This window comes from Acomys minous (genome assembly GCF_964271855.1).
Source record: "Acomys minous genome assembly, chromosome: 12".
Lineage (NCBI taxonomy): Eukaryota > Metazoa > Chordata > Mammalia > Rodentia > Muridae > Acomys > Acomys minous.
In genome coordinates, this window is record NC_140493.1 from 1,349,827 (window position 1) to 1,489,555 (window position 139,729).

The following is a 139,729-nucleotide window of genomic DNA, read 5'->3' on the forward strand; positions in this document are numbered from 1 at the left end:
TTTAGGGACTGGTTTTGTTTGTGGTTTTGTTTGTTTAGAAGCAGCTGCATAGATCTGGTGCCCCCGCCTTCACCTCTCCTGGGTTACACTCTGGCTGCTTTATTGTTTTACGGGGTTTCTGTTTGTTTTTTGAGGCAAGGTCTCATGTAACCTAGGCTGGCCTTGAGCTCTTCCTATTCGCCCTGCCAGAATAACAGATGAGAGCTGGCATAACCAGCTCTGCTGCTTACCACTCTTTTAAAAATCCCCACAAGCCGGGCGTGGTGGCACACGCCTTTAATCCCAGCACACAGGAGGCAGAGGCAGGTGGATCTCTGTGAGTTTGAGGCCAGCCTGGTCTACAAAGCGACTCCAAGACAGCCAAGGCTACACAGAGAAACCCTGTTTCGAGAAAACCTAAAATAAATAAATAAATAAATAAATAAATAAAAATCCCCACAAAAAAAATGAAGTAGTGGGGGCTGGAGAGATGGCTCAGTCTATGGCACTGGTCTGCTCTTCCAAAGGACCTGGGTTCAATTCCCAGCACCCACATGGCAGCTCACAACTGTCTGTAACTCCAGTTCCAAGGCATCTGGCGCCTACATACCAATGCACATAAAATAAAACTAAAAATTATTTTAGAAAGCCGGGCATGGTGGTGCATGCCCTTAATCCTAGCACTCGGGAGGCAGAGGCAGGCGAATTGCTGTGAGTTCGAGGCCAGCCTGGTCTACTGTAGGAACCAGGCCTGACTGGGCTGCCTGCCTGTCTTGCTGTTTCATGTCCTGTTTCTAGCAGCTTCCACGTCTGTGTTTATCTTGGTTAGCTAGTCGTGTTTACTGCTCTGAGAACGTGCCCCTCCCTTCCTCGAGACTTTTCCTCCTGTGTGCGATCACCTCTTGAGGGATTTCACCTGGGAGGAGGATTCCTGTTTGGCTGCCTATGAGAAGGCTCTTTGGAACTCTGGGAAGAGAAGAATAATAAACCGCTGCCGCAGCTGCTGTTGCGGCTGCTGCTCTTTTAGCATGAAGGACCCGCAGTGTTATTGTGTGTGCGCGCACGTGTGTGTGTGTGTGTGTATGAGTTAAATCTACAGCTCCTCGCCCTTGACTTGGTACTGTGGTGGCGCGGACTCCACAGTCTACAAAGCGAGTCCATGACAGCCAGGGCTACACAGAGAAACCCTGTCTCGGAAAAAAAAATTTTTTTTAAAGCAAAACAAAACAAAAGTAGGGCTTGGGATGTAGTCCACTCAGTAGCCTGTTTTCCTCCCACTCTTGCTGCCTTAGTTTTGAGCCCCAGGCATTAAAATCCAGGTGTAGGGCCGCATAGCTGTGATTCCAGAACTCTGGACATGGAGGCAGAAGGGTCAGGAGTCAGCCTGGACACACGAGGACTCTGGACAGACAGAAAGAGAACTTGTGCGGTGTAGCCTTGTGTGGTGATGTTTGGGACAGCCACTACTTTGCATGCAGCACCTCAAGGCTGCGGTGTAGTTCAGTGGTGGCATGCGTGTCTACTGTTGGGAAGGCTCCCAGTTGAGGCTTTGGCTGTGCTTCGTGGCCCAGGCGTGGGCTCCCACCTGAGGACCAGCTCGGGTTTTGGCTGGACGTGCCCCAAGAGCACCAGGATCTGTGGTCCTCCAGGGTCACGACCCTGTGGAGGCCATGCTGCCCCTGGCAGGTGACATGTGAGCCTCTGTCCTCAGATGACCCCATCCCGAGCTCCTACGGTGTGCTGCATTCTTCTGTGGTCCACTCTGATGTCCCAGGGAAACAGACTGTGGCAGAGCGTGCTGGGCCTCTGAGCACATGGTGTCAGATCTCTAGGCTGGAAATTTCTGCATGATGTGGGGTTTAGCCTGATGGCCCAACTTTGGCAGTATTCCTAGAATTCATTTGCCACATTCTCTGCTACCAACACAATTAGATCACGCACTAAGTTATTTTATTTATTTAATTTAAAAATGTAGGGCTGGAAAGATAGCTCAGAGGTTACGAGTACCATCTGCTCTTTCAAAGGTCCCAAGTTCAATTCCCAGCAACAACATGGTGGTTCACAACCATCTGTAAAGAGATCTGGTGCCCTCTTCTGGCAGACAGGTGCACATGTGGGCGGAATACCATATAAATAATAAATCTTTTTTTAAAAAAAGAAAATTTAGACAGGGGCTGGGTATGCTGGCCTATACCTTTAATCCCAGCACTCAGGAGGCTGAGGCAGGAGGCTCTCTATGAGTTTGAGGCCAGCCTGGTCTACAAAGCCATTCCAAGATAACCAGGGCTACACAGAGCAACCCTGTCTTGAAAAACAACAACAAAAATTAGAGTCTCACTATGTGTAGCTCTGGCTGTTCTAGCTCACTCTGTAGACCAGGCTGGCCTTGAACGGATAGTGTATGTCTGCCTCTGCCTCCTGAGTGCTGGGATTAAAGGCTGCACCTCATACTCTGAAACATCTGGGCAGAGGTCAAAGGTCAGAGGTCAGATGAGGCCACAGGCTGCACTCCTCTCCCACTCTCTACCTTCCTTTGAGGCAGGGTCTCCCTGAACTGAAGTTCAGCTTCTTGGCTCAGCCAGGCTGACCCTGGAGGTCCTCTGGTCTTCCGTCTTTGTGGTGCTTCAGGCTTGCAGGACCACGCGTGCCTGGGTACGCGTTGCTGGGACCTCAGTGACGTCATCATGCTAAGTACTCCCTGTGCTATCCCTCCAGCCTCAGAAGTCATCCTTCTGAAAGCGTGGCTCTTAGTCCTGCGGCTCTGGCCAGCCCTGCACAGTCCTTAGAAAAGTAAGTTCTCTGGCCTCAATCCAGGCTTAGTCAGATCAGAAACTCTCGGGTTGAGTTTGGGGTGAGAGTCCAAACAACCTATGTTAACTAGTCCCAGAGGCGGGTTCCTCAGGCTTGAGGACTCCTGTTCACAAGCAATTTCCCTTCTCTCCCACTTGGGTCTCCAGAACCTGACCCCACTGGTGCCGCAGGGTTGAGTACAAATGAGCGCTTGATCTCAGGGCCAGTGGCCAGCAGGCCTGCTGTGGACAGCCGCAAGCAGCTTTGTCACGGCCGATGAATGGATGACCTTTGCGACCTCTAAGGAGAGGTCAGGGCCATGGGCATATTGGAAGAGAGTGGCTCAGAGCTGTGGCCCTAGAGGTGCGTACGCTGTGGTGGTTCCCTGCCCAGCAGAAAACACGGAGCATGCAGGGCCAGTGTCCAACAGCTTTAGCAGTCAGGATCACTTAAGTACATCCACGTCTTGTGCAAAAGCAAACCCTCATCCAAGGCCCCAAACTCCATCACTTTCTGGAAATGAAATGGTTATTTTAAAGAACAACAACAAAAAACACCAGGACACGTATCGAGGGGCAGAATGGTTACTGGAAAGACTCAAAACTCAGTGGCTTGGATGAACAAGTGGAAAAAATATTTCAAAGCACAGAACAAATAATGTGGGGAGATGGAAGTAATTAGAAAAATACCAGGCTTTGACTGTAGACCCACGAGTTCTGACACTGAGTTGTTCTGGCTCCAGAGGAAGAAAAGGAGCATATGGGGAAGGAACAGCGGTAATTGCAGAGTAGAAAAATACCTTGCTGACCCAGAGAGGGACCCAAGCTCACAGACCAGAGGGACGCAGAGGCCAGAGAACGCAGAAATACTTAGAATAGAAACGCCCAGGTTCTGAGGTCACAGAAAAATCACCGTCGAGTATCCAGACAGAGCAAGTTACTGACAAAGGGAGACAGATGAGCTGGGCGGGGGACCCAGACGCTCACACAGCGGAAGAAGCGTTCAGGAAGGGGGTCTGTGGCCTTGGGGGGCTGATTTGAGTCCCTGGGATCCACGTGGTAGGAGAGAACTGATTCCTATGTGTTGTTCTCTGGCTTATGTACCCATGAGCATGTACGAGTACACACACACACACACACACACACACACACACACACACACACGAATGTGAAACTCACTTTAAAAAGATATTTGCCTGGCAGTGGTGGCGCACACCTTTAATCCCAGCACTCAGGAAGCAGAGGCAGGTGGGTCGCTCTGAGTTCAAGGCCAGCCTGGTCTACAAAGTGAGTCCAGGACAGCCAAGGCTACACAGAGAAACCCTGTCTCAAAACAAACAAAAAACCCAACCAACCACCACCAACAAAAACAAAAAAGGAAGCCAAGGAACAGCTCAAGAGTTGGTTCCCTCCTGCCACTTTGTGGGATCCTTAGGTTGCTCTCAGGTTGTCTGGCATACGATAGATGCTAGCACCCCACCCCACCCCACCCCCACCCCACCCCACCCCACCCCCACCCCACCCCCACCCCACCCCAGCAGTCTCCCTGGCCTCAGGCTGTCTCCCCCACCTCCCATTTTTTCTGTTTTTAGGTTTGCTGATGTATGTATGTATTTATGTATGATGTATGTATTTATGTATGTATGTATTTATGTATGATGTATGTATGTATTTACTGTGTGCGGCGTTTTGCTCTCTCTGACTCTTCACTCTGCTCATGGTCACATCTCTGAACAAGCCTCTGCCCTTAGTCGCGTTTCTCTTGCTGGAATGACACATCCGTCGTCACCAAAGGCAACTTGGGAGGAAAGAGTTTGCTCTACAGTTCAAGGCAATACGTTTTATTCTGGGGCTGGCAAGATGGCCTAGCTGGTAAAGGTTCCTGCTGACAAATGATGTGACATCCTAAATTCAACCCCTGGGGAAACTACACGATGGAAAGAGAGAATAGGAAACTCCCATAGGTTGCCCTCTGCCCTACACAGGTACATCTGATCACACGCCCTCCCTCCCTCCCTCCGTCCCTCCTTCCCTCTCTGTCTCTCTGTCTCTTTGTGTCTGTCTGTCTGTCTGTCTGTCTGTCTGTCTGTCTCTCTCTCTCTCTCTCTCTCTCTCTCTCTCTCACACACACACACACACACACACACATACACCACACCACATTTAAAAAAAAAAAAAAAAGAAAAGAAGGGGCTGGATCGATGGCAGTTAAGAACAGCCCTGATCGGGCCCTGGAAGGATTCAAGAGCCTCATTTTATGGGTTTAGGTGATGTTGGGGGGATACCGCCAGCCCATCACCCCCATTCCTGATTGCTTCTGGTTTGGAGCTCTGAGCCAAGGCCTTAGTCCTGGTCCGTATTTTAATAATTATTTAACATTGTAGATCTGTGTCATCTACAAAGTGTCCAATAAGGAAGGAGGAAGCTACACTCCCCTCCTTCCTGGGTCTCTGAAAAAAAAAAAAAAAAAGAACACCTGCTGCTCTTCCAGAGGACCCGGGTTAAATTCCCAGCACCGCGTGGCAGCTCACAGCTGGCCGTCATGCCAGTTTTAGAGGATTCAACCCTCCTACAGGCAAAACGCCAATCAGTGCCTGCAGATAGCGGAGAGGAACAGTAATCCAGCAACGTGGCTGCTCTGGCAAGGGATCACATGCAAAGACCTAGGTCTGTGTGATCCAGCACAGGCCTTAGTGCACACCTTTAACCCGCCTCACTGCAATACACACCCGTAATCCCTCCGGCTGCAATACAGACACCAGACACCTTTGATCCCAAACAATGACCTCTAACTAAGGGGCAGAACCAAAGAAAGCTATGACAGAATAAGCAAAAAAGATAGTACCATCCAACTCTCACGAGCACAGACAGGAAAGAGAAGCTATTTAAGAGTGGCCAGACAAGGTGGCGCACGCCTGTGCTCCCAGCACTCGGGAGGCAGAGGCAGGCAGATCTCTGTGAGTTCGAGGCCAGCCTGGTCTACAAAGTGAGTCCAGGACAGCCAAGGCTACACAGAGAAACCCTGTCTCAAACAACAAAACAAAACAAAACAGCGATGTAGAGAAGGTAGGAAGAGAGTATAGTACTTAATTGTTTTTTTAAAGATTTATATATACAGTGCTCTGCTTACATGTACACCTGCAGGCCAGAAGAGGACACCAGATCTCATTATAGATGGTTGTGAGCCACCACGTGTTTGCCAGGAATTGAACTCAGGACCTCTGGAATAGCAGTCAGTGTTCTTAACCACTGAGCCATCTCTCCAGCCCCAACCTGATTGTTTTTTCATCAAGTATACCTGTGTGTGACTGTGGTTTGCACACTGGAGTGCATGGCCTCACCCAGGCCATAGAGGGCGTCAGATCTCTTGGAGCTGCCATTACATGTTCTGAGCCTCTGGATATGGCTGCTGGGAACTGAACTCAGATCCTCTCCGCAGGAGCAGTAGGAACTGTTAACTGGTGGCACATCTCTCCAGCCCCTCCCTGAAAAATGTCTTAACTCTTTTTGCTAGAAAATGCCTTTAGGGAAGTATGCAGCACACAGAGAAATATACTCGTATGTGTGTGCACATGTGTATGTATGTATGTGTGTGTGTGTGCTATGTGGATGTGTTGTGTGCCCGCGCATGTGCATCTGTGCGTGCATGTGTGTGTATGTGTTGTGTGTGTGTGTGCTTTATAGATACATGAGCCTTTCATCATATAATTGTTTGTAAGGTCATGTGTTCACAAAGTGCATTTTCCCCAGGTGTAATGTGCTTATACCTTGATTCTCAGCACTTGAAAGGCAGAGGCAGGGGGATCTCTGTGAATTTTCAGCCAACCTTGTTTATATATCAGGTTTGAGTCCAGTCCTTGAGCTAAAGAGTAAGATCCTGCCTAGAAACAAAGTGAAATAAAACAAAAAGCCCACAAAAACAAAAGTCAAACTAACAAAAAAAAAAAAAAATCAAAACAATAATAAAAGCAGGTTTTCCACCAAATCATGAATGAGTGAAAAGGGAGACAAAGGTTTTATTGTTGCGTTGTGAGGGGTGGAAGGAACCAAATGCGCGTCACACTTGGGTGGCCCTTGTTCCTCTGAGTCTCCTCACACCTGGAGAGCCATGGGCAAGATGACAAGCTGTGCCCAGCCCACAGAGAGCGGTGCTCCAGTTGCTGTCCACCGACGCATGTGCCTGAGCCCCTGTGGCCCCTGGCAGGTCCTGAGTGCAAGTCCTGACCCCGGGTGGGGTAGGCGGAGTCCTGAGCCCGGGTGGGGTAGGCGGAGCCCTGACCCCGGGCTTTGCAGGTAGAGAAGAGCTTGGTGCTCTGACAGCATGGAGCCTTGACCTCTACGGGTGGCAGGACCAAGATCGAGGTGTCACCAGCCCCCAGAATGTTGTCTGTGCCACGAAAGGGTAGATCGTGAGTGAGGTTGCTTTTGGTGACGCATCTGAAACATGAGTCCCCCTTCCCCAGCCTTGCCCTGTCCCTGAACATAGCGACTGAACCGGAGCACAAAGGGGCTGGCTACCGGATGTTCTATCTTGGATGGGGACCTGGGAACGGCCACTGTCTTACCTGGGACAAGGGACAGTGTCGCCGAGCATACCACTCCTGGCAGTACAGGCTGACCTGGATGCCCTGGCCCAGGAAGAGCAGGGTCCACATCAGGACGTTCCAGGATGGACCCGTGTGACGGTCGTTCATGGTGAAGTTCAGCAGTCCTAAGGCAGGAGGCAGGCTGTCACGCTGGTTCCGGTCCCTGAGCCCGGTCTCCTTCCCGCCCCGCCCCAGAGGAGATCTTCACAAACTCCTGAAGGTCTCCAGGGACTGGGAGTAAACTGCATTGCTCAGTGACCTCTGACCTCCTGAACCGCAGGCTGTATTTCCCAGCCACACCTCCGCATGCAGAGCGGCTCCCTGGGGCCCTCAGGCAGGCCTATCGCCTTCCAGGGTCATCCAGACCCAGCTACTGCAGAACAGCGAGCAGCCGGGCCTCCTCCCGCCAGCTGCCTCCCCTCTAGGGCCACAAAGGCTGAACTCACCCCCGACCACGAGGAAGAGCATGAGCATGACGGGGTAGAAGAAGCCCAGGACAAAGCAGAAGATGTATTCATGCACCACCGCGGACACCAGGAACACTCCCAGCATGGCCGCCCCGCGGGCCCTCCTGCCCAAGAGCTGGTGGGCAGGAAAGAGAAGCAGCAGGTCTCCCACAGCACCCTCGGAGAGACCCTCCCTCCCCAAGAAGCCAGAAAGGATGCGGGGTTTGGGGTCAGAGGGTCCATACTCATCGTCTTAAGAACATTGTTCTAGCCAGGCGGTGGTGGCGCACGCCTTTAATCCCAGCACTTGGGAGGCAGGGGCAGGCGGATCTCTGTGAGTTCAAGGCCAGCCTGGTCTACAAAGTGAGTCCAGGACAGCCAAGGCTACACAGAGAAACCCTGTCTCAAAAAACCAAAAATAAATAAATAAATAAATGAAATGTTCTAACCTATTGGGCCTTATGCTAGTGCTCTACTACTAAGATATGTCCCTATTATTATTTTTTAATTATTTTTATTATTATTTTTCTGGGACAGTCTCTCTGTGTAGCCTTGGCTGTTCTGGCGCTCCATACATAGACCAGGCTGGCCTCGAACTCACAGAGATCCTCCTGCCGCTGCCTCTCTGAGCACTGAGATTAACTGCACGCGCCACCACATCTGGCCCCTTAGCCTTCTTCTATTTTGTGTGTGCACGTTTATGTTTTGCGTGCAGGGAGAAGACAAACCTCCTCATGTTACTTAGGTGCTTTCTGTTGTTGTTATCCCTGGCCCCCAGCCTCCCCGCCCCACCCTCTCCACTGCCCCCCCCCCCCCCCGCGCCCGCGAGGGTCTCCAGAGTCTGGAACTAAGGTACCCAAGACAGCCCCCTTGCTGGGTACTGTGAGAAGTGAGGCGTGTGTGCGCAGCCCGTACCCACAGCCCGTCTTGATACACGTAGCTGTACAGCCAGTCGTGGACCACCACGTTCCAGGTCCGGTAGTAGTTGGAGAAAGAGGTGGAGTTCCACCAGTCCTGGGGAGAGAGCGGTTGAGGTGAGTGAGACCTCAGAACCCGAGCTACTGCTGTTCCCCTCTCCTCCCGGTACCTGTATGCTCTGGGCGCTCCGCCACACCGCCACACCGAGACAGCAACACTCTCTCAGCCCCATCTTCCAGCCTGGGCCCTCCCCGCCCTCCGCACCACTCCCCCGCCCACGCCTGGGTCTGTCCACTCAAGAGGAAAGGATCTTATCACCATCCGCACAAAGGCCCTCAGCCCCGGGTGCTTCGAGGTGCAGGCTGGCTTCATCCTCAATGCCCCCACCCCATCCCCTGTCTCCCACCCCAAGCTTTGCTTTCATCGCCAGAGACGCCCACCCACCCGCCGCCCGCGCCCGGGTTCGCTTTCATCGGCAGAGACCAACAGCACAGGCAAGTGACACCCACCACACCCACGCTCTTCCCTTGGGACCCTTGGTCAACCTCCCCAGCTACGGCGCTCAGCTGGACCCCGGTCCAGGCCGCACCCGGTAGAACATCCTGTCTCCGAATCGCAGCATCTCGGCGAAGGCGTTGAGCCAGCAGTGCAGGAAGGCGAAGAAGATGAGGAGCAGCATGAAGATGCCTAGCGGGCAGGACCAGAGGTGCAGCCGCAGCCAATAGCCGTGCAGCCCCGCAGCCCCGCTGCACCGCTGCACCGCTGCCCCGCAGCCACACTGCCCCAACTGGGCCCTCTAGAGCCTTTGCCCAGCCACGGGCCCAACATTTAGCGAGCACTCACTCACTCACTCATCCTTCGTGCATTCCTTTGCCTTTGTTTGTTTGTTTGTGATTAAAGGCATGCGCCAACACCGCCTGGCCCTTTTGTGGGTTCCTTAATGGACACGTTTGCCTTTCGAAATCTACAATACCGAGACAGACACACAGAGGCTGAAAACGCATACAGCAATCGATCGAGGTCAGGTGTAATGGGAATTAGTGATGGGGCCAACCAGCGGTGTCACGGGCATGTGATGGGGCCAACCAACCAGCGGTGTCACAGAGCAAGGACTGAGTGGATCACTGTAACCAAAGGCTGAAAAAGGCTGAGGCAGCACCCATGTAGTCCCGGCCACTAGGGGCTGAGACAGGAGGAGCATGTGAACCAAGGAGGCTGAGCATAGCCTGAGCAGCAATATGAAGGCGTGTTACCTCGAAGAAGTAAATAAGTATATGCAATAAAATAAAAATTAGGGGCTGGAGAGGTGGCTCAGCAGTTAAAAGCATTGACTGTTCTTCCGAAGGACCTGGGTTCAATTCCTAGCACCCACATGGCAGCTCACAACTGTCTGTAACTCAAGATCTGACACCCTCACGCAGACATACATGCAGGCAAAACACCAATGCACATAAAATAAAAACAAATAATTTTTTTAAAAACTTCGAAGAGGAGAGGAGGGGGCAGAAAAGCTTTTCAGAGAGGAGCATCTTAGCCAGGGGCCTCCAATTCTGTAGCTGGAAAGTGGAGAAAGGGCATTCCCAGCCCGGAAGCCCAGCTACTTGGGATAATGAGGCAGGAGAATTGAGTTTAAGGCCTAGGCAGAAGCTGTCCCGGAACCAAGCAAACATAGTCTGGAGGTGGTAGGGCACGCCTTTAATCCTAGCACCCTGGAGGCAGAGGCAGGTGGGTCTCTGTGAGTTTGAGGTCAGCCTGGTCTACAAAGCGAGTCCAGGACAGCCAAGGCTACACAGAGAAATCCTGTCTTGGAAAACGGAAAAAAACAAAACAACAACATCAAAAATTGAGAGTTCAAGTCCCACCTGAGGAACTTAGTGAGACCTGTCTCAAGGTAGGATTGGGAGGAGGTTCAGGGACATAGCTCAGGCGTAAAGCATTTGTCTACCTTGTATGACACTCCCCAGTGCACTCACTTCCCCAGTGCAGCAGGCAGGCGGCAGGCGGCAGGCAGCAGGCAGGGCTTTGGAAGCAGGGTCGTTGATGACTAACTAGTAAGAGTGACTTCATCTGGGCGGCACAGCCAGGCCCAAGCCAGACAGAAACTATGAGTGCTGATGGGGGGCTGTGTTAGCGGGCTACGAGATGGTGGCAGTGTGAGCACGGACAGGAGTGGGCGCGTGTGGAAGGGACTCAGGGACAGAGCAGAGCTTTCCCAAGCAAGCCTTCCCCAGGGCAGGCCACAGCCTTTCCCCACCATGTTGATGTCCTTACCTGGCCCTGTGGCATGCAGGATGGAGAGCAGCAAGGCACGGGTGCTAAAGGGTTCCCGGCTCATGTTGGCAAAGACCGGGACACAGAGGCGGCCCAGGATGAAGCAGGCATAGAGCACACAGCCCAGGGCCTGCAGACAGACAAGAGCGCATGCGCTGGGCCGCCGCCGCCTCCCCCTCCTCCCCAACTGTTTTGTTCTTCCCAAGGCAGGGTTTCTCTGTGTAACCTTGGCTGTCCTGGACTTGCTCTGTAGACCAGGCTGGCCTCGAACTCACAGCAATCCACCTGCCTCTGCCTCTGCCTCCCGAGTGCTGGGATTACAGGCGTGCACCTCCCCCGCCTCTAAGCCACCATGAGTCACAGCCATCTACTGCCCCATCTTCTGACCTGGGCGAAGTTCTTGGCCACATAGTTCCACCTGATGCTGGGTGTCCTGCAGCAGTGATAGGACACAAAAATTTCATCCTTTTGTTTGGTTTTTGGTTTTTGGAGACAGGGTTCCTCTATGTTATCTTGGCTGTCCTGGACTCACTTTGTAGACCAGGCTGGCCTTGAACTCACAGCGATCCACCTGTCTCTGCCTCCCAAGTGCTGGGATTAAAGGCGTGCGCCACCACGCCCAGCTTGTGTTGTTTGTATGTGTGTGTGTGTGTGTGTGTGTGTGTGTGTGTGGGTGAGAGAGAGAGAGAGAGAGAGAGAGAGAGAGAGAGAGAGAGATTGAGATTCTCAGCTCAGGCCTTCAGCCCTTTTTCCGATGTTCCCTCCGTTGCACAGGCCTGAGTGGAGTCCCTGGGGTGATTGTAGGTGTGTGTGTGGGTGTCTAGAACACTTTGGATTTCCCAGAGCAAACACACTAAGTGTATGTTTACTTTGAGTGTCACAGAAGTGTGCCAGCCATACAGTTCCAGGGCTGTGGAAGACAGACCTCAGTGGATCTTTCGGTAGAGTGGATCACAGGGATGTGCAGGACGGAGGAAGAGACAGCCTGTACCTTTTAGTGCCCGTGGGAGAAGGGCACCGCCCTTCCTAGGCCTGGGCATTTGAGGAGGGGCAGGCGGGTCTTACCTGGGGTACGTCTCTCTGTAGATGAGTGTAGGGCAGAAGAGAAAGTAGAGGTAGCTGGAGAAACTGGGGGCGCAGATACCTTTTCCTGGGCAGGATTGAAGGTGGGTTAAGGTAGGGAGGGCAGACAGGGTTTTTGTAGTGACCATGGGAATTGGACTAAGGAGGGATCCAGGGTGTGCACTCAGTGGGGCTGAACCAGCTCCCTGCAGACCTGTGGCAGCCACGGTCCCCTTAGGGGTCCACAGCCCGTTCTCCTTCCCCTCTGCCCTGGTTCCCTCCAGTCCCTGCCTTTCCAGATTGGGCCTGGGAGCTGGAAGGCACCAGAAGGTCTGGGTGACAGTGGTTCTCTCAGAAGCGGGCCTCGGAGTGCACATGACTAAGGCCTCGCAGCGCAGCTGAAGGACAGCCAGCTTGGGAATGGCAGACAGCTTGGTGTCCTCCAGCTTAATGCAAGCAGCCAAGAGCGTCCAGTTCACAGGGGTCAGCAGACAGCTCACCTCTGACACAGAAGACTCCAGGCACGGTCTCTCTCAGGAAGGAGTAGCTTTTCATCAGAAATCTGACCTGAGGTGGGAGAGAGACCAAGCTGCTGTGTGGCTCTGAGAAATCACTTCAACCTCTCCGTACTCACTCAGGCAAGCCAATTCAAGACCTGCCTGGCGGAAGCCCACGTTTTCTTTCTTTCTTTTTATTTTATTGTTTATTTTTATTTTTTGGTTTTTCGAGACAGGGTTTCTCTGTGTAGCCTTGGCTGTCCTGGACTCGATTTGTAGACCAGGCTGGCTCGAACTCACAGCGATCCACCTGCCTCTGCCTCCCGAGTGCTGGGGTTACAGGTGTGCGCCACCACAGCCCGGCTGTTTTTTGTTTTTTGTTTGTTTTTGTCATGACTTTGTAGCTTAACCCAGATAGTGTTGGGACCAAGAGTAAATGGGGACAGGGCAGTCTGCATCCCGCCAACCCTCAGACTCACAGTGCTACCCAGCGACTGCTCTCTTGTGCTTTTCTCTGAACCAGCCTGCAGGTCCCCAAACCGGGCTAGCTCCTCCCCTGCCAATGCAGTGCGGGTGCCTATTCTCCGTGGACCCGGTCCCGGAGACCTCCCCCACCCCAACCCATCCCCGGCTCCTCACCTGCTCAAAGACCAGCACGCAGCGCGAGGCGGGCGGGAGCTCGCGCTTCACCGCCACGTGGACCGGGAGGATGCAGAGCACAGCGGCGTGGGCTGCCAGCAGCACGCAGCCCAGGCCGGCCCCCAGCATCCATGCGCCCCCGGCGCGCGGCCTGGCCCACAGCCGCAGGGTCTGGTAGGGCACTAGCAGCGTGGACAGGAACATAGGAACCCACGTCATCAGCGCCAAGGGCAGCTGTCCAAAGCTGAAGATGAGGAGGTCAAACTCCAGCATCAGCCTGTGAGGGTGGAAAGGAGCAAACTGAGGGCTTTTATTTACGCTTTGTTTCCAGACAGACAACTCTCATGTGCTCCTGTATCCCAATGTGGCCGTGAGCTCACTTGATGTAGCCGAGGATGACCCTGAGTTTCTGTTCTTGCCTCCACCTCCTTGGCCCCAGGATTACAGGCATAGGTCACCTTGTCCGGTTCATGAAGTGCTGGGGTCAGACCCAGGCTTCCGTGAATGCTAAGCAAGCCCTCCTCCCCGCTCAGCTAGATCCCAAGCTAAGTTCTCTGTGTAGCCTTGGCTGTCCTGGACTCGCTTTGTAGACCAGGCTGGCCTCGAACTCACAGGGATCCACCTGCCTCTGCCTTCCAGGTGCTGGGATTTAAAGGCGTGTGCCACAACTGCCTGGCAAGCACAGCCTTTCAAGAACCCTCAATTGGCCGGGCATTGGTGGCGCCCACCTTTAACCCAGCACTCGGGAGGCAGAGGCAGGTGGATTGCTGTGAGTTCGAGGCCAGCCTGGTCTACAAAGTGAGTCCAGGACAGCCAAGGCTACACAGAGAAACCCTGTCTCAAAAAAAAAAACAAAAAATAAATGAACAAATAAAAACAACCAACCCTCCCCCCAAAAACAGACCTCCCCCTAAAAAAAGAAAGGCTGTGCTTTTAGAGTGTTCAAGTGGGTCCCGGGGTTCTGCCCAACTCTGGCAAAGCAGACCCCCCCTTGTCTCAGAGACACAGCCCTGGAACAGGTTTGCTTTAAGTGACCTTTGGAGCCATATGTCACTGTCAGTGCTGTAGAAGCCCTCAGGCCGGTTAGTGTGTGAGGAGCTCAGGTGAGCTTTGGTTTTATTTTTTGTTACTATTAATCTGGTCCTTCCAGGGTGTCTATAATTGCAGGCCTAGGCTAGTAAAGTGCTCTGTGCTCCTTGCTTGCCTGGGTGGACTGGCACTTGCTTGCCTGGGTGGACTGGCACTTGCTTGCCTGGGTGGACTTACTGGTGCTTGAACTCTCAGCTACCTCAGAAGCTGAAGCAAGAGGCCGGAAAGCCACCAAAATTTTTTTAATTTTTTAAATTTTTATAAAAAAGCCAGGTATGGTGGAGCGTGTGGGGCCAGCCTGGTCTACAAGCGAATCCAGTACAGCCAAGGCTACACAGAGAAACCCTGTTTCAAAAAGCCTAAATAAATAAGTAAATAAATAAATAAAGGGTGGAAAGTCCTAGACTAGCTAGGACATAGAAAGACCTTGTCTCAGGGCTAGAGAGATGGCTCAGTAGTTAAGAGCACTGACTACACTTCCAGAGGACCCGGGTTCAATTCCCAGCAACCACATGGCAGCACACAACTGTGTGTAACTCCAGTTCCAGGGGATCCGACACCCTCACACAGTCATACACTCAGGCAAAACACCAACCAATGCACATAAAATAAAATTTAAAAAGAAAGAAAGGCCTTGCCCGAAGAAGAAAGAAGAAGCAACAGCAGCAGCAGCAGTAGAAGCAGCAGCAGCAGCAGCAGCAGCAGTAGAAGCAGCAGCAGCAGCAGCAGCAGCAGTAGAAGCAGCAGCAGCTTATTGCTAAGGAATAGCAAGAGATGGGTCAGTGGCTAAGAGCTCTTCCTGGTTCAGTTCCGAGCACTGGGCCCTCATGCTGGTTCACAGTCATCTGCAACTCCAGTTGCAGGGGATACAGTCAGTGCCCCCCCCTCTGGCCTCTTTGGGCACATATGATGCACAGACGTGCAGGCAAAACATCCATACACATAAAATTAAATTTAAAAATTAAAATAAGCAGCCGGGCGTGGTGGCTCACGCCTTTAATCCCAGCACTCGGGAGGCAGAGGCAGGTGGATCGCTGTGAGTTCGAGGCCAGCCTGGTCTACAAAGTGGGTCCAGGACAGCCAAGGCTACACAGAGAAACCCGTCTCGAAAAACCAAAACCAAAACCAAAACCAAACAAATAAATAAAATTAAAATTAAAATGTATGACTTATGAAAGTGAAACACGGGAGTGGGGCTGAGGGTGTATGCATTATCAGTTGGTAGAGAGCCTGCCTAGGATGTGTGTAGCTCCTGTTTCAATCCCCAGCGTGGCGCAAACCAGGCGCTGTACACCTGGAATCCCAGCACTCAAGAGGTGAGAAATTTAAAGTCATAGCTGCCTATCAACTTCAAGTCCAGCCTGGGCTGTGAGATTACATCTCAAACAAAAAGACAAACACTGGGAGCCACTTTAACAGCTGCTGGTAAAGAACCTGCATGAACAAAACCTGGTACTTTTTTTTTTTTTTTTGTCACTGAAACCAATAGGTTGACACAGAAAGTTGACAAAAATTGCTTGTAAAATCAGACACAGTGTCTCACTTATAAACACCTCCACGGCATGGATCTTGTGGGTTCTTACAGACATATGAATATGAGTGCCCAGGAAACATTCTACAGCAAACTCAAACTTTTAAACAAACAAACAAAACCCCACCAGGCCTGCTGGGCAGTGGTGGCACGCGTCTTTAATCCCAGCACTCAGGAGGCAGAGGTGGGTGGATCTCCGAGTTTGAGGTCAGCCTCAGAGTGAGTTCCAGGACAGCCAGGGCTACACAGAGAAACCCCGTCTCAAAACAAACAAACAGGGCTGGAGAGATGGCTCAGCGGTTAAGAGCACCACCTGCTCTTCCAGAGGTCCTGAGTTCAATTCCCACATGGTGGCTCACAACCATCTAATGTAATTTGATACCCTCTTCTGCAGATAAAGCACTCATATGCAATAAATAAAGTAAATAAATCTTAAAAAACAAACAAACAAACAAAAACCAACAACAATGAATGAAACAGCCAGGCCTGGTGGCTCACCATAATCTTAGTTACTTGCGAAGGAGGCATGGACAGAAGGCTCAGCTGTTAAGAGACAGCCCAAGACAAGTGTGGGGCGGGGCAGGTCAGGCATCTGATAAGGCCGCAGTGTCAGGAGGGACCTACCTGCCCTCGTCAATGAGGTCAATGGCCAGGGTACTGATGATCAAGACGCAGAGGCCTGCGATGAACATGTGGTAGATGGTTCGGAAGTGTTGCACCTCCATCAGCTCACTGGAAGGGGCGGGAGGGGAAGAGTCTGCAGCAGCCTGCACAGAGGCTCGGGCACTGTGAGCTCCTCTGGGAGGGATGTGGGACCCAGGGAGAGGGTGGGCCTGTGGCTGGGCCTCTCCTCCTCCTCCTCCTCCTGACCTGTCTCTCTCTCAACACAACCAAGGCGGAACCCTCTCCAGACCCTCCCAGCCGACCACCAAAGCCCAACTCACTCGAGCAGCGACTTGCGGGTGATGAAAACTTTGCGTTTCCCAGGGGGCAACTCCCGGGTCCTAGATGGAGACGGTTTTCAGAACCGGGTCCAAAAGGAAGAAGAGACGCTGGAGGGCAGTGCCACGTGGAAGGTAAGAAGGAGGAGTAAAGGTAGGAGGGGAAGGTTAGGGTTGGGGGCAGGGGGGGACGATCAGGAGAAAAGAAGGGAGGCTGAAGTCAGGGTCAGGACGGAGCGGCAGGCATGCCGGGGAGGAACACCTGTCTTGGGGGCCCGACTCACTTGCTCCTGGAATCTGGGGTGGTGGAGAGAGGAGGGCTGTCTTGTTGGGGCTTAGCTTGCACAGCCTCCCACATGGCCCGGTCCAACAGCTCTGCCAACTGCCTCTGTGCTTGTTCCAGAAACTGGGTCTTCACAGCCTAGGGGGCAAAGCCAGGCTACAGCCTGCTGACCCTCCCGACACCCCATCTCTTTCCTTCACCGCCATTTACTGAGTTTCTCTCTGAGCCATGCAAGTTGACTGCTGGGAACAGGATGCGGCAAGCATGGCCCCAATCCCAGCACTCAGGAGGCAGAGGCAGGTGGGTCGCTGTGAGTTCAAGGCCAGCCTGGTCTACAAAGGGAGTCAAGGCCAGCCTGGTCTACACAGAGAGACCCTGTCTCAGAAAACAAAACAAAAGAAAAGAAAAGAGCCGCATCAGAAGCTGCTGTGGCAGCACGCCTGTGACCCCAGCTGTCGAGAGGCAAATGCAGGAGCCCAGTGAGTTTGAAGCCATCTTGAGTGAGGAGGAAGAGTGACAGCGGGAACACAGGGGTGAGGGGAGGGCTGTCACTCCCTCGGTCAGAAGTTGAGACAGGTCACCTCCAATCCTCAGTCGTGGGGAGAATTCACCAGCTGACTCTTGGTCTTTGCCCAAAGACCTATGTTCTGGTTTGGTTTTTGTTTTTCGAGACAGGGTTTCTCTGTGTAGCCCTGGCTGTCCTGGACTCACTTTTTAGACCAGGCTGGTCTCGAACTCACAGAGATCTGCCTGCTTCTGCCTCCTGAGTGCTGGGATTAAAGACGTGTGCCACCGCCGCCTTGTTAGCCTAATTATTTTTAATTCATAAGATGTAAACAAACCTAACATATTATTTTAAACTTGTGGGTGGGGAAAGAAATCTAGGTTGGCATTATCCAAACAATGTTACCAGACAATTTAAATGAATTTTTAAAATATTTATACAAAAATTGGGGCTGGTAAGATTGACCAAGTACGTAAAAGCTTTTACTGAACAAGCCTTGTGATTCGATTTTGATCCTGAACTCATAGTGGAAGGAGAGAACTGACTTCTGAAAGTCACACAGGCACATACATCACATGTGCACAAACACATATACACATCATACAGCCATGTGTGCACACACAAAGGCACACACACACACATACACAGAGACAAAATACAGATCCCCACACTCAGACCCATACACAAAATACACACTCATCACACAGACATGTGTGCACACATACAGACACACACACCCCTACTATACTATATTACTACTGATAATTTTATTTATTTATTTTTTAAAGATTTCTTTATTGTTTATACAATATTCTGCCTGCATGTGTGCCTGTACACCAGAAGAGGGCATCAAATCACATTGTAGATGGTTAGGAGCCACTATGTGGCTGCTGGGAATTGAACTCAGGACCTCTGGAAGAGCTGCCAGTGCTCTTAACCTCTGAGCCATCTCTCCAGCCCTGATAAAATTTTTAAAAGAAAGGTCTTATCTTTGGTCTTTACTATATTACTAGAGATTTAGGCTTCAGTACTACCCTCCATTAACCTTAATTCTAACTATGAACTTGGAAACTGTGTGTGTGTGTGTGTGTGTGTGTGTGAGAGAGAGAGAGAGAGAGAGAGAGAGAGGGGGGGGGGGGAGGCTGCTAGCCTGGAACTCTTGCTGTAGACCAGGCTGGCCTTAAACTCAGAGATTCTCCTGCCTCTGCCTATTGGGATTAAAGGTGTGCACTAACACACCTGGGCAAAAGGCAAATCTCTCTCTCTCTCTCTCTCTCTCTTTTTTTTTTTTTTTTTTTTTTTTTTTTTGAGACAGGGTCTCTCTGAGTATCCTTGGCTGTCCTGGACTTGCTTTGTAGACCTTGTAGGCCAGGCTGGCCTGGAACTCACAGCAATCCACCTGCCTCTGCCTCCTGAGTGCTGGCAAATCTTATTATTTAACCAGTCCTTTCTAGGACCTGCCTGTCCTTTTATGTCTTTTTACTTTCCCTTTCTCTCTCTCTCTCTCTCTCTCTCTCTCTCTCTCTCCCATTCCTTGCCCCACCCCACCCCACCCCAGACAGGGTTCCAGCTAGCCAGGCTGGACTTGAACTCTGAGATCTGCCTGCCTCTGCCTCCTTGAGTCCTGGGGTTGAGGTGTGCGCCACAACCGCCTGGCTTACTTTTTACTTCTTAGACAGGAACCTCTGTAGCCCAGGCTGGTTCAGAAGTTATTGTGTAGCCGAGGGTGACCTCGAACTTGTGACCCCCCTGTCTCTGCTTCCCAAGTGCTAGGATTATAGCTGTATGCCATCACACCAGGTTTATGTGCTGCTGGGGGTCAAGCCCAGTGTGATCAGCACTCCAGCCCCAGTCCAGGCCTAACCATTTTGACTTTTGTGACCGTTGACCTTTGTGACCCCTCACCTCCATATGTCGGGTCCATTGCACCAAGTCTGGGGCTCTGTGCGTCTTAGCGTTTCCTAGGAGGGAGAATCAAAAGAGACACCTGAGAGGGTGGAGTTAGGCTTTCTGTGTCCTCATCAACCTCTCTGCCCCCAGTCAGTATTTAGGATCCTGAGCAGAAGTGAAGGGGGCTGCAATCAGGATGTGAAGTGAATAAGTTAAAATTAAAAACAAAACAAAGTTAAAATTAAAAACAAACAAACAAACAAACAAACAAAAACAGGCCGGGCATGGTGGCGCACACCTGTCACTCCAGCACTCAGGAGGCAGAGGCAGGTGGATCGCTGTGAGTTCAAGGCCAGCCTGGTCTACAAAGTGAGTCCAGGACAGCCAAGGCTACACAGAGAGACTCTGTCTCAAAAACAAACAAACAAACAAATTAATAAATTAAAATTAAAATTAAAAAACAAGCTGGGCATGGTGGTGCACGCCTTTAATCCCAGCACTTGGGAGGCAGAGGCAGGTGGATTGCTGTGAGTTCAAGGCCAGCCTGGTCTACCAAGTGAGTCCAGAACAATCAAGGCTAACACAGAGGAAACCCTGTCTCGAAAAACAAAAACAAAAACAAACAAACAAACAAAAACCAAAACCAAAAACAAAAACAAAAAATGGGAGGTGATGTAGGTAATGAGTGTGACCATTGGCAAGAAAGAGCCTGAGGCCATTGCTGGAGACAGGAGACCCAGGAGACAGCACCCTTCACAAAGGCAAGGCCGCGCTCTGAACACCGCTTTCCTCCCTTGCTGGTCTGGATGGTGTGGAGAAGAGGGCAGAAACTGCCTGCCCTGGCTTCCCAGGACAGCAAGAAGAAAGAACGTTGCTGAGCTGCAAGCTCCTCTCAGCCACACACCCACCTCAGGCCGGCCTGAGTGTCTGCTGCGGGGGTGAGGGGTGGGGGATGGAGGGAAGGGGGTGGGCTGGGCGGGGCGGCTCACCTTCTCCACAGGCTCCTTTCTGCCTCTCCTCTCCCAGCCCTTCTCTCCTCCGAGGCTGGGGTGCCTTTGGCTCCATGGTGCCAGTCTGGATGGCAGCAGGCAAAGCCTTGTCTGGCTTCTTCCTTCCTTCCTTTCTCAACCTACCCAGGGAGCCCTAGTCCCACTCAGAGATCTGATAGCTCCGGAGACTAAAGTCCTTTCCCGGAGCGGGCAGGAGGTTAGATAGGTTATCTGAAGGCTGTGTTTCTCAGATTCTGGCTCGGCTCTGCCTGTTGCATGTCACATCCCCTCTGCCCCAGTCACTGCGCCCGGGTTCCGGTCTCATTTTCAGGAGTGAATCTGTGCGTGTGGTTGGGAGGGGGACTTTGCCTCCCTCAGTCTTATCACATAGTGTGGCTCCTCCTGGCTGTCTCTACAAAGACTGAAGGTCACGGGCGGGCAAGGGGGGTGAGGGGGGCTAGAAACATCCTCATGTACCTAGGATTCAGCCTTCTGAGGGCACGCGACGAGGCCCGTAGCTACATGTGTGCAACATTTGTGACGTGTGTAATGTTGAGGTCCCTCGAGGGATTCTGGGCAGCAGGGCCCCTGGATGTCAGCCCTCCCCCACACCCTGGGTTACCACACTTATTCAACACCAAGTACTGCCAGGGGCTGCCATGCCTGCCTTTGTCACCTATGTAAGTCCAGGGACGTGGCCCAAACCTTTTAAGTTCTTCTGAAAATATATGAGGCCAAAAGGCCCTAGCTCATCAGGTGACTGCCAGCACAAATAAGGTAGTCTAGGTGAGCCACTTATTAGAGCACAAATAAGGTAGTCTAGGTGAGCCACTTATTAGAGCACAAATAAGGTAGTCTAGGTGAGCCACTTAGAGCCTGTACGCGTTCCTTCCTTTTTGGTAGGAAGTACGGTGGGGAAGCTTGAGGACCTGCCACTTTGGCAAACTCCTGCTGAGGGTTAACCATTAACCCTTCTCTTCCATCAGTCCGAAGATCAACAACGCAAACAGGCAAACAGCGTTGCTGTCACCATGGTCACTATGATCTCTGATGCCAGTTCCCACAAGGGAGCTCCAGGTCTGGGTGCGCCTAGAGGGCTTGAGGCCCGTGCCAGTGACCACCTACTGCAAACCGGGACAGTGGGAGAGACTGGCAGGGTTCTACAGGGAAAGTAAAAATGCGTGAGTCACGCAGAGTGAGAGAGAGAGAGAGAGAGAGAGAGAGAGAGAGAGAGAGAGAGAGAGAGAGGAGAGAGCGCACGAGCGCACCAGGAGGCTCCAGAGCTGGAAGAGATAGGCACAGACACAGAAGCCAGAGACCCCCAACACAGTTTTATTATGCCCCTTCCTAGCTTGATGTGCAAAGGTCTACGGGTGAGGGGACGGCGGGACAGGGCCTGAAGGTGGGTCTCGGGGCACAGAGCCCCACATTACTGATCGCTCCACTGATCGCTCCACACACGGCTTCTGCCAGGGTCCTGTCCTGCAGGCTCCCACCCTGATTTTAGCCACTGCTTCTAGCAGAGCAGTGAGAGCTCCCACGGCCATCCGGAGACGCTGGCAGAGGCTGGCCCATCGGATCCACACACCAGCAGGGACCGCGGCGACTCCCCTGTGAGGAACGGCACTGGGGAGAGAGGCAGAGATCAGGGTGAGGAGGCCCCAGGCTTTGAACAGGAGAAAAAGCATCTAAGGGTTCTTGGTCCCTTTACCTACTAAATAGGACCTGCCCTGCTGGGCCGGAACAGTAGCTTTCAAACTGCAGCCCCCAGTCAACAGCAGCCGTGTCGCTTATGTGTTTTGGTTTGGTTTGGTTTTTCCGAAACAGAGTTTCTCTGTGTTAGCCTTGGCTGTCCTGGACTTGCTTTGTAGACCAGGCTGGCCTCAAACTCACAGTGATCCACCTGCCTCTGCCTCCCAATTGCTGGGATTAAAGATGTACACTGCCACTTATGTGTTAGAAGTGTGTTCTCAGCCTAGCCCAGACCTGCTAAGTCAGAAAGTGCGGCCAACTCTGCCAGCGGCTCTCATATGTTCCATGCGCCTCGAGACGATTGTGACGGCTCTGCTTGGACAGCCACCTCAGGACCCTTTTCTAGAGGCGGCTTCAAGCCCTCAGCTGCGATGGTTGGCCTGCTTTTTATTTTATTTTTCTTACAAATCAAACTAGAGATTGGCCCCAGGGCATTGCTAAGTAGAGCTTTGCCAGTGAACTATAAACTTTGTTTTCTCTTACTTTTTATTTTGAGGCTCATGAAGTTTCCCCTGCTGGACTTGGAGCTCACTCTGTAGACCAGACAGACCTTGGACTTTAATCTTCCTGACTCTTTTCACTAAATTTATTTAATTTTATGTACTTTGGTGTGAGGGTGTCAGATCCTTTGGAACTGGCACTACAGACAGCTGTGACCCGCCATGTAGGTCTGGGAATTGAACTGGGGTCCTTTAGAAGAGCAGTCTTAACCACTGAGCCATCTCTCCAGCCCTTATGTGGGTCTTAAAGTTGAAAGATCATGAACGGCAGGTGAAATGTGTCTGTCTGTCTGTCTTGTCTGTGTCTTTTTGTTGTTGGTTGGTTGATTTTTTTTCTTTTTAAAAGGTTTGTTTGTTTATTATTAAGTATACAGTGCTCTGCCTGCATGTATACCTGCAGGCCAGAAGAAGGCACCAGATCACATTATAGATGGTTGTGAGCCACCATGTGGTTGCTGGGTACTGAACTCAGGACCTTTGGAAGGGTAATCAGTGCTCTTAACCTCTGAGCCATTTCTCCAACCCCTGGTTTTTTTTTTTTTCAAAACAGGGTCTCTTTACATAGCCTTGTCTGTCTGTCTGTCCTAGAACTTACTCTGTAGACCAGGCTAGCCTCAAACTCAGAGATCCAGCTTCCTCTGCCTCCACCGGCCAGCCTTTTGTGCATGCTCCAGAGAACACCTCTTTTGCAGCTTTCTCACTACCCTTCCTCCCTCCTTTATAGGGAGCTTGCCCAGAGGAGAGGAGGCATCTGCTCACCTGCTGCTTTCTGTAGAAGCCTCTGAGGTCACAGTTAGGCACATAGAGCCCGTGTGCCCCGCCTCCTCGGAAGACCTCAGCCTGGAGCTGCTGCAGTACTGAATCCAAGTGTCTGCGGCAGGGGCCCTGGAGAGGGAAGGGGGGGGGGGGAGGCTCCAGACTGCCGCAAGGCCACGGGGAGGCCTCCGGCCCTCTGTCTCCCTGACAGCCCTGCACGCACCATCTCGCTATCTTCCGCACCCCCTGGGTTGGGCTGTACAGGCGTGGTGGAGGTCCCCGGATTCTTCTGCCGGTCTCTGAGGCTTGTGTCACGTGGGCGGGAGGCACCTCCACGGGCTTTACTCTCCTTTGCAGTCCCCTCTGCGGCCACAGGAAGAACGAGAGAAGGAATGAGAAATCAGTCAAGGACGAAGACCAGCAAGCACCGCGGGAGCCTTGGTCCACCTCGACCGTCTAGAGCGAGAGCAACTGAGGGCTTTATGAACCAACAGTAGCCGGTTTTCCTCCTAGCCTTGTCCAGCAGTTTCTTCCGCTCTAGCCGACAGGGGCTGGAGAGGTGGCCAGTAGTTAAGAGCACCGGCTGCTCTTCTGGAGAACCAGAGTGTGATTCCCAGCTCCCTCATGCTGTGTGTCTCACAGTAGCTGTGACTCCAGTTACCAGGGATCCAACCTCACTTCTGGCATCTACGTGGTAACACGGACAGACATGCAAGCGAAACACCCCCACAGGTGACATAAAAATAAAATCCTAGCACACCTTTAGTCCCAGCACTTGGGAGGCAGAGGCAGGCGCATCTGTGAGTTCAAGGCCAGCCTGGTCTACAAAGTGAGTCCAGGACAGGCAAGGCTACACAGAGAAACCCTGTCTTGAAAAACAGCAAACAAGAAAAATTAAAAAACAAAAAAATCTGCAAAATACAGTTATGTTACTGTTCCTCATTCTATTTCCCAGAGCAATTTTAAGTCTTATAGGGAGAGCATTTTGGAAAGCAAAAGCTCAGATCAAATACAGAGCACCATTGGGGCCTCAGAGGTTAAGAGCACTGGCTGTTCTTCCAGAGGTCCTGAGTTCAACTCCCAGCAACCACATGGTGGCTCACGACCATCTATAATGAGATCTGGTGTCCTCTTCTGGTGTTCAGTGTTTTATGCAGACACAACATTGTATATGTAATAAATGAATCTTTAAAACAAACAAACAAACAAAACCTGCAAAGCACCATTGGTTATTTCCAGCATTTAGCCTTTCTATGAAAAGACCTGCCTGTTCCATCAGAGGCCAGAAGAGGGCGCACCAAACCAGTGAGATTTTTCAGAAGGGGGGGTTGGGGGACTTGGGGGTGTGTGTGCAGGGAGGGGCGGGGACCCTGTGGAATGTGTGTCCCTGTTGTGACCCCACCAGTGACTCAGTCTGCCCCTCCCAGGTCTGAGATGTTGTTACTTTGAAGGCCTTGCGTGTGGACCGCTTTCTTTTTTCTCTCAGCTCAACCCTAGTGGTCCAAGACCATCTGGATCCAACCCTTAACCAGTGTGCATTGAAGGCTGCAAAGGGGCAGGAAGGAAGTGAGAGACTTTCAACCTGCAGCTTGCACCGGTTCTGGAGAGTTTCTGGGGGCCCTGGGGAGAGCTCGGGACCAGGAAGTAAGCCAGGGCTAAGAAAAGGCAGGGATGACAGTGACATGCCAAAAGATAAGCTCGCCTAACTTTTTTTTTTTTTAATTCTGTTTCCTTTGCAGTCTTCTCAACATTTATTGCCTGGGTATCACATTTGTCCCTCACTCCCTGCATTTAGTGTCAAACTGTGTTGCTGCTTCAGACGACCTTTTTCAGTCAAAACACACCTTCTTTCTAAGAGGAGCCCTAGAAGCTTGGCTCTGACGCTAGGGATAGAAGCTTCAACGCCTCATCCCAGGGTGTGAGTGTATGTGTGAATGTGTGCAAGTGTGTGTGAGTATGTGAGTGTGTGTGTGAGTGTGTGTTTGAGTGAGTGTGAGAGTATATGTGTGAGTGTGTGTGCACGAGTGTGAGTGTATGTGTGAATGTGTGCAAGTGTGTGTGAGTATGTGAGTGTGTGTTTGAGTGTGTGTGAGTGTGAGTGTGTGTTTGAGTGAGTGTGAGAGTATATGTGTGAGGTGTGTGTGAGTGTGCACGAGTGTGAGTGTATGTGTGAATGTGTGCAAGTGTGTGTGAGTATGTGAGTGTGTGTTTGAGTGTGTGTGAGTGTGAGTGTGTGTTTGAGTGAGTGTGAGAGTATATGTGTGAGGTGTGTGTGAGTGTGCACGAGTGTGAGTGTATGTGTGAATGTGTGCAAGTGTGTGTGAGTATGTGAGTGTGTGTTTAAGTGAGTGTGAGTGTGTGTGCACGAGTGTGAATGTATGTGTGAATGTGTGCAAGTGTGTGTGTGAGTATGTGAGTGTGTGTGAGTGTGTGTGAGTGTTTGAGTGAGTGTGAGAATGTATGTGTGAGTGTGTGTGAGTGTGTGTGTGTGTGTGTGTGTGTGTGTGAGAGAGAGAGAGAGGAAAGAGAGGATCTCAGGTAGTTTAGATACTATGTACCTTCCTGCTGCCACCCCCAAGTGCTGGAATTATTTCCATGAAAAAACCCAGGGACTAACCACCTTCCACCTTCCAGTCCCTCCCTTTCCCCCATCTTTTGGGTGCTGACTCACTGTGGTCCCACCCGCCCAATGACTCAGTCTCTTGTGTTCATCTCTAGGGTAGGGTGGGCCGTGGAGGGCATCCAGTTCAGACCAGGTTTAAATCATAAGCCTGATTTGGCAGATTCCTTATTTTCCCACTTCTTTTTACCCTCCCCAGGCTCTCGAGGGCTTGCCCGCCTTCAGGACTTCACAGCATCTTTTCTAGACTTCACAATGGCACTGAAAGAGGAGCAGGAAGCCGGGTGGTAGTGGCGCACCCCTTTAACCCCAGCACTCGGGAGGCTGTGAGTTCGAGGCCAGCCTGGTCTACAAAGTGAGTCCAGGACAGTCAGGGCTACACAAGGAAACCCTGTCTCGAAAAACAAAAAACAAACAATAACAAAAAAAAAAAAAAAGAAAGAAAAGAAAAGAAAGAAAGAAAAGAATCTTAGTGTGTAGAACTGGAATCTGCGGTTCCCTTTCCTTCTCCTCCACACAGAATCTCGGTCCTGTCAACCAGCACGAGCCACTAGCGTAATGGAGCTGAGCCTGCCGTGAACAGGCGATAGCTAAAACGAAAGCTCTCCATCATCTGCCTCCTACACACACCTCTTTCCCCTTAAGAGAAAATAAAGAGGGGAAGGGGACAGTGCAGAGTGCAGACATCTCTGTCCCTTGTTCTCAGGTGACCGTAGCCTCAAGGCCCAGGAGGAACCAGAGGCTTGAAGAGGCTGCCCACCTGCATCTGTCCAGATTCCCACCAGGACAGACCAGCTGCTCCTATCTCAGGTGCGCAGGTGGAAGACAGACGGGAGGGGACTTGGACTCACCCGACGGCGCCCTGGCCCGTTGACAGCGGCCCTGGCCAACCAGCAGCGCCCGCAAAGGCGCCTCTTCGTTCTCTCGCGGTTGGCACTGCAGTCCTGGGGCGCACTTGGGGCTGTAGACCCCGCACAGCTGCCCCTCTCTCCTCAGACAACCTCCGGCTTCTGCACAGCCGTCTGCAGGGGACCCGGTATCTTCCTCCTCCACGCAGCCCCCTTTACAGACATTCCGGCCCCCAGGCTCGCACCCGGGGCACCCCAATAAGGCGGACCCTGTGCCCACAGCGAGCAAGAGAATTAGCAGCATCGGCGGCGGCTGCGCAGGCAGCCTGTCCCCGGCCATGGTCAGAGTTTTTTGCTCGGCCCTGCACTCCTTCCAAGAGTCTAGTGCAGATGTTGCAGGCCGCTGCTCATCTGCTTTAAGCAGCAGCGGGTCAGGCCGGGCCCCTTAAAAGCCAGGTGAAGGGGGAGGGAAAGGAGGCAGGGGCATTCCCCAAACTGGGTGGACTGGAGGGCCACCCACCTGCGTCCACCCGGCGTTTCCCTCCCTCCTCCTCAGCTGCTGTTTACTTCCCAAATTGTTCTGATGTGGTCCCCCCACCTCCTCCTCCTCCTCTTGCTTTGTTCCTGGGAATCTCGCCCGGAATTTGGGAGCAGTATATCTGGCTAAAGGGATTGGTGGGGTGGGGAGGAATGAAAGGGAGGGCAATGAAGGTGAACCCTGAAATCCAGTTAGCAAGCGTGTGTGTACAGAGAGGTGAGGGGCTTGTAGGTACTCCTGCAGGTGAGAAGACGGGGTGCTAAAGGTGAGCCGAGAAGGGATGGGGGGGCGCTGGGGGGGGGCGGGGAGAGCATATCGTGAACTGGATGTGAATAAACTCTAGGAGAAAGAAGTTCTTAAGGAGAGCCAGAGAAAGGAAAGAGAGACGGTAAAGTGGGGAAGGGGCGCAATAAAGTCTCCTGGCCTGTGTCTGTGAAAAACAAAAACAAAAACCAAAAAAATCCCCAGAGGATCCAGCCTTAGGGAAGATACGAGAAAACCTTTGGGGAGCCAGGGTGAAATGAGGTGAGGACAGGGTGGTGAGGAATACACCTTGAGTAAATTGTGGGAACCCTCACACTGCCTGTGAGATCGAGAGCAGCTGAGGCGGCTGAGCTCCGGGGTTGGGGGCGGGGGGGTGGTGGTAAAAAGAGGGGACTGTATTCTAGATGCTTCTAGGGTCAGTGGTCTCCTGTACACCAGGCCTCACCCTCCCCTCTGCCCTTCAGATTAGCTGTTCCCTCCTGGTCACACTCCTTTCTCTAGTCATCCCTTGGGCCTTCTGGATTTCTCGGGCTGCTCTGCGCCCACGGGGTTTACTGCTCTGCGCCGACGGGGTCTGGGAAGGGACTGGCTGGAGAGTTTCGGTTTCCCGGTATGCTCATCTGTCTGAGCAGTCTCCGCTGGTTGGCCTTGGCCGCTCCGGTTCTGGCCACCCAAAGCCTGTGCCTGCTCATCCCTAGGCGTCGTCGCACCCCAGGCAGGGGTGGGCAGGCCACCGGCACCCTCGCCAATCCCAAGGAAGAAGTGGGACTGCTACACTGGACCACTCCGCCAGAGGCCGTTCTGAGTTGCGCAACAGCGATGTCATTTTTTCCTAAAACAAGGGCTCCGGACAGTGACTAAGTTTAATTTCTGGGCCCGCAAGCAAGAATCTCAGCAAGGGCTTCCTGAGCTTTTAAGCAAATACAAAATAAAAAGAAGCGCCCGTGGCTGCTCTGAGATTTTAGGATTTAGGGGCATTCCGAAAGCGATGTTTTCCCCGTTGCCATGAGATACGGATGCTGATTGAACAGGGAGGAAATAGTGACAGCCAAGGAGCCTCCTCTCTATGTTCTGACCCCGGAGTGGGGGAGTGCGGTTCGGCGCTCCTGTCCAAACCTTTATCCGTATTATTTATTTACTTCTTTTCACTTCTCATGCGTCTATCTGGGGCCTTTTTACAGGCTGGCGTTTGCTGCTTCTGAATACCACGGGGAAACCTATGGGGGGACAGGGAGGAGGAAGATGCTGGACTCCGCCTTTGAGAGAAATCCCAACACTGACACCCCGCAACCCCATCTCCCCACCCCCCACCCCACCCCTGTCCTCCCTGTTCCCTTCCCAGTGTCTCTCTGCAGGCTAAGCCGGAGTGCACAAGGCAGGGATGCACATATCCCGGAAGCACACCCCGCCTTTCCTCACCCTTCTAGTAAGAAGGCCCACGGATTCACGACCACCCCTGCCTGCGCACAAGTCTCCTTGCAGACGGAGGTCCTTGAATCCTGCTTTCCTTCCTTTTGGGGTGCCCAGAGGGGAGGCGTGGAGCACATGGTGTCTGGGCGAGGACCTCTGCCTAGAAGCTCGTGCCAAAGCTTCAGTGGATTAGCCTCAGGCTATGAGGCAGGTTTGTCCATAAACTTGGCAGGGACTTGTGTCACAGGCCACACTTCTCACAGGTCCCACTGCACCCTTAGGGGTTGCATCCTCCGGCACTGGGGGGAGGGGACTGAAGGCTCAGAGAGGAAGGAGGGTCTGCAGTAGGCTTGCTTTGATAGTGCTAGCTGATGCCTAGTCTGTTTTCTGCCATCCTTCAAACCTGTTCGGCTGAAATGCAGTCCTGAGGTCCCTACTTCAAAAGCCTGTGTGTGTGTGTGTGTGTGTGTGTGTGTGTGTGTGGTGTGTGTGGTGTGTGTGTGTGTGTGTGTGTGTGTGTGGTGTGTGTGGTGTGTGTGTGTATGTGTGTGTGTGGTGTGTGTGCGTGTGGTGTGTGTGCGTGTGGTGTGTGTGTGGTGTGTGTGTGGTGTGTGGTGTGTGTGTGTGTGTGTGTGTGGTGTGTGTGTGTGTGTGTGTTCCATACATATTTTCTCACTCTAGAGCTCAGTTCTCACTTGGCATTCTTTTTTTTTTTTTTTTTTTTGGCGGGGGTGGGGGGCGTTGTTTCAAGACAGGGTTTCTCTGTGTAGCCTTAGCTGTCCTGGAACTGTCTTTGTAGACCAGGCTGGCCTCGAACTCACAGAGGTCCGCCTGCCTCTGCCTCCCAAGTGCTGGGATTAAAGGCGTGCGCCACTATGCTGGGCTTAAATTGTATTCTTCCTCCTCACTCCTCCTCCTCTTTTTCTTTCTTTCTTCTTTATTTATCATCTGTCTGCACATACACCCGCAGGCCAGAAGAGGGCACCAGATCTCATTATAGATGGTTGTGAGCCACCATGTGGTTGCTGGGAATTGAACTCAGGACCTTTGGAACAACAGTTAGCGCTCTTAACCTCTGAGCCATCTTTCCAGCCCTCTTATTTCTTCTTTTAAAGACAGATTTCCTCGGTATATCCCTGGCTGTCCTGGAACTCTGTTGACCAGGCTGACCTTGAACTCACAAAGATCAGCTTTGCTTCTGCTATGATTACAAGCATGAACCACCCCTGCCCAGAGAATTGTATTCTTTTTATTCTTTTGTTTGTTTGTTTTGATACAGGGTCTTCCTATGTAGCTTTGGCTGTCCTGGAACCCGCTGTGTGGACCAGGCAGGGCTCCCCCATCTCTCCTGTGTCTCTCCATGTGTGATCTAGCTCTGGCTGGCCTAGAACTCGGGCATGTCCACCAGACTGACCTGGACCTCACAGAGATCCATTTGCTTCTGTCTCCCAAGTGCTGGGATTAAAGCCTGCACCACCACATCTGGCCTTATGTTATCTTTGTATGTGTGTGTGTCTAACATTTCTAGTAAAAGTTTAAGTGATTTGAGGACACCTCCTTTCCTAAGATCTGGTTCCCCCTTCCCCCTCATTTTTAAATTCATGTGAAGAGTTTAGGATCAATTCTAAATAAGCTTTGTTGGTGGGAGAAAAAGCAATCGTGAGGAGGCTCCAGACGTCTCTCTATACCTCAGAGCCAGCCCAGTCTGTGCAAGGGCATCTCTCAGCCCTCCCAAACCTTCAACGGATCCATTTCTTCTTCCTCTCCTTCAAGTGTAGAGGCTGTGAGTCTAGGAGTGTGGTCAGAGTTCTATAGAAGAGGGGAAACTGAGCCGGGCGTGGTGGCGCACGCCTTTAATCCCAGCACTCCAGGAGGCAGAGGCAGGTGGATCGCTGTGAGTTCGAGGCCAGCCTGGTCCACAAAGTGAGTTCAGGACAGCCAAGGCTACACAGAGAAACCCTGTCTCGAAAAACTAACCAACCAACCAACCAACCAACAACAACAGCAACAAAAAAAAAAAAAAAAAAAAAAAGAGGGGAAACTGCCTCCCCTCTCATGGAATAAATCAAAGGGATCTCCAAAAGAACAGGGCTTTTTAACGAAGTCAGGAGAAAAGACGGGAAGGCTGAGAGGGAAAGTAGTCAGGGAATCCAAGGGAGAAGACACGTTTGTCTTAAGGAATGAAAATCCCAACTGTTCAGTTTTTACCAATGAAGACTCAGGAGCCAGATGCTGAGGTGAAAGCCTGCTGGCTCAGAGAGGCAGAGAAAGCGCCCAGCTGATCTTCCTCCTCAGCGCCTGTCCCAGAGGAAAAACCAAAACCCGAAAGCTCACTAGTTCAGCTGACAGCCCAGGAGGAAAAGGCCCAAACACTCAAAGCTTGCTAGGTCAAAGCTCAAAAGCTCCTTTTTCTTATCCACTCAAAGTCCCTTCAACTCTTTAATTCCTGTCAGCTGGTTTTGTTTTGTTTTTTGTTTTTGGAGGGAGAGGCAGGTAGTTTTATTGATGAGCATCTTCTGATCAGGTACGTGGGCCAGACAAGACCGGAGCCCGAGCTTTATGCTTCTCCTCTGGCCTTGTGGGTGCAAACTTCTCCTGTAGTTTCTTCCACGTGCTCTTATTCATCTCTTGAAACTCTTCCAAAGCGTCTGTGGACAGGATCCGCTTGTACTCTTCCACGGACAGGCCACTAACACTGGTGTCTCTGGGTCGAGGGTACTTGTGCTTGTAGTAGTTTGAGTGCAGTCGTGCTAAGCTTTCGCACATCTGATCACAGGCCTTGGGTTCTGCAATCTGGGTGTTCTCTCCCTCCCGAAAGGCCTGTGCTACCCGCTGCTGCAGGTAAGTGCCCAAGTCCCAGCCCCATTTGGTCTCATCCACTGGCCACTCCTCACAGAGCTTAAGGAACCGACAGTAGCGGAGAGCGGCCATCTTGGGCCCCGCTTGCCCCGCCTCCCGTCAGCAGGTTTCTTGCTCTGTCTCTTGACCTAGAGTTAAAGTTATTAAGTCCTGTGTACAGAAAGCTTTTGGGTTAAAGGTGTATGCTAGGGCTGAGCCACACCATAACCACCTGTTTACAACAAACAGAAAGCTCTTGGATTAAAGCTGTGCCAAAGAGGGAACAGGGTTTTACAGTTCAGAATCTCTGGGTTCACAATAGGATCAAATGTCCCGCAACACAATCTTTGTGTCACCAACACAGAGGTGAAGGACAGGGAACTAGGCAAGCACGTAAGTACATACATACATACACGCGTGTGCCTGACACGTTGCGGATTTCCAGCGCCTCAAGAACATCAGAGAGCTGAGAAGGGAGCAAAGCGTCTTCAAAGGACTGGACCAGAGTCGAGTTATTTTGGAGTTAGGAATGATCAGTGAACAGAAAGTAGCACGTGCGGATTTGGGATTTTCTTTTTGTGTGTGTGATTAAGTGACTAAAGGCAGATGCAATTGCTTTTTTGGATGTAATGATTAACTTCCTCTTCAGAGTGCCTACTTTTGTGGCTGTAACTGGGGGGATGTGGGCACAATAGGGGGGATTTGTGCTAGAGGAGTTTAGTGTTGACGTTCATGCATTCTTTGCATGCTTAAAACAAACAAATTTAACTGCTTAGCATGCTATACGTATCAATGAAGTACCTCGTGAGATTTATCACATGCACACATTGTGCTACTTGGCTAAAGATCTCTCTTTTTTTTTCTTTCCCCCCCTTTTTTTTTATTAATTTATTCTTGTTACATCTCAATGGTTATCCCATCCCTTGTATCCTCCCATTCTTCCCTCCCTCCCATTTTCCCCTTATTCCCCTCCCCTATGACTGTTCCTGAGGGGGATTACCTCCCCCTGTATATGTTCATAGGGTATCAAGTCTCTTCTTGGTACTCTCTCTCTTTTTTTTTTTAATATTTATTTATTATTATGTATACAGTGCTCTGCCTGCATGTACACCTGCATGCCAGAAGAGGGCATCAGATCACATTATAGATGGTTGTGAGCCACCATATGGTTGCTGGGAATTGAACTCAGGACCTCTGGAAGAGCAGTCAGTGCCCTTAACCTCTGAGCCATCTCTCCAGCCCAAGATATCTCTTCAAACATGTATCACTTCTTTAGGACATGGATATTCGAAAATAATTTCTTTTAGCTTTTGCAGTACAGCAGCTATAGTCATCGACACACAATCAACAGTTTTAAGACTCAGCTGATGGTGCCAGGCAAAGCAGCTCAGTGGAAAAGCACTTGCCTTGCATGGGTGAGGCCCTGGGCTTGAACCCCAAGACTGAAGGTGGCGCACGCCTTTAATCCCAGCACTCGGGAGGCAGAGGAAGGTGGATCACTGTGAGTTCAAGGCTAGTTTGGTCTACAAAGCGAGTCCAGGACAGCCAAGGCTACACAGAGAGACCCTGTCTCGAAAAAACCAAAAATAAATAAAATAAAATAAATAAATAAAAATTATCTGGGATGCATGAGTATTCTGGGATAGAACGTTACATGTGACAAATTAATCTAACTGTGTTATACATTATGTAACATAAACACACCGTAGGGGCGGGGGACACATGGGGCTCTGGAGAGCTGTTCTGACAGGAAATCGTTAGAGTGTAAAAGGAACACGTGTTCTATCGAAACGCTGTGTTAGTAAAGTTAGTAAAGTTGTTCCTCATCCGGACATGAGTTAAATTTTTTTTTTTCTTTTTCCAGACAGGGTTTCTCTGTGTAGCTTTGGCTGTCCTGGAACTTGCTCTGTACACCAGGCTGGCCTTGAACAAACAAAGAGTGGCTTGCCTCTGTGTCCTCAGTGCTGAGACTCGACACGGAGACCTTTTATATTTATTATTAGCTTAGCTCAGGCGCTATAGCTGGGCCGATTCTCAGCTATTCTAAATCAGCAACACTGGCCTGGGCTATGTCCTGCCACGCGGCCAGTTACTCTCTCATCTTCTCATCCTGTTCTTCCTCTGAGTTGCCTGGCAACTCTTCCCGCACCTGATCTTTCCCAGAGTTCCGATCTCTCCTTGTCTTCTCCAGCCTTCGCTATTGGCTGTTGGGCTCTTTATTCAACCAATCAGAAGGTGATGGAGAACAATGTTTACAAAAGAGCAAGGCAGGAGATTCTTGATAAAAACCACAGTACCCAGCCGGCATGGTGGTGCGGGCCTTTAATCCCAGCACCGGGGAGGCAGAGGCAGGGGGATCACTGTGAGTTCGAGGCCAGGCTGGTCTACAAAGTGAGTCCAGGACAGCCAGGGCTACACAGAGAGACCCTGTGAAGGAGAGATAGACCTGTTTTTGTTATGATCCCAATTGTGGGATGGGGGACGGTCTTGTGAGAGAACAGGTGAGGTTAATCCACTAGAAGACAAACCACCTCGTGCTGGAGCTTGATTGTCCCCAGCTGAAAAGATCCGTGAACAGACTATGGGAGGAGATACATAAATGAGCCCAGCGCAAGAGGCAAGGCTTTTGGAGACTTGGGATAGTTTTGGCTGTTCATCCCTCCGCTTCGAGACCCTCCTAGAGAGAACCGCTCCAGGGAAGGCTTCGGGGCTCTGGGTCCCAGCTGAGGTTCTGGGTTCTGGTTGCTCCAGGTTCCAGCAGAAGAAATCCTGCTGATTGTGCCAGGAGAATCGTTCCTCGGAACCGACATCCTTACTGTTCTGTTACCATATTCTTTAATCTTCTTCTATTGTTTCGGTTAGTCGGGTTATAAGTGACGTACGCTCAGCTATTAAGTTCATAATAAAATATATTTGTTAAGGAAATTGAGCCTACAACCCTGTCTCAAAAAAACAAAACATACAAAACAAACAAACAAACAAACAAAAAACCCAAATGACAGTACCCGAGTCTGGCTTGTACTCAGCTCTCTGGGTACAGAAATCAGCATTTGAATAATACAAGTACAATTTTTACATGGTACATAAAAAGAGCACCCCAACAGTGTTCCACCACTGCCTGGCTGGGGTTAATTATTTTTAAATTATATTTATTTACTTATTTTGTGTGTGTGTGCTTGAGTGCCTGAATATGTGTTTGTGTCCACGCATATGCCTGGTGACCCCTGGAAGCCAGGAGAGGGCACCAGATCCCCTGAGGCTGTAGCTACAGTTGGTTGTGAACTGCCATGTGGGTGCTAGGAACTCAGTATGGGACCTCTGGAAGAGCAGCCAGTGCTCTTAACCACTGAGCTATCTCTCCAGCCATGGGTTAATTGTTTTTATTTATTTATTTATTTATTTATTTTTGAGACAAGGTCTCTCTGTGTTAGTCTTTGCTGTCCTGGATTTGCTTTGCAGACCAGGCTGACCTTGAACTCACAGCCTCTGCCTCCCGAGTGCTGGGATTAAAGTGTGCGCCACCACGCCCGGCCCACCTTGGGTTAATTTTTTAAAAAGTGCTTTGCCCTCTCTAGAGGCCCACCTTTTGAGCAGCTATAAAACAGCTAGGCCTAATTCAAAGAATAGTTAACAAGGGCTGGAGAGATGGCTCAGAGGTTAAGAGCACTGACTACTTTTCCTGAGGTCCTGAGTTCAATTCCCAGCAACCACATGGCCTCTTCTGGCCTGCAGATGTACATAAGACCGCTGTATAAATAATAAGTGTTTTAAAAAAAGTGCTTTGTACGCCTTACATGTTGTTGTGGTTTGAATGTGACGTGACCCCACCCCCCAACAGGCTTAAGTCTTTGGTTCCCAGGTGGTGGGGGGTTTGGTGGGGGGTTTGGGGAGGCTGTAGAAGCTCTAAGGTCTGCCTAGCAGGAGTGGGTTACTGGGCAGGCACAGTCCTGCTCTCTGCTTCCTCCAAGATGAGGAACAGATGTCAGAAACACTGGGTGCTGGCAATCCAGCCCAGGTCCTCTGCAAGAGCAACAGGTGTTCTTAACCACTGAGCCATCTCTCCAGCCCCTTCAGTTATTTCTTAAAAACACCTTTGCACATACACACATGCGTTGCTCATTCCCACCCCCAGCTGCCCCTTATGCTCCTCCTAGACGCCCCTCAAGGAATCCCCTCCCCACCTCAATGTCCTCTGCCTCTTTTTCCTTCTTTGCTTTGGTGATCCAATCCGTGCTGCCTCTGGTCACTGACTGGTGTTGGGGTTGGTCTGGTGCTGTGTTTTCTGGTGCTAATTATTGGACCCCAAGATCTAGTCACCACCCAGAGGAGCGCATTCTCACACACACCTGTCTTTCTTGTGGTAACCTTGCTCTACCTATTTAAAGTCGATTGGTTAATAAAAAAAAAAAAGGCCTACACCTGGACAGGGAAGGCATGAGGTGGGTGTGGTGAAGGTTCCGAGGTCTTAGGAGAGAAAAGGATCTTGGGAAAGAGAAGAGAGGTACCAGAGGAGGAGGAAGAAGTGGCATGCAGCCCCACCTACCTCCCATAACAAATAAATAGTGGATACTTAACAAAAAAAAAAAGAGGTGCATTCCGCCACACCTGACATTAAATAATAATAATAATAATAATAATAATAATAATAATAATAATAATAATAATAATTAAGCGAGGCACTGCAGAAGAGAGCACTGTGACTAGGCTGTGTTTGCACCAAGGGTAAAACAGTGGCTCTCAGGCTGTGCCTGGCATGGCTCCTACAAGCAGTCTTTGGTCCTACTGTGAGCAGGATCATGTACAGACAAACCTCTCGTGCCACCCATGAGACCTAGACTGTAACTTATTCCTAAAGGTGAGAAGGGAACACTAGAGAGATGATTCAGCGGTTAGGAGCACCAAATGCTCCTCCAGAGGACTAGGATTCTGTCCCCAGAACGCACAGGCGCAGCTCACAACTGTCTGTAAGTCACACACGTGGTGCGCAGACGTACATGCAGGCCAAGCACTAAAATAAACGAGTTCATAGTGAAAGGCAGCACCCTATGACTGTCTCCAAATGTAACAGACTGAGCACATACGCTCAGCGGGTGCGTGTGTGAAAGTCACTTAAACAGCACCAGATTCAAGAGTCAGACCAAGGCGGGATGCAACATCCCGGGCTGGACCCCTCAGGGGGAGGACATGACACACTATGACAACAGCGGTCCCCAACAACTAACCGCCCTGTGTGTGTTCCGAAAAGGACAACAGAGAAATCTTGACTGTCTCTCTGGGCCTTCAGCTCAACTCTGAGGAGGACACCTTCACCGATTACGGTTTGCCCACCCATCTTCCATGCCCAGTCTTGCATTTTGCCCTTGAAGCCTGGCTCAACCCTGTGACATGTGCATCCCAGGCTGCCACCTCCAGCAGCTGGCCACCTGGGTTTCCTCTCTGTCTTCAGTAAGGCCTCTGAACTCTTGAATTACGCTGTGGCTTCTTTTTTTAATTTTAATTTTTTTTTATTAATTTATTCTTCTTACATCTCAATGGTTATCCCATCCCTTGTATCCTCCCATTCTTCCCTCCCTCCCATTTTCCCCTTATTCCCCTCCCCTATGACTGTGCCTGAGGGGGTTAACCCTTTAGTAGCCACGGTGTAGCCTATATAAGTACACGCTTGATGAGTAATGTGTGACCCAGACCCAAGAGTTAGTCATTAATACTGAAGCAAGGAGACCTGCGCTTGCTAAGGGCCTGGTATTAGCGCAGATCGGCACTAATTGGCAAATTGCCGCCAGTGATACCGTCGCAGCTTGTTAATTTATTGATACTCAATAGGTTCAGATGTGGAAAAACGCAAATATGTTCCTTTATGTTTCTGACACAGGGCACTCAAGACAGTGAGTCTCTCTGGAAAGATTACTCAGTCTTCCAAGGGCGACCACACCCTTAACAGGCGGTGCATGATAAACGCTAGTGTCCTTTCTAGTACACGCTGATCTGACCTAACTTTCCTATCAAGCCCTCTGCACTGGGTTTCATCTCACTGTGATTTTTGCATCTGAAGTTCTGGGACATCGTCCTGGAAGGAGAACGGAGCGTGGTGCAAAGTGGTGCTCCGGAGGGAAGGAAGCAGCATATGGTATCAGCTCACTGCTGCCGCTGTGGAGATCGGCCTCTGGCTCCTCACGTGTAAACAGGAGATAATTTTAAGATTTTTATTTACCCCTATTAAAGGGCTCAATAGGAAAGGCTTTTCGCATCACTTCTGGCACGGTGACCCGCTCCCCCTCCCCCCCAAAGGAGTCGCCCCTTGACGGCCTCCCCGAGCTCCTGGCGCCCACCGCGGCGTCCACGACCGCCACGTCGCCTCCCCTACCCTCCCGACACCAGGCTTTCTCGGATGCCGCCGCCGCCGCCGCCGCCGAGTGTTAGGTACCCGGCTCACCGGGCCGCGCCCCACACCGCCTGAGCCATGCTATTGGCTGCTGCGGGCGCCCGTCTTCGCCGGCTGCTGCCGATTGGTCAAGTTGGGCGGTAGGGGGCGGGCCTCGCGGAGCATAGGAAGGGCGGGGACCCGGATGTGTGTGCTGGCGGCGGCGGCAGCAGCGGCAGCAGCGGCGGCGGCGGCGGCGGCCGAAGAGCTACAGTGCGGAGCTGAGAGGCCTATGGATGAGGAGGACGCGGCGGCCCCGGTAGGTAGGCGGGGACCGGGGGCGGGGTCCCGGAGGGAGGCCGCGGTCTCTGCGGATCTCAAGGCTTTGGGGGTGGGGGGTCCCCCAGGCGCAGGGGCGGGGCGGGGCGAGCGTGCAGGCGGCTCCGGTCCCGGGCGTGCCTCCTCCCCTACCTGGTGCAGGGCCTGCGGAGACCGGGCGGAGCCGCCCTGACAGGTCAAGGCCCCGGATGGCCCCCGGGTCTCCCCGGAGCGACCCCACGGTGCTGACGCAGCTCCGGGACCGAGCGCGGCGGCTGCTGGTCGGTGCCGAGGCTACCGGGGTCTCCCAGATTAGATGCCTTCGAGTCCGGGGCTCCCGCGTCTACCTGGGTTCAAGTCCTGGCTCCGGGCCCAGGAGAGAGACACCCCCCCCCCGCCCCGCCCAGGGCTGTGCCCGCCACAGGTGTCTGCTCTTCCGGAGCATGGGGTGCCCTGTAGTTCCCGCGGTAGCGCCCTAATGGTACGCGTTGGACCTGAACTCAACGTCATAACCTAGGCTTGCTAAGCACCTACTGTGTGTAGGGCACTGTGCCAGGTGTTTGGGGGATGGGGAGACAAGATTTCTCCATCGTTTCTCCCACTTTCTGGCCCTCTGGGACATTTTGTTCATTCATTCATTTACTGGCCTGGCGTGTTTTCTAAATGCCGAGAGAGCCTCTCTCGGTTTTCTCTCCTTTACTGCTGCCATTTTCTTGGCTGCCACCCTCTGAGCTGCTGTTGCAACCCGTAGTTGGGAACGAGAGTTAGGATCTGCTGAGGTTTTTGTTTTGTTTTGTTTTTTTGTTTTTGTTTTATCTTTTGTTTGAGACAGGGCCTCACTAGGTAGATAGCCTGGGCTGGCCTGGCAGACCCTATGTAGACCAAGGCTGTTGTAGAACTCAGAGATCCATTTGCCTCTGTGGATTAAAAAAGTGCTGGGATTATGTGCAGGAGAGAAAGCTCTTCGATTAAAAACATGAGCTTCAGGCTGGGCGGTGGTGGCGCACGCCTTTAATCCCTGCACTCGGGAGGTAGAGGCAGGTGGATCTCTGTGAGTTCCAGGCCAGCCTGGTCTACATAGTGAGTTCTAAGACAGCCAGGGCTGTTACACAGAGAAACCTTGTCTCAAAAAACAAACAAACAAACAAACAAAGTCGTGCCATTTCTTGTTTAAAATTCCTTAGAAGTTTCTCATTTAGCCTTGAAGTAAAATTTAAACTCCTGACTATGGACAGACTCTTGCCTTGTCTGTTCTTTTTGTTTTTGTTTTCGAGATGGGGGTTTCTCTGTGTAACAGCCCTGGCTGTTCTTGAATTTGCTCTGTAGACCAGGCGGGCCTCAAACGCATAGACATCTGCCTGCCTCTGCCTCCCCAAGTGCTGGAGTTAAAGACGTGTGTGAACCTCGACACCGGCCACTTTATCCTATTCTTAGTCACTTTCCCTATATGCCAGTGACTCTGGCCTTCTCTATCTACCATGACACCTTTCTTCTCCTCACAGTCCTGCAGCTTGTCTGTTGCCTCTTCCCAGAAGAATACTTTTGTACTGTGACACTGCCTGCCTCTCTCCCATGCTGCAGCCCCTCAGAGACTGCCCCTGTCCACTCTTTGCTGTTACAGCTATGTTTATTCTTCCACTGATTGAAATGGTCACTTGGGCTTATTATCTGTCATGGTCCTTCATGCCTGCCAGAGTGGAAAAGAGAGCAAGAGCCCCATCAGCCTTGCTCCCAGCTTTGACAGCAGTGCACGAGCGCACGCACACGCACGCACGCACGCGCGCGCGCGCGCGCGCGCGCGCGCGCGCGGCAGAAGGCTCGACACGTTTCTATTGACTGAGTGGCTGAGGCCCGAACTCTGAGATGCATTTGGACACTGGGCCTCCAGTGTGGGGCCTGCTGTAGGCTCAGGACCGAGCAGGCTGAGGTACTCAGCTGAGCTCACCTCTCCACGGTTTCTCCTCCCTTAGATTTGTTCTCATGAACAAGATGGATGACCTCAACCTGCACTACCGGTTTCTGAATTGGCGAAGAAGGATTCGGGAGATTCGAGAGGTCCGGGCGTTCCGCTATCAGGAGCGGTTCAAGCACATCCTTGTGGATGGTGACACTTTGAGGTGAGCGTAGAGGGAATGGTCCCACGTTGACCCTTCTCCAGGTCTTAGTCAGGGAAACAGGTGTTTGAGAGAGAGAGGACTGTTTACACGGCACTGTGAGGGGCGGGCGGCCCCTTGGCCTCCATGCACTCCTTTCCTCCTCTTGTGACTGGGTTGATCAGGCTGTTGTTGTTTTAATTTGTTTGTTTGTTTGGTGTGTGTAGGGGGCGTGGCTGTTCAGGGTGAACTTGGCACAGGGTGGTTTTCCTCCTTAGGTCAGATGGGCCCAGGGACCTAACTCTGGTCAGTAGGCAACTGCTTCTGTACATTGAGCTGTCTCGCTGGTCTTTGATTTGTTTTTTGAGGCAGCCAGGCTGTCCTAAGTTAACCTGCAGGCCTCCTCAGTTTCCCAAGAGCTGGGATTGCAGGCGAGTCCTCCCTCAGCCATCTTGGCTGGCTGTCTTCTGGTCTGGCAAGGAAAGGGGCCAGAAAGGGCCTGTTTCGATTTGGACATTCCCCGTGGCAGGTATAGGGGCTGCCACGATCTGCCCAGACAGTGGATCTGTGTGGCCTGAGTCCCCTTCTGCCTATATTTCAAGACTGAAGGGAGGGGCCTTCTGTAAGGCCCTGCCTGGGGAGTGCCAGCCCTGTGGTGGGTGATCACCCACTCTGTTCTTTCCAGCCCTTTGGTTTGTATTTCTCTCTCTCTCTCTTTTTTTTTCTTTTTCTTTTTTTTGTCTTGAGCCTTCTCTGACTCCTTCCTGCCTACACCAGATAGTTATCTGAAAGGAAAGGAAGGAGTGCTATGTAGCCCGAGGGAGGAGTGACTCTTCCAGACGGAAGGCTTTGACAGGCTCCTAGCTCCTCTGAGGACAGGCCGAAGCCAAGGGCCAGAGTTGCAGTGGGAGGGATTGAGGTTAGACGGCACTGTGGGACGCCCTCAGAAGCAATTAAGGAAGGCTTAATTTTTTTTCCTGAAAATGAAGTAGGCTGTATTGATCTAGGGTGGGTTGGACCCTGGCTGGAAGCAGTGGGAAGGGTGGATGACCTTAAGTACTTTTTTAACCTTTATTTTAAACACAGTGGTGTTTGCCTGCATGTATCTATCCATGTGAGAGCATCAGGCAGCTGTGAGCTGTCATGTGGGTGCTGGGATTTGAACTGGGGTCCTTTGGAAGAGCAGTCAGTGCGGGTTTTTTTTTGGTATGTTTGTTTGTTTGTTTGTTTGTTTGTTTTTCTTTTATTTATTTATTTTTTTAGATTTATTTATTATTATGTATACAGTGCTCTGCTTGCATGTACTCCTGCAAGCCAGAAGATGACGCCATATCACATTACAGATGGTTATGAGCCACCATTGAGCTGAGGACCTTTGGAAGAGCAGGCCGCGCTCTTAATGATTCAGCTATCTCTCCAGCTCTGTTTTTTTGTTTTTCAAGACAGGGTTTCTCTGTGTAGCCTTGACTGTCCTGGACTCACTTTGTAGACCAGGCTGTCCAGGAACTCACAGCGATCTGCCTGCCTCTGTCTCCCTAGTGCTGGGATTAAAAGTGTGTGCCACCACCAACCCTGGCTGTGTGCAGATGAAGTGCTTTAAACAAACAAACAAACAAACAAACAAACCAGGATTTATTTATTATGTATATAGTGCTCTGCCTGCATGCACACCTGCAGGCCAGAAGAGGGCACCAGATCACATTACAGATGGTTGTGAGCCACCATGTGGTTGCTGGGACTTGAACTCAGGACCTTTGGTAGAGCAGTCAGTGCTCTTAACCTCTGAGCCATCTGGCCTTCACAAGGTTGGGGTTTGGAGTACTGTGACTTCCTCCTGACACCTGGGCTTGCCTGCTAATAGAACTTTTCTGTATTCCTTTAGTTACCATGGAAATTCTGGTGAAGTTGGCTGCTACGTGGCATCTCGACCCTTGACCAAGGACAGCAATTATTTTGAGGTGATCAAGCATTAGGTGTGCAGAGTTGGGGGGCTGGGTGTGGTGATGGGAGGCAGTGAGGAGTGAGGACGTTACTCTCCAGGGAGGTCTGGGCTTATGACCGGGCCTTTTACGCTTTCCGTTGGGACTCTCGATCTAAGAGACAGGTGCTGTGGAGGCCCATCACCCTTGTCCCTGTGCTCTGAGGTCCCATTGCCCATGCAGATTGTGACCCTCAGGTCACTTGCCTAGTCCTAGCGAGGTGGTTCTCAACCATCCTAATTCTGTGACCCTTTAACCCATGTTGTGGTGATCCCCAACCATAGAATTATTTTGTTGCTACTTGATAACTTTACCTTTGCTACTGTTGTGAATTGTAATGTAAACAAATATGTTTCCGGTAGTCTTAGGCTCCTGAAAGGGTTGTCTGACTCTCAACAGGTTGTGGCCCACAGGTTGAGGACTGATGTCCTAACTGAAGCCCAGAATTGATTCTGTGCTTGACATCATCAGCATCATTTATTATTATGTACACAGTGCTCTACCTGCATGTACACCTGCAGGCCAGAAGAGGGCACCAGATTTCATTAAAGACAGTTGTGAGCCACCATGTGGTTGCTGGGAACTGAACTCAGGACCTCTGGAAGAGCAGTTACTGCTCTTAACCTCTGAGCCATCTCTCCAGCCCCCTATTACTATTCATTTTAAATGCCTGTATGTGGGTGTGTGCATATGAATATAGTGCCCACGGAGACTAGACATTAGAAGTGTCAGATCCCCAAGGACTCTTAGCCGGCCATAGTGTTGCACACCTTTAATCCCAGCACTCAGGAGGCAGAGGCAGGCAGATCTCTGAGTTTGAGGCCAGCCTGGTCTACAGAGTGACTCCAGGACAGCCAGGGCTGTTATACAGAGAAACCCTGTCTTTAAAAAAACTATTTAAAAAAAAAACCCACTGAGTAACCACAGTAAAGGGCCTTTCCTCCTCTCTCATCCCCATCATCGGGTCCTCCCCTCTCAGCCCCATCATCGAGTCCTCCTCTCTCAGCCCCATCATCGGGTCCTCCCCTCTCATCCCCATCATCGGGTCCTCCCCTCTCATCCCCATCATCGAGTCCTCCCCTCTCAGCCCCATCATCGAGTCCTCCCCTCTCATCCCCATCATCGGGTCCTCCCCTCTCGGCCCCATCATCGGGTCCTCCCCTCTCGGCCCCATCATCGGGTCCTCCCCTCTCATCCCCATCATCGGGTCCTCCCCTCTCATCCCCATCATCGGGTCCTCCCCTCTCGGCCCCATCATCGGGTCCTCCCCTCTCGGCCCCATCATCGGGTCCTCCCCTCTCGGCCCCATCATCGGGTCCTCCCCTCTCATCCCCATCATCGGGTCCTCCTCTCTCATCCCCATCATCGGGTCCTCCCCTCTCAGCCCCATCATCGGGTCCTCCCCTCTCATCCCCATCATCGGGTCCTCCCCTCTCATCCCCATCATCGGGTCCTCCTCGCTCATCCCCATCATCGGGTCCTCCCCTCTCAGCCCCATCATCGGGTCCTCCCCTCTCATCCCCATCATCGAGTCCTCCCCTCTCATCCCCATCATCGAGTCCTCCCCTCTCATCCCCATCATCGGGTCCTCCCCTCTCATCCCCATCATCGGGTCCTCCCCTCTCATCCCCATCATCGAGTCCTCCCCTCTCATCCCCATCATCGAGTCCTCCCCTCTCAGCCCCATCATCGAGTCCTCCCCTCTCATCCCCATCATCGAGTCCTCCCCTCTCATCCCCATCATCGAGTCCTCCCCTCTCAGCCCCATCATCGAGTCCTCCCCTCTCAGCCCCATCATCGGGTCCTCCCCTCTCAGCCCCATCATCGGGTCCTCCCCTCTCATCCCCATCATCGGGTCCTCCCCTCTCATCCCCATCATCGGGTCCTCCCCTCTCAGCCCCATCATCGGGTCCTCCCCTCTCATCCCCATCATCGGGTCCTCCCCTCTCAGCCCCATCATCGAGTCCTCCCCTCTCATCCCCATCATCGAGTCCTCCCCTCTCATCCCCATCATCGAGTCCTCCCCTCTCATCCCCATCATCGAGTCCTCCCCTCTCATCCCCATCATCGGGTCCTCCCCTCTCATCCCCATCATCGAGTCCTCCCCTCTCATCCCCATCATCGAGTCCTCCCCTCTCATCCCCATCATCGAGTCCTCCCCTCTCAGCCCCATCATCGGGTCCTCCCCTCTCGGCCCCATCATCGAGTCCTCCCCTCTCAGCCCCATCATCGAGTCCTCCCCTCTCATCCCCATCATCGAGTCCTCCCCTCTCGGCCCCATCATCGAGTCCTCCCCTCTCAGCCCCATCATCGGGTCCTCCCCTCTCGGCCCCATCATCGAGTCCTCCCCTCTCAGCCCCATCATCGGGTCCTCCCCTCTCGGCCCCATCATCGAGTCCTCCCCTCTCATCCCCATCATCGGGTCCTCCCCTCTCATCCCCATCATCGAGTCCTCCTCTCTCATCCCCATCATCGAGTCCTCCCCTCTCGGCCCCATCATCGAGTCCTCCCCTCTCAGCCCCATCATCGGGTCCTCCCCTCTCATCCCCATCATCGAGTCCTCCCCTCTCGGCCCCATCATCGAGTCCTCCCCTCTCGGCCCCATCATCGAGTCCTCCCCTCTCGGCCCCATCATCGAGTCCTCCCCTCTCATCCCCATCATCGGGTCCTCCCCTCTCATCCCCATCATCGGGTCCTCCCCTCTCAGCCCCATCATCGGGTCCTCCCCTCTCAGCCCCATCATCGGGTCCTCCCCTCTCAGCCCCATCATCGGGTCCTCCCCTCTCGGCCCCATCATCGAGTCCTCCCCTCTCGGCCCCATCATCGGGTCCTCCCCTCTCATCCCCATCATCGGGTCCTCCCCTCTCATCCCCATCATCGAGTCCTCCCCTCTCATCCCCATCATCGGGTCCTCCCCTCTCGGCCCCATCATCGGGTCCTCCCCTCTCAGCCCCATCATCGAGTCCTCCCCTCTCATCCCCATCATCGAGTCCTCCCCTCTCGGCCCCATCATCGAGTCCTCCCCTCTCAGCCCCATCATCGGGTCCTCCCCTCTCGGCCCCATCATCGAGTCCTCCCCTCTCAGCCCCATCATCGGGTCCTCCCCTCTCGGCCCCATCATCGAGTCCTCCCCTCTCATCCCCATCATCGGGTCCTCCCCTCTCATCCCCATCATCGAGTCCTCCTCTCTCATCCCCATCATCGAGTCCTCCCCTCTCGGCCCCATCATCGAGTCCTCCCCTCTCAGCCCCATCATCGGGTCCTCCCCTCTCGGCCCCATCATCGAGTCCTCCCCTCTCATCCCCATCATCGAGTCCTCCCCTCTCGGCCCCATCATCGAGTCCTCCCCTCTCGGCCCCATCATCGAGTCCTCCCCTCTCATCCCCATCATCGGGTCCTCCCCTCTCATCCCCATCATCGAGTCCTCCCCTCTCGGCCCCATCATCGAGTCCTCCCCTCTCGGCCCCAGGTCTCTTTGGGCGGAAGTCCACCCTTGATCGCCCTTTTCCTGTCTTCTCCTCTACAAGTTCATCAGTTTTCTGTGTCTGTGAACTGTGTCCTGTTCTTTTCAGGTATCTATTGTGGACAGTGGCGTCCGGGGCACCATTGCTGTGGGGCTGGTCCCTCAGTACTACAGCTTGGATCACCAGCCTGGCTGGCTGCCTGACTCCGTAGCCTACCACGCTGACGACGGCAAGTGAGTGGTCCCTCTGTGGGGGTGAAGTCTGCATGCGAAGGATAAGCTCCCTCTGAGTGGTTTTCTCCACTACTTCCTGTCTTAGGCCTTTTTCATAAATGTAATTAGGTAAGCCACCCTTGCTGAGGTGTGGACGTCAGGGACACAGGAGGATACGGTCAGGAGTGGAGCTGCTGAGAAGGTGCTGGGGAGGAATTGCAGCAGATACCACACCTTCTGCCTTGTGCCGCTCTCTCCGTAGGCTGTACAATGGCCGAGCCAAGGGGCGGCAGTTTGGGTCAAAGTGCAACTCTGGGGACCGGATCGGATGTGGCATCGAGCCTGTGTCCTTTGATGTGCAGACTGCCCAGATCTTCTTCACCAAAAATGGGAAAAGGGTGAGTGGCAACTCCAGGGAGGATCAAGTGGCCAGAATCTGCCTAAGGGTTGTGAGAGTGGGAGGGGCCGTGTGCTGGTTCCCTTCCTAACCCCTGTCTAGACAACTCCCCTGCCTGGGGCAGCGGGACCTTGATCCTTATCACAGGCTTAGCGGGGCAGCTGGGGCACAGCTCTATGACTCGGAGGGAAAATGTCAACAAACAAAAGCACAGGAGGGTTTGACTGTAGCTGAGGTAGAAGCCAGCATGTGTGGCTGGTGTGCTTGACGTTGTGTTTGGTCCTCAGCACTACATAAGCGGGTCACACAGGAGATGAAGGTGGGAGAATCAGGGTTCAGAGTCATTCTCGCTCCAAAATGAGTCCCAGGACAGTTTGGTCACATGAAGCACTACCTTAAAAAAAAAGTTTTCTTTCAGGATGTGGCCCTGAGAGGCTACGCATGCTCCTGCACAGGACCTTAACCCATGCCTGCGTGTCTAAGCAACACTAAGTTGACTGTGGGTTTAGAGAGGCACAGGCCTTAATCCCAGCACTCAGGAGGCAGAGGCAGGTGGATCACTGCCTGGTCTACAGAGTGAGTTCCAGGATAGCCAGGGCTACACAGAGAAACCCTGTCTCGAAAAAACAAACAAAACAAACAAACAAACAAACAAAAAACCCAAAGAAAATCACATGAAATTATCAAGGAGGGGCTGGAGAGATGGCTCAGCGATTAAGAGCACTGGCTGCAGAGGACCCAAGTTCAGTTCCCAGTACACACATGGCAGCTCACTGGTGCCAGTTCCAGGGGACCTCACACAGACACACATGCAGGCAAAACACCAGTGCACATAAAATCAAAATAAAAAATTTAAATGTAAAAAAGGAAAGATTATGGTGCAGCTGTATTAAGTGGCAGGTCTTAAGGGTTTTGATTCGAGTATTGGGGGGATGGGGGGGGGGACCATGTGTACTTTGCAGCCTTAGCAGATGTGCCTTGGTGCCACAGGTGCTCGCAGAGGACTTGGTAGCGAGGCCGGAGGCTGAGGCTTGCCTTCCAGCTCCATGTAACTTGGCAATGAGTACTTAGCACATCTTAAAACTCTACTGAGCCTCTTTTTCCCTTAGCTTTGTGCGTCTGTGCGTGTGGATGTGATGAGTTTTGGTTGCGTCATCTCAGAGGTGCCCTTTTGAGACCTGGCTGAGCTCTGGAAGAGTGATCCCCATGGCAGTTCCCTCCTCTCTCCCGGTGCTGCAGGTGGGCTCCACCATCATGCCCATGTCCCCGGATGGGCTCTTCCCGGCAGTTGGTATGCACTCCCTGGGTGAGGAGGTGAGGCTGCACCTCAACGCTGAGCTGGGCCGAGAGGATGACAGCATCATGATGGTGGACAGTTACGAAGACGAGTGGGGCCGGCTGCATGACGTCAGAGTCTGTGGGACTGTAAGTAAAAGGAGGAACGCGTGTGGTGTCTGAGCACACTGGCGTCGCTCACAAGGAGCATCATACTCCCTCCCTTAATCAATCTCTGAGACCAGATCTCACTGTGTAGCCCAGGCTGGCCCGGAACTCAAACCTGCCTCTGCCTCCTGAGTGCTGGGACTAAAGGTGTGTCATCAAGCCTGGCTCTTTTCTTTTCTTTTCTTTTCTTTTTTTTTTCTTCCTCGAGACAGGGTTTCTCTGTGTAGTCTTGGCTTCCGTGCACTCACTTTGTAGACCAGGCTGGCCTCGAACTCACAGTGATCCACCTGCCTCTGCCTCCCGAGTGCTGGGATTACAGGCTTGCGCCACCACTGCCCGGGTGGGTGATTTTTTTAATTTTTTTATTTAGTTCTCAAGAATGGAGAAAGGGACAGGTCGGTGCAACACCTTTAATTCCTGCTGGGAAGAGACAGAGGTAGGAGGAGCTCTGTGAGTTAACATTGGCCTGGTCTATGTAGCTCAAACACAACCTACATACATAGAGAAACTCTGTCCCTGGTACTCCCCACCCCAAATACAGGTGGACTGTGGAATTTTTGTATTTTTTATATTTTGGTTTTCTGAGACAGGATTTCTCTGTGTAGCCCTGGCTGTCCTGGACTCACTTTGTAGACCAGGCTGGCCTCGAACTCACAGCGATCCACCTGCCTCTGCCTCCCGAGTGCTGGGATTACAGGCATGTGCCACCATACCTGGCGCCTGGCTCTTTCTTTTCTTTTCTTTTTTTTTAATATTTGTTTATTATTTATACATATTTCTTCCTGAATGTATGCCTAAATGCCAGCAGAGGGCGCCAGATCACATTACAGATGGCTGTGAGCCACCATGTGGTTGCTGGAAATCAAACTCAAGACATTTGGAAGAACAGCCAGTGCTCTAAACCTCTGAGCCATCTCTCAAGCCTTTATTTTCTCTTGTTTTTATTTTTGTTTCTTTATTTGTTTTTGGTTTTTCAAGACAGGGTTTCTCTCTGTAGCCCTGGCTGTCCTGGACTCACTTTGTAGACCAGGCTGGCCTCGAACTCACAGCGATCCACCTGCCTCTGCCTCCCGAGTGCTGGGATTACAGGCATGTGCCGCCATACCTGGCGCCTGGCTCTTTCTTTTCTTTTTTTTTTTTTAATATTTGTTTATTATTTATACATATTTCTTCCTGAATGTATGCCTAAATGCCAGCAGAGGGCGCCAGATCACATTACAGATGGCTGTGAGCCACCATGTGGTTGCTGGGAATCAAACTCAAGACATTTGGAAGAACAGCCAGTGCTCTAAACCTCTGAGCCATCTCTCAAGCCTTTATTTTCTCTTGTTTTTATTTTTGTTTCTTTATTTGTTTTTGGTTTTTCAAGACAGGGTTTCTCTCTGTAGCCTTGGCTGTCCTGGGCTCGCTTTGTAGACCAGGCTGGCTTCGAACTCACAGCAATCCGCCTGCTTCTGCCTTCCAAGTGCTGAGATTAAAGATGCACGCCACCACGCCTGCTCTTTTCTTTATCTTGATATGGCTCAGGAATGTTGCTTAGGCCTTGAGTTTGCATTCTGCCCCCCTTGGCCTCTGGAGTAGCAGTACAGTGTGTGGCTGTGGGAAAAATAGCCTGAGGCCTTGACATGGTTCCTGGGGTCCAGAGCTGTATTCTGAGTACCTCCCTTCCTCCTTTGTCTTCGTTTGGGAGCTCAGCCTGGTGGTTGATTCCCAGGTAAAGTGGATGCTCCCTTCTGCAGGGTCTCGACCCTCGGTGTCTGAGGGCTGATGTGGGAGCTCACTGCTTGCGCTTCTGTTGTGGCCCGATTCAACTCAGCTGAGCTCTCTAGTCAGAGCGGAGGAACACGCGTGCGTGCGGGAGGATTTCAGGAGTTGGTGGTGCTGTGGTGGTGGTGTGTGTGTTGCTGGGTATTGAGTCTTTCACAAGCTAAACAAGACCCTTACCTCAGGGTCTTACTAAGCTGCTCTGCTGGTTCTGAGCTGGTTTGTAACCCAGCCGGTCTTGAACTTTGAAGCCACAGGCCTTTGCCTCCAAGTAGTAAGGATCGCAGGCCTGCCCCCGCCCTAGCTTTGGGGATCTTGAACACACTGCAGGGTCAATATCCTCTGGCTTTCTGTATAAGGTGACAAGACAGATGGATGCGGGTCAGGGAGGATCTTGCTGCCTCCAAGCTTGCTTTCAACCCTTCTCCTCAGACCTGCTGTAGTGTCTCTCTGTGTCTTTCTTGGGATGCGTGAGAGAGGTATGTCCTCCAATCTGTCCTCTGTGCCTCTTGCTGCTGGGACGGAGCCTGACTCTGCTCTCTGAGATTGCCCTCCTCCACTTAGATACCTAAGGAGCCCCCTCCTTGCACCTGGCCTCTCCTCTTCCTCCTCGCTGCAGCCTGGCCTTTCCTCCTCCTCCTCGCTGCAGCCTGGCCTCTCCTCTTCCTCCTCGCTGCTGCAGCCTGGCCTCTCCTCTTCCTCCTCGCTGCAGCCTGGCCTTTCCTCCTCCTCCTCGCTGCAGCCTGGCCTCTCCTGCTCCTCGCTGCAGCCTGGCCTCTCCTCCTCCTCGCTGCAGCCTGGCCTCTCCTCCTCCTCGCTGCAGCCTGGCCTTTCCTCTTCCTCCTCGCTGCAGCCTGGCCTTTCCTCTTCCTCCTCGCTGCAGCCTGGCCTTTCCTCCTCCTCCTCGCTGCAGCCTGGCCTTTCCTCCTCCTCCTCGCTGCAGCCTGGCCTCTCCTCCTCGCTGCAGCCTGGCCTTTCCTCCTCCTCCTCGCTGCAGCCTGGCCTTTCCTCTTCCTCCTCGCTGCAGCCTGGCCTTTCCTCCTCCTCCTCGCTGCAGCCTGGCCTTTCCTCCTCCTCCTTGCTGCAGCCTGGCCTCTCCTCCTCCTCCTCGCTGCTGCAGCCTGGCCTTTCCTCCTCCTCCTCGCTGCTGCAGCCTGGCCTCTCCTCCTCCTCGCTGCTGCAGCCTGGCCTTTCCTCCTCCTCCTCGCTGCTGCAGCCTGGCCTCTCCTCGCTGCTGCAGCCTGGCCTTTCCTCCTCCTCCTCGCTGCTGCAGCCTGGCCTCTCCTCCTCCTCCTCGCTGCTGCAGCCTGGCCTCTCCTCCTCCTCCTCCTCGCTGCTGCAGCCTGGCCTCTCCTCCTCCTCCTCGCTGCTGCAGCCTGGCCTCTCCTCCTCCTCCTCGCTGCTGCAGCCTGGCCTCTCCTCCTCCTCCTCGCTGCTGCAGCCTGGCCTCTCCTTCACCCCTTGGCCTTCTCACCTCTATGCTGGCGGTTTCAGATGAGCCTGTGATAGGGAAACAGAAGGAGTGGGGCGTGGGCGTGGGTTTGCAAGCGAGGCCTTTCCTTGTGGAGCTCGAGGTAAATTGAGCTTAGAGACCGTGCGCCCTCCTCCTGTCCTGATGCCTGGCTTCTTTTCTGGGGTGCCCTGGGGAACCGGGGCTGTGCTGATTGTGAGCCAAGGCTCACATGCTCACCCCTTGACTCCTCCTCTTTCCCTTCTCATGTCTTTTTTTTTTTTTTTTTGGTTTTTCGAGACAGAGTTTCTTTGTGTAGCCCTGACTCGCTTTTGTAAACCAGGCTGGCCTCGAAGTCACAGAGATCCGCCTGCCTCTGCCTCCCCTTCTCCTGTCTTCTGACAGCATCTACATAGTTGAGCTTGGGCCTGAGCCAGGGCCATGTTCCTGCGCTCGGCTCTGACCTCCCCTCAAACGTTCTCCTGGCATCCTTTCTCTGCAAGGACCTGTCCCCACGCCACCCCCAGCTCCTCCATGGCAACTTTTCTAATTGAGGTGGGACCCTGCAGACACTATAAATAGCCTTCCTTCCTTCCTTCCTTCCTTCCTTCCCTCCTTCCTTCCTCCCCTCAGCGCCCTCAGTCCACCTGTTCAGCACAGCTGCAGAGTTTGGGTGTCTTCATACCCTCAGCCTAGGACAGCTGGCAGGTGGGCCCACTGCATGTGAGCACCGGCTTCTCTTCAGTGCACTCGGGCAGCTCGTGGTTTGCTTCAAGACAGTCTCGTATGTAGTCGGTCTGCCCCGGAACTCACTACTTACCCAGGCTGGCCTTGAACTTGTGACAATCCTACCTCAGCTCCTGAGTACTGAGGTCACAGATGTGAGCTACCATGCTTGGCTAGTCTCTTTGTGTGTGTGTGTGTGTGTGTATGTATATATGTGTGCGTATGTGTATGTATGTGTGTTATGTGTATATGTATGTGTATGTATGTGTGTTATGTGTGTATATGTATGTGTATATGTATATGTATATGTATATGTGTGTGTGCATGTGAAAGTCAGAGAACAAATGTGGGAGCTGCTTCTCTCCCCCTATCGTGTTGGTTGCAGGGATTGAACTGTGGTGGTCAGGCTTGGCAGCAGGTCCCTTCACCCAGGGAGCCACTCTGCAGCCTGAGGGGGGATCTATTGAAGGACACAGTTCCTTTTAGTTTTGCCAGCTGTCCCATCTTTCAAACAAAGATAACTTGCCGGGTTTCCTTCATCTTCTGTTCTTTGGTGTGTCCACTGTACTTCTAATCAGAGTGTGCTGTCCCAGAAGGACCCAGAGAGTCTCCTCCAAAGGTGACTGCCAGGCGTTTTATTCTTTGTCACTCACACCCCTTGTCACCCACTCTCACCCCTTGTCACTCACTCTCACCCCTTGTCACTCTCACCCCTTGTCACTCACTCACACCCCTTGTCACCCACTCACGTCCTTGTCACTCACTCACACCCCTTGTCGCTCACTCTCACCCCTTGTCACTCACTCTCACCCCTTGTCACTCACTCTCACCCCTTGTCACTCACTCACACCCCTTGTCACCCACTCACGTCCTTGTCACTCACTCACACCCCTTGTCGCTCACTCACACCCCTTGTCACTCACTCTCACCCCTTGTCACTCACTCTCACCCCTTGTCACTCACTCTCACCCCTTGTCACTCACTCTCACCCCTTGTCACTCTCACCCCTTGTCACTCACTCACACCCCTTGTCACTCACTCTCACCCCTTGTCACTCACTCTCACCCCTTGTCACTCACTCTCACCCCTTGTCGCTCACTCTCACCCCTTGTCACTCACTCACACCCCTTGTCACCCACTCACGTCCTTGTCACTCACTCACACCCCTTGTCACTCACTCTCACCCCTTGTCACTCACTCTCACCCCTTGTCACTCACTCTCACCCCTTGTCACTCACTCTCACCCCTTGTCACTCACTCACACCCCTTGTCACCCACTCACGTCCTTGTCACTCACTCACACCCCTTGTCACTCACTCACACCCCTTGTCACTCACTCTCACCCCTTGTCACTCACTCTCACCCCTTGTCACTCACTCACACCCCTTGTCACTCACTCTCACCCCTTGTCACCCACTCACGTCCTTGTCACTCACTCACACCCCTTGTCGCTCACTCTCACCCCTTGTCACTCACTCACACCCCTTGTCACCCACTCACGTCCTTGTCACTCACTCACACCCCTTGTCACTCACTCTCACCCCTTGTCACTCACTCTCACCCCTTGTCACTCACTCACACCCCTTGTCACTCACTCTCACCCCTTGTCGCTCACTCTCACCCCTTGTCACTCACTCACACCCCTTGTCACTCACTCTCACCCCTTGTCACTCACTCACACCCCTTGTCACTCACTCTCACCCCTTGTCACTCACTCTCACCCCTTGTCGCTCACTCTCACCCCTTGTCACTCACTCACACCCCTTGTCACCCACTCACGTCCTTGTCACTCACTCACACCCCTTGTCGCTCACTCTCACCCCTTGTCACTCACTCTCACCCCTTGTCACCCACTCACGTCCTTGTCACTCACTCACACCCCTTGTCACTCACTCACACCCCTTGTCACCCACTCACGTCCTTGTCACTCACTCACACCCCTTGTCACTCACTCACACCCCTTGTCACTCACTCTCACCCCTTGTCACTCACTCACTCACACCCCTTGTCACTCACTCACACCCCTTGTCACTCACTCTCACCCCTTGTCACTCACTCACACCCCTTGTCGCTCACTCTCACCCCTTGTCACTCACTCACTCACACCCCTTGTCACTCACTCTCACCCCTTGTCACTCACTCACACCCCTTGTCGCTCACTCTCACCCCTTGTCGCTCACTCTCACCCCTTGTCACTCACTCACACCCCTTGTCACTCACTCTCACCCCTTGTCGCTCACTCACACCCCGTGTCACTCACTCTCACCCCTTGTCGCTCACTCACACCCCTTGTCGCTCACTCACACCCCTTGTCGCTCACTCTCACCCCTTGTCGCTCACTCTCACCCCTTGTCACTCACTCTCACCCCTTGTCGCTCACTCTCACCCCTTGTCGCTCACTCTCACCCCTTGTCACTCACTCACACCCCTTGTCACTCACTCTCACCCCTTGTCACTCACTCACACCCCTTGTCGCTCACTCACACCCCGTGTCACTCACTCTCACCCCTTGTCGCTCACTCACACCCCTTGTCACTCACTCACACCCCTTGTCACTCACTCTCACCCCTTGTCACTCACTCTCACCCCTTGTCGCTCACTCTCACCCCTTGTCGCTCACTCTCACCCCTTGTCGCTCACTCTCACCCCTTGTCGCTCACTCTCACCCCTTGTCACTCACTCTCACCCCTTGTCGCTCACTCTCACACCCCTTGTCACTCACTCTCACCCCTTGTCGCTCACTCTCACCCCTTGTCACTCACTCTCACCCCTTGTCACTCACTCTCACCACTTGTCACTCACTCACACCCCTTGTCGCTCACTCTCACCCCTTGTCGCTCACTCACACCCCTTGTCACTCACTCACACCCCTTGTCACTCACTCTCACCCCTTGTCACTCACTCACACCCCTTGTCACTCACTCTCACCCCTTGTCACTCACTCTCACCCCTTGTCACTCACTCACACCCCTTGTCACTCACTCACACCCCTTGTCACTCACTCTCACCCCTTGTCACTCACTCACACCCCTTGTCACTCACTCTCACCCCTTGTCACTCACTCACACCCCTTGTCACTCACTCTCACCCCTTGTCACTCACTCACACCCCTTGTCACTCACTCTCACCCCTTGTCACTCACTCTCACCCCTTGTCGCCCACTCTCACCCCTTGTCGCCCACTCTCACCCCTTGTCGCTCACTCTCACCCCTTGTCGCTCACTCTCACCCCTTGTCATTCACTCACACCCCTTGTCACTCACTCACTCACACCCCTTGTCGCTCACTCACACCCCTTGTCACTCACTCACACCCCTTGTCACTCACTCTCACCCCTTGTCACTCACTCTCACCCCTTGTCACTCACTCACACCCCTTGTCACTCACTCTCACCCCTTGTCACTCACTCTCACCCCTTGTCACTCACTCACACCCCTTGTCACTCACTCTCACCCCTTGTCACTCACTCACACCCCTTGTCACTCACTCTCACCCCTTGTCACTCTCACCCCTTGTCACTCACTCTCACCCCTTGTCACTCACACCCCTTGTCACTCACTCTCACCCCTTGTCACTCACTCACACCCCTTGTCACTCACTCTCACCCCTTGTCACTCACTCACACCCCTTGTCGCTCACTCACACCCCTTGTCGCTCACTCACACCCCTTGTCGCTCACTCACACCCCTTGTCGCTCACTCTCACCCCTTGTCGCTCACTCTCACCCCTTGTCGCTCACTCTCACCCCTTGTCACTCACTCTCACACCTTGTCGCTCACTCACACCCCTTGTCACTCACTCTCACCCCTTGTCACTCACTCTCACCCCTTGTCACTCACTCACACCCCTTGTCACTCACTCTCACCCCTTGTCACTCACTCTCACACCTTGTCGCTCACTCACACCCCTTGTCACTCACTCACACCCCTTGTCACTCACTCTCACCCCTTGTCACTCACTCACACCCCTTGTCACTCACTCTCACCCCTTGTCACTCACTCTCACCCCTTGTCACTCACACCTTGTCGCTCACTCACACCTTGTCGCTCACTCACACCCCTTGTCACTCACACCCCTTGTCACTCACTCTCACCCCTTGTCACTCACTCAGGTCCTTGTCACTCACATCCCTTGCTGCAGGGGACCCTGCCCTTGGATCCCCAGGTGCCTTCCAGCCTGGAGGGTGGTCTCAGTAAGGTGTAAGAACCCCGAAGATGTGGGCAGTGGTAGCGCACGCCTTTAATCCCAGCACTCGGGAGACAGAGGGAGGTGAATCCCCTGTGAGTTCAAGGCCAGCCTGGTGTACAAAGTGAGTCCAGGACATCCAGGAGGGCTGCACAGAGAAACCCTGTCTTGAACAACAACTACAACAACAACAGAACCCTGAAGACTTGGGAAGGCCTCGTTTAAGCTTTTTTTTTTTTTTTTTTTTTTATTATTATGTATACAGTGCTTTGCCTACATGTACACCTGCAGGCCAGGAGAGGGCATCAGATCTCATTATAGATGGCTGTGGGCCACTGTGTGGTTGCTGGGAATTGAACTCAGGACCTCAGGAAGAGCAGTCAGTGCTCCTAACCTCTGAGCCATCTCTCCAGCCCCTCCTCACCCCCTTTTTTTTTGGTTTTTCAAGACAGATAGACCAGGCTGGCCTCAAACTCACAGACAACCGCCTACCTCCCCAGTGCTGGGGTCACAGGTGTGCGCCAGTACGCCCAGCTCTAAGGTTTCTTAAAAGGACATAGGTGATTTTCCAGTTGGGTGATTGTTTATTTATTTATTCATTTACACATGTGCACATATCATGGCATGCCTGTGGAGATGAGAGGTTAATTAGCAGGAGTCTGTTCCATCTGCCACCGTTTGGGTCTTGAGGGGCTCCAACTCGGGGCATCAGGCTTGGCTGCAAGTGCCTTTACCTGCTGAGCCCTTAGGTTTCAGACAGCACAGCACATGCGCCCACATTTTCAGACATTCTCTTGTTCTATAAAGAGCAGCAGTCCCCGATGAAACAGAAGGGACATACTTCAGTTGTCAAACAGCTAACGAATAGGAAAAGCGGCCCAAGTAGTGAGTCCTTGACCCGTCTGTGTCCTTTTTGATAGTTTAATATTGATGGTCCTGACTTAAGATTTTTCAATTATGGTGACGTGACAACTGTATGCATTTCAGTAGAAACTACACTTCAGATTATTATTATTATTATTATTACTATTACTATTATTATTACTACTACTACTTAAGTAGGGTCTCACTTTGTAGCCCGGGCTGGCCTGGACCCCTCTATGTAGGCCTCACAAGGACCCTCCAGCCTGTGTCCTGAATGCTGGGATTAAGGAGTATTGTCACCCTGCCAGGCTGTACTTCAGATTTTGAAGTTTGAGGGCGCTCAGTGCTGAAACACTTCCCCTACATGCATGAAGCTCTCATTCATTTAATCCCTAGTACTACAAGGGGGAAAGTAGGTTTTGATTTTGTTGTTTTGTTTTTTGAGACAGGGTTTCTGTGTAACAGTCCTGGCTGTCCTAGCACTCACTCTGTAGCCAGGCTGGCTGGCCTCGAACTCAGAGATCCGCCTGTCTCTGCCTCCCAAGTGCTGGGATTAAAGGTGTGTGCGCCTTTCCCCAAGGTAGTGGTATTGGGCATTGAAAGCGAGCGGCAGCTCACTGTCAGCTGACACTCGCAGGACACTGCCCTGCTGGTCAGGTGTAGGCTGTGCTCTTTTTGTTGTTGTTGTTTGAGACAGGGTTTCTCTGTGTAGCCCTGCCTGTCCTGTAGACCAGGCTGGCCTTGAACTTACAGAGATGCACTTGCCTTTGCCTCCCAACTGCTGGGATTAAAGGAGTGTGCCACCACAGCCCAGCCGGGGCTCGCTCTTCTTTTCTGGGCTGGTCTTGATTTAATCCTCAGGCCTCCACCTCCTGATCCATCGCAGGGTTTGCCAGCACACCTGCTTTGTGTGATAGCTGGGGATTGAACCCATGGCTTCCTGAATGCTAGGCAGATACTGCCAGCTGAGCTACAGTCCCTACCTGCCTGCCTGCCTTGGTGTCTTGTCTGTGTGTGCATCTTTGGACCGTGTGTGCGCATCTTTGGATGTGCCTACTGTCCTTGGAGGCCAGAAGAAACAATGACTCCGTGGAACTGGAGTTACAGTGGCTGTACCCAACATGTGGGTGCTGGGAACTGAACCTGTGTCTTCTGGAAGAGTGGCCAGTGCTCCTACCCTCTGAGCCGTCTCTCCAGCCCCTGCTGTAGTTCTTCTTGAGTGATGTCTTCCCCTGCCTGCTGTGGCCTCAGTTTGTCCTCCTTTTAGAGGAGTCCCAAGTTCTCTCGCCCCAGAGGGCTGAGGATGGTGAGGACAGCTGCCGCCTCCGGGCCTGCAGACGAGGGTCTGTGTGGAGACAGTTGTGGGGTCGTCTGTACGTTTGGTTGAACTGATCTTGTCTTTGTTCGCTCTTCATGGCTCTTGACACTCCTTACGGTGGCAGCTTTGGTACAAAGAGGGAAGGGACCCTCCCCAGACCCAACTCAAGAGGAGGCTGTGCTGGGGCCTGAGCTGGGAACTTGTACTTGGCTCCTGTTTCAGCTATTTCTGGGCTCCTTGTGAGAAAAGTGAGGGTCTCTTCTGGCCATGGTGGTAGAGTGAGGACCAGTGAGAAAGCCCAGGACGGGCATGGAGTGCAGCTGCACTGACCACCGAGTGGTGGTCTGCAGTCCACTGGAGTAGGGGAATGGGGTACCCGAGGCTCTCAAGGAAAAGGTTCCCTCTGCCCTCAGCTAAGGTGCACAGGACGGGTAACTGGCTGTAGCTAGGTCACTGGTAGAACTCTCAATTATTGTGCACAGTCCCTGTGTTTGATAGCCAGCACTAACACCATCCAACCTGGTTGGCCCAAGGCTTCTAGCGGGAGGCACAGGCTGAGAGGCCTTGTCCATTGGGATTGGTAGTTGAGGATGTGTTTTCATCCACTGGTTACATCAGGCCCCGCTGACACCTGATGACTTTATCTCTACCTACTTTTGAAGCTACAAAGTTTTATTCCCATTGCACTGAGGAAGCAGCTAAGGCTTACGGAGATGAACGAACGATGTGCAAGCTTAGTGCAGCTGAGCGACGCTAGTTAGGGTTTGAATGGTCTTCAGACTTAAGAGCCAACCGAGGCATAGACTGAAGGACCAAGCCTACAGATTGCAGCAAGTGGAACTCGAGAAGCCAAACCTACAGGCTCCCAACAGTGGTACCCAGACTCTGGCCTCAGTGCTGAAGGCTCAGGAGGGCTTGCTGGGAGCAGGAGAGCAGCCTATGATTTGGGTTGGTAGCCTCAAGGCCGGATGGTTCCTCCCTTGAAGAGGGCCTGCTGCTCGGGGCCACGGTGTCAGCAGCCTGCCTTGGTGCTCCTCAGGAGCCAGTGGGTGTGCGTTGAAGTTGCATATCAGGGCAGGCCATCCTCATGGCCTCTTGGCCTTAGGAAGGCAGGATGCTGCAGCTGAGGGCGAGGGAACGGTTGGGCGGGTTTTTTCCAAGGATCAGGATGGTTGGGCTGTCTTTTGGCCCTGGAACTAGAGAACACCCTGTTTCCAACACAGAGGCCAGTTGGATAGAATGGGGCAAGAGCAGCTGTGGTTCCTCATGCGGCTCTGCAGTGCTGGGTGGAGAGTAGGTCATCGGCTGCTTGATAGATGAAGTCAGTAACACTCCTGGCTGGGGAGACGTCGACCCGGTGGCTCCCGTGCACCTCTGGCTTTTCCCCGGCTCCGCCATGTCTTTAGAGTACAGGAGGGTAGACTTGGAGCCTGGAGCTGAGCAGAGGAGGTCTCCTCATGCACAGATGCCCCAGGCCTTCCTTCATGCTGGTGCAGGCTGGATCAGGCAGGAATGTTAGTGGGGTGAGGCCATGTCTTAAGGTTTGCTAGGGATTAGTCGGGGAGGCCCCAGGGAGCGTGCTTTCTGTAGGGCTGCAGGCCTAAGAGGGTAGAGGAAAGTCTTGAGGGCAGTTAGGTTCATTAAAAGGGGATTAAGGAATCCCAGGATGCTAGGCGGTGAAAGAGGAGCTGGGTTGAGGCATAGCCCCACTATTACAGTGACATCTGATAGGTACAAACTAGATTGGGGGTTGCCACCCTGTTGTGTTCAAGCAAGACCATGTGGGGCTGAGGAGCCGGAAGCCTGTCACTCATCTCCTTTCTCTTAGCTGCTCACCCACTGCAGCCTGAGTGTGGGCTGGGAACTGGAGGGAGGAGCTGCCGTTTGTCCTCCTTCCCACCTTTGCTGTCTGTGTGTGACCCCAGTGAGCTCTCTGACAGTGCTGCTCTACACCCTCACATGGCTCTCCAGCTGCAGGGCAGAGGCCGCTCACGTACCCCTTTGTTTTTGGCATCCTTGTCCTCCTCTGCCTGCCTAGAATTTGGGGTCCACTTTTCCTTTAGAGTCCTCTCCCTTTCAGGCCCAGAGAACTAGTCCCCAGTGTCCAGGGCGGCATTCACCTGACCCTCGCTCTTGCCCCACAGCTGCTGGAGTATCTGGGGAAGGGCAAGAGCATTGTGGACGTGGGGCTGGCCCAGGCTCGGCACCCACTCAGCACCCGCAGCCATTACTTCGAGGTGGAGATCGTGGACCCTGGAGAGAAGTGCTACATCGCGCTGGGACTGGCCCGGAAGGTGGGCGCAGGCGCGGTGTTCCTCCCCGTGGGCTGCTGGGAGAACATGGGCAAGGGGCTGCAGAGGGAAGTTCTGAGCTGCTTAGTGGACACGTTGTGACAGTATCCTGAGTATGTCACCCACCCTGGTCCTGAAACTGAGCCCTTTCCTGTCCTTGCTCCTGTAGCCTGGGTTCCCAGCTGTCCCTCTCGTGTATGAGGTCACAGATTTCTTTTGTCTTCCTGCTGTAGGACTATCCCAAGAACAGACACCCTGGCTGGAGCAGAGGGTCTGTGGCATACCACGCAGGTGAGTGGAAGCTGCTGGGGTGGAACCTGGAGGACAGGCCACGGGGCCACCGTGCTCCTGCACTCACACTGGCTTCTCCCTGCGGTTTCCAGGCTGCTCAGGCTTTCTCTCCAAGTTGTTTGCTCTCTCTGATCCGGCTCCCCCCACCCCCGACTCTCCCCTCCCAACCTCCCCCTCCCCAACTCCTCTCCCCACTCTGCCCCCCCCCCCATGCCTGTCCTGAGACCTGCAGATGCCTTGTTTTCCTTCCTTGGTCTGATTTCCTGTAGAGCTTTCTTGAATACTGAGCCTGGGTGCCTAGAACCCCTCCCTCCCTCCCCCTCTTCCTCCCCCTGTCCCTCCCCCCTCCCTCCCTCTGCTTGCTCATCCACCCTAGGGACCCTCTCCTTTCTTCTGACCAGCTCTTCAGTCAAGTGGACATTGTTCCTTTTTAAAACCTGGTGTCCTTCCTGTGTCTGTCTGTCATCCTAAAGACTGCCGTCAGTCCCTTCACGCGTGTCCTTTCCCCTCTGCAGACGATGGGAAGATCTTCCACGGCAGTGGTGTCGGGGACCCCTTTGGGCCACGCTGCTACAAAGGGGACATTATGGGCTGTGGAATAATGTTCCCCCGGGACTACATTCTGGACAGTGAGGGTGAGTGAGGCTCCGCAGCAGCCAGACCGCTCAGGGCAGTGGGCAGTAGCACAGGAGCTTATGTTTCCTGTTTCCTAGGGGACAGTGATGACAGTTGTGACACAGTGATCTTGTCCCCAACTGCCCGGGCTGTCCGGAACGTCCGAAATGTCATGTACCTGCATCAGGAAGGTGAAGAGGATGAGGAGGAGGAGGAGGAAGAGGAAGACGGGGAAGAGATAGACCAGGAGCACGAGGGCAGGAAGGTGGTGGTAAGTGGAGAGGCTTGGACTCACCCTGGGGTCTGGGGCTCACAGGAGCTTAAGACACGCCCCTCCCCCAGCTCCGAGGACAGCCAGGGCTACACAGAGAAACCTTATCTTGGCAGGGGGTGGGGAGGTGGGGGGGGGGTGGCAGGCGTGCCCAGGCCACACAGCCCTGGCCTGTTTTCCAGCCTCAGCTTGCCCTCTTGTGGTTGCTGCCCATATCACCCCAAGCGACTCCTAAAGCCTGCGCTGGGAGCCAGGAGCCTTAGCCTGAGGCCGGCCCTGTGCTCCCCACTGCCAGGTCTTCTTTACGCGGAACGGCAAGATCATCGGGAAGAAGGATGCTGTTGTCCCCGCTGGAGGCTTCTTCCCCACCATCGGGATGCTCAGTTGTGGGGAGAAAGTGAAAGTAGACCTGCACCCCCTGAGTGGCTGAGCCGGCACCTGTGCTCCTGCCCTTTTCCCTTCTGCATCCTCCCTGAGTCTTCCCCCAGGATTTGCTCACCTGCAGGCCCTGGGCCTGAGCCCCAGAACAGTGTTGACATACACGGGAAGGTCCCCCTTGCTTTGGTTAGTGGGCATCTGGATCTCCTTTTACCTCGTGGGGCCCTGGGCGAGTTGGGAGGTGTAAGCCTCCCTGGTTAGCATATCACCCCCCAGAATTCGCTCTCCATTCCCTGCCCTCATGTGAGCCAGTCGCTGCTGTCTCCCCCTGGCTGGGCTAGGGGGCCTGTCTTGGCCACCTCTCCTTTCACTGGCTGCTCTCCTACATGTAGGGTCTCCATCCTTTCCTGAGGGATGGTCCCACCACCACCCCACCCCACCACCGCAGAAAGCCTGAGCCTGGCTCCCCACCTGCCCACACACAGGTTGCTGAGTGTGTGTGAGTGCGGGGCCGTGTGGTAGCATGGGACTGCAGCTTTTGCTCCCATCTCTCTCTTGTCCACTCTTCCTCCAGGCACTAGGGCACGTGTCGTGCTGTGGCTGTTTGCCCAGAGCAGCAGCTTGGCCCCTCACTTCCCTCCACCCGCTCTGACCCGCCCCCCCCCCCCGTGCCCCAGCTTGTGGCTTGTGCCAGTTGACTGTTTTTGCTTCAGTGTTTGATTCTAGCGTCTACATAGACCCCTCCCCCCCATCTCCTGACTTGCTCCCCATGAACAGGGGCAGAAGAGGAAGTGGGAACTCTTGGTCTCAGTTTGCACAGTGGGTAGAGTGGGGAGGGGGTGCTTTGTGCTGCTGGGGCTCCCCCTGCCCCTCCTGTCGGGCCCTGCACTATGATGTATGAAATGTATGTACAGATCAGAGACGTTTATACAGCCAATAAAGGCGGAGCTTCCGTATTTATCAGGACAGACAGAACGGACTCCTTCCCCGTGCGGAGGCTGCAGAGGTGGAGACAGCGGAGGGCTATATGTCTGGGTGATTTGAGTTTTTCTTCTTCCTATGAAGAAGTTATCAGCTCTTCAAATGTTTATAGAAATTTTTATTATTACACAAAAATAGACTCTCTCTTCCCCTCTGTTTGTGTGACCCCACTCTGGCCTCTGTTTAGAGGGAGGCAGGAAGCCTCTTCCCTCTCTCTCCATGGTGGACCCGCAGCTGGCAGGGTCCCTCCCCCCCCCCCCCCCCCCCGGCTCCACCCCTCACACCTTTCTCTGCCATCTGCTCACATGCCAGGTCATCTCATGGGCCCACTCAGCTTAGCAGGCAGGGGCAGGAAGCGCAGCGGCCCAGGCTGGAACCACTCCCTCTTTGATAGGGTTGGCACCAGCTCCTGGGTCCAGGCCAGGGCAGTGAGGGCTGTGGCTGCTGGGAGGGCGCAGTGTTGATGTGGCCTTGGAGCTTGTGGCTTTCATTTCCTCTGGCCCAGTAGAACTTTGGTGATGAAGGTGACAATAGCGCTTGCTGGTTGGTCAGGGTCAAGCTCCGCAAAGAGGTGACACACATTTTCCCAGGGACTTCCTGGCTTCTTGGCCACGAAACCAAAGATCCTAGAGGGACAAAGCCAGGGGTGGGCCTCTGCGTCACTTTCACGGAGGACGGTGCAGGCTGAGGGTGGCTCGGCAGGGCCACTTACTTGGACGTGGTTCCATCTGGGTTGGTCCATCTGTAAAGAGAACCGTGAAGGGGTCAGCCCAGGGCCCGAGCCCCGGGGAGCTGGGGTGGGAGCTCTGAGGAGGCTCACCTGCGGTCCTGGGGGTCAGTGCTGGAGAAGGTGACGCTGCTCACTGGGTAATGGCGGCGAAAGAAGAGTCTGGGGGGTGGGTGGGGAGGACAGTCACGCTGAGATCCAGGGCTCTGGGCCCAGAGGTTAAAGTGCTAGCAAGAGTTTGAATCCCTAGGACCATGTAAGTGTTGGGTGTGTGTGGCAGCTACAGCCTCAGAAGGCAAAGACAGGATCCCCGGGGGCAGGCCGGCTAGCAGGGCCCCTGCAGGATCCCCGGGGGCAGGCCGGCTAGCAGGGGCCCCTGCAGGATCCCAGGGGGCAGGCCGGCTAGCAGGGGCCCCTGCAGGATCCCAGGGGGCAGGCCGGCTAGCAGGGCCCCCTGCAGGATCCCAGGGGGCAGGCCGGCTAGCAGGGCCCCCTGCAGGATCCCCGGGGGCAGGCCGGCTAGCAGGGGCCCCTGCAGGATCCCAGGGGGCAGGCCGGCTAGCAGGGGCCCCTGCAGGATCCCAGGGGGCAGGCCGGCTAGCAGGGCCCCCTGCAGGATCCCCGGGGGCAGGCCGGCTAGCAGGACCCCCTGCAGGATCCCAGGGGGCAGGCCGGCTAGCAGGGCCCCTGCAGGATCCCAGGGGGCAGGCCGGCTAGCAGGGGCCCTGCAGGATCCCAGGGGGCAGGCCGGCTAGCAGGGCCCCCTGCAGGATCCCAGGGGGCAGGCCGGCTAGCAGGGCCACCTATATCTGAGTTCCAGGTTTGACTGAGAGACCCTGCCTCAATAAGGTGGTCAGGTGACCCAGCTGTAGTCTAAATTATCAATCTGGCACATAAATACAAACATGTATGTACATGTAACACACACAAATGAAACAAAACAAACCAGCCCAAGCCCCCAAAATCCTTCCCTGGAACTCTGCAGAGCCTGTGCCTGGTCTTTCTTACTTTCTCTGGTTGTCGGTCAGTGTGATGCCTTGGGCTGAGACCTTGAAGTGGACAACGGCTGGGACAGGGGTGGGGCTGCAGCCCAGAGCAGCAGAGCTGGCCCTGGCCACAGCTTGAGGGCCCGTCAGTGACTCTGTCTCGACAGAGGTCAGGTACAGCACGCTGCAGGCTAAGGAGACGAGAGGAAGGCTGATGGGCTGACGTGGCTTTGCCAGGACCCAGATCTGTTCCCTTCAGCTTCTCCTGCCACCGTCCTGTGCCATTCCCTGACCAGTGCTGTCCGAAGGCACTCGACTCATGTTCTGACAAGTTAGAAAGGCAAATCCAAGGGGTTCTACAGCCAGCGTCCACGGGAGGGGCCCGAGGACACACATTCTAAGTTCTTGCCTCTGTGGCTGCTGCTCCCTGTATTGTGAACACTGAGAGCTCAGCTTGTGACCCCTTCCCTACCTCCTGGAAACATTCCCCCGCGCCCCCAGGCCTTTGTGGGTTAAATGTATCTGCCGGCTCCATCACCCACAGCCCTTTCAAGGCCACCCGGGAGTGGGAGGGGAAGCCAGTCTCTACCTGCCCCCTGGCGCAGGAGGTCTGCTGCTGTACTCATGTTGGTGGGCACTGGGGCCTCTGGGGTGTCTTCCAGAGGATCTGAGGAGATGAGAGCCGCCGAGGAAGGTCAAGAGGGAGAGGCTCCCCCTAGCTACCCTAAGGGAGAGTGGGGGAGACAGAACCTCTTTTTGGCTGTAGGGGTGGTGAGAGCTGAGGAGACAGATCACCCACCTTTACTTGGAATCCGCAGACAGCAGGGCAGGGAGATGGGAGAGATGGAGTGCTGAGAGACCAGCGCTGACAGGCTGCCTGCCAGGGAGGGAAGAACGCTCTTGAGCAGCCCACAGAGAGCCAAGGCGTTCTCCTTTGCCCTCTTGAGGCCTCTCTCTCCCTCAACCAGCTTTGCTGGAACCCGCTCAGACTCTCACTTCTCACCAAAATAGGGCTCCGTGGGACAACCCTTGATCTTCACGCCTTTGGGCCCAGTCTCAATGAGGAAATGGCGAACCAGTTGTTCCAACGGGTCCCCTGAGAGGAGAGACGGACGGGTGGAGAACGTGAGGCTTTATGGGAGTCCAGGACCTCAGCTTCTCCCCAGGGGCCTCTTTTCCAGGCAGCAGAAGGATGCTTCCTTGCCCCTTACCCCCAGGGTGCTGTCCTGTGTGCCGCGCCACCCCCACTACCCTGGTCCCGTCCACACACCCGCTACCTCGGCTAGAGCACTCTACCTTTCCAGGGCTGGGCACTGGGTGGCGGTGTTGCCACCTTGAGGGCCAGCCCATAGGCTCCTTGGAATGAATGGCTGTCCCTGATCAGGAAGGCCCCAGGGTCCTTGTCTTTGAGCAGAGCAATGGCTGCAGGGCACAAGTGTAAAGATGGCGGGCGGCCCCACACAGCTCCAGTAGCAGGTCCCCAACTCTGCCTTTGACAGCTGTGGGACGCCAGGAGTCTGGGGCCCCCTCGGGGCACCCAATATTAGACAATATTTAGTTTGAGGCCAAAGGCTAGAATGGCTGCAGGTGGGCAACCCAGCTGGGAGCAGAGACAGAGGGAAACAAAGGCCCCACCAGGATGAGAGACTTTCGGCCCAGACAGGCCTGGGGGTGGGGTGGGGCAGGCACAACGTCTTTTCTGGCTTCTCACCTTGGTCACGGGAAAGGTGTGGCTTGTACCAGAACTTGGATGTGTCTTGGACAAACTTGACGTTGCTTTGGTTCTCTAGTGAAGGGTGCTCTAGGAAAGGTGGGGATTGAGTTCAGACCCCAGGACTCCCCAGGTTCGCTCTCTGGGAAGTGGGGCTCTTTAAAGGACACCCACCGGATCCGGATCCTCCTAGACCCTTATACCTGGGGATGGGGTGACATCGGGGAGAGGAGGTGCAAAGGTGACATGTTGATTGGTGCTTCTGGTTGGTGGTGCCGGCTGCTGCCCAGGCAGGTGTCGTTTTTCGGGAAGTGGAGGCTGAGCCGGACCGTTGGCATCATAGGAGGCAGCCAGGGGGAAGGCAGGGGTGGGCGAGCTCTGGGGTGGCTCTGGGCTGGCCACCAGCCAGGGAATCTGGGTAGGCACAGGAGTAAGGGGGGAGCCATCTGGGCTGTCTTGGGAGCCCCGAGGGCCCTGCCACGGGGCATGGCGGAGTCCGGGCAGGGTGGCTGGCACAGGGCCCCGAGGACTGGCACTGTTGGCGTGGCCCCCTGGGCTTTTTTCCTGAGGCCAGCCATTGGGCGAGCGGGGTGGGGAGAAGGAGCAAGGGTCCGGTGGCTCGGGCCTGCTGCTCGTCAACAGTTCAGGAGCCTTTTCAGGGCCTCCCTGGACAACAGGGGGCAAGGCCTCGCCAGGACTCAGTCTCTGAGTGGGCGCCAAGGAGGGAGACCTGGTATCTTGCCGCCGGGTGCTGCGGGGACGAGAGGCAGACGATCAGACAGCCCCTGCTTCGGGTAGCTGACACCCACAGAACATGCTCAAACAGCGCTGGCCCCTGCATACCTTTCCTTGCCCTGGACGGGACTGCTGGTGTGCACGGGTGTGGAAGGGCCAGAGAGCTCTGCAGAGGCACTGCACTGGGCATCTCGGGGAGACCGAGGCAGTGTGCTGTGTCCACTGGAGCCATCCCTCCAGGATGGCTCGGGTGACTCTGAGATGGAAGGGAGAAGCTGTCCACGGAGCCCGCTTTTCCGTCTGGCTCAGCCACTTCCCACCCGCAGCATTGCATCCCCAGCAGCAGTTAGAACCGCCCTCCGTCCTCTGCTGTCACCCTGGTGTCCTCACCTGTGGAGGCCGGGTGCCCAGGCAGTGGGTACTTGTGTCTCTCATCCTCCACAGGAATCTCATAGGCCAGCTTCCTGGATTGCAGGTAGGGTGGACTTCCCGGGGACACAGAACCAGCCCGCGGTGAGTGAGCACCAGGGCTGGGGTATCCTCTGCCCTCACTTGGGGACCCACAGCTGTGAGGTACCCGGCCATATGCTGGGCAGTAGCTGGGAACTGCCCCTCCATAGCCGTAGGTTACCAGGGCTGGGTACCCAGGATGCCCGTACCTGCCTTCAGGGCACATGGCACAGGAGCAGCCCGCATGCCCTTCCTCACCCACCTTGGGTGGCTTCAGGCAGCTGTAGTCAGGCATGGGGGCATGGTGATGCCCACAGGGAGGCACCAGCAGGGGCAATGGGTGTCCAGGCCTCACTGGGTGCAGGAGAGGCTTGCCCGCCTCGTTGGCCCAGCCCTCTCCAGCCTCTCTCTCCAGTCGCAGTCCATACAGGGCAGCTGTGGGCAGCGCCAGCTTCTCTTCACAGGCTGGGCATGAGCATAAAGCCGGCACGCCGGGGTCCTCCAGGATCACCACCTCCCGGAAGCCCGCTGAGCGGTAGCCAAAGTCCACATTGGCCGCCGGCTTCCCCAGCTCAGGCGCGTATGGGTAGGGCCCTTCTGACAGTGACCTGCAGAGGCGCCTCTTCTCCACAGAGGCTTCTGCGTAGCCCTGGGGGTGTCCCTCATAGCCCCCACAGGGCAGCCGTCGTCTCTCAAGGGTACCCTCAGGCCGGTAGTAGCCCCCGTTGGGGACTCCACAAGGCTCCCGGTAGCCCTGACGGCAGGAGCAGTGGCGACTGAGGCCTGGCCTGTGGCCCGAGTACATCCCAAGGTGCGGGGCTCCGCCCACCGAGGGCTGTTCTTCATCATCGAGGATGGCTGTCTCCCGCCCGGCCCCACGCCCTGCGCTGGCCACCCCACAGCCTCCCAGCAATCTGTCCAGCTCCTGCCGCTCGGCAGCAGTTGGGGGCGGCCGGCCAGGGGACTCGGCTGTGGCTTCTGTGGTGAGCGTGGAAGAATGGCCGGAGTCGCTGCTGACAGAGAGCACCGGGGGTGGGGGGAGCTCTGGGGCGGGGGCCGGCAGGGTCTGGCGGGGCATGCGCTGCACCTGGGCATAAGGGCTGCCATCCAGGGGGCCCCTTGTGTGGGCCAAGGAGCCTGAGTGGAGAAGGATTTGTGAGTGGGGTCTGCCGCTCCCCACAAGCCCCAGAGCTATCACTCCCCACCCCCACCCCACGCCACCCACCGTCCACGCCGTCCTCGTGGTGCTGGTTGAAGTTCTCGTAGGAATCCCAGCGTACAGCAGGCTCTGTTGTGTTGTAATCCACCGACACGGAGGGATCGTTCCGCGGGGTGTTGCCTGTGGAAAGCCACCTGGGTACTGAGAGGCAGGGGACCCCCAACACCTTCAGCACCCCGCCCCTCCTGCTCCTACTCTTACCTTTGACCTTCTCCGGGCTGGAGGAGAAGATAAACTCCACTGACGCTTGGAAAGGGAACCGCTCATCTGTGGAGGAGGAGGAGGTGGTGGTGGGAGCCAGGCCCCGTGGGCATCCCCTTCCCCGTACCCGCCCACCTGCCACTTCACTGGCCTCTGACTCACCAGCCCAGGCTTCGTCTAGCTGGTCCTTGGGGAAGCTGAGCTGTGGTCCATGGATGGTGCAGGTGTGGAACTGAACTCGGAACACGAGGGTCCGGTCCGTCCCCTGGCCTCCTCTGTGATAGCAGGTTACCTGACGGAGGGCGGGAGGCCGGGAGGCCGGGGTCAGGCCTTCACAGCTACTTTGCCCTATCTGTCCTTTGCCCCAAGGGTTACCCCCTATCTGTGCCTTTGCCCCAGGGTTACCCCCTATCTGTGCCTTTGCCCCAGGGTTGGGGGATGGTCTTATATATTTTGATACTAATTACTGTTTACTGTCTCTGTGACTTACCTTTTACTTAATAAAAACCCATCCCACCTGGGCAGGGCAAAGGAGATAGGTGGGGCTTAGAGAGAGAGGAATTCTGGGAAGAAGAGAGAGTGCTGCAAGGAGAAAGGAGAGAGGAATTCTGGGAGGAAGAAAGACTGCCACAGGGAGGAAGGAGAGAGACCTGAAGGGAAGAGAGGAAGGCCGCCATGGGTTAGCTGGAGGAGAAGCACATGGCTGTCGTGGATGGAGAATCCGGCCCAGATGAAGAACATGAGCAAGTATTTAGGATTATGGATGGGAGGTAGCTGGATAGAAGTTAATGGAAGCAGATGGCGTGGGATTGAGGCAGGGATCCCACACCTGCCCCACTATAGGAGGGAGTTTAGAGGATTGATGTCTGCCCTGCCCCAGGTTAACTAAGGCTATTTTAAAATATAACAAGTGTCTGTGTCTTGATTGATTGCTAGCTGGGCCTACAGGTAATACAGATAATTTTTAAAAACAATTAAGTGGCGCCCCCAAGGGTTACCTGGCCACTGCTTCTGTTGTGCCCCGACCTCAACGTGGACCCTCCTTCTGATATAGCGGGGGGGGGGGGTGGCATCCCTTTTGCCCTCCCAAATCTGCTTGGACTCATGACTTGCCCCCCACTCCACTGCAGTCCCCACCCTCAGGATTCCCCCCAATGTTATGACCCCTCTCACCATGACATCGCCTTTGAGGAGGAGGGCTGGCTCCAGACTGATGCAGAGCTGCTGGGGTCCCGGGCCTGCAATGCGACTTTGGGCAGAGAGAAGGGACACAGTGAGGCGCCCAGGGAGGGCACGCAGGTAGCTAAGCTCTGTCAGGCCACAGTGGGGCCAGAAAGCCAGGCCTGGGGATGCTGGGAGAGCGGCAGGCAGGCAGGTGCCAGGCCCGGGGGCAGCACTTACTAGACTCCAGATGTGTAGACCAGCTGCATAGACTGGTAGATCTTGAGGAAGGGCTGGAAGCCTGGAGCGGGGAGGGAGGGCATGAGGGTGAAGTGGGGTGGGAGGTGGCTGCCCCCCCCCCCCCTGCCGTGGGGCCGCCTGTCAGGCGGACTCACCTGTGTTGGGCTCGAAGGCTGGCAGCACGGGCACAAACACGTGGTGCAGGAAGAGGGGGCTGCTGTTCATCCTGATGGAGCCGGACAGCAGCCCGCTGAAGTAGCTGACGTAGCTGGCAAGAGGACACATCAAGGAATACATCTAGAGGGCGCCGCACACCACGCCAACAGCGCAGACCCTCATCTCACACACACACACACACACACACTCTCTCTCTCTCTCTCTCTCTCTCTCACACACACACACATACACACTCACTCTCTCTCACACATACACACACATTCTCTCACACACACACACACTCTCACTCTCATTCTCTCTCTCTCTCTCACACACATACTCACACACACACACACACACACACACACACACACACACACACACACGACCCTCCACTGTATTTCCTTCACATTCCTAATCACCAGATAGCACGCACACAAGGCCTCTCGCCTTCCACTCCACTAGCACCTGACTTGCCACGAGAGCCTGACCTTGTTTGTTCTGACTTCCCAGAACCGGGCACAGTGCCTGGCTCCCCTGCACTGTGGGATTCAGGTGAGCCGCCCGCCCGACGACGGGAGAACCAGCCCTTCCCCACTGGCTCACCGGCGCTGGGAGGGCTGCAGTTCCGTGGCCACCTTGTCCTCACAGAATTTTCTCATGGTGAGAGTTGCCAGCGCCTGGTCAGCCCTGGGAGAGAGCAGGGCAGGTTGGGGGTGAGGGTGGGGCTTACTTAGGGACCAGTCCCATTCTGGCCTTCCATGCCGAAGCCCCAGGGAAGGGGGAACCATGTGACCCCCGTGTGAAAGCCCTAAGGCAGTCCGTTTCCCAATTGCTGGGCCTCAATCAAAGGGGACAGTTAGACCACCTGATGGGTTGATGTCCCTTCCCCCCTCCCCCCCCCCAGAGAAAGGTACCTCAAATGTGACCTTATTTAGGAAGGTGATTAGATAGGTTAAGACGAGATCATACAGGAGCAAGGAGAGAAGGAACAGAAACAGACGCACAGAGAGAACGCCACGTGATGACGGAGGCAGAGGTGGGAGTGATGCCGCTGCAAGCCAAGAGCTGCCAAGAATTGCCAGCCACCGCCAGAAGCTGGAGAGAGGCAAGGAAGGAGTCTGCCTAGAGTCCCCGAGAGAGCAAGGCCCCAGCGCCACCTTGACCTGGTTGCGTTGTTTCATTTCAAGTCGGCTCAACGGCATCTTGCCGACAGCCCTGAGACTCAGCCCAGCTCCTCTGTGGTAGAGTGCTGGGCGAGACGGGTGTCATGGCACCGAGTGTATGGTGTAGGCCTCTCTGATTAAAGAGCCAAGCTCCGGCAGGGCAGATGAGGAGGGACCACTCACCCTGCGGAGATCTTGCTGTAGTGCATGTAGGCCGAAACGATGACCCCAAGCTTTCCCTTGCTCCCCTAAAGAGATAAAGAGACAGAGCTGGGAAACTTGTGAGGTCTAGGCTGACCTTGCTCCAGCCCTGCGGCCCCCGAGGTCCCAGCCCACCTTGCAGTACAGTACCACCACATGCTGAGGGTCGGCGCTGAGCCATGTCTCCATGGCTTTGCAGATGGAACACAGCTTGTCCAGAGGTGGGGCGTGCAGCTCAGGCCAGCCAAAGTCTTGTACCTGGAGAAGCACAGAGTACAACGCTGTGTTTGTGGGGCGTGTGTGTGTGTGTGTGTGTGTGTGTGTGTGTGTGTGTGTGTGTGTGTGTGTGTGTGTGTTGGGAGGCGTCAGGAACAAAGAGGTGGGGCTTGCTAGTGGTCCACAATAGCTTGGACACTTTTTTCCAGCCATACTGTAGGCTGATACCCTCCTCCCCCCTCTGCAGCAAGGTTTGTTTGTTTGTTTGTTTGTTTGTATCTTAAGTGGTATGAGTAAAATGCACATCAATTGCTAATAACAAGGAGGCAGTCTTCTCACCGGGGTTGGCTAAGCTTAAAGGCCAGACAGACAATTTCCCCCTCCCTACCTTGGGGTTCAGGCGGGTCAGGTCATGTCGTTTCTCAGACAGATTGAAGAGCTGAAATAAAGGGAAGAGTTAGATGAGGGCGACTTTTGACTCTGCTGCCCGGGAGGTGGACCCTCCCTCAATGAAAAACAGAAAAACTGCAATTCTGTACAGCTGAATCCAATGCAAGCTGTGGGCCGCCCCGCCTCCTCCGGCCCCTGCACGCTAACACCGCCCCCTGCCAGCCCCCCCCCCCCCCCCCCCGTCAGGGATTCACCGCCAACAGTAGCCTCGCCCCATTTGGACCTCCCAGTCCTCTCATTGGTTGGAGACAACCGCTCCCCCCCGCCCCCCCCGCGCCCCGCTCCTCACCAGGTACTTGTCCCGGTGCTTGGATTGCAGCACATGGGCTAGCTCGCGCAGGTGGCCCCGGTGTCGCTGCTCGTCTGGCCGTGCAGGGAAAGCTGCCGCCAAGATCCGCTCGGTCACGTAGGTGAGGTCCAGGTCCCAGCGACGCTCCATGAGCGGATCCAGGCTGAAGCTCCTGGGAAAGGCGGCAAAGCTGACTCAGGGAAGGAACCCAGAGGTGCTGCGCCTCAGGGGGCTAGTATGACCATGGCAAGGGTGGCCTGCTAGGTCCTGAGGGTGGGTGGTCCGGAGGGGGCGGGGGAAGCACTGTCCTGGGGTGTGTTATTGGACTCCACTGCCAGGAGCTGAGATGCGGGGGGAGGGGTCCTGCGGAAAGTGCCCACGTGGGGTCGCCAGGCGTCCTCACCTGGGTAGCGTATTGCGTTGCTTGGCGTGGTTCAGAGACTTGGTGGAGCCCTGGTGGATGAGAAGCGGTAATGTAGACATCGCTTTGGAAGCATCTCTTATAGGCTTCCCGGCCCAAAGGTCCACAAACCGTGGTCTTGGGGAGACCGTAGGTTCCTACTCCAAGAGCTACCCACCCACGCGCCCCTCCCAGCCCAGGCCCCTGGCACCCCTTACCAGGTGTTCTATGCGCCGGACTGGGGCGGTGTTTCTCCGCTAGAGGGAGGAGGAGGAGGAGGTGAGGGAGGAAATGGGAGTGGTTAGGGCAGGGCAAGGACCAGTCTGACCTGGGGTGGGTGGGGTGGGGGCGGGGGCGGGGGCGGGAGGGTTCCCTGAGGACAGGGCTCTAGCCACCAATAGGCCCTAGAAGACAGTAACAGCGGGCGGACGGCCATCTGTCCGGGATGCCTGACCCATGACCACAACACCCAGTTCTAGGTAACTTCCTGGAGACCCACTCTAAAGCCACCAGACCTCTGGACACCCCTGTCCCCATGCTACAGCAGACTCACCAGCTCTGCAGGGGGCAAGGCCTGACAGGGTGAAGCCACCTGGAGGGAGATGCGAGGAAAGGGCTGAAATGGGGTGCCCTGCCTCAGCAGGAAGGCAGAGGGGCTGTCAGCTCTAGCTGAGGTGCCTCTATTTAAGGGAGTCTTGCTTCTGGCCTCTCGGTCCCCCACCCCCGGGGGCCCCCTGTTTGTTGCTCTTGGCTCTCAGCCCCCTGCCCACACAGACCCCATTCATCCTGCTGTAGGACAGGAGTTATATATAGAGCCAGCCAGCCAGCCAATGGCCAGGGGTGGACACTAGCCTCTTTCACCGTTGAGACCCCACCCATGGGCACATAGCTCCCCCCAAGCTAGCTGGAGGCCCCCGGGACTACCCTCTGCACCAAAGGGGGAGGACCAGGGACGTTCCTCAGAGATGGGGCTGCCTCAGGTGCTTAGCGGACAGTGGGTACCATCTGTAGCGTGCACGGGAAGAGGCTCAGCCTTCAGTACCCAGGCAGGGTAAGACCAACTGAGGCACCCTGAGGACTCTTCCCGGAGGAAGGGGCACAGCCATCCGGGTGCCTGGACTCTGAAATCCTGCTCTCTCCCTCTATCCCTGCCTTCCTCCTCCTCCTCCTCCTCCTCCCCCTCCCATCCTCTCGCCAGCTGCAGCCTGGGCACAGCACCAAGACAAACTGTCTTGCTGTCCACCCTCCAGGGTGGAGCGGAGTGGTTTTTAAAGGGCCCAACACAGCACCCCTGCCCCCCAGGAGGGGGTCTCCAGGAACGACAGGGGACTAGGTGGAAGACCCAGAGCAGTGTGGGTGACCAAGGCAGTCTGGGCAGGGAAAGGACACCATCCTCCATTAGGTAAGACCGGATAGGACACCCACCTTTGCCTCACATTTTCTGTGTGTGGCCACCTTGCAGACTAGAGAGAGAAAGGGGAGGATAGGGGTCAGCAGAGGCTCATGGGAGCAGTGAAGGTGGCTGTCCTCCACTTCCCTAGGCCCTGAAAGCCAACCCCCCACCCCCACCCCAGGACTCTAGTACACTAGGTTGCTGGAGTTGGGTAGCAGGGCTTGACAGCATCATCAAGGAAGAGGGCCAGAGGCCGTGGTCTGGGATGAGCAGAGGGGAAGGTGGGAAGGTGGTGGAATCACAAAGCTAGCTGGGCTGCAGCCAAGGTGGGTGTCATGGGGAGAGCGAGGGCATTTGTTTCTGCCCATCCATCTGCCTGACACCGCCCCCCCCCCCGCACCCCTCCCCTGGAGCCACGCAGCACAGAAATGCTGAGCTGAGAGCTGAGGGCTTGCTCTATAACGGGAAGAGCACTTCACCTCGGCACGAGACGCCGGTCCCGTCGATGGCCACCTTACATACTGCACACACTGGAGCTTTCTTCCGGAAAACCTTCTCGCGGAAGCTGTGTGGTTCTGCTTTCCTAGGCTGCGGGAGGGGCGACAGACAGATCAAGGGATGATGAGCACCCAGTGGGCCCATCTCCAAGGCTGGGCAGGGGCCTCGCCTGAGAGCGGCACTGCTGCCTCGGGAGTCTGCACTCCAAGGCACACTTGGCCACAGCTGTTTCACGGTAGTCGTGGGGCCTGCCCTCTCCAGGGCTTGGAATGTGACCCCTTGCGTCACCTTGGCTGGCCAGCTCCTCCCTAAGGCCCCCTCACGTGGCCCTGCTGTGTGATGTCCTTGCCTTGTCACTGCCACTTCAAATGTTGAGGACTTTCAGAATCTGGGCAGAGTGTAGGTCTGACCTTCCTCCCAGTCTTGCCCACCCCTAGATGAGGCACGCAAACCATGAGCCGAAGGCCCAGGCACATGTGCACATTGTCACAAAACACCTAGACTGGCTGCAGCCAGTCCTGAGCTCCTGGCTCTCAGTGTCCCCAAGCTCCAGGCAGCTGACATACCCCGCCTCCCCCATGGTCAGAAGAACATGTTTACTCTTTGTGCGTTGAGGAGGCGGCAGGCAGCAACTATGTAAGGAGGAGGGGGTGGTGACGTTGGAGGAATGACAGTGGGGACAGACATACAGCTGCCTTACTGCTTCTGCGTGTCGTCAGACGGGTGGCCAGGGGCTCTGTATGTCCCCTCCCCAGCCAGAGGTTGCCCAGGTCCCTACTCCGTGGGAGTTGTCACTGCATTTCTTACCCCCTCCATCCCAGTCCATCCCTCCTACTCGGGGCCCTGTGGACCACCGCCCTCTATCCCGTGCCTCCCTGTGTCCAGCCCCTGCTGTTTCCTCCTCTCCCTGGATCTGCCCGCCTTAGCGTTAACACCCTCAAAGGGCGGAGGCGCGAAAGGAAAGGGGGTAGGACCACACCATAGGAGCAGCGTTGTCCCCCTCTAGACTGGAGGTGTCCTGGACCCCACCAGGACACTCAGACAAGCTTGCTAATATCATCATGTGCAGATGACGTCAGTGGAAGGCAACCTCCCGGTCACAGTGCCGCTGGAAGACCTGGCTCGCTCGCTCCCTCCCTCCCTCCCTCCCTCCCTCCCTCCCTCCCCTTTATCCACCTTTTCCCCATTCCTTTTCCCTCAAGCTTCCCCGGGAAGTCAGGGTTTAAGCTCTTAGCGGAACCCCTAGGGCTTATCCAGGCTCAAGTCAAGAGAAAATGCATATTGGAGTCAGAACCAATGGTGAAGACCACACTGCCATCCTAGTCACCTCAGGGGGCCAGAGGAATGGGGGGAGGAATATGCTGAGTCAGGGGAAAAGGGTCAGGCCTGAATCCTGGTCGTCCCCCCCCACCCCCCATGCCCCTTGGCATCTCCACCCTACCCCACCTTTGCCCAGCTAGTGGGCAGTCCTACCCTGCTGGTGGCCCGGCTGCTGTCCCTCCTCCCCAGGACTCTGAGCAACCTCTCCACAGGGCCGCTGGACTTCATGGTGGCCGGCTGGGCTCTTGGTTGTGGGGCCTGAACAATGCTGGGGCTTCCTGGAAGCCGCCTGGGTTAGGCTGCCGCTTCCCTTGGGTGGAGGGGAGGCCGTCTGGCTGGTGTGTGGAGGGAAGTGCAGGCGGGAAGGGGGCAGGTCGCTGCTCCAGGAAGTGGGGTGGGGGAGGATGTGGGGGAGGCCAGGGGAGCTGATTCTCAGGATCTACCCTGCTGGGAGTGTCAGCCTAAGGCCTTTGGCTCTCCCTAGTTCCTCTGGAGGTGCCTCCCTCCCACCCACCCACCGGGTCACCCTGTGCAGGGGTCTGCGGTCCTGAGCTCCAGCCCTGGAACCAGCCAGTGGCTGGCGCGGGGTGGGAATTCAGGTCTCAGGGCAGGGCTCGAGGGCCAGTGGAGAACACTGTGTCCCCAGCCAGTCTCTAGCCTGAACTCTCATGTTCCCTTGAGGCTTCCTGTGGGAAGGGAGTGGAGCTGGGAACCGGTACCCAGGGCTCCGGAGCGCCAGGGTGACGGAAAAGGAGGGATGAGGCTGACTTCCTTGTCAGGTGGGATATTGTAGTACCCTGCTCAGAGCCAACTTCCAGCCAGAAGGGCCAACCAACCGTCTTACAGGCCTGGCCTGGACCATCTTGCTGTCACCCAAAGCCCCTGGAAGTCCCTCCTGAAGACTCCAGCCACAACCCAGAGTCCCTGGCTTAGTTCCCAGAGCCTGCACCTGAGGCCCCACTGGCCACCCCACTACCCGCCCGACCTGAGCACTACCTTCATGGCTCTTCTGGGCCTGGCCCTCCTTCCTCTGCGGCTGTCACTGGGCTGTCACTGGGGCGGAGGACTGGACAGGAGGCCCCCTCCCAACACATACTCCACCCCCTGGAGGGCCTCCTGCTTCCCCCTCCTGGGAATAGGGCCAACTTCCTGTCCCAGGAGTCAAGAGAAGGAGGTGGACCCCGGCCTTGCGAGGGATGGAACAAGCTTCCTAAAGCAAAGGTCAATGGCCTGGGGGCTCTCAGGCCAGCCCTGGACAGCAGCCTTTGGAATGTAGCTGTCACTCAAAAGAATGTACAGCCGTGTCCGCCTCATCAACATGGTATTTACTCCCATAGGAGTTCCCTCCTCTCTTGGACACTTCCTGCACCCTGGGATTCTCTAGGGTGTGTGCCCTGGCTAGAAGGTGGCATCTGAGTGGCAAGGTATGGGCCCCCCTCCTGTAACTCGAGAAGGCCTCTGGCTCTGCAATCCCTCTCCCCCCCCCCCCCCCCCAGTCCTGGCTGTGTGCCGGGACATTCCAGGCAGATGGCCAGGTGGGCAACTGGGCCTGGCCTGATCCAGCACCCAGCCCTGCATCCCTGTAGTGCCTGGGTGAGCAGCTTCCCGGATCCAGATCTGCCCCCCCCCCCCCCCCCCGTTGCCTCTGGTGGGACGGAAGTCAGGTCCCCAAACAGCCTCTGGCATCACTGAACTTAACACTGCCCACCCAGATAGATCGAGAGAAGTGTCCACTCAGTGAGGGCTGTGGGCTAAGCACCGCGTGGACTGACCAACAGGCCCGCGTCTCTGAGTGTCCCCACCACGTGGATGGCGCAACCTATGCCTGAGAGGGATCCCATGGATCCTCACCTCCCACCTCCTGCCTGGAATATTCCAGAGCCGTTTTGCTTCTCCCCAGAAGGGCCCCTTGTCGCTCTGAAGTCTTGGGTTTGTTTGGAGAAACCCCCTCCACCCACCCACCCCCACCCCCTTCCTGGAAATAGCTGTGGTTGGATGAGAGGCTGGGAGCCGGGCCACGGAGGAGTGAGGTCCAGTAAAGGAGGGAGGGAGGACTCGAGGGTGTGTCCAGAGGGTTGTGCATGTGTGCGTTCTGCCTCAGTGTCCCAGATAGAGACAACCAGGGGGAAAAGCTTGCACGCACTCTGCCTGGCCAGGGCCGCGACACTGCTGCCAGCTGCCGCGGGCATCTTATGTTCAAAGTGCGCTTGTCGCTGGAGCTGGGGATGGGGATGTGCGCAGAGAGCGGCCCGTGTTTACGGTAGTGCGCAGTGGGCCGCGGGAAGGCGCGGAGGCCGGAGCTGGGACCACAGCCGTGCCCCGCCCCCTGGGCCACTTCTAGGATCTCTGACTGTCCCCTAGTTCACCGTGACCGGGATGGCGCTGGCCTAGTCCCTGCCTCGGGCTCCGGCCGCGCCCGCCCGAGGCTCCGGGACCCCCCGGTGGCTCCGCGCCCCCTGGCGCCCGCCCCTGGCTGGGACTGCGCGCGCTGTGACGCAGAGGGCCGCCGCCCCGCGCTCCCGCCCGGCGTGGCGCAGCCACTCACCTGTGGGGGGCGCCCAGGGGTCCGGGGCTGCGGCGGGCCGGGGCAGCAGCAGGGGGCGCCCCCGGGCCAGCCCATCCCGGCCAACCGCGCCGCGACACCGGGAGGCGGCGGCGGGACGGGCGCGCTCGGCTGCCTCCCTCCCCGTCGCCCTGTGCCCGCCGTCTCCTCCCGCCCTCCCGTTCCCTCCTTCTTTCCGGGCTCCAATCGCCACCTTCCACCCTCTCCCCGCCCGCGCCGCCTCCTTTCTCCCTCCTCTCCTCCCACCGAGTCCCAGACGGAGCAGGCAGCCAGAGCCGGGGAGGGATGCGCGCGTGAAGACAGTCCTGGGGATCCGCATTGGGCCATAGACGCCCGAGGAAAGGCTGGAGGTACAGGCAGGAGATAAACGCTCTCTAGGTGGACGCAGATCCAACACAGAGGACAGCTGTGGGGGTCGTCTAGTCCGAACCAGGCCAGGCCTGGGTGGGGGCGCCAGACTTTGGTGTCCCAGGGTTTAGGACACCGCCTCCTGGATGGAGCTTCCTGTCCCCTCTTCTCCCAAAGGACTCAAGGACCCTCAGCAGGTTCAAGACTCCCACGTCCCATCGCGCCCGTTCTTAGGTCTTTCCAATGGAAGTGTGTGGTTTTATTTTGTTTTGTTTTTTGCTGGTGTAACCTCATTCCCTTCTTTTAAAGTCTGATATTGGATAGGGACGTCTGGGATTAAGCTGTGGACCATGGTGGTGGTGTGAGTTGTGCCACTCGGAGGGCAAGGTGGAGAGGAAGGCTGTGTGGTCCTACAATCTTCGCACCTCTTACCATTCCCGCGATCCCAGCATTTCCTAGCAGACCCGAAACTCTTTTGCTGTTACCTTCCCCGCTGGAATTCCCATTTTGGAAATTGATGGAACCATAGGATCTCAATGCTGAGCCAGGGTAGGTGCTCGGAGCAACTCTGGGCTTGTCTGCCCGCCCGCCCCGCAGCCCCATCTCTCAGCAGAGCTCCGTGCTCATCCCGACCCTTTTCTGGCAAAGGCTGGGTTTGGGAGGCCTGGTTCTGATTACTGGAGATTCCAATCTGGCAGCTGGGAAACACAGCTGGTGGGTCTCGCTGTCTAGTGGGCGCTTTGACAGCAGCTGGAGTCCCACGGGGAGCCGGGGAGGGGATGGCTGCCCTGGCAGTGAGAGACCCGGGAGATAGAGGAGGAGCCCAAGAGAGCGGCAGGGACTGGGCAACGCTGAAGGTCAAGCTGTGTTTTGGCGAGATTAGATTATGTAATTAACGTGGACTATGAAGTTCATTTGATGCCTGCAGCTAGCTCTTCTTAACACCCAGCCCTTCCCCAGTGCATCCTGGGCTTCAGCAGGGTGCTAGGATATAAACCCTGGTAGTAGGTTTTAATCTCAAAGGTCACTAAGGAGTGAGCTAGATTCCCGGATCCCAAAGACAGTGCTGTCCTGGAATAGGAGCCACAAGATGGCTAGCTCAGGCTTGCTCACTGCTCTGCAGGTATCTAAGGCAAGATGCTTGGGGGGTGGGGGGTATAGGGTAAGCGTGGGTGGTTGGGGAGCTAGCCAGGCGGGGAAGGAGGAGACAGGGACACCCCCACCCCCCCGACTTGCCCTCATGTGGTCACCTTACCTGGAGTATGCAAAAAGTCCATTTTGGTGCTGAAGGGAGAAGCCCCTCTTCTGCCGTCTGAGATAGCATGCCCATGACAGACGCAATTCCTTGGGGTGGGTCTTGAGAGCTGTCCTGGGCCAGAACTTCAGGGGCTGGGCTGGGCCCTAGGGACCAGGAAGAAGCGGTGTGGGGTAAGGGGCAGAGCCAACTCCGGGGGCGGCCCTCCTGGAGGACAGAGCACGCATTGTCCAACCAGGAGGTTCCTGCAGCTGGGCGGGAACAGAGTTCCCTTCCAGACTTTTTGTGGAGGCGGCAAGGAAGGCAAGTCCCCCTTCGCTTGTAGCCCTGGGGGCTGTGATGGTTGCTGAGAAACGAAGGTTGTCAGAGGGTGCAGATGTGAAGTTCGGCCACTTCCTGGAGAGTAGTGCTAGTGAGGCGCTCGAGGTGACATGGCGTGAACTTGCCTTGGGTTACAGAGCACACTGCCTGGTTCTGTTAGAAGCCAGTCTATGTGGCCTGGAGTGTGCCCAACCTAGACTCAAGTCTGTCACGTGAGCATCGCAGTCGGCTGGCTGACATGGGCACCGAGGACTGATTAGGCCTGACCCTGCAGCTAGGGGGCGCCACACATGGTCATGAGCACGTGGCCACTGACCCTCCAGGGAATTCTTTTAACTTCTCAGAGGATCATCTCCAACAGCCTTTCTCAGTCTGTTCCTCCTTTCCCAGCTGGCTGGCTGCTAGGCCTACTGGGACTAGCTTCTGGAGCCAAGCCTGGGAAGCCCGGCACTGAGGCGCTCCCACAGCACAGCCTAATGGATCCCAACCTGACTGCCAATTTTGGCCTTGTTAGAAAAAAGCAGCTGGTGGTGGCACACGCCTGTAATCCCAGAAGGCAGATGGATGTGAGTTCGAGGCCAGCCTAGTCTACAAAGCCAAGGCTACAGAGAAACCTTGTCTCAAAAAACAAACCAACAAAAAACCCTAAAAAAAAAAAGTATCCTTTAATCTCAGCCTGGTCTACAGAGTGAGTTCCAAGCCAGAGCTGCCTTGTCTGAAAAACAAAACCAAAACCCCTTCAACCGGGAAAACTGTCCCATCATCCCCCACCTTGGACACAAGTCCCTCAAATGAGTACCAGTATTCTTTTTTTATTTTTCAAGACAGGGTCTCCTGTGTAGCCCTGACTGTTCAGGCTGGCCTCGAACTCACAGAGACCCACCTGCCTCTGCTACCATGCCCGGCTTCTGTCTCTATTTTTGTCTGTGGCAGTTAGTGCCCCCCAGCAGCTTGCTAGGCCACACGGCCTCAGGTGTTAAAGCCTGGGCCGGAGCAGGCAGGCTAGCACACCGCTCACTCTGGCATCATGTACCAAGGCCCACAACCCTCTGGCACACACATGCAGCATGCAAAACTGAAGGAAGCAGGGGACAATGAAAGCTCAGGGAACACCAGACAAACCACAGCACTAACATCAACTTTAAAGATTGGATTTATTTGGAGGAAAAAAAAAAAACAAAAAAAAAACCCAAAAACCCTCAACCCAAAGGATGGGATTTTACATCTCAAGACATCTCCCAAATAATGTCTACAGATTACAAATCATTTTCATAGAAGATATTTTTGTACAAACTTTACATGTATTCAGGAGCGGGACATAAGTCAACCCCTGTTCTAGCTTTAGCAGAGGAGTGGGCACAGCAGCTCTTCTGGGGGGACACAGCATGAAGAGGGGAGCTGCCTTCACTGTCTACAGCCAGTGGTTTTAAAAAACTCATTCAACTGAGGGGCACCTCTGTAAGCCCACTTCTAGCTACTGCCAATCAAATCCACTGCATCGTCACCTGCTGCACCCGCTGCAGCAGCACACACACCAACACTCCTGCACTGCAGGCCAAGGGCTTCACACCGAGACCGAGGCAGTGTCTGTCTGCAGATACCTGACTTCACACAACGGGAAGCCATCTTTGGAGCTGAGCCCTCACATCAAAGCAGACAGGTCAAGCTGCTGTTGTGGCAAGAGAAACCAGAAGCCTGTCCAATACGTCTTTGCATTCTCCTTTATTCTTGAGGGGAGCCAAGAAGCCAACTCTCCTGAGCAGAAAAGCAGTCCAGGCCACATACATCAGAAACCCACCTGGCATGGGGTTCCAGTGAAGGAAACTTAAGAGAAACCACAAACACCCCAAAATCAAGGCTGAAGACCTCCAACTCAAGTCACCCCATTCATGCACCCCTCTTCAGCCCCCAGGCCCATCACTTGAAGTACCCAGACCTCTAAAGGGGGAAAGCAGGAGCAGGAATCAAAGATACCACAGAGCTGGTTTGCTTGAGAAACGCGGGGATTCCTCAGGCCACAGCTTCTGGTGGCTAAGATGAACTGTCTGTGGGAGCAGGTGGGTGACACACAGACTGCTTTGGGAAGCTAACAGTGTCATCAAGACCATGAGATGACCAGAGCTGACAAGGCTTTGAAGGAATGTGGGTATGCTGGAACCTTTAGAAAGGACAGTGTTCAGAAGGGGCAAAACCAGGGCACACAGACTCCATTTCCCATCAACTCCAAGTGCTCCTCACCCACAGATGACCATTCTGTTCTGTGTTTACTGGAGGCCACACCATTTCCCTCCCCAAAGCTTTCCAAACCATGACTGAGTTTCCCGTTCATTGTGGTCCCCAAGCGGTACTACGTGTTAGTGGCCTGTAGACTCATTCCCAACTACCCCCTTGGGGGGTAAAAAAATAAAACATTTCCCCCTAGGCTGGCCCCAGTTAACCCAGAATTAAAGTAGAAGGGCTGGCGGCCTCCTGGAGACTAACCCTACCTTTCTAAGGGTGGAAGTGTGTTCAGGTAATGTCTGGGAATTCACAGGTGCCACCGCAGGGTAAGATTAAAAAGGTAGAAACCTCACTCTTCCTTGCACCTTTCTCTACTGTCTGACTGATGTGACAAGTGTCACCGTGTCTCTGCTGAATGGAGTCGCAGGCACTGTCAACACAGGTGACTGCTGGGTACCGTCAGACCACGCCCAAGCGTAGCCACGTGGCTCTGGCTACCATGCTGGTTCTCCAGTTACGTCAACACTTTAAAGGCTGCAGCAGCATGCAAAAGGATTTCATTTCATTAAAAAAAAAGTTAAGAAAGGTCTTCAGGAGATGGTGAGTTTATTTTGTCTTGTCTGGATAGAGGTTTGATTTGCTCTCGAATGTTCCAGGTGGTGACTAGGAAGAAAGCACAGGCTGTGGAGGTCTACTCAGTGTGGTCGTCTCCCTCATCCTCATCTTCGCCGTCCATACAGAGAGCAGCATACTTGCTTGCAGAACTGAACTTCTGTAACAGAGGGACAAGGTAAGGGGAGCCCAAGATTCTCCTACTAAAACCTAGAAGCAGGGTGTTAATGCTTTGGCATAAATGAAGTCAAGACCACTCTGTGGGTAGCACGTTCTATTGCAGCATCCAGGGAGGGGCAAGGGTTACACGAACTCACCAGCCACACATGCTCTGAGAGAGCTGAGAAAGGCTGTCTCAACAAAGAGTCCACCTCAGCTTTCTCACTAAACAAACACCAATGACTCATTTCCAATTCCTCCAGTCTCAAGGAAAAAAGGAGTCTGACGCAAAGCTGGGAGGCAGAGGCAAGCACACGTCGACACTTACGGAGGCTGGCGTCTCCTCAGGTCTCTTTGGCTCAGGTGCACTTCTGGAGTCTTGATCTTTCCTGCCATCCTTCCTGCAGAGACGACACCACAGACCACCTGCTCAACAGCGTTGCTAGGAGAGCTCATTACTTTCATTTCCCAGCCTAGTTTGTTCACAGTGGTAGACCTGGTAACACTCAGGAGAATCAAGAAAAATACCACTGCGGGGGCTGGAGAGACGGCTCAGAGGTTAAGAGCACTGGCTGATCTTCCAAAGGTCCTGAGTTCAATTCCCATCAACCACATGGTGGCTCACAATCATCTACAATGAGTTCTAGTGCCCTCTTCTGGTGAGCAGGCAGAACACTGGGTACATGATAAACCTTAAAAGAAAAGAAAAGAAAAGAAAAAACCCCTCTGCATCATCTATGATAAACAGCGAGGAGGAAACATGCATACCTGTCCAGGTCCTTGCAGTGGTCTCTGTTCCCTCCGTCCCCAGGGCCGCGGCTGGAGCTCCCAGCTTGGCCTTTTGTGACATTCACTCCATCTATTTTATTTTCATCTGTTTAACGAAAAAAAAAAAAAAATACAAAACCAAATTCAAGGCATATAAAGTGACCCATCTCCCTGTCCTAGTTCTCCTTTGAGCTGCAGGAAGTATGTATTAATGAGAATTAACCCCATGGCCTTTTTTTCCCATTGAAAAGTCCTACTGTAGTGAGCACTACCTGGAAGAGCAGTGTAGAAACAGCAGCTAGACTGCTCTGTAGTGACCCTGGCGCTAATGGTGACATGTTTATTCCTGTCCAGCTAATTTCTCCACCAAGGCAGGCTTCCCAGGAAGAGGCAGCTCCACGCACTCTTAGCAGAGCCCATTCCTGCCCCCTACTGGTAGAACAAGAGCATTATAAAGCCAGGCGCGTTCCAGGACAGCCACAGTTCCGTCTCTGTCCAGAACCACCCCCCAAAAACAAACAAGCAAAAGGTGCAAGATGCCTGGGGAGCGGTGACTCTTGAGGCAGCTGGAGACTGACAGAGAGGGAGGCATTTTCAGCAGTGTGGTTGTTGGTAAGGTGCCAGCACTTTTGTAAACCTCAGTAAAATTGAGTAGCAGGCCACTCCCTCACAAAGGCCATGAAAGTAGACAGTGGCCAGCTGGGACCTGTGGGACTGGCAGGAAGGAGACAGGACAGGCAGCAGGGTGGCATGGATCAGCTGTAGTCACGCTATGTGCAAGTATGGAAGTGTCACAGCGAAACCCACGAATCGAAAAAAAAATACTGCAGCTTTCACTAAAAAATGTTCTTCCCAGGCAATGGGGGCACACCTTTGATCCCAGCACTCAGGAGGCAGAGGCAGGCGGAGCTCTGTGAGTTCAAGGCCAGCCTGGTTACCGATCCAGGACAGCCAGGGCTACACAGAGAAACCCTGTCTCGAAAACCCAAAAGCATCAAACAAAAATTCTTTGGCAAGTTTGCTTGTCCCTAAAATTTTTCTTCACAGTCATTTTTATGTGCACCAGGTATGTGCACCACGTGTGCCTGGTGCTTGTGGAAGTAGGAAGAGGGCATCAAATGGCCTGGAAGGAACTGGAGGTATGAGCCACCACCATATGGGTGACCTGTGTGTAAGCCCTGGCTGTGCTTGCACTCAGAGCTTTGACTGGTCTCTTGGCATGGGCTCACCTTTCCTTGATGGTCCTTCCTCAGAGGGCTGAGCTGCAGGTACCTTTCCCCCAGCACTGGAACAAAGCAAGCAACCAGCCATCAGTGTTCACAGGAAAGATGACACAGGCTCACACCACTTCCCCAATGTAGCACGTTGTCTCTATAGAGACAAGAGCCCCCATCCTCAACACTGCAACACAGAGTACAGGAGAGATAGCGAGCAGTCACCTCCACACTCAGCGCCTATGCTCTGGAGAGCAGTCAGCAAGGGGCGCTGCTTAGGTCTCATAAGTGACCACAGTTACACTGACTACAAACTTGAGGTAAGTACTCCCACCATAGCTCAAAGTGACACCAATAGCAACAACAAGACAGATGTGGCTTTGACACAGCTGAGTGTAAATTATACAGGAGGCACTGCATCTGCACCACCACAAAGCCAGGCTCCCTCAGGGCACCTTCCAGCTAAGCAGCCGCCGCCGCCTACTCACCTTGCAGGGGGCTGCTGCTCTGTGTCTGAGCTCTGAGACCGGGCAGGAGGGTTAGCGCTTCTCTTCACCCACGCGTTCTCCTTTGGTGGAGGGGCTGGCATTACCTTTAGAGGCTGATCAGGCTTAGGAGGTTTAGAGGTCGGAGAGTTACAGTCGTCTTCTTTATTGAGGGCTTCGTTTTCTAGAGACTTCTCACTCTCTCTCCTTCGTGTATCTGCCGGGGGAGAGATGCTCACTGTATTGTGCTCACCTGGACAGCGGCAGCGTGAGTGGACACACCGCTACACAACTCCTTTCCACCAGTGGAGACTCTGAACTACAGCTTGGCTGCCTGTCAGTGTTAGGGTGGCGTTAACTGTGGGTGACATGCACATATGAGCGGGACCACGGCTCAACTCCAACTCAGCAGACAACTGTCTTCACATGGGAACAAAACCCAGACACACTTGCATGTACATAAAAACTGTTTTGGAGCCTTGGAGCCCGCTTTGCCAGGCTTTGTCCATCTGAAGTACAAGCGCTACCACAGTGGCCACACAGAGCTACGCCACACTTAGCCAGAAGGACCACGGCATCATGTTACCCAGCTACTACAAAGGGAAAACATTTCCAGAAAACTCTCGTAACACTTGGCTCAACTTACAAATCACTGTGGTGTTAATGATGGTATACCTATGTTTCCACAGGGAGTAAAAAAATATGGCTACCAACCAAACTTATAAAGATTAAATCTGACCATACTTTGGCCTTGGGCTGTTTTAAAATACTCAAGAGCAACTGATCTTGGAGGTAGGAGAGCTTAGGCAGCACTGGGCCACAGTAAGGGAAGGGCGCTGTAAACACGCAGACCCGCTGGTGAGCAGACAGTAACTGGTGGGGAGGAACGACGTTTCATCTGTCAAGGAAGCTGCTTTGATGCCACCTAAGGAACGTCAAATAGCGCCATCCCCAAGAAGAGCTCAAATTCCAGCGCAAAGTAAGGTGGCTCTGAAAAACCAACATATACCAATGACACAGGAAATAGAGGCCAGCAAGTATGGTTGCTTCCCACAAAAAACTGCTCACTCAGTGGAGAGGACAGATTGCTCCAAGCTCTCCTCTGGCCTCCACCACAAAATAAATGTTAAAAACAATAAAAACAGATGGGCATGGTGGTGCATGCCTTTAATCCCAGCACTTGGGAGGCAGAGGCAAGTGGATCTCTTGTGAGTTCGAGGCCAGCTTGGTCTATAGAGCGAGTCCAGGATAGCCAAAATAACAGAGAAACCCCATCTGTGGGGAGTGTGGGGGTAAAGGATCAAAAACCCACCCAAAACAAAACCCAACAACCATTACCTAACAGTCAAAGGCTCGTTAGTGATGATTAACAGACCACGAAGGTCTGTGCTTGTCCTTCAGGCTTTGGAGGCCAAGATGTGTGAAACCCACCAGGCCTGCTAACTCAACAACTTCTGATCATTACTGGCGCAAGGCCAGTCTGGGCCACTCAGGTTTCAGGACACCCAAGGCCACATGGAAACCTTGTCTGAAATTCTCTGGTTATGGAAAACAGGATACTGATACCCACCCTGGTCTGACTTACTTCTGCCAGAGGTGGCTGAGGTTCCGGTCTGTGATGACTCACTTCCTGTCCTTGACCGTTCTCTTTCCTGAGTTTCTTCACTTCGCCAACTTGGGTGTCTGCACACAAGAGATTAAAAAAGAAAAATATGGTGTTCCGCCCACTTAAGGCCACCATGAACCTGATACAAGCTGTTTATAGAAATTAACACACACACACAAACACCATATACATACATACTTAGAGATGAGAATTTCTGTATGTAGCCCTGGCTGTCCTGGACTCACTTTGTAGAGCAGATTGTCTAAGAGATCTGCCTGCCTCTGAGTGCTGGGATCACAGGTCTGTGCCACTGTGCCAGGCTATCAATATATATATATGTATATGTATTTACATATATATGTATATGTATTTATTTTTTGGTGAGTGCAGGCCAGAGGCCAATCTTGGGCCACTGTTTTGCCTGCATGTATGTTGGCTTGTAGAAGCCAGCTGTGATGTAAGATCCCCTAGAACTGGAGCTACAGATGGTCATGATGGGAATCAAACCTGGGTCCTCTGCAAGAGCAACAGTGTTCTTAACCCTGGAGCCAGCCCTTCAGCCACCTGGGTTTTTGCTTGTCTCTGCTGAAGGCCTGCTCTGAAGTACACGACACCGTCTCAAGACGGCGCGTTACACATGCTGGTGTAAATTCCAGGATCCCATGTCAGCCTCCTTGGCTCTGAGCACAACTGCACAAGTCACTCATGCACAACACTGCCAGCCTCCTCTGTGTGGGTGTGGCAGCCCATGCTTCTCATCAGCCCCCTCAGGAGGCAGGGACAGGCAGACCTGAGCCCAAGGACTGTCACAACTGGAGACCCTGCCTCTCAAAGAAAACAAAACAGTAAAAATAGAAACACCTGTATCACGAGTTTTAGTTTCTTTAAAAATCTCAGGCATGTTATGCAAGCAGGTTTTTGTTTTAGTCCTAGGTGTGGGAAATGGGGCTGATTCGGACTGTCCACAGGAGCAAACTATTTGCCTCCTGCAGGCTCTGGGAGGGGCCTTTGCCAGCCCAGGGTAGTTTTAATTCTGAGGACTCTGGCGAGGGAATGAATGCCAGAGCTGGGGTGTGGGGCGGGGCGCTCCTAGAAGGGAGAAGCTGCTGCTCCGGTGGATGCTGATGCAGTTTCATGAGAAGTTGGAGACACCCTGAAACAAAGATTGAACCTGCCAGGGAACTTTGTCTTTAACCAGTAGGAAGTGGTTAAAGAGAACACCACCTTCACCCCACTGACCTTTCTCTTACCCAGTGTTAGAAGGGACTGGGTTGAACCCCAAATACAGTTAAAAAGTAGCGCCTTCCTAGGCCGGGTGTGGTGGCCCCCGCCTTTAATCCCAGCAATCGAGGCAGAGGCAGGTGGATCTCTGTGCGTTTGAGGCCAGCAAGGCCTACAAAGTGAGTCTAGGACAGCCAAGGCTACACAGAGAAACCCTGTCTCAAAAAACCAAAAGCAGTGCCTTCCTAACAGTTCTTACTATGGCCTAAAGTCAAGAGAGAGAAATGCAGAGTCATTCCAGGTTACACTCAACAAGAAAACAAATCACTTTGGTTAGCTGAGGGATCACGCTGGCCAACCGCAGCACCCGGCAGCACAACACAGGTAGGAGGCTGGCCTGGGAGACTCTTTCAAAAACAAAAGTTGCTGCTGCTCCCGACCTAAAAAAGATTGATTCATTATTATGTACACAGTGCTCTGCCTGCGTATACACTCACACACCAGAAGAGGGCATTAGGCCACATTATAGATGGTTGTGAGTCACCATAAGGTTGCTGGGAACTGAACTCTGGGAAAGCAGCCAGTGCTCATATCTGCCAAGCCATCCTCTTTCCAGCCCGTCTTTTTCTTTCTTTCTTTCTTTGTAAGACAAGGTATATCCTGACCACAGGTGTGCGTCACCACGATCAGCAATGACTTCATAGCACTTTCTGTTTCTACTAGGGGGCTTTTACTTGATAGCTGCTCCTAAAGCAGAGACAGAAAACCTTCTGTTTTTTTAGTGAAAGTCACAAAGACCAGGTTGGCCTTGAGATTGGCTTGCCCCTGACTCCCAAGGCTGCACATCAACACACCCAGCTGGTTAACTTCTTTGTGAAGAAATGAAGTTAGCCTTATGAGATCACTTGCTGCCCAATCTGAGCAGCGCACATAAGTGCCCTCTGCCTCGATGCACACCCACACAAACACAATAGAGAGAAACTGGGCAAATCTATTTTATGAAAACAGACATTAACCTCTGCACCGAGGGGCCACCAGTTTCTATGTGTGGCAAGTGTAGTACAAGCCCTTTTAGGAAGTCGCTAGTGCACCGCTGTCTTACACCCGAGTTGCCTGAACGGCCCCCCTGGCGGCGGCAGCAGCAGCAGCGGGAGGAGCAGCCCCTCGCGAAGACCCTCACCTCTCCCGAGGCCGGCGGTCTAGTTTTGGCTCGTCCAGTTGCCGCTGCAGCTTCTCCTGCTCCTTCTGCAGCCGCTCCTCCACTTCTCTCTCTCTAGCCGCTGTGTCCACGGGCTTCGCTCCTCCGAAGATAGAAGCCGCCCGACTGGACTGGGAGGTGCTAGCGGAGGAATCATCTTCCTTAGGAGTACTCCGAGGCTTTAGGTTCAGTTTGGGTCTTTGGGGGGGACCTGAGTTAAATAAAACTCTAAGTAACAGCTTCCAAGTCAGAGGTGACACTGACAGCCAGATTCTAGACACACCTCACAGCCTTGCTCAAGATGGAACATCTGGAAGACGGGCATCTTCCACAGGTTAAAAGGACCGGGTACCATACGACAGGGAAAATTCTAGAGGTATGTGTGGATCGAATATGAAGGCCAGAAATCTCCAGAAATCCACCTGTACACGTGTACTTGGCTACCCCAATACAGTCGCAGTGAACATAGCTGGCCCGCCACTAGTGCTGGAGACTGAACTCTCTGATTCTCAAGCGTACGCAGATACTTCACAGACCAAGCTATTTCCCCAGCCAAAGGAGGCGCTATCTAGTGTCTTCATTTTTCTATGAAGTTTTAAGTAGTCTGATTTTTTTCTCTTTCTAAACTATCAATATTGCATTCAAAATAAACATGTGTTTTTTTTCTCCTACCCTTGATCAGGATGAAAACCAGGGGCCTGGTACATGTTAGGCTACATCCTCAGTCCAGAAAACTGATTATGAAAGGCATAGTGACTAGAAAGGGAAGCCCAAGTGCAACCACCTGATCTAACGAACGAAACAGGACACGCCCACTTGCTCTGTGTCCTCAGCTTTTGTCACCTGTGCATGTTCTGTGTATACAAAGGCTAGAGGTTGATATTAGGACACTTGCTCACCTTTTTTGAACAGGGCCTCTGACCCAGAGCTGGCTAATTAAGATAGGACTGCTAGGCGGGTGTGGTGGTGCACACCTTTAATCCCAGCACTCGGGAGGCAGAGGCAGGCGGATCACTGTGAGTTTGAGGCCAGCCTGGTCTACAAAGTGAGTCCAGGACAGCCAAGACTACACAGAGAAACCTTGTCTGGGGGGGGGGGGGGGTGGAGAGAGAAGAGGCTCAGAAAATACATAGCTAATTATTTGACAGAGCAGACTATGGAGTGAATTTAATTTACCACCACTTGCCTACTCCTCATTAGAATGCTTCCTTTTCCTTTAAGATGTCCATGTATTGATAGAAAACAGCTCCCCAAGCACAATTATGTTTAGACATTATGCTAAAAGCTACAAGAATAGGTGATAATCAGATTTAAATACAATACTGCATATTAAGCTTCTCAAAACTATGTTCATATTAAGACAGACTGATAGCTGGGCATGGTGTTGTATACTTTAATCCCAGCACTCGGGAGGCAGAGGCAGGCAGATCTCTGTGAGTTCAAGGCCAGCCTGGTCTACAAAGCCAGTCCAGGACAGTCAAGGCCACACAGAGAAACCCTGTGCTGAAAAACAAAAAAATCCAGCAAGCCCCAAAGACAGGCTGGTGAGATAGTGCAGCCGTTAACGATGCTGCTGCTAGGCCTGACAACCTGAGTCTGATTTCCTGGATCCACACAGAAGACCAGACTCCCACAAAATACCCTAAGATGTCCCTGCATGTGAGCACACAAACACGACTATCAAGTTTGTATGTGCATACATTACTTCTATACACACACAGATGGCCTTGGAACCCACACACCTGCCTGCCTCCACATGCTGGGATTACATGTGGGCCCCACCCACAGTCCCAATTCTTAAGAGGAGATCCAGACTTTGTTCAGCAGAGGCACTCAGGTGGGTACAAGGGATCATGAGGCCTGACATGTACCCACTAGCTCATGGAAGGGAACCCCAGGAGTTAAGGACAATGACCCTACACTTGGCTCACTTATGAGACTTTCTTTCTCAGATGTGGCTCTGAAGCTATTGACAAAACACTTAGAACCATTACAAGATGGCAGATAATTACAGACAGAACAGCAGCTTTCAGACGACATCGCCACACTCAGCTTTGTTTTTAGCAATTAAGGCAGAATTTACAGAAACAGCACAGAACCACCTTACTATTAATAAAATCAGTGTATCTGTTTTCAACATTATCACACCAACTGTTGGCTGGGCCCCTGGCTTTCCTCAGCTCTACTCCAGGGCAACAGAAGAGTATGCTTATTAAAATTTACCTGAAGAACCTATATGCAAAGCCATTTAAAGTGAATAGATCCTGTTTTAGTTTTAGGATGCCATCCATCTCCAACTGCCCACTGTGCTCAGCTGCTTCTTTCACAAACCCCAGAGAGGCAGATGCACTCCACAACTCCCACCTCACAGCTCTCTGCTCCATGAAGAAAAGCCGAGTACCTCTGTCGTCACGCCTGTAGTCGTCCCGAGAGTAGTCATCCCTAGAGCTCCACGACCGATCGTCCCGCCTGTCGTAACGGTCTTCGTAGCGGTCCCCACCTCCTCTGTAGTCATCATCCCTGCGGTACCCACTTCCAAAGGCTCGTCTGCCGCTGCCTATCCGCGAGTCATAGCCTGTGAACACACCTCAAATTGTGGTCATGCAGAAAAGGGAAAAAGCAAAGAAAAGTCTTAGCACCGAGCACTAACTGTTGCGACTACCTCGGTCATAGTCTCTGCTGCCTCGGTCATCATAGCGATCTCTGCCCCCGTAGCGATCCATGTCTCGGCGGGGGCCGTCCCGATAGCCGTCCCGATACCGGTCTGAGTCGTAGCGATCTCGAAACTCTAGAAAGAGAAGAATACAGGCAGCACCTCTCCTCCCCCCTCACAGCTCATCAACTTGGTTCTCACTGTGACTCAGTTTCTATACAGTTTAACCAGCCCCCAAACCAGAACCATTTGTATCGAGTAAAACACTGCTCAGTATTTATTTCTTTAAAAAAAAAAAAAAAATCCCTGAAGGGACGGCTTGTTTGGCAGAATGCTTGCCTAGCACACAGAGGCTCTAGGTTTAAATCCTAGGACCAAACTACCACTTGGGAGGTATAAGCAGGGGGCAGAGCTCAAGGCCCCCTTCCTGCCGGCACCGCAATCCCCCACAAAATAATCACAGCTACAGCTGCCAGGCTGGCCTCTAACTGACAGGGACCCACTTGCCTCTGCTTCCTGAGTGCTGGGGTTAAAGGTGTGTGCCACCACACCTGGCTCTACAGCTGGGATATTATGTTTAATACCAAACAGCCAAAGACTGCTTGGAATAAAGGTGTGCACCAACACACCTAACAAAATTAAAACCTTAAGGCCAGGTGTCAAGGCACACAATTTTAACCTCAATACCTAGGAGTGTTATGCAGGCAGATCTCTTGAGCCCCAGCCAGCCAGGACCACATAGTGAGACCACACCTCAAAAACAAACAAAACCTAGGAAATAACACAATATAGTACTATTTTCCAATTGGTTTTCCAGTTGGTTTTTGCTACTACATGCATGTAATGCTATAAATAATGATTTCTATTATTTTTATTTATTTATTTTTGATTTCTATTATTTTTAAATCTTGATGGTCCTTTTAAATATATTTTAAGGAAGGCCAATCACTTTATCCATAGACACTTTACCACAGACTTAGCTGAGGCGTACTCTCACACCAGTCTCTTCCATTGCTACCAATGTCAGTGAAAGCAGTCTCCACACAGAGTACAGCACAGTCACACAGCAGTTCTTGGCTGTTTTTCACACAGAATCTTCCTGATGACATTTATTAAGCATTTAACTGACTTTGTAGATTTCACATCTCTGTATGTAGGTCAGTGGCTAACCTTGCATGGTGTTTCTCAAATACCACCTATTTGATTTTTGGAGACAGGGTCTCCCCACTGACCTGTAATACACTAAGAGGCCAGGCAGCAGGTTCTAAAAGATCTACTTTCACCTCTCCACACCTGGCCTTTTAACAGGGTCACTAGGAACCCACTCAGGTCCCCTGCTTGTGTGATGCACATTTCAGCATGCAACTGACCCACCTCTTTACTCTGAGTACTCCCCCCCCCCAACCCCGAGAGGGCTTCTCTGTGTAGCCCTGTCTGTCCTGGACTCACTTTGTAGACCAGGCTAGCCTCGAACTCAGTGATCCACCTGCCTCTGCCTCCCAAGTGCTTGGACTAAAGGCGTGCGCCACCATGCCCGGCTGACCCACTTCTTTATAAATAATCGTGTCCGAAGGAAAAAAAAATGCCTGCATTTTCTATTTGCTTTACTTCCCCCCCCCCCAAATTAGGAGCTTATCAAATTCCTTTTCTGCATTTGCCAGCACTTTATATTAACAAAACAATTAACCTCCCCTCCCAAACACCACAGAAACAAAATAAACTTTCTAAGTCACTCCGCAATTTCTAGCTGCTAACGTACAAATAGACCCAAGAAAGCCTGAACTTACTGTCTCCAAAGCTGTCATCGCCTCTTCTAGGAGGGTAGTCATCAAAGCTATCTGTGGCAGGACGGGCCCTCCAGTCTGTGTCTGTTTTGTCAGAATCCCGATTTCTATCTCGACCAAAAGAACGATCATCCCTGTCTGCAGACAGAGAAAAACAAGTTAGCTCCCCAAGACACTGCGCAGCTCTCAGACCCCGCCCTTCACACCATGCCTCATGGCTTCTATGGCCCAGGCCTTGCAGTTGCTCTCTCCAAGTAACCGATCCATTCTTTTCTTCAAATATATTTTAACTAATTTAGTGTTTACCTGTATCATATTAAAGCTCAAGGTGTAAGTAGCCAATTTAGTTATAGATTTCAGGCCCAAGGCTGGTCAGTACTTTGAATTCTGAAGTGGGGACAGGAGATGCCAGCAGTCATCCCTTCCCCTGAGGCAGATCTGCCTAATGCAGCCTCAGGTTCCTGTGGGGAGGACGGAGTCACTCGAGGCCGTCACCTCTCCAGCACCACAATGTCCTGCCAGTTCTCTCACCTTTATCCTGTGCTTGGTCAGCAACGTCCACTCGAATTCTCCTGTTACCTAGAGACTGAGAGCACAGGACCTGATTAGCCAACCTTGCTAGCTTAAAAATTCCTTATAAAGCTGGGTGATAGCAGCACACACCTTTAATCCCAGCATTCAGGAGGCAGAGTTTGAGGCCAGCCTGGTCTACAGTGCGAGTTCTAAGTCAGCCAGGGGGATCCTGGAGAAACCCTGTCAATTCTCAATCAGCTACATGCTGGTAACTACAGCCCTCAGGAGGCACAGACAAAAGACAAGAAGTCACTCCAGGTTCCAGGCCAGCCTGGAATATATGGGAGACTCAGCTTCAAAACGAAGCAGCACTCAAGCTCACAGCAGCCACACAGCAGAGACTGCTACCCACAACCGCACGGGTTTTTTTTACTCAACAGTATTTTTGTGTAGCTAAGGTTCCTCAGGAGACACCTTGATTTCCCCCTTTCAATACTTTGACCAACTGCTGAGATTATAGGCATTAACCAAGGTGTCTGGCTGTATCCATGAATTTTTATCCCTATCTGATGCGGATTATGGCGTTCAGTCATTATTCAGTGAACATATTTCTAAGAGCTGTTTATTTACAATTATATCACACGGTAAGTCTAGATATGAAATCTGATCAAGAACTTCTGGAGTTAAACACACCCAGACCTGAAAAGATACACTTTGATATGAACTAGTTTACTTTTCTACCTGCCCGCATGAAGGCAGTTTATTTTGAAAAAGTAAAACCCTAGAGCTGACAAAGCAGCAAGGAGACTTAATAGAAATATGTTGATTTCTTGCCTAAAATTCCATCGGAAGTTCTTCCCTCAATTAACAAGGAAGTGTACTTCAAATGACATCAAGAGGGCTGGAGAGATGGTTCAGAGGTTAAGAGCACTGGCTGCTCTTCCAAAGGTCCTGAGTTCAATTCCCAGCAACCACATAGTGGCTCATAGCCATCTATAATGAGATCTGGTGCCCATGCAGGCAAAACACTGTATATATGATAAACAAATAAATCTTAAACAAAACCAATGACATCAAGAATCACTTGGCTTGGTAGAGACGCAGAGCACGCCCCCCCCCCCCATTTCCTTACCTCTTCATTGAGACTCAGGGCGCTGAGCAGAGAGTCCAGGTCTTCAAACTCTGCATAGCCAAAACCTTTCAACCTGTCTGGATTGCTGGGCTCTCGTGGTAAGCGCACAGCACTGATCTGAGAGAATAAACAAATAGGTAAAACAAACAAAAAACTCCAGCCCCAAACAAAAAGCAATCAGTAAATATGTCATTAACTGCACTGGAGAACATACAAGAAAATGCATGTCTCTAGGACAAAAGAGGGCACAGGACTGCAGACAGACCATCGCCCACACTTTCCAAATCTTATCAATTCAACTCTTAAAACATCGTGAACTCTGCTGCCTTCCATTTTTTTAAAAACTTAAGGCATGGCCCATTCCACAATCAGTTTACTTCAGCTGCTACCCTCAGCATCCCACAACAGCCTGACGTGAACCCGCTTACATTTAATCCTCTGAAGAATTCCTTAATGGAGTCCTCTGTCACATCATAGGGCAGATTCCCCAGGAAAGCAGTGTAGGGCGGCGACTTGGGCAGGCGGCTCCGGTCGATATTGGGTTCCCGAGCAGCCCGAGGAGCAGTGGGGAGGATGGAGCGGTCAATGGGAGGGGCCCTATACACGTCGTCATCATTACTGTGCCAAGCTGTGGACACTAGGACACAAGAGCAGACCAAAGGGAGCTGAGCGTGGCAGAGCACTCTAGGCTGAGAGTAGGATTTGAGTGAGTAGGCGAGGCCAGCCTAGGCCACAGAGTAACACTGTCTCAAACTCTGAGGCCAACCTGGTATTCACAGTGAATTCCAGGCAGTCAGGACTATATAAAAAGATCTTGTATTGAGCTGGAGAGATGGCTCAGAGGTTAAGAGCACCACTACCTGTTCTTCCAAAGGCCCTGAGTTCAATTCCCAGCAACACAGGGTGGCTCACAACCATCTATAAAGAGATCTGGTGCCCTCTTCTGGCCTACTGGCTCACAGGCAGGCAGAACACTATATAAACAAGAAATAAATCTTAAAAATATAAAGTTTTAGGGCTGGAGAGATGGCTCAGAGGTTAAGAGCACTGGCTGCTCTGCCAAAGGTCCTGAGTTCAAGTCCCAGCAACCACATGGTGGCTCCCAATCATTTGTACTGAGATCTGGCGCTCTCTTCTGAAGTACAGAAAGAATATTGTATACATAATAAATACATAAATCTTTAAAAAAATAAAATAAAAAATAAAGTTTTAGCTGGGAGGTGGTGGCGCACGCCTTTAATCCCAGTACTTGGGAGGCAGAGGCAGCTGGATCCCTGTGAGTTTGAGGCCAGCCGGGTCTACAAAGCGAGTCCAGAATAACCAAGGCTACACAAAGAAATTGTCTCGAAAAAACAAACAAACGTTTTATTAAGTATACAGCCTCATCTAAAATATAGCAAGTTCAGGTCAGAAAGGGTTGAACAGAGATCTTGTCTGAAACACACATGTAAGCTAACAAGAAAAGCAGAAACTTTTACCCTGACCAAGAAGAAACCCAGGTCAAGTGGTACAAGTCTGCATTCTCAGTACTAGAGGGTCTCTATGGGCTCCAGGTCAGCCAGGGCTGCTCAGTGAGAACACACCCTAAAGAACCAAAACACCACAAGCCGAAGACTGCTTAGGTACAAGATTTTGTTATCCTCATAAATGATGTTCCAATGCTATTGGCATGAAGTTGAAGTAAAAACAGAATGAGGTAAAGAAATGAGAATTAAGTAATTATGTGGGGAAATACAGAGCAGGCAACCCAGGGCCAGCACGCAGCTCTTCTCAAAGTTCACTTCAGTTTGACAGTCACGCAAAGATTAGACTAAATACCAACACACACACAAATTTCAGGCTCTAAAGTAAGAGCCTTTCCAACCACAAATGAGGCCAATTATAGAAACCATTTTGTCTGGAAACAGTAAATTTTAAGGACAATGGTGGCCTAGGGACAGTACAGAGAGAAGTTACCATCTCCTTCCAGGTCGTCGGTTTCATCAGCCCAGCTGACTGGTTTGGAGACATAGGTGCTTCCTCCACCAGCTCCCCCGTCCTCAGCTAGAAAGTCTGTCAGGGAGATGGTTTTCCCCTTCTTATTCTTCTTCTTTGCTGAAAAGAAAAAAGATTACTCAGTAACCCTCAAGTATGTTTTATCCTTAAAAGACCATTAAAGACATTTAAAAGAAATCACCAAAGACCCACCAGATGACTAGATTATGGAATTCACATTGTAAGAGCGTTATGTAAGCTGGGCGCCGCGACAGGTAGACCACTGTGAGTTCAAGGCCAGCCTGATCTACAAGTTCAGGACAGACAGCCAGGGCTACACAGAGAAATCCTGTCTTGAAAAACAAAAGCAAAACAAGAGCCGCCGAGGCTGGAGGACGCTGTGTGAAGAGAGGCCCACATAGCCCACGTGCTAGCTCAGCCAGCATGGAGTCCTGGGCCAATCCTCAGCACTGTATAACACACTAGGTGGCAGGTCGCATTTGAAACACCACTTAGGTAGAGGCAGGAGGATCAGAAGTTACACTACAGCTGATACATGATACATTACTAGCTGCGTGTGTGCACACACACGCACGCACTCACTCACACACACACACCATTACAGAAAGGGAAAGCTGCCTGTCAGCACTCCCAGGACACACCCTTCTCTTTCTACTGTACAATCCACTCATCCAGTGCCTAAGTCTCTACACCCTGAGCTACAATCCCTCCTCCCACCTGAACTGTTTAGTCAGTGGGGAAGGCAGGAAGATCTCAGAGCTGGAGGCCAGTCTGTTCTAAATAGAGAAACCTTGTCTTGAAAAACCAAAGAAAGAAAACGTTGATTTAGGAATTACTTAAAACAGAAAAAAAATTCTAGTAAAGCAAGCTGGTCTTGAGTTCAGAGACTCACCTGTTACGACCTCACTATGCCCTGCAATAAAAATAAAGTACTTCCTAAACAACAGAACTGACTGGAGAGCTGGCTCACAACCACCCGAAACTCCAGGGAATCTGGAGCTTTCTGAGTTCCTCAGGTACACACATGATGCCTATACAAACACACAAGCAAAACACTCAAGAGATAAAACAAATCTAAATATTCAAAATCATGCCTTGTACATTCATGGCTCCTTAAATACAAGGATAAAAGACACCTCTACCCCATATAATGTTATATGACACTTTGGGTGTATTGTCTATGTATTAACTAAGCACAGAGGAAGACTCATAGTCTGTTTAGAGAAGGAAAGCAACCCTCAGATATTTTCCTAGGAAATGTCTATGGCAGGTTATCACAGCCACAATAAATGCCTGCTGCTCTCAGTGGTATTTGAAGTCATTTGATTACTCACAGCCATCCGCCTGCCTCTGCCTCCTGGATGTGCCACGTCACCCACCCAGCTTCATGGTTTTAAAAACCACACATCCTACTTCTAATTTACTTCAACTCAAGAAAATAATCTAACTTGATACACCAATGCTTAATAGAAAGTTGCTTTCTCAAATTCAACTGTCAGAAAATCGAGGTGCCCTGTTTGCCAGATAGCATTATTGACACACAACAATCTCAAGCAGCAAGGGTTCAATGTTCAAACCAAATGACCCACAAACAGAAGCCAGTTATTCAACAGTCCTTTCTTTAAAAAAAAAAAATTATTATAATGTATACAGTGATCTGTCTGCATGGCAGGAGAGGGCATCAGACCACATTATAGATGGTTGTGAGCCACCATGTGGTTGCTGGGAATTGAACTCAGGACCTCTGAAAGGGCAGTCAGTGCTTTAACCACTGAGCCATCTCTCCAGCCAGACCACACAATCTTTTTTGTCCCTTCTGTTCTTCTGAATCAGCTGCTGACTGCTGTATCTCAAATTCTAAGGCTACAGTGCCAAGGTCCAGCCACTGAGTTGAGCTACAGGTGTAAACGTATTCTGTCTGAAATCAGTTAAGCGGAGGCTGGGACCTAAAGCTCCCATACTACTCCAATTTACGTGCAGACACATGTTTAAGAAGGTCCATGAAGCCCAGGCTGGCCAGGGATGGCCCCACGTACCCAAGGATGACCTTCAGCAGCCAATTCTCTTGCCTCCGCCTGCTCCACTGCTGTGACCACAGGCACATACCAGCACACCAGGGTGGTGCTGAGGATGAGCCCAGGGACACTGTGCATTCAGCAGCATTAGCTACTATCTATTCACTAGCCTCATTTTGGCCACTTGGAGGGTAAAAATGCTGCTGCTGCTGGTGGCCCAGCCAAGATGACCAAGTTCAACAGAACAGCAAGAAGGTAAGCTATCCCTTTCCCATCCCCACCACAGCATAATCTGGAATTAAACTAACCTTTGACATAATCTGGTTTAAACCAACTTGGTAGATCAAGGCTTCTTAACTCTTAACCCCTTAACTCAAATTCAGAAAAACAAACGCCTCATGCTTCATTAAAGTTACTCGCTACTTCAAAATAAGCTAGAGAGCATCAACAAAACATGAAACCATTCATTGTTAGAGGCTACCATTCCCTTCAACCATTCTCTTCACATCTAGGCAGCAGGCTTGACCCCGGCACAGCAGTATTTGCACACTGACAAGTCATCAGGATCCCCTATGCCCTTTGTTCCTCTGACACCCATGGCCTTGGCATGTTTAAAACATTTCAAGTGTGGGGGCTGGGAAGACGGACCAATGGTTCAAACTGTGGACTGCTCTTGCAGAGGACTCAAGCATGCGACTCCAGCTACAGGAGTCTGATGTCTGGCTCCATGGGTACCTAGACTCAGTGCATATATCTATATTTAGACAAACATACACAATTAAAAAGATTTTTAAGGCCTGGTGCAGCTGCACACGCCTTTATTCCCAGCACTCAGGAGGGAGAGGCAGAAGGATCTCTTTGAGTTCAAGGTCAGCCTGGCCTACCCAGCCAGCCTCAGGGCAGACAGGAAGACACAGGGAGGACCTGTATCAAGAATAGAAAGCCTTTGCCACACAATGACTTAACCGGTCCAATTCTTTCAATTCCTTCCTAAGGCTATCTCACCCTCAACATAAGCCATTTCATCCCTAAACTCTGCGTGACCAACACATCAACTCACAAAGCAAACTTGTTCACTTACTGAGCCAAGCCAGTCTGAGCAGAGGGGAGGCTCTGACACGCTCAGTAAGGGTCAGTCTAAGAACTTACAAGACAGGCATGCACGGCAGCCTGCTCTAGCCTGCGGCACGAGCTTCGCACATGAGGGAAGCACTCTAGCACTGAGCTACAGCCCCAGCCCCAGCATAACAGGCCATTACAGAAAGATACAATATGGCTGGAGAGAGGGCTCAGAGGTTAAGAGCACTGTCTGTTCTTCTAAAGAAACAGTCCTGAGTTCAATTCCTAGCAACAACATGATGGTTCACAACCACTTATGAGATCTGGTGCCCTCTTCTGGCATACAAGCAAAACACTGTACACATAGTAAGTGGTAAAATGTTTAATCCCAGTACTCTAGAGGCAGGTAGATGCAAGTTCAAGGCCAGCTTGGTCTACAAAGCCAAGTTCTAGGACATCCAGGAGGACTACACAGAGAAACCCTGTCTCAAAGAAACCAAATAAATAAACGTTCAAAAAATACATTCAACCTTGAAACCGGGAAACAAAAATAAACAAACAAGCAAGCGCTTTTTTTTTTATTTAATTTTTTGGTTTTTCGAGACAGGGTTTCTCTGTGTAGCCTTGACTGTCCTGGACTCATTTTATAAACCAGGCTGAGGCTCACACTCACAGCGACCCACCTGCCTCTGCCTCCCAAGTAAAACAGCTCAATTCTTAAATCAGGATCTTTCTCAGGGCTAGAGAGATGGCTCACTCAGCAGTTAAGAGCACTGGCTGCTCTTTCAGAAGACCCAGGTTCAATTCCCAGCGCTCACAGTGGCAGGTCACCAGTCAGTAATTGCAGTTCTAGGGGACCTGATGCCCTCACAGCGACAAACATGCAGGCAAAACACCAATGCACAGACAGTAAAAATAAATACATCCACTTAGCTGGGTGGTGACGCAAGCCTTTAATCCCAGCACTAGGGAGGCAGAGGCAGGAGGATCACTGTGAGTTCGAGGCCAGCCTGGTCTATAAAGCAAGTGCAGGACAGCCAAGGCTACACAGAGAAGCTGTCTCTAAAATCAAAAAGCAAACAAAAAGCTCAAGGCCAGGCTGGGTCAGACAGAGACCTCGGGGCGGGGAAAGAAAAGCAACAGCAGGATAAACCATATATGATCCTAAAACCTGGGAGGCTCAGGCAGGATGACCACCAGGCTGGACACCGCCTGCTCCCACCTAAGTATAAGCAACAAAAGTTTATTTGTATATTGCAACCTCTGGAACATGTGCATGTGTGTGTGTGTGTGTAAGAGGGGCTCATTATGTAGCCCTTGGCTGTCCTGACACTAATGAAGTCCGCCTGCTTCGGTCTTCTGAATGCTAGTATTACAGGCATGCCTTAAAACACACAGTTCCCTTGTGAATTACATCTCAAAGCTATTATTAAAGCAAACACACATACTTTTTAAGTCTGGAACACTGTTTTCCTTCAACTGACAATAATGAGCCTTTGACTTCATAAATCTAAGTGTCCTGCAGAACAACAAATACTACTACAGGGTGGAATCTGCAAAGAGCTGATTTGCATACACATACCTACAGCTCTCGAAACTAACTATGAAGATCAACACTACAAAAACAACCATTTAGCACCACCTTACTATAAAACCAAAAGAAACCCACAGCACGAGTGTCATGTCAGTTAAGCTCCGGGCACTACATACACTAGTCACAATACGAACGCCTCTGTATCAAACACAGAAGTCCTTATTGCCAAGAAGTCTGCAAACTATTTACAAATGAAACTGAAGTGCTTCACTTTAGTAAGTCATATAGCTAAAGATCCCTTTTCCTTGAGGCAGGATGTCACAGCAATCCTCCAGCCTCAACCTCCTGAGTCTGAGATGACAGAAGCAAACTACCATGTTGAGCTAAAACCCGACAGATTTAAGTATTCTTTTAGAGACACCAACTGAGGAAGTACTGACCCACTCTCCAGATCCCTAGAAACTTACCCGGTCCTCGGCTGTCAGTCAGCTCTGAGACACTAAGGCACTGAAGGTCAGCAGTGGGTCCCGTGACCTGGCAGTGCCTCAAAGAAATGTTTCACCTTAGCAAATAGTCATGAAGTTCTAACTGGCATTCTCATAGAGAAAACCAAGACTCATTGCCAACTCTGGGCACACTACCCACTCAAGTTTGGGTGTAATTGGAAGAAGAAAATGTGGTCAATTCTAAACTCTTCAAAGTCCCAGAGGTAACTTGTGCTGAGGTAACAGACCAAGCTACATCTCCTGAGCGAATTCCTAGGATAAACATGGAGGAAAGGTGACAGGGTCATTACTAGGCAAATCTTTTAAATCACTGTGGACTACACTCAAGAGAGTAAAACCAAGGACACAGAGCACTAGGATGCTGGTTTTTTTTTTTTTAACTTTATCTACTGTCTGATTGCACACAGGTCAGAGGACAACTTGCAGCAGTACGCTCTAGTCTCTGACACGTGGATTCTGCTAACTTGACAGCCCTTACCCTGAGCCATCTCCTCAGTCCAGCCATGTTCACAAAAGAGGAAATTCACCCAGACTCTCAAGTGACACGGCAGTAAATGCAGCCAAGGAGTATTCTTTAGGCTTAGATGATCTTTGAACCAGCAACTCCAGCTCAGCTGTCCTCTCCATGACTACCTGCCCTGCCACCTGCAATGTGACCTTCAACAAGTCTGACATTTTTTCTTCAGCTGGGAGAAACTACCAATTCTTTGCATCACCTCACAGGCTTGTTAGGCACTGAACTAACAGAAGCTGTTACACTCAGGGTTGGGGATGTAGCTTGTGAGAGCGCTTGCCCGGCATGTCCCCAGCGGGTTCAACAACGCAGGAGGGGGAAATAAAGTCCCTACCCTCAAAGGCATCTAATCTAAATTCAGTGTTTCCCAAAGACAGAAACTCAGTGTTGCCAGGTGTGGTGTTCAACACTTCAAATCAGCCTGGTCTACATAGTTAGCTTCAGGATAGTCAGAGGTAATTAATAGAGACTTTGTCTCAAAATAAATATAGAAACAGCAATTTAAAAAGTTTTAAAAAAACAGAACCGAGGGTCATGCTAGAGAAAATAAACTCTATGTCCCAAAGTAAAACTAATGCTAGGTGTTCAAAAGCCAGTGGCATTCTTACAGGTCCACCGAAAGTGCAAAAAGCCAAAACCAAACCAAACCAAGCCCCAACCAACCAAACCTCAGTTGCAACGCAGTGACATACACAGCCCATTTAAAAACAACAAAACAAAAAAACCCCACAGAACCTCTAGCTATTATTTTAACAACACCTTCTGGAAGGCTACCAATTAGCTAGGGAAACGACCAAGCTGAATCCTGACACTTAAGAAAATGGGAGTTCTGTGTCCTGAAACGATCTGATTTCGTTCCCCACCTCTTCCTGGAATATATAGTCGGCACTCAGTAAAAAACAAAAAAGAAAAAAAACTGTTGGTTGGAATCAAGAGGTGGAAAGAAAGACGCACAGGCGAAATCTAGGTGTCCGTCCCTACAGCTCCTCCCGAACACGTGGGCGCACGCTAGGTTCCCTACCCCCAACCGTAGTAGCGCCAACCTCCAAACCTAACACGCGTCCGTCTTTTGGAGAGTACGGAGGCCGGGCCACGCTGCAGACCCGCCTGAAGCACCAAGCACAAGGTCACAGGCGAGCAAAACAACAACAACAACAAAAAAAACAAAACCGACCGAGCAACCGACCAACAAAACCCAGGTGCGCCGAGGCGTCGCTGCCGAGGCGCGCCTTGTCCACCTCGCCTGCCGGGCCGGGCCGCGCACGCGCGCCGCTGCGCTCCCCCCGGCCCCTCCACGGGCTCGCGCTCGCGTTCCAACCGCCCCCCCCAGGCTGGGGTCCGCAACGGCCTCGCGCCGCGGGGACCCCGGCCTAGGGCGCTCGGGTCCACGCGCCAACCGCCTCCCTCCGCGCCCCGGGGTGCGGGCGCAACGCCTCGCGCCCCCCCGCGCACACGCCCCTCCGCCTGAAGCCGGAGCCCACCATCACTGCCCACGCCAACCTCGCGCAACGGGGCGCAGAGGGTGTGTGTGGGGGGGGAGAGGCCTTCCCCCTCCCCCCGTCCAACATCCCGAGGCGGTAACCTGAAGCGGCCATGCCGCCCGCCTGCCGCAGCCCACCCCACCCCACCCCCAGGCCCGAAAGGACCGGGGCGCCGCCTGGCCACCATCCCCAACCTCCAGCCAGGAGCGGATCCGGCCCGGGGGCTGTTTCCGAGCCTGGTCCTTGGCCACGCTCGGCCGCTCACTCACCTGAGGCCGCCATGTTGGGAGAGGGAGAGAGAACGCAAAGGACCCGGATGAGGCAGTCACGTGATTATAGCGGGCGCGACGGACTTGGAGACGCGGAAGCCAGGAGAGGGCGGGGGAAGTGCGGACGGAGGCAGGAGGCGGGGCGCCCGCCCTCCGCCCTCCGCCGCGGCCGCCGCGCTGGGCTCGTAACGCAGCGCGAGCGAGGAGGAGGAGGAGGTGGCGCGGCGTCCGACGGGAAGGCCGGCGCGACATGTGGCCGAGGGGGGGGTGGGGTGGGGGGGTGGAGCCTGAGCTGTCGCGAAACCGGCTGCTTTACGTGGGGGCCCGGCGGGGTCGGGCGCCTGCCGCAAGGGCTTCTGGGAGGTGGCTGGGCGCGGAGGGCGGGGCTGCGCTCGCTTGGTTCCATGGAACCGGGTTGGAATCTGGAATGGGCGTGCCACAATTGGGTTTTGTTTTTTTGTTTTTTTTTTTTCAGAAGGGAAAATTCTGGGTTTCTTTTTAAACCTCTTTTTTCTTTTCTTTTCTTTTCTTTTTTTTTTTTTAAAGGCAAAGCAAACGCAGCGTTCTGTAAAGTGCTTCGAGGTTGAGGTAACGTTTGAACCTGTTAGGGCCGTTGGGCTTCTGCCTCGCTTTAGCCCTCCCAATTTATTGACAAGGTCCCGCGCCGAGTGCTGCGTTTCTAGCCAATGAGTGCTTCACCTTTATTCTATTTCACTAAGTGACACTGTTTGACAGACACTTGTGGATATAAAAGGACAAAGCTAACTTGAAAAAAATGTTAGAAATGGTAAACACGACTTTGGTAAGTAGGGTAATGGGTGCAAGTCTAGACTGCCTGCGTCAGGAAGGTCTCTGACGGTCACGACGACACAGGTTGTGCACGCCTCTCGAGGCTAAGGAGGAGGCTGAGAGGTGGAGGCCATTTCAGGCCAGTTTGGTATAAGGAGTGAATCCTTCCGCGTTATTTTACACACACTTGTGTTTTGCCTGCATGTATGTCTGTGTGAGCGTGTCAGACTTTGGTGATACAGACAGTTATGAGCTGCCATGTGGGTGCCGGGGATTGAACCCAGGTCCTCTGGAAGAGCAGTCAGCTCTCATAACCGCTGAAATGCAGGACACCTCCAGAGTCACCCAGACATCTGCAGTTTTTCCAGTCACTGTAAGATGTCCCCACTCAAAATGGTCCTGAGGGTTATGATAAAATGGCATGCTGTCCTGTAGACGTGGTGGATTTAAGACATTTTAAGAAATCCGTTGTCAAATATGGTATGCACTCTGCCTTTGTTAAACAAATGTTAAACAGCTGGGCCATGCAGAATAGAGTTGTTCCCTAAGATTGGAAAAATTTAGTTTCAGCGATATTGGAAGCAGCACAACAGTTACAGTGGTTATCATGATGGCTAACTGAGGCCGTAAGAATAGAGCAAGAAGATAAGACAGGGGAGATAAATATTAATAGAGATCAATCGCTTGGTGAAGGATAATATACTATCTTAAGAGAACAAACTCTGTCTGAAGATAGAGTGATTGAACAATGTCGTAAAGCAGCCTTGAGAGCTTGGGAGCTGGTAGAGGAACCTGGGAAAACAACTGTTCCACTTACTAAAGTATTTCAAGGACCTGGGGAACCCTTCACAGAATTTTTGCAGAGATTAGGATCCACTGTGGATAGAGAGTTGCCAGATTCTAACACCAAACAGGCATTAACATTTATCACGTCTTATGAGAATGCAAATACTGAATGTAAGAGAGTGCTTAGACCATTAAAGGAAAGAGGAGCTCCATTAGATGATTGGGTAAAGGAGACAGTTAATATTAACTCTCAGGAATATCAAAACAATATTGTGGGACAAGCTATAGCCAGAGAGCCCAGACATCATAATACCCGGTGCTTTAATTGTGGTAAAATTGGTCGTGTGCAAAGAAGCTGAACAGATAAAGACCAGCACAATAACCTGGGAGAAAACATAACTCATAGGAGAGAACAAGGAGCTTCTGGCCATGATGGTAATGAGACGCCAGGGTACTGTAGTCTCTGTGGGAAAGGGAAACATTGGTCTAGGGATTGTCAATAAAAGAGATGTGCAAGGCAATATCTTGCCGACAGGAAATGGTAGGAGGGGTCAATCGTCTGGGGGAGGGGGGCCCGCCAACAATGCCAGCCGAATTCCCTTGGCCAGTCCAGAAGTGACAGACCCACAAGAAAATGGGAACTGATCTAATGCATGTTACTGAAGGAAGTGCAGCTTTGGATCTGGCTTCCAGTATGTCTTACTCTAGCTCCACAGGTTGAATGTTAGAAATTAAATATTGGTGTTTTCGGCCCTTTGCCTTCAGGCACAGTAGGAATGGTTCTGGAAAGAAGTGGGCTGACTTCTCATGGTTTTATTGTGCATCCCAGTATTATAGATGGAGATTCTAAGGAGGAAATAAAAATCATGGCATGTGTAAGGAAGGAGATGAAAATTAATGCCGGGGATAGATTTGCTCAACTGTTACTGTTTCCTTATGTCAAGGCAAAGCCACTCAGTGGAAAGGACTGGCGCATTCGGAAGCACAGGGACACGTGTGTTCTGGCAAACAATAGTTAATGATCAGAGACCTAAATTAATTATACAAGTGGATGGTGTTAAAATAGAAGGTTTGGTGGACACAGGAGCCAATGTGTCAATCACGTCTCAGAAGTCTTGGAACCCAAATTGGCCACTTCAGAAGATTTATACAGAAATTGTAGGAAAGTGTGCGGTGGCTTGAGTGTGTGGGACCAGAAGCGCAGACAGGGAAGCTGAGACCCTATGTGGCTGACATACCCATAAATCTATGGGGAGGAGATCTCTTACAACAATGGGGTACTCAGATCAATATTCCTGCAATTACAGAGATAAACAATGTTGAAACTAAGGGTGAAATGGCATGTGCTTCTGAGGAAGATATTAATGCAAGTAATCAGGAGCAACCACAAGCTATGCCCACTGTCCAACCTCAGAACTCCTCAGGTTTAGAGTACCTAAATTTATGAGAGGGGCCGCTGCTGAGATACCAACAGCCCTGCCCCTAAAATAAATTTCAAACAGACCTGGCTGGCAGGAGCAGTGGCCCTTAACAAAAGAAAAGTTACAGGCGCTTCACTGTTTAGTGAAAGAGCAGCTGAAGGCTCAACACATGGAAGAATCTTCCAGGCCCTGGACTTCCCCTGTGTTTGTGGTAAGAAAGAAATCAGGATGTGGAGACTGATAACGGATTTGAGGGCCATAAACAAGGTGATTCACCCCATGGGTCTGGGTCAGCCTGGAATTCCTTTGCTTTCCTTGTTACCTAAGTCTTGGCATATAATTACAATTTATTTAAAAGATTGTTTTTTCACAATACCTTTGCATGAGAAAGTCAGGGAAAGGTTTGCTTTCTCAGTACCTACTCTGAACAGTGATTCTCCAATGAAGAGATAACCATTGGAAGTTACTTCCACAGGGATGCAAATAAATCAGGTATGGCTGGTTATAAGTCTGATAAAACGACTAAGGTGATTAAAAGCCCATTTACCTCAGTTCAAAAATCAGAATTGTATGCAATCCTTATGGCGCTATTAGATTTTCCTGAATCTCTTAATATAATTACTGACTCTCAATATGCTGAAAGAGTTGTTTTACACATAGAATCTGCTGAATTTACTCCTGATAACTCAGAATTAACTACATTATTTATAGAACTACAACAGGTCATCAAAAGTAGACACTATCCTTTGTATATTACTCATATTCGATCCCATACATGTTTACCAGGTTCACTGGAGCAAGAAAATGAAAAAGTAGACAAATTATTTATTGGTAATGTAATCAAAACCTCAAAATGTCATGAAAAACATCATGTTAATGGTTAGGGATTGAAGAAAAGAGTCCTATTACTTGGCAACAAGCCAGAGAAATAATAAGTGTCTTATATGTTCCTTGTATAATCAAATCCCATTACCTGCTGAAATTAACCCTAGATGTACCAAAATAAATGAAATTTGGAAGATAGATGTGTTTCATTTTACAGAATTTGGAAAGATGAGGTACGTGCATCATATCATTGATACATATTCGGGTTTTCGATGGGCAACTGCCTTAAGTTCTGAAAGGGCTGACTGTATAATTACTCATTTATTAAAAATAATGATGGGGCTGGATAGATGGCTCAGAGGTTAAGAGCACAGGCTGCTCTTCCAAAGGTCCTGAGTTCAATTCCCGGCAACCACATGGTGGCTCACAACCATCTATAATGAGATCTGATGCCCTCTTCTGGCCTGCAGGTGTACATGCAGGCAGAACTCTGTATACATAATAAATAAATCTTTAAAAAAAAATAATAACGACAATATGGGAATACCTGCACAAATTAAGATTGACAATGCTCCTACATATGTGTCCCTTGAGATGAAAAAATTCTTTATATATTATAAAACACATTACTGTTATACCTCACAACCCTACAGGGCATACAGTTGTGGAAAGAGCTAATTCTACCTTAAAAGAGATGCTTATTAAACGAAAGAAGGATAAAGACTCCCTGGGACAGATTAAAGAATGCTTTGTTGACTTTAAATTTTCTTAATGTTAATGATAAAGGGATGACAGCTGCTGAGAGACATTGGATCATAGAAGAAAAAAGGAAATTGGACAACCAATAGTCTACAAAGATTTGTCAAGTATAAAATGGAAACCAATGGTTTTGAGATGGGGTTGTGGATATGTGTATGTTTCCACAGGGAATAAAAAAATGTGGTTACCAACAAAACTTATAACGTTTAGATCTGACCATATAGCAAGTGAATCTTAAAAGCTACCACATGACATTCTTTCATATAGCTTGGAGAGCTAATGCCCTCTTCTGGCATTAGTGTTGGTGTACGTGCAGGCAAAGCCCTGTACGTACAATTTCCATACCTTCCTCTGGCACGGTGAGCAAGGTGCCTCAACTTTTGTTTCCTTGAAAAAGTATATATGCACAAATATACCTATACTAGTGATTTCAAAAGTTTGCTTATCGGGGCTGGAGAGATAGCTCAGTGGTTAAGAGCACTGACTACTCTTCAGAGGTCCTGAGTTCAATTCCCAGCAACCACATGGTGGCTCACACCATCTATAATGAGATCCTGTGCCCTCTTCTGGACTGCAGGGGTACATGCAAGCAGAGCACTGTATACATAATAAATCTTAAAAAAAAAAAAGTTTGTTTCTCTTCAGAACAAAAAACAAGACAATAATAAAGACTGAACCTCTGCCCTTCGCTCTACTGTTTCCTCAAGAAATTACATACATATTAGTAATAAAAGGGCTAGCCAAAAGGATTGATCCCAAAAGACTGGACAAAAACAGATACAGCTAGCTTTTCCAGTGCTTAGCCAATATCTTTTCTAGGATACCCAAAAGATGTTTTCCCCCTAAACAACAAAAAGTAATTTTGAGAACATGATGCCTCCATTCCCAGTATGTGGGGTGGGTGTTTTTTGGTGAGTTACCAATGTTCATTTTTGCCTAAGGGGGTTAGCTATAAGTTAATAAAAGTTTCATTTGGGGATTTATTCTGTCCTTTCTTATCTTTCTATCCTATCTAATATTAGGGAAAAGGGGAGGAAGGCGGGGAGGATATAGATTATAGAACGAAGGTAAATCCACTAGGCTCAAATATCTTACATTGGTAAGACTGGTACATTACAGACTGATGGAAATTTAAGACTTTTGATTGATAGAAATTTAAGACTATTTTATTCAACTTTTGCTTCACACTGATTAAAAACTTAAATTGTATATTGTTATTCAACTTTTGCCTTATATATTGTATGTTATATGTTGATAAAACATTATTATATATTGTGTTAGTAAAAACAAGATCATTTTGTTCAACATTTATTTAATGTATTATTCATATGCAACTCACTCAAAAAGGTAATGTCTTATGAAAACTATTAATAGCCTGTACAGGAAGATAGGAGATAAAAATTGGTATTTAGTTACCTATAAGTCTTACTAGATACTAATTTACTTGATCAAAGAACAGGTTTGTTTAGTTTCTTGTATATGTCTTCAAAGAAATAGATTGATGCTGGGTTTAATCCCAGCAGAGGCAGGCGGATTGCGGTGAGTTCAAGGCCAGCCTGGTCTGCAAGGGAGTCCAGGACAGCCAAGGCTACACAGAGAAACCTTGTCTTGAACTTCCCCCTCAAAAAAGAAATAGATTGATAACTGTAAAAATAGATAGATGGTCTTCAAACTCTTCAGAGATCCACAGAATATGGCATTTAATGATAGAGGGATTTTCTAACAGACAGAGACATCTGCTCCTGGCTGCACGTCCATATACATCACTGAAGATGAGGACATCAAGAGACGAGGGTGACAGAATGGTCACTGGACTGAGGAACCGCTCCTTTCTCTACTGCTGATCTATCTCTACTGCTGACGACAGGCTGACTGTCCGCTGTGATCCAGGGTGATCCTGAGAAGCTGACTGTCCAAGTTTGCAGAGATTAGGTGGATCAGACCATCAGAGTTCCTGCTTCACAGAGCAAGTTTTTACATGTTTTGGGCCGATAAGGCTAGAGACTGATTGCCCCAACGATGGAGAGAGTCCGGTGACTGTCCAAGCGGTCAGCTCTCTCTGTCCTATCCACATATGAAAGTTGTCCCCCTACACTTTCTTTACATTAGATAGAATTTCCTTCTTGGGTCTCTCATAAGATTGAAGACTAGATAACTACAGTGTTGCTATAAGCTTTAAGAATTAAAAACACATTTATAGATTGATAATTGCAATTTCTAATAAAGAGATTTGAAAAAAACTTTAGTCAATTAGAAAGGACTCTCTTTGATAGGATAGTGGAATACTTTCTCCAAGGTTAACAAATATAAAAGGATGCCGGGCGTGGTGGCGCACGCCTTTAACCCTAGCACTTGGGAGGCAGAGGCGGGAGGATCAATGTGAGTTCAAGGCCAGCCTGGTCTACAAAGTAAGTCCAGGACAGCCAAGGCTACACAGGGAAACTCTGTCTCGAAAAACCAAACCAAACCAAAACAACAACAACAAAAACAAATTTAAAAGGACTGAGTTATATATTTAATACCTGATGATTCTGTATATATGTATATTTGTGTATATAGTTCTTAATTCTTTTTTTAAAATAGGGGCATGTGTGGAAGGACTGCAGGCTTCGTCTCCAGTGAAAGCAGTCTTGGCGGGCTTTGCCCCTTGGAAACACCATGGATACCCCACTGAGTTTGACACTGATAAGACTGAATGGAGCCATCCTAAGGTCTGGAATTCAGGAAAGGGACCAGGGATTCTGGCAGGGCTGTTGTGTTTCTAATAGAACATCAATGGGAGGAGGGATCTAGAAGGAAGACCAGCCATTGCACCCTAGAGAGAGACCCAGGCAGGGAGGAGAGGAGAAGGCTGCAGGCTCAGACCACGAGGGTGCGGATCTGTTCAGAGACAGGATCAGTGTGCAGGCCTGGAGACACCTGGGGATCTGTCCTGTGGAGCTGATACCCAGAGGTTTATTCTTGTTTCCCTTCAACCTTTCCCCCCTTGTGTATAGGATAGTTGGGTTGTATAATAAAGTCCAATTGTTAAAAAACAGAGCCACCACTGTCTAGTAGGCCTCTGTGATACCTGAGGTCCTGTATATACATTTTTTTTTCCTGATGTGGACAAATAAAATGTAATGATCCTCTTGGCAGTGGTGGCACACATCTTTAGTCCCAGTATTCTAGGACAGCCAGGGCTACACAGACACTGTTTCAAAAAAACAAAGGTGGTGGGGGTGGGGCGGGGGAGGGGGAGAAAAGAAATGATCCTAGAATTAAGGTGACCATTGAAGTTAATCCCAGCATCCAGGAGCAAGAGGCAGGCGCATCTCTGAGATTGAGGGTAGCCTGGTCTACAGAGTTGAGTCCAGGACAGCCAGTGAAACAAAGAAACTCTGTCTTAGAAAGACAAAACAAGGGGCTGGAGAGATGGCTTAGAGGTTAAGAGCACTGTCTGCTGTTCCAAAGATCCTGAGTTCAATTCCCAGCAACCACATGGTGGCTCACAACCATCTATAATGAGATCTGGTGCCCTCTTCTGCCATGAAGGTGTACATGCAGGCAGAACACTGTACACACAATAAATAAATACATCTTACAAAAAAACAATCAAACCAGATTCGAATTGTGTAGGCTTTGATCTTTTACAAGCATACTTCGGGGTTCTTTGATGCCTGTGCCTCTCTTCCAACCCACCTGCCCTAGAGAGAGAGAAAAGATGTTAATGGGGACAGGAGAACTGACCTTTGTAGACCCAGGTCCTTGGGTGGATTGTCAGGATTCCAGCCGACCCGTGAAACAACAGACCAGAAATTCAGGAAAAGTGACTGCAACCACAGCAGCTGGAACCCGGAACCTTGAAGCATTCTCCCAAGGTTTCTCTCTAGGAGCAACAAACAGCCAAAGGATGTAAAGCAACACGAAAGGCAAAACACCATAAAGCCCGCCCTCTCGTTTTGGGTTTCTATCTATCTCCTCTCAGAGTCTGTACAAGGATGTTAGTCAACTGGCAAAGACCACGCCCCCGCAGGCCACGCCCCCTCAGGAGGCAGGTCCTCTTCTAATGGACAGGCCCCACCTGTCCTCTCACAAGTCCCCTTCACATCCCACCCTTGGATCAAAACAAAAACATGTTTACATCTACCTCAGAACTGAGATTTAGGTCGGGCGTGGTGGTGCACCTTTATTCCCAGCACTCTGGGCGGCAGAGGCAGGTGGATCGCTGTGAGTTCCAGACCAGCCTGGTCTACAAATAGAGTTCCAGGACAGCCATGACTATACAGAGAAACCCTGTTTCAAAAAAAAAAAGAAAAAAGAAAAAGAAAAAACCAAACCAAACCAACCAAAACAAAACAAAAATCAAAATTGAGATTTAGTTGTCCATTGGAGGTAGTGAATTTTAGAAAGTTCAGAGAAAGATGAGATGAATGAGGCAGGGAGAGACGCACAGTTACTACTGAACACCTAAAATATCCTAGTGTGAGGCTGACACGCAGCATAATAGTGTCTTACACTAGCAGCGGCCCGACATGCTGACCGTTACTGATCTCCTTCAGTTATGATCCAAAGCTCAGAAACAGTATTTAACCCACGCACACAGCCAGAAAGCTGCTGCGCTGCCTCTGTCAAGTGTGTGTTCTTCCCACGTTTTCCCGGGCCTTTTATTTAGAGAAATAAAACTGGGGCTGGAGAAGTGCCTTGGAGGCCAAGGACACTGGCTGCTCCAGCCTAGGGTTGGATTCCCAGCGCCCACATGACATGGCGGCTTCCAACAACCTGTAACTCCAGTTCAAGGAGGTCCTTTCCTGCCTTCTGACCTGTGAGGGCACCAGACACGCACATCATACACACACACACACACACACACATACACATACACACACACACACACACACGCACATCATACATACACACGCACATCACACACACACATGCAAATCACACACACACACACATCATACACACACATGCATACACACACACATACATACACACACACACCATACATTTAAATCTGAGGTATTTTAATATTTAAGTGTGTATGTGTGTGTGTGTGTGTGTGTGCACCTGAGTGTATTGTATATTTACTCTGCATTAATGCAAGAGACTGAGGAGATCAGAAGTTGGGTCTCCTAGAGCTGCAGATGGGTGTGAGCCACCACACGGATTCTGGGAAATAAACCTAGGTCCTCTACAACAGCTTGGAGCCATAAATCCAGCCCCTAAAATGCTTCAATCGCCCTAAAACATTGTCCTAAAACAGCAACATGTATTATCTGATAGTTATCTGTACATCAGAAATTTATTATTAAAAGTCATCTGCAGGGGGACTGGAGAGCTGGCTCCACAGTTAAGAGCACTGGCTGCTCTTCCAGAAGCTCTGGGTTTAATTCCCAGCACCCACATGGCAGCTCACAACTATCTGTAACTCCACTTCCAGAGAATCTGATAATCCTCACACAGACATACGTACAGGCAAAAAACCAATGAACACGAAGTAAAACATTAAAAAATCACAGAACTAGGCATGGTGGCACATACCTATTTATTTATTTATTTTTAAACTTTTTAAAGAATTAATTTATTCATATTATATCTCAATGGTTATCCCATCCTTTGTACCCTCCCATTCCTCCCTCCCTCCCATTTTCCCCTTACTCCCCTTCCCCTATGACTGTGACTGAGGGGGGCCTCCCCCCCCCCCCCCGTATATGCTCATAGGATATCAAGTCTCTTCTTGGTAGCCTGCTACCCTTCCTCTGAGTGCCACCAGGCCTCCCCCTCCAGAGGACATGGTCAAATATGGGGCACCAGAGCTCCTGTGAAAGTCAGACCCCACTCTCTACTCAGCTGTGAAGAATGTCCTGTCCATTGGCTAGATTTGGGTAGGGGTTCGAAGTTTACTACACGTATTGTCCTTGGCTGGTGCCATAGTTTGAGCAGGACCCCTGGGCCCAGATCTGCCCGTCGTAATGTTCTTCTTGTAGGTTTGTTTGTTTGTTTATTTATTTATTTATTCATTCACTTATTGGCGTCTTGAGATACTTTTGTTTTCTTCTTTGTTTTTGTTTTGGGATAGGATCTCTCTATATAGCCCTGGCTGTTCTGGAAATCACTATGTATACCAGGCTGACCTCAAAATCACAGAGATCTACCTGCTTCTGCGTCCTGGTATTAACAACACACATCACCACGTTCAGTTGGCACACACTTTAATTCTTGCACTTGAAAGGCTCATCTCTCTTTACAGAGAGTTTGAGGCCAATCTGGTCTACATATCAAATTCCAGGACAGCCAAGGGTATGCACTGAGATCCTATTCCAAAACAAAAACGAAGAAGAAAACAGAAGTTAATTTGCTAAACTGAGTGTGGCCACCACATACATACCTGTAATCCTAGTGCTTGGTGATTTGAGGCACAAAGATCAGTTAAAGGGCTAGCTTTGGCTACCAAACAAGTCAAGGTTAGCCTAGGCTACAAGAGACAACAAAGCCATTCGCCCAATCCCTCTTTCCTAATTTTATAGTGTGTTTCACCCTGACTGCTGTTTTAGCTTTCTAACCACATTTTTTTTTTTTTTTTTTGCCTGCAGGCTTTATCTACTGAATGCATGTAGTACGTGGCTGCCACACATGTTTTCCTAAAGGAGATCTGAATGGACAGCTGTTGAGAAACATGTCAAAATGTGACACCGACAAAATTGTAGTTTGAATTCTTTCTTTTTTTGAGACAGTGTTTCTCTGTGTAGCCTTGACTGTCCTGGACTGGCTTTATAGACCAGGCTGGCCTCGAACTCACAGCGATCTGCCTGCCTCTGCCTCCCGAGTACTAGGATTACAGGCGTGCGCCACCACACCCAGCTGGATTTTTGGTTTCTTTAAAAACACAGAAATGCGTGGTGGCGCACGCCTTTAATCCCAGCACTCAGGAGGCAGAGGCAGACAGATCTCTGTGAGTTCGAGGCCAGCCTGGTCTACAAAGTGAGTCCAGCATAGCCAAGGCTACACAGAGAGACTCTGCCTCAAAAAACCAAATCCAAACCAAACCAACAACAAAACCATAGAAATGTTATGTGAGTATGTTTTTGCTTTAATCCCAGGTGTGGGACATGGGACTGCTTCAGACTGACCGCAGCAGCTGACTATGATTTGTCTGGCAGATTTTGCCAGCTGAAGATACTTAATGTTTTGAATTCTGGGGACTCTCGAGAGGGTATAAATGCTAGATCCCTGAGGGGACCTGGAGCGGCTGCCACTGCCCCTGCTGCTGCTGGCACTGATGGTTGGTTGCTGGTTGGAGCTATCCTGACGAGGAACTCTTGGTCCCCTAATCAGCAGGAAGCAGTCTAATGATACCGACATCTCCCTTCCCCCCTTCATGGCCCCTTTCCCCCTTAACCTCCTTTCTCTCCTCCTACTGTTGGCGGTGGGGGCTGGAAGGGACGGGGTGGTGTAGGGAGATAGGGGAAAAAATCCAACAAAATAGCCAAAAGATCTGGCTACAAGTGGTACCCAGGCGTAGGGCTACGCAGGACGGGAAATGTGAGTACAAATGCTGAAGAGGAAATGGCAGGGGTCAAAGGGATGGCTGTGTTGTTTCAAGACGTCGCCAAAAGGTTTACTGTGGCTGGTGTCTTTAGATTCTGGGCACCCCCCTCCCTGCTTTGTTCCCGGAGGGATTCTTCTTCTTCTTCTTCTTCTTCTTCTTCTTCTTCTTCTTCTTCTTCTTCTTCTTCTTCTTCTTCTCCTCCTCCTCCTCCTCCTCCTCCTCCTCCTCCTCCTCCTCCTCCTCCTCTTCCTCCTCCCTCCTATAGTTGGTCTCAAAAAAGGTTGGGAGAATGGCTAAGCAGTTTGCAAACTTGCAGGTAGAAATGAAGTAATGTGAGAAACAAAACAAACAAACAAAATGGATGAAGCGGGAAAGCCGAAAGGGTCACTCTATTCTCTCACTTTGAAAGGGTTGCAGAGCTGGCTGTGCAACTGGAAACATCTCAGGTAGAGGTGGAAGTGGATGAGGAGTGGGTGGCACCAGAAGGCAGAGAACAAAAGGGCTCAGACCCAGCGGCTGAGCAAGGGGGCAGGAGGTCCCCGCAGTGTGGAAGAGGGAAACAAACCGGCCTAGAAGGCAGGTGGCGGCCCGCCCAGCACTGCACACCTTTGCTTTCAAATACCCGCAGCCCCTGAGCAAAGTGTGCAGGGAGCCCGCTGTGTGTCCGGGCGAGGCTGGGGGGAGGCAAGGAGACTATGCAGAGAGGGACAGGGCCAAAGAAAAACAGCCCCTCCTGAAAGAAAGGGTTACTTTTGAGCCAACTGTGTCACCAGAGGCGGGTGGCCTGGGATTATAAAGTCCCCATTGGTCTTCCCAGCAATTGTGCAGCACGTGGTTACTAATGGTGCAGGTAATGATTAGGACGAGACAGCGTGGAGTCCTATGGTCTGAGGCAGTTAAAGAGGCTGTCATTTCCTACGGAACACATTCACCTTAGGTAAAACAAATACTAAGAAACGGGGGTACCCAAAATAGAATTATTCCCCAAGACAGGAAGGGCGTGATAACAGCTGCGCTCGAAGCCGGTCATCAGTTACAGTGATTAACATGGCGGAGGGAGGAAGCGGTGAAAACTGAACAGTGAAACAGAGCAAGGGGAAATGAATATTGTCAAAGATCAGTTGCTTGGTGACGGGAGGTACTCTGATTTACAAGAACAGACTTGATCTGATGCTGCTGCTTTGGAACAATGTCGTTGAGGGGCTTAAAAAAAAAAAGCACTTGGGACAAAGCTGAGGAGCCCGGGAAAAGGTCTTCCTCTTTTACTAAGATTGTACAAGGCTCTGGAGAAGCCCTTCTCAGACTTCTCGCAAAGATTGGTCTGAGCTGTAACAAAGCCATACCAGACCCTGATGTGAGACAGGTGTTGATAGAGACCTTCGCAGTTGAGAATGTAAATACTGAATGTAAAAAGTGCTATTCGGCCATTAAAGGCTCCAGCAACACCAATGGATGAGCAGATCAGGGGCACAACTGACATTGGTTATCAGGTGTACCATGGTAATATCTAATATCGTAGGACAGGCTATTGCGATATCAGAATGTGTGGTGCTCAGTTGCAGAAAAATTGGCCATTTATAAAGAAATTGTGACCAAGCTGCTGAAAGCCCTGATCTCAAAATGCCTGGTGCGTTTAACTGTGAGAAATACGGCACTCTCTGCCAAAGAAGTGAACCAGGTGATGGGTTTTCGAAAAGAATGCCTAGGCTTCCTGCGGCTATGAGGGAAGGGATCTTTTACAACAGTCGGGGCACTCAGATTAATATTCCTGCAACCCCAGAGGCAGCTCATGATGAAATTAGGGGTGAACTGATAGATGCTTCCAGTGAAGGTATTGATACATGTCATTAAAAACCAATCACAAGCTGTGTCCATTGTCCACAGGAACTGAGTTTTCAAATTTATGGGGATGGGCACTGCTGAAATACCAATGCCTCTGCTCTTAAGATGGTTGACCAACAAGCCTGTGTGGTAGATCACTAGCCCTCAACTAAGGAACAGTGTCAAGCACATGAGCAGCTGGAGGCTGAACATATGGAAGAGTCTACCAGCCCATGGAATTCCCCTGTGTTTGCTGTAAAAAAAAAAAAAAAAAAAAAAAAGTCAGGAAAATGGTAACAGATTTAAGGGTGGTGAGTACCCTTATAGCCAACGGGTCTGTTACAGCCTGGATTTTTATTTTAACTTTATGGCCTTTAACTTTAACAAATCATGGCCTATAATAGTAATTGACTTTTTTCTTTTCTTTCTTTTTCTTTTTCTTTCTTTCTTTCTTTTTTTTTTTTTTTTTTTTTTTTTTTTTTTTTTTTTGGTTTTTCGAGTCAGGGTCTCTCTGTGTATCCTTGGCTGTCCTAGACTCACTTTGTAGACCAGGCTGGCCTCAAACTCACAGTGATCCACCTGCCTCTGCCTCCCGAGTGCTGGGATTAAAGGCGTGCACCACTATACCCAGCCCGATATCCTGTTCTAAAGAAAGGAATTCTCCCCTCAGGAAGTATTTTATCTCTGACCTTATTTAGAATGGCCCACAGAATGACAATAAAAACACTTCAACTTTCAGTCACTGTTACTATTTCAAAGCTCACTACAGAGGAAACAGTCCTGTATTCTCCACGTGTCGGCGAACCCTTTCAGGTGCTTGTTAAAAGTCAGGCGGGGTATTTTCAGGGATCTCAAGGCCCAGTACCATCAACTGTCCTTAGGCAAGCGTGTGCAGCTGTGTGCAGGGCTGCGGTGTCAACTCTGGAAGACGCTTGACGGTGCTCACACTTAGCCTTCTTGTTTGACACCCGTCCACCGGGACAGCCAGCAGCCTGTGACACTGCTAGCTAGCCCACCATTCAGTGACCTCAGAGTTCCTGCTGTGAGGCCCGTTAGCCTTGCCCAGAATTCCACGTTTGTGTTTTGTGTCGTGGGTCACTAATACCTATTCCCAGATGCGTTAGGACAACGTAGTTCAGATTTGTAGCCCAGTACTGGCGCCCAGTAAGCAGAGTAGCAGCTCAATGTCAACTAAGTAACACCTGGGGTTTTAGCTCAGCTAATGGGAGTCCTTAGTGGCAAGCCCAAGGCCCTGAGTTGGGTTCCCGCAAGTTCAGGGCCATCCTTGGCTACGGAGGAAGTGTGAGACCAGCCTGGGCTACACAAGACTGTCTCAAGTGATAAAAATACAAAACACTATACAAAGCTCTCAAGTATGATACAGAGGTGACATGAACACAAGGAATGCGGGAGGTTCTGAGTTCTGTGCCAGGTGAGAAGACAGCAAGAAACCTGAGAGTCCTGGGAAGTGAACAGGAATCCATGGGCTGTAAATGAGAAGTGAATCTAAGTCGGTCGCGCTTCCTGGTGTGGGGGATGGGGAGAAGGAGATGGACTGACCGGGAGCAGTGCCCCAGGCTGAGGGCGTGGCCTGGCGGGAAGGGAAGAGAAACCTCAGTTTGGATCAGACCGGCTCACTTGAATGGGCCAGTGCACCTTCCACAGGAACGTTTGCAAAGCGACTTTGACGTGGTCGGAGGCCCGCTGGGATGCACAGTGCTTGCCTAGCACAGGAAGGGCCTGGGCTCAAACTCCAGGTCACACGTGTGCAACATGTGCACACACACGCCCAGAGAGATGCTTTGCTGAAGTTCAGTTTACGATGGCAGTAAATTAAAAGCAACAAAATATCCCCAAACGGGGACCAGTTAAATAATATTATGTGACATTCATGGAGTGAAAACTGTTCAATCCTGGAAAAGAAAATATTGCTAGGACCTAGTTAGCTGAGGCTCAGCATGAAAGTGGGCCCTGGGCTGGACGCCTTTAATCCCAGCACTCGGGATGCAGAGGCAGGCAGATCTCTGTGAGTTCGAGGCCAGCCTGGTCTACAAATCGAGTCCAGGACAGCCAGGGCTACACAGAGAAACCCTGTCTCGAAACACCAAGAAGAAGGACCTGGACTTGTCGTGGATCCAAGTAAACTTGACCTTTGTGGAATAATGCAAAGGCTGTGGTAGAGGCTGAAGAGCTTATCTGTTAAAGATCTAGGCATGAAGGCTGGAGCGATGACTCTGCTGTTGAAAGCACAGACTGTTCTTCCTGAGGGCCTTTTGGTTCCCAGCACCACATCCGGCAGCTGCTAACTGCCCGTTAACCCCTGCTGCAGGGGCTCAGATGCCTCTTCTGGCTTTTGTAGCTTCTGCACTAAGGAGTGCAAACCACACAGACACATAATATGCACATCATCACCACCATCACCATCACCACCACCACCATCATCACCATCACCACCACCACCACCATCATCATCATCATCATCACCATCACCACCACCACCATTATCATCATCACCACCACCACCATCATCATCATCATCATCACTATCACCATCACCATCATCATCGTCGTCACCATCACCATCACCACCATCATCATCACCACCATCATCATCATCGTCACCATCACCATCACCACCATCATCACCATCACCATCATCATCACCATCATCATCGCCATCATCATCACCATCACCATCATCACTATCACCATCATCATCATCGTCACCATCACCATCACCATCATCACTATCACCATCATCATCATCGTCACCATCACTATCACCATCATCATCATCATCACCATCATCATCACTATCACCATCACCATCATCGTCACCATCACTATTACCATCATCACCATCACCACCATCATCACCATCACCATCACCACCACCATCATCATCATCACTATCACCATCCTCATCACCATCATCACCACCACCATCATCACCATCACCATCATCACTATCACCATCACCATCATCATCATCGTCACCATCACTATCACCATCATCACCACCATCACCATCATCATCACTATCACCATCACCATCATCACCATCATCACCATCACCACCATCATCATCACTATCACCATCACCATCATCACCATCACCACCATCATCATTGTCACCATCACTATCACCATCACCACCACCATCATCAAATAAAAGAAATCTACCCATGGTGGCTCTTGCCAGTAATCGTGAGCATCTAAGTTGGAGGCAGGAGGGTTGCTCTGAGTTCTATGCCAGCCTGGGCTACAGAGTGAGACCCTGCCTCAAAGAAGGGGAAACCAAAGATAGTGAGGGATGCACAGCACAGTCTAAACAACGCTTCTCCCCGCAAGGTGGGGCGGCGTACAATTTTACTCCCAGCACGTGGAAAGCAGGGGCAGGTGGATCTCTGTGAGTTCAAGGCCAGCCTGGTCTACATATCTACACAGTGAGTTCCAGGTCAGCCAGAGCTACATAGTGAGACCCTGCCTCAAACAAAAACAAAACAGGACACAACAAACAAACCGCACTCCTGGATCAGCCTGGAGCTCTCTCTGCTCCCCTCTATGTTTCTAATTTTCCACAACATACATGCCCGGCTTTTGTCTTTTAAGTTTAAAACTATGCCTGGACTTAAGAGAGGCGGCTGCTTTTCCGCAGGACCTGGGTTCAATTCCCGCATGGAACATGGAGGCTCCCAGCAGCCTGTGACTCTAGTTCCAAAGGATCCAACACAGTCTTCTGCCTAGCTTGGACACCAGGAACGAACATCGGACACAGACATACATACAGGCAAAACACTCATACACATGATAAATAAAATAACATTTGGGAGCAGAGGCAGGCGAAGCTCTGTGAAATTAAGGCCAGTCTGGTCTACATAGTGAGTTCCAGGTCAGCCAGGACTACACTGTGAGACCCTGTTTTAAAAATATTTACATCTGCCGCACGGTGGTGGCTCACTCACGCCCTTAATCCCAGCACTTGGGAGGCAGAGGCAGGCGGATCACTGTGAGTTCGAGGCCAGCCTGGTCTATTAAGTGAGTCCAGGACAGCCAGGGCTAACACAGAGAGACCCTGTCTTGAAAAACCAAAAAAACAAACAAACAAAAAACAACCCACAAAAACCAAATCAAACCAAAACAAAACAAAAATTACATCTATGTGCACACATGTATGTACTGTGGCACACATATGAAGGTCATAGAACAACTCTCAGGACTTGTTTTCCTCTTTCTGTTGTGTAAGTCCTCAGGACTGAATTTAGGTCATCAGCCTTTACCAGCTGCCCTCTACTGCCACCCTTATTTGTTTGTTTGCTTGTTTAAAACAACATCTCTCATCTCTCTATGTAGCTCTGGCTGTCCTGGAGACCACTATGTAGACCAAGCTGGCTTTAAACTCACAGAGATCCTCCTGCCTCTGTGTCTTGAGTGCTGGGATTGAAGGTTTGCACCACCACGCCTGGCTTTTGTACGCAGCCGTTAAGGCAATTTGCTGCTCTTACAGAGGCCCTGGGTTCAGCCAGCAGCCACAGGGCAACTCACCGCTGTCTGCAGTGCCATCTCCTGGCCTCGTGGGTGCCAGGCACATACCTGGTTCACACAGACATGCGGGCCAACACTCACACTCATAAAACTATAATCTTCTTAAAAAGTGACATTTACTTCTTGTGTAGTGGTGGATGGGCAGAGGTTAGAAGCTGGGGAGGAGGGCTGAGGCGGGACACAGAGGATGCTGTGCCCAGTGCTGAAGGAGGGAGGAGGTTCTGGAAGGGACAGGGAACCTGGAGACGCTCTGGAGCGGGGTTTAGATCTAGCGGCGTCTCCCACATTACATCACCAGCGGGGAGGGGGGGGATCGGAAGTGAGTGTGGGATGGAGCTGCTGCCTGTTAGTACAACTGTCCACACGGTGGCGCTGTAAGCCAGGAAATCAGAGTGCTGCACAGCGGCCGCTGGTTAGAAGGAAGCAGCTGTGTTTGTGGCTGTGTAAGGGCTGCAAAGGCTTGGCAGCCGCGGTCAATAAAATAGTGAAAATGAAGGACAAACTAGAACAAAGAGGTACAGGCTTTGGAATGAGACGTCTGAAGAGACAGGTCGTCCGATGTCAAGCGTCAGGCTGCCTCTGTTCCCTGGACGTGCTTTTGTTCCTTGTTCCAAGCCTGGCTCTCTCTTACCGTCTCTTCCTCCTGGCCTTCTGTCTCCCCTTTTCTTTCTTCCTTAATATTGAACACCTCTGGTCACCAGAGCCAGAGAAGGCAAAGGAGACACCCACGAGGATGAGGTAGAAGAGGAGAAAGTGGTGTGCGCATGCGTGCAGTGGAAGAGGAGAAAGTGGTGTGCGCATGCGTGCACGGTGTGTATGACGTGTGATGGGAAAAATGATCCAGGAAGATCAAGTCCAAGGTCTTTTTTTGTTTGTTTGCTTTGTTTTGTTTTTTTCGAGACAGGACTTCTCTGTGTAGCCCTGGCTGTCCTGGACTCACTTTGTAGACCAGGCTGGCCTCGAACTCACAGAGACTGAAGGCTGATCAACGTGGGGAGACAAAGCGGCAGGCTCGAGGGAGCCAGGGGACTGACTATACTGTTAGATACTCCTGGGTCCCTGAGGGATCCTGAGTGGATGATGGACGCTCTAGGATAGTTTTTTTTTAAAAAAGAAGATTCTACTGGCTAGTGCGTGGAAGAGAGCAGAGGCTCACTAGGGCCCCTGAGAAGCTGTTCTGGTTGGAAGGATGTGATGGTGACACCGAGGACAGGCGGGTGCAGCCTGGACATGGCATGGTGTGCAGATGGAGAGGTCAGGGCTCACTGTGGAAGGAGGACGAGTGATTGGTGACATGTGTGGAGTCAGGTAAGAGAGACCGAGGAATAAATAAGATTCCCAGACCGGGCATGGTAACACACGCCTGTAGTCCCAGCACTTGGGAGGTAGAGGCAGGCGGATTGCTGTGAGTTCGAGGCCAGCCTGGTCTACACAGTGAGTCCAGGACAGCCAAGGCTACACAGAGAAACTCTGTCTTGAAAACTCAAACAAACAAACAAACAAAAAAACAAAACAAAACAAAACAAAAAACCAAAAAACAAAACAAAACAAAAAACCCCAAAACCAAAAACAACATCAACAACAAAACCTCCTGGGTTTCCAGAGTGAACACTTGGATGGTCTTTTATATTCGAAGTGAACACCAATTAAGGAGTTTTGGGGGCTAAAACCCAATGATTTAGCTTTGGGCAGGCTAACTTTAAAAATGACCACGGACACTCAGAAGTGGGCAACAGCCAGTCATGATGTGGCATGCCTATACTGCTGGTACTTGAGAGAGAGGAAGGAGGGTCATCTCATAGAAAGTTCTAGGCCAGCCAGAGCTACCCAGTGAGATCATGAGTCAAAACACAATTAGCACAGGCTGTTCGGAGCTCTGGAGGAATGAGCTGGGTACACAGCCAAACTTGGCAGCCGTTGGCACAGGAAGGTGTTGAACCCATATTCCCGGATGCAATGGCTCAGAGAAACTGTACAAGGGGCGGGGATGTAGCTCAGCAGGTAAAAGGGCCTGCTGCTCGAGTGTGAGAATCTGAGGTCTGTGTCCAGGACTTACATAAAAAAACAAGCCACTCAGAGGCCAGGTGTGGTGGTGTTAGTCTTTAACCTCATGGTTCAGGAGGCAGAGGCAGGTGGATCTCTGTGAGATCAAGACCAACCTTAAATGAATAAATAATCCATAAGCTTGTATTCCAAGAACAGAGGAAGCTGAGACAGGAGGGTCCATGGAGCTGGCTAGCCATCCTGCCTAACTTATTTGATTACTCTACACACACACACACACTCACAATACATACATACACACATGCACACACTCACTTACACCACACACACTCACTCATACATACAAATACACACCACACACACAATCACTCACACACAGAAACACTCACACACACACTCACACACAGAAACATACAAACTCACAGAGAAACATACACATTCACTCACACAGACACACAGAAACACACATACTCACACACACACATGTTTAAACACACACAGACATGGTACAAGAGAGAAGAGAGTCTAGGACCATATATACATATAAAACTTATAAATATAAATCTTAATACTTATAGTCATGTAGAAGAGGGTCCACTGGGTGGGGATGGAGGAACCACAGGGACCAGAGCTCCATGGGCTTTGGATGCACTGAGGAACCTGGGGAAGGAGACAGTTCTCAGGAGGATTCAGGAGGAGGGAACATTCAGCTGCTCAGAGCTGAAGCCCAGAAACAGGGGCAGTCAATGGCCAGTGATGCGGAGACCTCTGCCTTTGTGGAGAGGCAGGAGCTGAGCCATCCTTAAGTTGGCCGCAGCATAGGGTGAGCAGGAGCGAGGCTGTGGTCAGACCTCTACACAGGATAACACAAGCACTCAGCTGTGAGGCGCAAGTCGGGGCGGAAAGGGTTTATTTCAGTTAACACTTTCAGCTAACAGCCCATCGCTGAGGGCAGTCAGGGCAGGAACTCAAGCAGGGCAGGCAGGAGCTGCTGCAGAGGCCGCTGAGGAAGACTGCTCACTGGCTTGCTCCCCGTGGCCTGCTCAGCCTGCTTTCTTATAGAACCCAGGACCACCAGCCCAGAGATGGCTCCACCACAGGGGGCTGGGTCCTCCCTCACCAATCATTAATTAAGAAAATGCCGTAGGGCTGGGTCTTATGGAGGCGTTGTCTCAACTCAGGTTTCCTCCTAGGTAACTCCAGCTTGTGTCAAGTTGAAGTAAAACTAGCCAGCACACCATGTCCTGGGGGCATGTTCGAGCTGGGGGTGGCAGGGGGCGGGGGGGGGGGGGGGGGGAACCTTAGAGCCTGTCTGAGGGCTGATGGAAGAGATGCAGAGGAGCGGCTGGGAAGGCTGTGTGGGAAGACAGGAAGTGACATCTAGAAGGGGCGTCCAGACCTCTGGCCCAGCCTTCCTGTCTGCCTAGGATGCCCTCGTGCTCAATCATTAAGAACCAACTCAAAAGCCAGGCCTGGTGGCGCACGCCTTTAATCCCAGCACTCAGGAGGCAGAGGAGGGCGGATCACTGTGAGTTTGAGGCCAGCCTGGTCTACAAAGTGAGTCCAGGACAGCCAAGGCTACAGAGAGACCCTGTCTCGAAAAACAAAACAAAACAAAACAAAACAAAACAAAACAAACAAACCAAACCAAAGAACCAACTCAAAGGTCACAGCTTTCCTAATTCCTCATAACAACTTGGTCTCTCCTGTCCTGAGACATTTTAATATCTGGGTCAATAGTTTATATCACTGGATACTGAGGCTAGACGCGTCACAGCATCGTCAGCACCCGGCGTGGTGTCCGGCCTGTGCATGGACGTGAGGCATTGGTTTCTTTGTCTTCCTTTTTAAGAAGAGTTATTGTTTTAAATTGTAGGTATGTCTGTGTCCATGTGTGGGTATTTTTTTTTTTTTTTTTTTTTTTGGTTTGTCGAGACAGGGTCTCTCTGTAGCCTTAGCTGTCCTGGACTCACTTTGTCGACCAGGCTGGCATGTGTGGGTATTTTACTTGCCCTCTGAGACTAGGTGTTGGATTTCCTAGACCCCGAGGTTGCAGGCGGTTGTGAGCCATCTGATATGGATGCTGGCAACAGGAAAAACTCTTAACCCTAGATGCTCTCTCCAGCCCTGACTTCCATGATGTCATTGCTGAGGGACGGCTGACTGACGGGAGGCTCAGTTACTGCCCTCTGTGGCTATTTCTGATATTTTGTATGTGAGTGCTCTGGGACGTGTGTGTGTGTGTGTGTGTGTGTGTGTGTGTGTGTGTGTGTGTGTGCGCACGTGCTTGTGCCCAGGTACTCCCAGGCCCTCAGGGAATAAGATCAAGGGAGCAGCAGTAGAGTAGAACAAAGAAAGAGAAAATGAAGGCAGGGCTCCGGTTCTCCCTCTGTGTACCCACACAGCCAAAACAGGAGGTCAGAGGTGAAGGGGAGCAGGCTGAGGGAGATGCCTGAATCTCTCAGCCTTTGATAAGAACAACATCCTGCCGGGTATGAGAAGCTGCAGGCTCTCTGGAATGTAAACATCAGATAAGACTGCCCCCCTCTAGGTAAAGTGACTTGGTTTTGGTTCCCTCTGTAGTCAGTTTCCTAACCCACCACCACCCATAGCCTCTGCTTCCCTCCCTCTCTTTATCCCAGTGTGGTCACCTTGTATATGAGACCCACCCTGGTGTCTGGACTCAGAGAGGAGTCTCATTTAAGTCAGTGCGTAGATATGTCTTGAGTTCTGGCTAGAAGGTTTTGGCCCCTCCTATTGTGGGATTCTCTCTCCTCTTTTAGGAAGAGAGATCAGGCACATCATGGTGCAAATACAGTGTTCATTCAAATAACTGACGCCCCAGATAACAAGCCAAGGGTCACGGTCACCGGCCAGCTGTGGGCACGGAGCAGTCTCCCTGAGTGGAGCCAGTGTGACAGAGAGGTGCCAGAGGAGCCGAGGCTTGGGGAGGAGGAGGGCGTGGGTTGTGGAAAAGGGGGTGGAAAGAGGTCCTGGCAGGATTTAGGCAGCACTGTTTGGGAGTGCGGAGGGCTCAAAGGGGCCTGGGAGAATTAAGAAAGGATCCCAAAGTAGGGGTGGTGGAGATGGAATGTGAGGTTAAGATTAGGTTCTGTTTTCAACTGTGTGAAGCTATAAAGATGTTTACCGAGCTGGGAGGGGGTGGAGGCAGAAGGCCCAGGGGGCTAGGGATAACCCTAGGAGGCTGTTATCAGCACAGGGCTTTCATTGTTGTCACAGCCCCACAGAGATCTGAGGTACCTAGAATGCGGACCAGGAAGAATGGAACTGAAGAGTCTGGGAGATCCCCGCCCCCCCCTCCCCAAAGCCCTTCCTACCTCTCAGGGAGCACAGGGCAGGATGACCCGTTCTGGCTCCCATGGCGACTGGGTCCAGGCCCGTGGGAGTAGAGCATGCAGAAGCTGAGGAGCTGACATTCAAACGAAGGCGATTTAGAGCGAGCACAGCAGCCCAGGGCTCAGTCCACTCACTGAGGTCCCCACAGCATCCGTTTGCTGTCTTGTCCTGTGATTGGCACTCAGTCCACCATGGCCTCTCTGATTCTGACCCGGAAGAATCCCAGAAGTGAGGGGAAGGAGGCACCCAGGAGTGCGGCCTACACTTCCTGAATGCAGGGGGATGCAAGGGTGGCAGATGCTCTTGGAGACCCGGATGGTTACAATGTATTTATTCTCCGTGGGGGTTTTCTGTGGCTGTTTGGGAGAGATACATCGCCCTAGACGCTAGGACTGGGCTATCTGCAGCCACTGTTTCAGGAGAGGAGATAAAATTGAGTGCAGGACTAGGGCTCCTGTCCCTGGAGTTTTCAATCACCCTTCTGTCTCAGGGCAGGTGACAGGACAGGGACTGAAGAGGTGACGGTACCCGCTCTGAGCTTGGTTCATCAAAGTACTGACAGCTCAAGGATAAACACATCAATCTTCAGGCCCTGTGGTCCTAGGACCGGTCATCTGGCCTGTGTGTGGTTCATGAAACACACATTTACTTTTTCTCCCCCCCCAAAAAAAGCACATTATTTATTCATTTGATGGGAGGTGGGGGTGGGTGGGAAGGCCAAGTGCCCAGTGTACGTGAGGAAAGATTTCAGGAGTCAGCTCTCAGATTTTACCATGTGAGTCCCGGGGTGCCATGCACTTTTATCTACAGAGCTGTTTCGCTGGTGTAGGCACCTGCTTTACAGAAATGCGTGTGTCATGCTTCTAAATGAGGGAAGAGGAAATTCTATTTTTATTTATTTATTTATTTTTAATTTCTTTGGTTTTTTGAGACAGGGTCTCTCTGTGTAGCCTTGGCTGTCCTGGACTCACTTTGTAGACCAGGCTGGCCTCGAACTCATAGTGATTTGCCTGCCTCTGTCTCCCAAGTGCTGGGATTAAAGGCGTGCGCCACCACACCTGGCTGAAGTTCTATATTTTAAAGCCAACATTTCTACTCTATAACATCTGTCCTGCCCCCTCCAAAAATGGCTCCCATGTTAATTCTAGAGAGGAAGTTTTGTCTGGACCCAGCCAGATGACGCTGTGAGCCCTCTGGCACCTAGTGTCCCCTGTCCCCACCCTGTCACACTATCTGCATGTTGTCTGTCACCTCCAGCATACCCTCCTCCCTTCCTCCTCCCAATGACCACCTGCCTCTAATGCTGGGCACCACCCTTTGTATCTGGTGACAAACAAGAGCTGGCGCTCAGTCTCCCAGCTCTCTCCCTGTGGGCGAGTCTGCCTGGTTTTCGCACAGCCATGTTTTGCACTCTCAGGCAGCAAGGCTGCTCCTTGTCCATAGAGCTCTGGCTACAGAAAAGGGGGGGAGAGCTTGTGTGAGGGATCAGAAAGAGGATGCGTGTGTGTGTGTGTGTGTGTGTGTGTGTGTGTGTGTGTGTGTGTGGTGTGTGTGTGTGTGGTGTGTGTGTGTGTATGTGTGTGTGTGTGTGTGGTGTGTGTGTGTGTATGTGTGTGTGTGTGTGTGGTGTGTGTGTATGTGTGTGTGTGTGTGGTGTGTGTGTGTGTGTGTGTATGTGGGTGTGGGTGTGTGTGGGTGTGTGTGTGTGTGTGTGGTGTGTGGGTGTGGGTGTGGGTGTGGGTGTGTGGGTGTGGTATGTGGGTGTGGTGTGTGTGTATGTGGTGTGGTGTGTGTATATGTGTGTGAGTGAGAGACAGAGACAGAGAGACAGAGAAAGAATGGGGGCAGAAATTTCCAGTAAGAGAAGGACAGGACCTAAGGTACCTTCACCCACAACATACCCAGTGCTCGTTTCCTGCTGCTAGCCCGCATCACTATAACTGTTCAATTTAGTGTATAATTTACTTTTCTGTTATTACTACTACTATTTTATGTGTGTGTATGTGCAGTGGAATGTGTCAGTCCTGGGGCCCCATATATGCTAAGTGCTGACCCACAGGCACTGTTGCTGTGCTGCCAGGACGGCGCCCCCTTCCCTTCTTTGGAGAGCTCGGCACGGTGGCACACACCTGTCTTAAAGTCACCCTCGGCTACACAGTTAGTCTGAGGCCATTGTAGTTATATGGGACCCTCTCTCAAAAGCAGCAACAACAGCAGAAGCAAGCCTTCCCGACAACCAGAGGTCTGCCTCTTTTCACATCTCCATGTTTGGTTTGGTTTGTACTGCTGGGAATAAAGTGACTGTGTTGAATCATTTTGTGCTAAAAGGCAGTTTTGCAAACGTGGCCTCCAACAAAGGAAGACGGGCCCTGAGGCCAAATCTGCATTTTGTCAGTGAGGGAAACTACAGTGGACGTGGTAGCATACACATCAGTCGTGTCAGCACTGGGGAGGCTGGGTAAGAGCACTGAAAAGTTCAAAGTGAGCCTAGGCTATGCTGTGAGTTCCAGGCCAGCCTGGGCTGAAGAAGGACTAGAGACATAGCTTGGCTGAGATTGCTTAGGGTACACAGAGCTGTGGGTTTAATCTCCAGCACTCCATGGACCAGTGCTGTACAGCTGTAAACCCAACTACATAGATCAGTGCTGTACAGCTATAAACCCAACTGCATGGACCAGTACTGTACAGCTATAAACCCAACTGCATAGACCAGTGCTCTACAGCTGTAAACCCAACTGCATAGACCAGTGCTGTATAGCTATAAACCCAATTGCATGGACCAGTGCTCTACAGCTGTAAACCCAGCTGCATAGACCAGTGCTCTACAGCTGTAAACCCAACTGCATAGACCAGTGCTGTGCAGCTATAAACCCAATTGCATGGACCAGTGCTCTATAGCTGTAAACCCAACTGCATAGACCAGTGCTGTACAGCTGTAAACCCAACTACATAGATCAGTGCTGTACAGCTATAAACCCAACTGCATGGACCAGTGCTCTACAGCTGTAAACCCAGCTGCATAGACCAGTGCTCTACAGCTGTAAACCCAACTGCATAGACCAGTGCTGTACAGCTGTAAACCCAACGCTTGAAGATGGGGACAGGAGAATCAGAAATTCAAGGCCTTGGGAGACCCCATTGAAAGCTGGACCTGGTGGTGCATGCTTTTAATCCTGGCACTCAGGAGGCTAACGCAGGTGGATCTGTGGAAGTTTGAGGCTAGCCTGGTCTACAAAGTGAGGACTACAAAAGAAACTGTCTGGAAAAACCAGAGAGAGAGAGAGAGAGAGAGAGAGAGAGAGAGAGAGACAGAGAGAGAGAGAGACAGACAGACAGACAGACAGACAGACAGACCCTGTTCAGAGACACTTTGTCGTAGTTGTCTAAACCAGCCTGATATGGCCTCATCCTCCTGATAGCGCCCAGAGCACTTTTCCTTTTGCCCAAACTGTTTTCCTCCAGGTTAACATCTCCTCTCTTCTAAACGTTGCTTTAATCTACTCAGCCCACTTTATTTGTCTGTGCACACTCTGCGCTCTCCTCTGACTCTCCTTGAGACCGTCCTTCGTGTCACCCACCACCCTTAGGGTGTTAGCTCACCCATGGGCCTCACAGCATGGTCAAGAATTGCTCCCCTGGTGAAAGAACAGTGAAAGTTGAGTTCCCGAAATGTGTCCCATGTGTAGCTCCTTCATCTGCACCGATGACACTTGGGGTGGGGGTCCCCTCGAAATCTAAGAAGCCCTACCAGGGAGATGTGCGATGTTCTAGGTGTGGCTGCAGTAGGACAGGCAACGCCACGGCTGATGAGTAAGCGTCTGCCTGGGGCATGCCGGTGAGAGCGCGTGACACTGCAACTGTGTGACAGCTCCCTGACCTGTGCTGTCTAAGTCCCCTACTTTGCCTCTTCCTCTGTCGTCGCTCTTGAGGCTGTCGTCAGCTCCAAGGCATCTCCAGGCACAGCAGGCACGTAAGATCCTAGGCTCTCAGATTAAACATGGATCTAGGCTATACACGTCTACCATCCCTTAAAGACACCCTGGAACCCAGATGATACTCAGGAGCCAGAACTGTCTTGATTTTAGGAAGGAAATGAGGCATAGATGACATTTAATGAGGAAAAAGCACCATATTGAGTTTCAAGGTGACACGCAGAACTACAGAATTAGCCACATTTAATATTTCTGTGATTAGACATGAATTTTATAATACACAGGATGCAAAAACAAACAAACAAACAAGCAAAACTATAGTCACAGCATGACTTTTACATGTGAGTTACCAGGAGCTTTCTGGAACTTGGGATGCGTGTGTATATTGGCGAGATGGCTCTGCAGTTAGTGCTTTTTGCTCGCCTGGCTCCTAGCACCCACATCCAGTGCGAGTTATGACTGCTATAACTCCATTCAAGGGGGGCCCAGTGCCTTCTCATGGTCCCTGTGGTGCAACCCCACCTCCATCGCGTCGCACTGGCGGAGGAACCCGGAGCCTCCTGTGTGCCAGGCAAACACACCCTGAGCTATGTCCCTGAGTTTACTGTGATGTTTGAGCATGGTTTGGAATTTCCTAGGAGGGGCTTGGATGGCTGGGGAACTCACTGGGGTGGAGTGATAAATGCCAGAAATAGAGGCAGAGGCCGGTGAGAGCTGGCTAAAAAAAAAAAAAAAAAAAAAAAAAAAAAAAAAAAATCAGGAAGGTTTCATTTTGATCAGAGTTGGACTGACCAACCAAAAAAATGGGCTTTAAAGCCCTCAAGGGTGCCCTGTGACTGGGCCTGGACTGAAGATAGCACTTCACGGGAAGCGGGAGTTTGAGAGCTCACCTGGACAGAGCCATGTTCTTCGGGGAGATGCTGTGCCTTGTCCAGGCCCAGGCCTGGGCAGCCGGAGACGGCTAGCCATCCCTGATAACGGATACAGGAACAAGACCCTTTTGTTAGTGCTCTTGGCTCAGCCTGGCCCCACTGCACGTCGGCTGCTCCTGCCAGGTCAAGGTTATCTCCCTGGTGATGTACTTGCTGCCTGGGGCTTGGCACGTGACTGCTCACAGTCTCTTGCCACTGCTGCAGCCAAGAGCAAGGATTTGGTTTCTGGGACCCTAGGCATGCCGCACAGGGAAGCCACTGACTGAACCTGTATTTATCGAGAACCTACGATGTGCCAGACAAGCGGTTGCATATCGAGAATTTTGTTCCCTTTCTTCTCATCTGGAATGCACGCCTCTGTCCCGCACACGTCCCTCGGGTCCTACCTGTTCTACATCAAGTCAGGACCGCCACCTTTCCCTGACCGCCTGCCCGCAGCAGCAGTCCTCGCTGACGGGCTGTCTCTTGGCTGTGAGTTAAGCCTGTAGCCTTTATTGTATCTTTGTCTTGTGTTTTGAGGGAGGGAGGGAGGGGTTGGTCTTGGGGTTAAGCCGTCCCTCTGCTGGGCACCTGCTTTTCCTTCCTTGAACAGGTAGGGAGTGACTGGGGTGGGGGGTGGGGTGAGGGTGGGGACAAAGAGGAGCCGTAAAGTGGTGCTGAGAGGGGCCCTATAAATATTTGTTCTGAGCCAACAAAAGGCTGCAAAACTTATAGTTGTAGTAGCAACTTGCCCTTTACAAGGGCTGTTTGGACGACTGAGGAACACCAAGTGACAGCAGGCTAGGAAACCACTCTGTCTTCCGAGTGCTTGGGTTATAGGCACGATGCCCAGTGAACCTCTGTAGGGCTTAACACTCGTTCGGGGGCTTTCATAATATATGGGTCTTTCCTCTGGTTGCAACGACAGAGGCTGAGACCTGCTATCAGGCTTTGGGGTGTCTGCAAGCTGAGGTAGACAGAAGGAGGGTGTGACCACTTGAGGAAATCCAACCATTCTCCTGCTAGGTGCTGCTTGCTGGGTCAAAGAGGAACTACGAAGGAAAGGAGAAACCTGTAGCACATTTGCAGTCTTTCAACTCAGAAGGCAGAGACAGCGTGCTCTATATAGGGAGACTCCATCTCAGAAAACAAAGGGCGAGCCTGGCAGAGTGGTGTGCACACCTTCCATCCCAGAGCTCCAGAGGCAGGGGCAGGCGGATCTCTGAGCTGGAGACCAGCCTGGTCTATAGAGTGAGTTCTAGAACACATAGGGCAACACGGAGAAACCCTGTATCAAAAACAAACAAAACAACAACAACAAACCCACCAACAACAACAAAAACAAACAAACAAACAAACAAAACCATAACTAAAACTAAAACAAAGGGCTGCAGAGATGGCTCAGTGGTTAAGACTACTGGCTGTTCTTTCGGAGGACCCGGGTTTGATTCCTCCCACCCAGGTGGCAGCTCTTAACTGTCTGCTGCCACAGTCCCGGGTGATCCATTGCCCTCTTCTGCCTCGCAAGGGTACTTCATGCACACGGTGCAAAGCATACACGCAGGCAAAACACTCCCATGCAGAAAATAAGATAAAACAAAGGTAGAAGAAATGACTCCAATGGTAAAGGCACCTGCTGCCAGGCTTGACAACCTGAGCTCAGTTCCTGGAACCTGCAAGATGGGAAAAAAAAAAACAAAAAAACAAAAAAACAAAAAAACCCAAGCCGGGTGTGGTGGTGCACACCTTTGATCCCAGCACTTGGGAGGTGGAAGCAGGCAGTTCTCGGTGTGTTTGAGGCCAGCCTGGTCTACAGAGCAAATTCCACACAAGCCAAAGCTACACAGAGAAACCCTGTCTCAAAAAAGAAAGACAGAAAGACAGAAAGGCAGACAGACAGAAAGAAGGAAGGAAGAAAAGAAAGAAAGAAAGAAAGAAAAAGAAAGACAGAGAGAAAGAAAGAAAGGCTGGGAGTGGTGGCTCAGGACTTTAAGGCCAGACTGGTTTACAAAGTGAGTCCAGGACAGCCAGGAGTACAAGAGAAACCCTGTCTGAAACAAAACAAACAAACAAACAAACAAAAACAAAACAAAGAGAGAGAGAAGAAGTAATAAAAGAAGGAAATGAATAAATAAAGGAAGAAGAAAAAGAAAGAAAGAAACAAAGAGAAAAATAACCGATTCCTGCAAGCTGTGCCTGGCTTTATCCTGGGCTCTTCTGTACCTTGTGACATAGATCAGCTTGAGCTCCAGTCGAGAGATTGGGTTGCCTTTGTCCCCTGGGATTAAAGGCATTCACTGCCACAGCCAGCTTAAAAAAAAAAAAAAGTAGTAAAACAGTCTTCCTTCCAACTTAAAACACAAACAAGAACCCAGATTTAGAAAGATACCCATTGGCCCTGAAATCTTGTTTATTTATTTTTGTTTTGTTTTGTTTTTTTTTTTTTTTTTGGGCATGTGGTCTTACTATATAGCCTTTCCTGGCCTGGAATTTGCTGTATGTACCCGGCTGACCTCTGCCTCCTGCGTGCTGGCCTTGCAGGCGGTCACCACCATGCCTGATTGAGGTGCACATCTTAAACAAAGCCTCTGCTTTCGTTCTGCCTCTTTTCTGCTGACGCCGTTTCCACCCCCCCCCACACACACACTTGCTTCATTATTCAATGGATTCATTCACATAGGCGAAGTTGGCAGAGGATCGACTTACAGACATTAAAGCACTGGTAGCTTGACGTTGGTCACGGTGGAAGTACTCTCGTCACAGAACCCGGCTCACACTGGAGGGCAGGGCTGCCTCTCACAGATATTTTTCTTCTTTTTATTTCAAAATGGAATCATATAGAGGAAGATGTGTACTGAGATGCTTGCTTGTAATCCTACGGACGGAGGAGCACCGGGCCAGGGAAACCATCCTAAGCTCAAGGCTAGCCGGATCTACACAGAGAGACGGTCCTCCAAATGTCAAAACACAAACAAACAAACAAACAGAAAACCTAAACCACTCAAAACTAAAGGAGTCAAAACCTACTGTGTATTGGTGACTTAACCCAGTTTGGCGCGATGCTAAGTCTAGGATATGATGCCGAGCAAGCCCATCTCTGCTCACAGGTGCTCACAGCCTGAGCCGCACTGAACATAGTGACCGTTTGTGCCTCGCTACTGGTGTGCATTTTATTTATTTTTATTTTTTAAGAAGATTTATTTATTTATACAGTATTCTACCTGCATGTGCCACAAGGAGGCACTAGATCTCATTACAGATGGTCGTGAGCCACCATGTGGGTTCTGGGAATTGAACTCAGGACCTTTGGAAGAGCAGACAGTGCTCTTAACCTCTAAGCCATCTCTCCAGTGCCTCCCCCCCTTCTTTTTTTTTGAGACAGGGTTTCTCTGTGTAGCCTTGGCTGTCCTGAACTCACTTTGTAGACCAGGCTGGCCTCGAACTCTCAGCGATCCGCCTGCTTTTGCCCCCCCCCCCTGGTGCTGGGATTACAGGCACACGCCTGTGTCCAGTAGAGGCTAGAGGTCAATCTCAAGTTTTGTTCCCTAGGAGCCCCACTCTCCTTTTTTGAGACGGGGTTTCTCTGTGTAGCCCTGGGTGTCCTGGAACTCTCCCTGTAGACCAGGCCGGCCTCGAACTCAGAGATCCTCCTGCCTCTGCCTCCCAAGTGCTGGGATTAAAGGCGTGTGCCACTGCCACTGTCTGGTTTACCCCTCTGTTTTTTAAAGATTTGTTTTATTTGTTATGTTTGGGTGTTTTGCCTGCCTGTATGTTTGCATAGCAGATGGAGGTCAGATCCCTGGAGCTGGAGTTATGGAAGGTTCTGAGTTACCATGTCAGTGCTGGGCCTGAAACCCTGGTCCTCTGCAGGCGCCAGGAGTGCTCTAACCACTGGGCCATCCTTCTAGCCTCATTCATTTGTGGTTTTGGGTTTTCTGGTGGTTGGGTTTGTTTATTGGTTGGTTGGTTTGTTGTTTTTTGAGACAGAGCCCAGAGGTGGCTGAGCGACTAGGCCCGCTGGCCACGCAGCCCTAGAGACTTTCTTGTCTCTGTCCACCGTGCTGGGATTGCGAGTGGGTGCTACCATGGCTTTTCACAGAGGTTCTGGGATCAGAGCGTCACCACCTGAGCTTTCTCCGAGGCTCTGGAGAATGTACTCTGGCAGGTCCCCTTTTGCCTGCTTAAGTCATCCTGCTGGCCCAGAAAAACATATTTATATAGCCAACTTTTCTGGTATGTTCATCAGTTTGAAAGAATTCTGCTAAATAAAATAAATAAAAAAAATAAAATAAAGGGGGAAAAACCCAAACATTGTTTTACATCATATAAGTGACGCTGGATAGGGGGACTTTCCTGGGTGGGGCAGAATAGTGTGGGTCTCTGGGAAAGAAGTGGGGGGAGGGGGAACTCGGGCTGTACCATGGGGGCTGTACGGTGGTGACTCTATGCATCTCTGCCTTTCGCCTCCTACACACCTGAGCTCCCCAGCCCTTTAGTGTGGTCTTGAGTGCAGATCATTACCCCTAGCAGGGAAGACAGAGAGCAGGCCTCAGCTATCGATGTGTGTGTGGGAAGGGGCCTAGGAGACCTCCAGATCACCAGAGAGTGGGCCGTGGCGGGAAGGCTGTCAACCCTGGAATGCTCTGACCCTGGTGTCTGCTGGCCCGGCAGCCCCGTGTGAATCAGGCCTAGAACATTGGAGCGATGAGCTGTGAGCTCGGCTCTCGTGGTTTGTCCTAAGGCCCCTCCTCCTGCAGCAC

The 139,729-nt window shown here is 51.7% G+C and overlaps 6 protein-coding genes across 9 annotated transcripts; 1 reads left to right on the forward strand and 5 right to left on the reverse strand.

Annotated features, from left to right (window-relative positions):
* Positions 1-6,760: 6,760 nt before the first annotated feature.
* Positions 6,761-20,756, reverse strand: SOAT2 (sterol O-acyltransferase 2). Its single transcript, XM_084749631.1, has 15 exons — positions 20,416-20,756; positions 19,442-19,497; positions 17,033-17,169; positions 16,752-16,811; positions 16,432-16,539; positions 13,188-13,464; positions 12,552-12,618; positions 12,055-12,139; positions 11,377-11,422; positions 10,990-11,119; positions 9,308-9,405; positions 8,716-8,814; positions 7,801-7,936; positions 7,334-7,479; positions 6,761-7,155 (listed from the first exon to the last, which is right to left on the reverse strand). Exons 1-15 carry the CDS (start codon positions 20,489-20,491, stop codon positions 7,105-7,107), a joined length of 1,572 nt encoding a protein of 523 aa, XP_084605757.1. The 5' UTR covers positions 20,492-20,756; the 3' UTR covers positions 6,761-7,104.
* Positions 20,757-21,725: 969 nt separating this feature from the next.
* IGFBP6 (insulin like growth factor binding protein 6) lies at positions 21,726-27,485 on the reverse strand. The gene is made up of 4 exons (XM_084749710.1): positions 26,895-27,485; positions 23,647-23,786; positions 23,427-23,552; positions 21,726-22,041 (listed from the first exon to the last, which is right to left on the reverse strand). The coding sequence occupies exons 1-4, from the start codon at positions 27,229-27,231 to the stop codon at positions 21,919-21,921; spliced, it is 726 nt and encodes a 241-aa protein (XP_084605836.1). The 5' UTR covers positions 27,232-27,485; the 3' UTR covers positions 21,726-21,918.
* A 4,103-nt stretch (positions 27,486-31,588) lies between these two features.
* LOC311579289 (ubiquinol-cytochrome c reductase complex assembly factor 2-like) lies at positions 31,589-32,050 on the reverse strand. The gene has a single exon (XM_084749723.1). The coding sequence runs from the start codon at positions 32,032-32,034 to the stop codon at positions 31,624-31,626; it is 411 nt and encodes a 136-aa protein (XP_084605849.1). The 5' UTR covers positions 32,035-32,050; the 3' UTR covers positions 31,589-31,623.
* Positions 32,051-38,485: 6,435 nt separating this feature from the next.
* SPRYD3 (SPRY domain containing 3) lies at positions 38,486-63,326 on the forward strand. Of its 3 annotated transcripts, none has more exons than XM_084749699.1 (11): positions 38,486-38,625; positions 40,591-40,737; positions 42,596-42,671; positions 46,265-46,389; positions 46,631-46,766; positions 48,005-48,190; positions 60,659-60,808; positions 61,039-61,096; positions 61,612-61,731; positions 61,810-61,982; positions 62,278-63,326. In XM_084749699.1, the coding sequence occupies exons 2-11, from the start codon at positions 40,601-40,603 to the stop codon at positions 62,410-62,412; spliced, it is 1,296 nt and encodes a 431-aa protein (XP_084605825.1). In that variant the 5' UTR covers positions 38,486-38,625; positions 40,591-40,600; the 3' UTR covers positions 62,413-63,326. The 3 variants fall into 3 exon arrangements, with proteins under 3 accessions (XP_084605825.1, XP_084605824.1, XP_084605826.1); XM_084749698.1 differs by having other exon boundaries at positions 38,486-38,621; XM_084749700.1 differs by lacking the exon at positions 38,486-38,625 and adding an exon at positions 38,954-39,101.
* Positions 63,327-63,438: 112 nt separating this feature from the next.
* TNS2 (tensin 2) lies at positions 63,439-79,587 on the reverse strand. Its single transcript, XM_084749725.1, is given in 31 exon segments — positions 63,439-63,967; positions 64,054-64,083; positions 64,162-64,230; positions 65,077-65,245; positions 65,644-65,721; positions 65,854-65,931; positions 66,058-66,150; positions 66,351-66,476; positions 66,766-66,855; positions 66,969-67,516; positions 67,609-67,760; positions 67,877-69,087; positions 69,176-69,289; positions 69,371-69,436; positions 69,533-69,662; positions 70,544-70,619; positions 70,772-70,832; positions 70,927-71,039; positions 71,534-71,617; positions 72,277-72,341; positions 72,430-72,552; positions 72,899-72,949; positions 73,250-73,421; positions 73,653-73,702; positions 73,868-73,906; positions 74,203-74,241; positions 75,075-75,112; positions 75,522-75,630; positions 77,014-77,093; positions 77,096-77,171; positions 79,406-79,587. Coding segments are annotated over 31 exon segments (4,344 nt in total). The 5' UTR covers positions 79,481-79,587; the 3' UTR covers positions 63,439-63,828.
* Positions 79,588-84,156: 4,569 nt separating this feature from the next.
* Positions 84,157-106,500, reverse strand: EIF4B (eukaryotic translation initiation factor 4B). 2 transcript variants are annotated; one of them, XM_084749606.1, is made up of 15 exons: positions 106,286-106,500; positions 98,869-99,006; positions 97,341-97,549; positions 96,913-97,029; positions 95,799-95,853; positions 95,271-95,405; positions 93,493-93,618; positions 93,232-93,405; positions 90,813-91,041; positions 88,376-88,488; positions 86,809-87,022; positions 86,336-86,391; positions 85,107-85,212; positions 84,667-84,739; positions 84,157-84,339 (listed from the first exon to the last, which is right to left on the reverse strand). In XM_084749606.1, the coding sequence occupies exons 1-15, from the start codon at positions 106,296-106,298 to the stop codon at positions 84,259-84,261; spliced, it is 1,839 nt and encodes a 612-aa protein (XP_084605732.1). In that variant the 5' UTR covers positions 106,299-106,500; the 3' UTR covers positions 84,157-84,258. The 2 variants fall into 2 exon arrangements, with proteins under 2 accessions (XP_084605732.1, XP_084605733.1); XM_084749607.1 differs by having other exon boundaries at positions 88,391-88,488; positions 106,286-106,495.
* Between the last annotated feature and the right edge of the window lie 33,229 nt (positions 106,501-139,729).

Excerpts from the sequence above, each read along its gene's own strand:
- SOAT2 (XM_084749631.1), bottom strand. The coding sequence starts at position 20,491 with ATGGAGCCAAAGGCACCCCAGCCTCGGAGGAGAGAAGGGCTGGGAGAG. Across the intron at positions 12,619-13,187 it reads GCGTGCTGGTCTTTGAGCAG|GTCAGATTTCTGATGAAAAG; the intron begins GTGAGGAGCCGG and ends CTCCCACCTCAG. Across the intron at positions 12,140-12,551 it reads TGGAGTCTTCTGTGTCAGAG|GAAAAGGTATCTGCGCCCCC; the intron begins GTGAGCTGTCTG and ends AATCCTGCCCAG.
- IGFBP6 (XM_084749710.1), bottom strand. The coding sequence starts at position 27,231 with ATGGCCGGGGACAGGCTGCCTGCGCAGCCGCCGCCGATGCTGCTAATT. Across the intron at positions 23,787-26,894 it reads ACGGGCCAGGGCGCCGTCGG|AGGGGACTGCAAAGGAGAGT; the intron begins GTGAGTCCAAGT and ends CTGTGGCCGCAG. Across the intron at positions 23,553-23,646 it reads GTGCGGAAGATAGCGAGATG|GGCCCCTGCCGCAGACACTT; the intron begins GTGCGTGCAGGG and ends TTCCCTCTCCAG.
- LOC311579289 (XM_084749723.1), bottom strand. The coding sequence starts at position 32,034 with ATGGCCGCTCTCCGCTACTGTCGGTTCCTTAAGCTCTGTGAGGAGTGG.
- SPRYD3 (XM_084749698.1), top strand. The coding sequence starts at position 38,599 with ATGAGGAGGACGCGGCGGCCCCG. Across the intron at positions 40,738-42,595 it reads GTGGATGGTGACACTTTGAG|TTACCATGGAAATTCTGGTG; the intron begins GTGAGCGTAGAG and ends GTATTCCTTTAG. Across the intron at positions 60,809-61,038 it reads CGCTGGGACTGGCCCGGAAG|GACTATCCCAAGAACAGACA; the intron begins GTGGGCGCAGGC and ends TTCCTGCTGTAG.
- EIF4B (XM_084749606.1), bottom strand. Across the intron at positions 95,854-96,912 it reads CCCTGAGTCTCAATGAAGAG|TCTCTAGGTAACAGGAGAAT; the intron begins GTAAGGAAATGG and ends CTGTGCTCTCAG. Across the intron at positions 88,489-90,812 it reads GACCGCCGGCCTCGGGAGAG|ACACCCAAGTTGGCGAAGTG; the intron begins GTGAGGGTCTTC and ends TCTTGTGTGCAG.